This window comes from Bradysia coprophila, unplaced genomic scaffold (genome assembly GCF_014529535.1).
Source record: "Bradysia coprophila strain Holo2 unplaced genomic scaffold, BU_Bcop_v1 contig_138, whole genome shotgun sequence".
NCBI lineage: Eukaryota > Metazoa > Arthropoda > Insecta > Diptera > Sciaridae > Bradysia > Bradysia coprophila.
Window position 1 is genome coordinate 932,037 of NW_023503409.1, and position 144,179 is coordinate 1,076,215.

General features: G+C 32.9%; 5 protein-coding genes across 21 annotated transcripts; 3 read left to right on the forward strand and 2 right to left on the reverse strand.

The window, feature by feature from the left end:
• Positions 1–4,271: 4,271 nt before the first annotated feature.
• Positions 4,272–35,985, forward strand: LOC119073256 (oxidoreductase OpS5). Of its 3 annotated transcripts, none has more exons than XM_037178630.1 (9): positions 4,273–5,025; positions 27,483–27,882; positions 28,655–28,939; positions 29,249–29,724; positions 30,224–30,408; positions 31,255–31,450; positions 34,970–35,182; positions 35,252–35,482; positions 35,549–35,961. In XM_037178630.1, exons 1-9 carry the CDS (start codon positions 4,923–4,925, stop codon positions 35,695–35,697), a joined length of 2,238 nt encoding a protein of 745 aa, XP_037034525.1. In that variant the 5' UTR covers positions 4,273–4,922; the 3' UTR covers positions 35,698–35,961. The 3 variants fall into 3 exon arrangements, with proteins under 3 accessions (XP_037034524.1, XP_037034525.1, XP_037034523.1); XM_037178628.1 differs by lacking the exons at positions 34,970–35,182; positions 35,252–35,482; positions 35,549–35,961 and adding exons at positions 31,520–31,732; positions 31,890–32,120; positions 32,188–33,298 and having other exon boundaries at positions 4,278–5,025; XM_037178629.1 differs by lacking the exon at positions 31,255–31,450 and having other exon boundaries at positions 4,272–5,025; positions 34,774–35,182; positions 35,549–35,985.
• Positions 35,986–38,488: 2,503 nt separating this feature from the next.
• Positions 38,489–40,085, reverse strand: LOC119073276 (putative GPI-anchor transamidase). The gene is made up of 8 exons (XM_037178658.1): positions 39,913–40,085; positions 39,724–39,852; positions 39,393–39,660; positions 39,240–39,336; positions 39,048–39,165; positions 38,868–38,978; positions 38,639–38,808; positions 38,489–38,574 (listed from the first exon to the last, which is right to left on the reverse strand). The coding sequence occupies exons 1-8, from the start codon at positions 40,000–40,002 to the stop codon at positions 38,493–38,495; spliced, it is 1,065 nt and encodes a 354-aa protein (XP_037034553.1). The 5' UTR covers positions 40,003–40,085; the 3' UTR covers positions 38,489–38,492.
• Positions 40,086–43,352: 3,267 nt separating this feature from the next.
• LOC119073279 (protein Wnt-2) lies at positions 43,353–76,640 on the reverse strand. Of its 2 annotated transcripts, none has more exons than XM_037178663.1 (7): positions 76,089–76,640; positions 54,994–55,148; positions 54,861–54,923; positions 44,922–45,146; positions 44,783–44,832; positions 43,989–44,176; positions 43,353–43,926 (listed from the first exon to the last, which is right to left on the reverse strand). In XM_037178663.1, the coding sequence occupies exons 1-7, from the start codon at positions 76,130–76,132 to the stop codon at positions 43,623–43,625; spliced, it is 1,029 nt and encodes a 342-aa protein (XP_037034558.1). In that variant the 5' UTR covers positions 76,133–76,640; the 3' UTR covers positions 43,353–43,622. The 2 variants fall into 2 exon arrangements, with proteins under 2 accessions (XP_037034558.1, XP_037034557.1); XM_037178662.1 differs by lacking the exon at positions 76,089–76,640 and adding an exon at positions 61,439–62,856.
• A 3,350-nt stretch (positions 76,641–79,990) lies between these two features.
• LOC119073248 (ELKS/Rab6-interacting/CAST family member 1) lies at positions 79,991–111,741 on the forward strand. 14 transcript variants are annotated; one of them, XM_037178583.1, is made up of 31 exons: positions 79,991–80,345; positions 86,593–86,760; positions 86,964–87,176; positions 87,237–87,652; positions 89,510–89,659; positions 89,759–89,855; positions 89,941–89,996; positions 93,927–94,730; positions 98,127–98,216; positions 98,585–98,830; positions 99,110–99,598; positions 99,656–99,772; positions 99,919–99,939; positions 100,835–101,017; positions 101,075–101,395; positions 101,458–102,513; positions 102,569–102,757; positions 102,812–103,098; positions 103,162–103,272; positions 103,328–103,532; positions 103,597–103,812; positions 104,065–104,261; positions 104,320–104,440; positions 104,496–104,566; positions 104,639–104,773; positions 104,838–104,898; positions 106,052–106,360; positions 106,862–107,022; positions 107,089–107,236; positions 107,322–107,396; positions 107,469–111,741. In XM_037178583.1, exons 2-31 carry the CDS (start codon positions 86,619–86,621, stop codon positions 107,493–107,495), a joined length of 6,714 nt encoding a protein of 2,237 aa, XP_037034478.1. In that variant the 5' UTR covers positions 79,991–80,345; positions 86,593–86,618; the 3' UTR covers positions 107,496–111,741. The 14 variants fall into 14 exon arrangements, with proteins under 14 accessions (XP_037034478.1, XP_037034476.1, XP_037034479.1 ...); XM_037178581.1 differs by having other exon boundaries at positions 99,110–99,772; XM_037178584.1 differs by lacking the exon at positions 99,919–99,939.
• Positions 111,742–131,235: 19,494 nt separating this feature from the next.
• Positions 131,236–134,093, forward strand: LOC119073290 (YY1-associated factor 2). The gene is made up of 2 exons (XM_037178676.1): positions 131,236–131,493; positions 133,400–134,093. The coding sequence occupies exons 1-2, from the start codon at positions 131,355–131,357 to the stop codon at positions 133,720–133,722; spliced, it is 462 nt and encodes a 153-aa protein (XP_037034571.1). The 5' UTR covers positions 131,236–131,354; the 3' UTR covers positions 133,723–134,093.
• Positions 134,094–144,179: the final 10,086 nt, after the last annotated feature.

Sequence of the window (144,179 nt, forward strand, 5' to 3'; positions counted from 1 at the left end):
GTGTAAATCGCGTAGGCGACGTTGGTCGATTTGTATGAAATATCACGTAAGCGACGTTGCTATGGATGAAATTGTCGTTGTTCGGGTTGTCAAAGTTCGTGTTTACAGTTACTTGGAACAAACCTATGTCTACTCTGTCTACTCTGTTCCTTCCGTAGTTTGACAAACGTAAGTTTAAGCAGTATTATTGCCGGATCTAATTTTTCATTTGATACTTCAAGATTCATGAGATTTACATCATTAATCTACAAAATTGTTAACTTTCGACGATGAAAAACGAGAAGGATTTTTTGCGGGTCTAATGGAAAATTAAAATTTTATTCGACGTTTGGATGCGACCTTCAATTGGATTGAAGTCTATCAATTTAGAAATTTAAATGTAACAATCCCAACATTCCATTCACCCATTCAAAACTTATTCATTTTTAAGCGTTATGAACACATCTCTGGTTGAATTCCAGAAGTGATCGTAAAAGTATTTAATTAAATATTTTTCTACGATAAATAAAAGCCATTCATCTCGAAACAATTGTCTGTATGAACGTTTTGGTGGACAAAAGCTGCATTAATAATACAAATTATATATTCCATGTTGTTTGCCATCTAAATTCATAAGAAAAAGTAAGCGCATCGAATTTTGGAACATTAATTGTTCATCCAGCACATCATTTTGCCTATAACGTTAACGCAGCGGCACAATAAACCATTTAATCATTGACAGTAGTTGAATGGTTTTTATTTTTCAATAATTTCAAAAAGTGAGATTTTTGCACAACTTTCCATTAATCTCAAATATCTCACATAATGAATGGAAAAATATTTGAATTTTATGTGCGAACGTAAACGTGTTATAAATTACGATTTGTTTTTATTTTCATCGCAAATGCATTTTCAAATTAATATTCAAACATTTAGACGTTATGTATACTACAAAAGTTTGTCATTTCAAAAAGAAATTTATCAGAATGACAATTGTATTACCAGTTTGATCTATGCATTACTGAGAGAAAAAAACAAGTGTCAAAGAAATTACTCTCTTCCTTCCGTAGTTTCACAATCGTAAATTTAAGCAGTATTATTGCCGGATCTAATTTTTCATTTGATACTACAAGATTCATGAGATTAGTTCAAAATCTACTGCTTCATTTCTATTGACATTAAATTTTCTATAAAAGATCAAATTAGTTGAACTCATCTCTCATTTTCGTTGTCGCTGTCGCTAACAAATTAGGTGAGCTATTAGATGAGCAATAGTTTTTCTTCACATTTAGATAAAAGAGAGGATACGTAACTTTAAAGATAAATGAAGACTGATTTTTCTTTCTGATGATTCCCTTGAACTATAATATATTTATTCAAAGCGAAAAAAAAGACTGCTCGCATACGGCGCAGTCAGTAAAAAAACGATCTTTTCAATCAACAAATTTATCAATTAATTAATATTAATAAAAAACATCTGCTCTATTACTTCCTAAAGTTCCAAGAATACATGCCGCATTGCCTCTTATAGCAATAGAAATTTTCCGTTGAACACTTTGAATTTAACTTGAACTTTGTAAAAAAAAGAATTATCTTCGTCCAGTCACTTCCTCTCCTATAACCTATACTCCTATAACGTAGATCGACGAAAAATCTATTAAATTTATTCTATTTTGTAAGGCATTTAAAATAAAACTCACATGCTCGGCAGAACATGCTCGATGGTGTATAAAATTTCACACATAAAAAAAAACTTTTAAGTAATAAATGCAGCAATTAATTACAAAATTGCACAAATATGATAATGTCATTACCGAAATATAATAAAATCTCAATTAAAAGAATTTTCAAGTGGAATTCTTTCCCATTTTTATGTATGTAATGCTTGTGTACACCATATTCAAGTTTATATGTTTCTCTAACAACAAAAACAATATATCATTACAGGTTGCAGCCGGTGTAGTTAGTCTGAAAAAGAATTACATAATTTTGTGGCAGTCGATCATTTTGTGCTCTGTGAGTCTGTTTTAACATCTAAGTCATGTTGTGCGAACCAAAAGATTAATAGAGTAATTTTTTTAGCATTTCAAAAATTGTTACTTTTTCAGGTATTGTATCGAGACACAGAGTGTGTATATGAATGCATAGGATATATGCTCAGCTGAAAATATATCGGTATTTGATTCGATTAATGGCATAATATGACCATGCATTTCGTTTTAAACCGAAATGATCTGAAGTGTAATCAATTATTTTTTCATTCATACAAATTTACGTGAAACAAAATGGAAATGCCAATTATATTCATAGGAGGATAAAAATTGTACAACTATTACTGAAAATAGCTATACTTTTACAGGTACTGTCACACCACAATAATGAAAAGAAAATAATTTTGTAACATTTAGCAGTGTTTGGCTGCTAAAAGGTGCATCGTTTTTATTGGTAATTAAAACGATCATATCGTTACATTTGAGATAACAAAATTACGGTTTGTCGGTTCGTTACGTTCGTCATGGGTATTAAAATAATGAAGTGCACATATTTGATGCAATTAAAATCAATTCTAGTCGTGATCCATGTTAAATTTAATCTCCACAGAAATTTCTTTCATAGGAGAGTAAGCACAACGTGCAAGCATTTTTTTTACTTCAGGAATTTAATTATTTTTAGTAAGCTCAGTAACAGCTTGTTTCGTCAAGCCATACATTTCTTTATGCCAATTAAAATTGCGAATTTCAATTTTGATATAAACAGCTGAGCTTATGTAATTTTGTCAGCATTACCTGGGATGAACAAAATGGAATAGTGCAATTTTCTTCTACAAATCTCTAAATTGATTTTATTTTATCTTCAACGAAAAACCTATCGATTTAAAATTCAAATAAATGCAAGAGAAATTTGCATGCACAAGACGAGACAGAAAAAGTAATGTGAGACTAGCTTTTACTTATTTCAGGTTAAAATTTCGACAAATTTTGTGTAATCTGTCATATGGATTATTGCTTGGCAATGCGCATTGTGTTTTTCTTTACGTAATACACTATTCAATTACAGTAACATTATTACATAGCTCCACTCCATACCAACATATCTCTCTAGATATTTAAATATCCACAGAATATTTTCGGGATTTGCATTTTACAAATAGCTAAAATTGGTAATATCCTATCTGGTATAAAATTACGGAAACATTCACGAATGAAATGGAGTATGACTGACAATATGATTTGATTTTCCGTACACAATGGTATTCACCAAACTATCAATATGTGAATATTTCTCACAACTTTCATACGACAAAGTCGCTCCTGTATCTTTATTACATTTTGCGCTTTGCAACTGAAAAAAATTATTTCAGAGACAAAAAATGAGAAATAAATCAGTGAAAATATTTCGATCTAAAAAATCTCGCCTTGTTCACATAACAAAGCTCACATATTAGATTCAAGATTCCACACATCATCTTAATAAAAACAGAAAATAAATTTGTGCTTTCACCTAGGGAAATTTCCACCTTGACCTTCACCTAAATGGACCGATACCTTTCTAATGTCAGTAGTGCAGTTGAAAGATTTTTTTTAAATTTAAATTATCACCAACAAAATTCGTATCCTGCGTCTGGCTGTTAGCTTACGCGACATTGATACACATAATTCAATATGACTCACACTCATGTCCAATTTTACCATTTTTTAGCTACAATATTTTTCAATGATTGAATTCGCTTTAATAGTATTCTAACCAAAATTGATCGAATTATAATAATATGTCGATCAGTTTCTTTTGCTATTTTGCATAACTGTACGTTGATTAAATACAGCCGAAAAATTGAAAGTGGTTGATCCCTCATATAAGGAAAAAACTTAAAAAAAACCGGACTAAAACTTCTTTCAAAAATGATCCAATTTAAAGCATGTATGTGCGTACAAGACACACCAAAAAAAAGGCATAAAAAAAGTGTAACGACACATAAAAACACGTCAGATAAAACACCTGAAATTGATTGGATTGGACCAAATTGCAAGAATAAAAAATAAATACTTTCGATATCAATTGCGAGGAGAAATACGTATATTCATTTTATGTAATATTGTCGGCATCTTTGGAGAGAATAACGTATAATATGAGAGAGCAGTCTTAACAGTGGGGTCAATATTCTGTCCATGAATCGACAGTGGGGAACCCTACCACTTTTGATATTGAATTTCATACCTTTGTGTATATACCAGCTGCTTCTTGTAAGCATGTTGTGGTTAAATGCAAAACTATCTTATATTACTAACGGCACCGTACACGACGAGACATATTAAAGTCGTAATAGTAATTGCGCGAAAACCGTTTCAGACTGTTCAGTCTTTCTTCGTTTTTTTTGTTTTTGTTTTATTTTTTCAACACAAATTTTCAAAGAAAATTTTCGTGGTACGACCATTTTACTGGTCTGGATTGATATTAATCAGACCAGCAGTACTAAGAACAAAATCGGAGGAATTTTTTACATTAAAAACTCTAAACTTGTTTTTAACGGGACCCCACTAACTAAGTCCCCAGAAATCGTAAAGAGAAAGGTATTATATACTCTAGAACGACAGGCCAGCATTTAGTTTAACGAGAAACACGGTCGCGTGTTTATACAGTTGACCAACCGTACGGGTCAATTGTTAATTAAATATTCGATCATTCATTCAAGATCAGCATTTGAAACAGTGAAAGAGATTCGTTTATCGTTGATTATTTTTTCGCCAGATTTTTACAGTTTGAATTTAAAATTTTTGTCGTCGTAACGTTGACTTAAGAGTGCTTAATTCGTACTGGTGCTAAACACAAAAAAGAAAAAGATTAAAATCATATTAAGCTGTAAATGAGCATATGATCATATGTTCTTTGGATAAAACATTCTTTCATTATTTGGATTAACGATTATTTATTTGGACTACATCAAGATGGGAGTCAAATGGAAACCTAGTGCCACTTTATCTGTGTTTTGTTTGTTATGTTCCATTTTAGTGGTAGATTGTGTTAAAGTGCAAACAAAAAGAGTAAAAGGTGAGTCGAATTTTTATTGTGCAACGAAATAATAATTTTTTAAATTATGTCCGGTAAACGTATCGCAACAAAATCATTAAATCTGTTACTTCATTGTGTAAAGTATTTCCCATGCGATGATACAACATCTATCACTTCAACATTATTATCAAACATTTCACTAGGCTTATCGTCGTTGTCGATAGCAGATGACTAGCCGTTTCAGTGGGACTTTATCAAAGTCGCATTCTTGTTTAATGATCGGTACATCAACTGAATATGTGCAATTTTAGTATATTTCGAACCAATAAAATACTAACGACAACTTTTAGAGATAAAAGTCCAAACAGACTAGCTCTATTTAGCTGATCATAAGTGAAACAAAAGTTGTTGAAAGAGTTCTAGAAATTTGAAGGAGTTCCCAATAATAAAGTCGATTTAAAGAATTCCTAAAACTTTCCTATTCACTTTGAGCTCTACGGCCTTTTTATGTCCAATGGACACCATTACGATTTCAAAAAAAAAAACAATGATCAATATCACGATTTCTTTCTACAAATCAAAGCCAAATTTCAATGAACAGTACCAATGAAATGCAAATCATTAAAAACCAACACAATTCCGTTAATTAATTCTTAAGTAAGCTACATAAATCTTCTGCATGCATAAATTATCTGTCTCCAATTTGTCGGTTCATTGTCCCACATAATACAAACGCCAGAGGACCGACAAATATCTGTATAATGTCATATACGTATTGCAGGTACATCATATTCTTGTCGGCTCTAATTTTTTTTTTCGTGGTGCGTATAGAAATGGAAAATAACATGCCATCGAGCCTAACTCAAAATTATCAGTCTCTTGATACACATATTGCGATTACACATTCACATAACAGTTAACTAATAATTATTTTTAAATTAGTTAATCAATTAGCTAGAAGCGTTTGTTTGCAAGTCGACACACACAGGTCAATATTTCCGAATTACACGTTGGTTTTCAAGTTTATTTTCTGCTTGAAATTTAATCATTATTTGATGTTATTAATTGACTATGTTCAGCTGACCTAAATGATTCGTTTTTTTTCGCTCTCTGTGCAGAAGTCAACATAATTCTCTGATTTTAGCACAGCTTCTTTAGCATTCAATTTATCTTGTTTGTTATGTGTGCAAATATTTTCTGGTTCAACGAGACAACTTTAAATTGTTCAAATATTTAGACTTGAGTGCTTAGTCACAATATGACTTACTTTTTTTTTACTTAATTCATTCGTGTAAAAAGCTGAGTTAGACAGCAGGTAAATGTGTGGTAATGTTTCAGTCTACATGTTGCTATCATGTAACATGCACTTTTGTCATCGCTTTATTATGATTTTCGTATTCTCTGATCTGGAAACAACTATCGCTGCTTTGTAATAGAAAAAGTAAATTTGCACTTGAAGGCGCGAATGTTTCATGCATATTCATGTATTTATAATTATTGTCACCCATAACAAAATTGACGAAACTAGTAGAAAATTGAAATTTTGTGTGATAAGTGAAAAGACAAAAAGACGCAAATTTGCCAATGGCTTTATTGTCCTTATAAGTCGGGTCCCTTGTATTCAACCGCTCGCCCTACGTTTTTCGAGCTTATATATCATACAAGATGGGTAATAAAAATTGTGGAACAAATTTTCTTTTTCAAAAATCGACTTTTTCAGTATATTTTTGGCGAACGTAGCCTTTTTTCTGACACAAGTGGCTGGATTATAAATATTAAGTTTGAATCCTTGGACATTTCCTTTAATTTGAAATAAGTCTTTGATCTATAGCATTCAGCGTTACTTACTAAAAGAAACTCAATAAAAACTAAATCATTTTTTTGAAGAAAAAAAATCCACAAAAGATCCTGCACTAAGCAAAAAGGAGAGTCTTTCTTGCAATTTTAAACAACTTATTGTACGTGAGCCATGAAACTTGCTACTGTTTCCTGATTTTATATCCGTCTCGGATGCTCCTTAATTTTAGTTTAAAAAAATCTTCCATTCGCATTCTATCGATATCTCTCGTTATCTATTGGTTGTAAAAGGCACGAACTGAACCATTTTTCTGGTGTCATCGTTCCACCTATATTTCGATTTGGAATCAAATGACATATTATCCATTGCGAGCTTAAAAAGATACTAAGGATTATTCAAACTATTACAACCAGTACCATTGAACTATGTTAATTGTGGCTGCGGTGCTAGTAAATTATACCATAGTAACACGTACACCAACAGGATGCTGACTTTTTATTCTATCTTTCCATCACAAAGTTCTTATAAGTCATAAAACCACAAAGATATGTCCATGAAAATTGTATGAGACAGGATAAAAGTGCTCAGCCTCGATGTTTAACAACGTTCGATTCTTAATTACATAGCCCGATTTAATGGTATAATAGCGAACTGAAAAATAATTAACCACATTGTTAAAAATGTGTCGTTGTTACCATTTCATTTTTCAAAAATGTTTTATAATTTCATTAAAGTACCCAACAGTTTCAGAATCTCATGTGTGTGCTCTATTAATGCGATTTCTTAATAAAGCAATTTTTTCCTACATTTTCATTTAAAAAAAAAACAGCAACAGACATACTCAATTTATTATTATGGAATATTATTAGTCACCTTTACAATTTAAATAGCATTGTGCGAGCATTATTAATATTTTATTTTTATTATTTCATATTTGTTAAAAGAAATCAACTTGTTCGAAGATAATGGTACAATACCAAACAGAGTTCTGAACTTGTTACAATATTTTACAGATATTTTTTTTTCGTCGATTTATTTCTCTTTTTTTAAGCTTTGTTTTTCTGTATGCATTGTAATTATAGTTATATATTTTTACTCAATTAACTCAAAACGGCGTTCGATTTTGTAATGCGATTTTTTTCAGTTGGCAAGTTTGTTTGATATTATAGTTAACAGACCGTCCTTGAGTTATTGGTCATGTTTGAAATTGCACATTCTGTTTTTATATAGTTTTGATCATTCAACAAATTTATTGTAGAAATATATATCTACCGATTGATACATATAAATGTATTTGAATTATGTTAAAATAGTTTTTTTTTTATCCATGATTTATATCTAGAAAGACAGTTTTACGGACATTTTTGTACGTATTAAACTATAATGTGCCTGGCAAATGCGAGATATATCAAAGCGAGGTATATATACATGTTTCCACCATGTACATTCTGTACAAAACACCATTGATCTGTTCGTTGTATGACCTTATAAGAGGATTGAAATGTAATTGTACAAGACACCGAAATAGTTTTTTTTTCACCACAATACTCGGCTCGTTTTTCCGATTTCTTTTAACGTTTTGTTTGCAGGTATACATGAAACAAAATGTTGATACAAATCTTGTTTTAATTAAGTCGTATGGATCAGAATGGGTTTTTTTTTTCGTCTGGTTGTTGAAAATCCTAAAGTCATTTTAATGAGTATAAATTCAGTTAGATTTTCGTTGTCGCATAGGGTTATGGTCAACCTCAATAATTAATAATATAAAAAAAAACACTTTATGTCTCAAGAACTTGTCTAATGAGTCGTTTTAAGGAATTTCATTGAAAGGTTCAAGTATTTGCATTAATTACAGTCGAATCGGTGACAAGTTATTACTTAGCGATATCGATTTCCTATTTATGTACATTATCACTGGCTAATAAGCGAATTGGCATATTATGCGACAATTCAAATGTGCTAGAAATTTTCTGCTGAAAAGAAATAGATTAGCCAATAGATAGACATAAAATTTATAAAATAAAATGAAAACATTAATTGCATGCACCAGTTTTAATTATGCAATAATAATATGGATGATGGTAATAACATATAGTATATGCGCGCATTTGAATTTTACACGAGAAACACAAAATACAGTTTTTTTTTGTGTGTAGGTATATTTCCAGCCAACCGTTTTACAAGTATTTTATTGAATTGATTTTGCAATATGCCTTTTAAATGATATGTGAAAATAAACATTGTTATAATATTTTTTCGCAGGTAATTTTATTCATTTTTTTTTTAAATTCTTATTAATATGGCTCACTGAAAAAATAAATTTTTTCTTTGGTTTTTTATTTCTACCTTTAACTGAAAAATGTGAGCATGAATAATGGTGGTAAAATGGCAATGCACGACAGTGTATTATAACCACTTTGATATTACGTCACATAATTCTATTAACTCGTTCAAGATTGTAATAAAAAGTGTCTCTACCCACGACACAAATTATATTTAAAGTATATAAACGGTGGAAAGCATTCATATCGCTGTATGAATGAATTTGACGAAAAAATAAAGTTTTTATTTCAATAAGTGCAATAAGCAATATTTTGAAAAAAAATGTAAATGTAAGATTTAGTCATAGCTGTTATACCCAGGGTTTCAATAGAAACAATTACAGAATATATAGGCGGTAGAGATTTTACTGATTGAAATCGAATGCATTCTATTTTCAGTATATTATCGGAGTAGACCTTGTTGAGTTAACCAGGATTTACAATGTAAATTTAAGATAAAGATTTAAAAAGCGAATGGGAGAGTTTGGTTAGGACAAAAAAAAACCTTCTCAGCCGATTCTGCATCTCCAAAATCAAAATTAATTTACCCTAAACAACACCTTAGGGTTATGACAAACGGCCAGCACATCACGATATTATCATTAAATCTATTACATCTGTTGTTCAAACAGTTTTTTTTTTTAATTTTTATTCAAAATCTTTTACTTCACTATTATTAACATACATTGTAATGTACAAGAAAGTGTTAGCCACAGGTCATTGCTTTGTTTTGGTCGTCGCAGACTATTACAGATGACTGTTAATTTCTAAAAAGAAATTGTCTACCTCTTTTACAGGTGGTCCAATTTTCAGCCTGGTAATACATTTTAACTCGATTTTAACAAGCAATGCATTGCAAACATTTTTGTTCAATGTTCGATGCATAAAATAAATCTAATAAAATCAAAAATGAAATCAAGTTTAACGCATCACTCTCTTCTATGATTGATTTATTACCTCCGCTTAAATGCAATAGATGTAATGAAATTTGCAATCCAATGTGAAACTAGAATAACGAGTTCGAGTATAATTTTATAAGATTTTCAAGAGATTTTTTTTTACTGTTCTGTTAGCGAGCGAGCATGTCGATAAAAGTTTTACATGTGAATTTGACCGATATTTATTGCAGAAATGGTCGGCTTTTTTTCGGTCTTACTGAATATGTTCAACATATTCTCGTTTTGCATGTTTGGTCGATTGACCTGTAGGTCAGGTACATTTTACATAGCCCAATAATATCCATACATGATGTAATTAAGAATCGTGTTTCTGTGCTTCGTGATTCTATTGCATATTTGGTTTTTTTAAAGAATTTTATTTTTAGTTGAACAATTGGATAATATTTTATATTATAGTCGAATCTCAGTGCTCGAATAACATTTGATTGTTTCCTTAATATCGTTTGAGTTATCGCAGTTAATTCAATTGCAGAGATCTAGATAATTTTTGAAACTATTTCAATGAAGAAGCAAACAAAACAGGCAAAATGCTATTTGAAATCTTCTGTCGACAACATTATTATGAATGGGCTGGTTTGATGAAGCCGTTAGCATTATTATTAAATATTTTATTTAAATTTCATTAGGTCTCAATTGAAATTGCTGACAAGAACAAATATCTCCGCATAAATATATATACAGCGTAAAAGTGAGATATAAATCAAAATCATAGTTACACTAATTTCATTTAGAAAAATCATTTAGACTGTGTCTTTTCATTTTGGAATTTACATAAAAAGTTTTTTTTGTGTGTTGCTGTTGCTCAAAAAAAAATTCCATTACTCTAGTTATTACCTAATGTATGAAAAGTTTCTTTTAATTTACATTTCTACCAAAACGATTTAATGTTATCATCGAATCTGATCTCTCGAACTACAAAGCATAGTAAAAAAAATATACAAATAAATTGACAAGCTCTTGTACAATGATCATTTTTATGCATAGCCGTTCAAAGGTAAAAAAAATTACATGGCGGTAAAAAGTATTTACAAGCAATTTGAATGTTGCACAGCGACAATTTGTCAAATCACATGTATTTATTAGAGTAGAAAGTAAAATTTTTAATTTTTTTTTATTTATTAAATATTATTGGGTATCTCTGTATTATATTTCGTTCAACTTGAATTTTGGTAAATACCTACAATTAACCACATTAATATAATACGCCAGATCAATATATCCATTTGATTATATAAGAAATTGTTTTTTTTTTTCGATTAAATCATTTTTAATAATAAGAAAAACAGCAAGGAATCAGAGTAATAATAAAAAGTTTCGTTTAAAATCTATACGTCAACTAAAAAAAACGATTGAACAACAAACTGAACAAATATGAATTGGATGAAAGAAAGACAGAAAAAAACTGAACTCAATTTAAAATTTAATGAATTGGTAGCCGCATTCATGAGTGGGTAGTGTCATCATGGCACCTATTTGTTTTTTTTTTTTTTTGCTTTTAATTCGATCAAAAAATTATATTAATCTTTCAGTTACATATTTAGAAATTATGCAAAGAGAAAAGACAAGCGGTGTGTAAAAAAAATGCATGAATCAGGTGAAGTTTATCGAGTAGTAAATAATTTGAAAAGTAGTTCTGCGAGTTTTAGCTCAATGAAAAATTGAAACGAACAAAATTAAACGAAACGACACTAAGGAATAGGTGTTTGGCGATGCCATTGGTGGATCACGTTACCAAAAATACGAAGATTTTTTTAAAAAGCAAATCTTGATTATTTCTCTTTTTTATTGAAAATTGGCTCAACATGTGTGCGTAATTTAAATTAAAATTTAGCTTTAGGCTTTAGGCTAAATTTTAATTTTCATTTTTACAAGATTTGTCTCATAATTAACTTCTACTTAAAAGTTTCATTGTGTACGCGTATTTATATACAGATTTTTTCTAAATCGTGTCAAATTCTACGTCCAGCTTATAGAAATGTCATCTGTCATCCGCATCAACGACAGTAATAATTGTTGAACTCTAGCTAGTTGACTCCTATATCGTAGATTTTGTAACAAACACTAGAAGATACTTTAAACAAATGAAGTACCAGATGTACCAAATTTAATGAGGTTTTTGCAATATACGATGTTAATATTGAGTTCCGATCTTATTGAAGAATAATAATTGTAATTGCAACGAACTGCATTAAGTTAATAAAACACTTAATTTTCTGTAGCTTTTATCATTCCATATCAAGCATCTCGGCTCAGTTGCGATTTACTTTAGCGTCACTTTGCGAACTTCTGCGTGCAGCTTATATAATTTTAAATCGCATCGCAACAAACATAAATATTAAGCTTCTGCAAATAACAACAGTTATGATGACGACTCTTTATAATAAGATGAAAATTAAATAATTTTGATAATGGCTCCTCACAGAGCTTAATCTCTATTTCATAATTCCGGTGAAATTTTAACAACTTAGACCACTTTTCGTTTGTAATTTCGTTAAGTTGAACTATTTTCCATTTGAAGTATTTTTTTGTTCCATTGATTGGCAGATACAAAAAAAAAAGATGTAAAAAGATTTCTATTACCTAACAACCGAATAATACAAAAGGTGTGATCATAAATAAACAATTTGATAATAATATTGTTATTTTTGTCTATTATTTTATAAACAAAGAAAGAAAATACTTCCATCCGATGAATAAAATACGTACGGCCAAGCATTGTTTCGTGTTTTCTGTCGTTTGTTCAAAATATAATTTCTTTTCTTTTTTTCGTTTATTTTAAGAGTTCATCGTAGAAAATTTTTGTATTGAACATAATCCTCGTCTTTATGAAACACATTAAATTTTATACCGTATTTGCATATGTATATCAATTAAAATGAATTTATAAATTAAAACTTTCGATTTCATATTTGTACATAAATATCACCATTTCAATGTACAATGTTGTGGATTAAATCAGTAGAAATTAATAGAGATTTCATTTAACATCTGTAATATACTTACCGCATGCAAATACACATTACATACATGAATTACTCTGCCAACTTGTAGAAAATATATTGATTAAGTTCTCGGATTTAAAATGTTATTGATGAATAAAATACGCTGTTAGCGAAACATGCTAATGAGCTAATGAAATCGTTTGTGTTACGTTACTGTTATCGAGATGTGTAGCATTTGTATACTTTTCATAGCTGATAAACCAGTAAGCTGGTAATATATCACCTTCAAATCGAGTGGTTGATACACCTCGTCTACTTGTCGCGAGATAATAAATCGAATTCAAAGAAGGTTGATGTTTCTCGAAGCAAGTTCACTAGCTTTTGACGTACTTCTGTTTAAGGGCAGTTTTGAACCCAGAGAATTTTTCCTTTGAGCACTTCCTTAACAGTTAGCTTTCTTCAATAGTGAACACACAACGAAAGTTTGTGGGTGTGTAAGCTCATTTGCATCGAAGATTTGTCCTCCTACTTTGTGCCTGTTTGTTCCGATCAATTGGGTCTGCATAATTAATTGTTTAACAAATAGTTGGGCGTTATTTAAACTCCTAATTTCAATCAAATGTTTCAACAGTAACATATATGTTACATTTTAGACTGTGAATGAATTTTTGGTTTTAATTGGGTGGTCTGCTGGCGTCGAACTGTATTAGTAATTAGAAATCTGGTAAAAGAATTACTTCAAAAAAAATTAACTTTTTCGATAATTCGATTTAAATTAGGTTTTTATTGAATTATTTAAATGAACATAAGAGAAGGTCATCCCGTAGTTTCTATTTCACCAATAAAACTCCAATCACTGCAATCACATATGAGTTATATTGTGCGGTTTCTTTATTTGTTTCTTTCTTTGGATATTATACTCAACTAAAGTTCTTTCGTCCGTGAAGTTTTAAAGTATTTTCTATAAAAATTTAATGTAAATGAATGTAATTAATTGAAAGTGAAACAATGTTTGTGGTTAAAGTGATGTATTGCATGGTAGAAAAGAGCTTCGGTAAACATATATTACAAATGCGATAAAATGCATAATAGTACGGGAAGGTGTTAATAAAACCGCAACATTAAAAAAATGATTTTTTTCCGTTGCTACAAATCTTCGATATAAAGTAACTTCATTTCACCAATTTCGTTTTCGTTTGTTGAGCAAGACGTAATATAAGTCATTTAAACAGCATGATCGGTAGTAGACACTCAGAGAAAGTGCTTCATTATCTCGTTTATAATAGATTCATCTCTCAGTTTTCTTTTAAATTGTTCTTTGAACAAATTTTGGAGTATTTTTTTTTCAAAGATCTAATCATTGTCTTACTTTGCTTTATGAACCTTGGATTCTTTACCATAAAAAAATGATTTTTTTTCCTTTGTCTAAATAACGATTTCAATTCACCGATATTTGTGTTCTTATTAGTGATTAATATGCGTCAAAATTTATTTTAAATAAATATTAAAAAAATCAGATGACCTTGCCTAATTATTGTGCTATTGGTAATTAATTGTGTATGTACACTGCACAAACGGTGTTCGTGTATCGTGTACCGTATTAATATCGTATATCTATCAGACCGTTGTTATGGTATGGTATACAATTTATTAATTCAATGGCCATTGGTCATTCAAAAATTGTTATTAACTAATCAGTCGAATACACTAGTAGCGCAAAGTTTAATTCTTGTGTTGGATATTTTTTCTTCATGGCACAGTCTGTTTATTTAGCGACTTTGACACTTAGATAGACATTTAGCTCAATCTACCTTGCGTTTATTTTAATTTTTTTTAATTGATTTGAGATCGAACACACAAAAAACAGAACTTATGGACAATTGCCCATGGCTGTTTGAAATTTATACGTTAATTATTTTCGAATCAACAAGAATTGGTAAAATTAACCTTGGGTTTTCAATTCAATAAAAATGGAAAACTCCGTACACTTGTTACAATATTGGAAGAAAAAAAACGTCCAAACAAATAGAAAACGAGAGCATATTTTAAATACCATACACCATACGAATACCAATTATGGATACGAAAAACGTTTCGATTTTATTTTTCTCAGATATAAATTTTATTTTGGCTCTAAATGAAGATTTAATTTATTTTATTGACATCACGTTGCCGTTGTATATAAAACGTATAATTAACCTAGACCGTGACAAAGTAATTACGTATATATAAAAGTTTAATTACATTAAAAAAAACCTATAGATCCATTACAAATTATTGTGTACACTACCACAGGCTGTACATTGTAAAGTGAAGATTTAACTTTTTTTTAAACTTCTTTCGAACGTAATACAAATCTGTGTTAATCAATGAATTTAATTATATAGCTTTCTATCAAGGCCGATGCTATTCGGCACCGGTGTCGAATAGCATGCACTGTGTTGTATGGCTATTCGACACCGGATGCGAATAGACAAACAACACAGTGCATGCTATTTGACACCGGTGTCGAATAGCTAAACAACACAATGCATGCTATTTGACACCGGTGACGAATAGCCACACAACACAGTAGATGCTATTTGACACTGGTGTCGATTAGCCAGGCAACACAGTTGATGCTATTCGACACCCACCTTTGGGAGCCAGAAATAAATTTCGCGCGCGCGAAATTTATTTCTGGCTCCCAAAGGTGGGTGTCGAATAGCATCAACTGTGTTGCCTGGCTAATCTAGACTTCGGCTTGGGATACAGCCCTCCCCTCGAAGATATACAAATTTCCCCACGTTATGTAATAATTTTGCTAGTGATTTGGATTTGGTTATCACTTTGAATCGGCATCTTTTGTTTTTAAGGCCATCGGTAAGTTGTGTTCGCAGTGTATGATACCACACCTGTGGTAAGAGTCAATTTTTGTCACTGCTGTAGCTGAAACAGTGATGGTAAAGTTTTTACCGTCACTGCGAATAGTGACCGTAAAGTAGAAATTCATTTTGAAATAAAAATTGTCCCAACCGGGACTCGATAGCACATGAATCTAGGTCGCTACCAAGTACGCAACGAAGTCATATACTTGCAAATTCAATTTTGATGTTTTCAACTACCTCTCGCCAACTGCGATAAAATGTGTTACGTTCTTGGTGAAGCAAGTGAGTCGTACAATACACGTGTCTGAATGTGTGCGCTCGTATATATCCTCGTGTGAGTGTTATTCCACTCGTTCGCTGCGCTTACTCGATACATAAACAATAAACACTCACACTCTGATATATACTCTTGCACACATTCGAACGTGTAATATCATGACTCACTTACTTAACCAAGCACGTAAAATCTTGGTGACGAGACTTAATGTCCACGTCGATTTCACTCAGGCTGATAATAGCATCCTCGACGGTAAATTTTTCGGTGTTCGGCCGTTAATAACAGCCAGAGGGTGCTAATGTCACCTTCCCAGTGTTGATAAAAACCCAGAAACGTTTAATTATCCCTGTGGGTGTTATAAACGTCTTAGCCAGTATCAATATGGCCCTGGTCCCGTAACTACGTCCACAAGGCACTAATAACGTGCTCCTGGGTGTTAATAATATACAATGTCCTATGTCCTGTCACCAAATCTTTCGATTACGGTTACTGTATTCAAAATTCATGGCGCACGCGATACGTTAGTTTACACTTCTTAGCCTTCTTATACGAAATACCAAAACGGCGGAAACCACTGCCTATTCACATCAACCTTTATCCAATATTTGAATTTCCATTTAATAGGAATTTTAACCATTTCGTCCAAATAAATGACTATGTGATGGTGTCGAATAGCATACACTGTGTTGTTTAGCTATTCCACACCGGTGTCAAATAGCATGCACTGTGTTGTTTGGCTATTCGACACCAGTGTCAAATAGCATGCACTGTGTTGTTTGGCTATTCGACACCAGTGTCAAATAGCATGTACTGTGTTGCTTGTCTATTCGACACCGGTGTCGAATAGTCACTCCGTTCTATCAAAGATTGATAAGATCGATTTAAATCGGATGGTGAATTTCATGTTTTTTTTTGAGTAATATTATTTTTGTTGTTACATTTTCCCGAAGATTAAAAGTGGAAATGTGTAATTTCTACCGAACGGCATGTAGTAAACAAACACATATTATAATTATCTACTTATTGAATCAACCTACATTTCTAGAAAGATTCACAAAATACGAGCTGAGAAAACATGGTACTCTAAACTCGTTCATAACAAGTATTATAATCGTATAGGCGATCGTATTGTCGATGGTGATTTTTTTCTTCTTTACCTTGCAACTGCTTTTAATAACAGCAGGTACATTATAGTAAGCATTTTATAACTGAATGGTGCACATCTTGTGTTGATTTTAATTTTATTTGTCTAAAGAAGCGGATTTACTATTAAATAATTCACATTCGAGAAAATTATGCAGACACATTTCAAGAGCATGTATGCATTTTATATACGTATTTACGTGCAAGAGAATTATACTGAAAAGAATTTTTATTACGACATGTTACAGATTCGTTTTATTATTTGAATTTGAAAAGCTGAACACAAAAAGGAGTTCGTTTCGAATTGAATTGTGAAATTTAAATAACAACTTCTGCATATTTGGAAGCAAAATGACGAAACAAATTGTCGTTATAATATCGCAAAACAATTAATTATTTACTGGAAATGTGTATGTAAAAGTCTCGAAGTTATCAATGCGTTTTTCCATACATCACGTTCTGCGATCCGGGGCCATAAATTAAATGTTGGTTTGATATTTGGATTCTATACTTTGATATTATTTAGAGTTCCTTGTACGGCTTAGAATGAAAAATTAATTTCTCGTAGCGAATAGCATTTTTCAGTTATTGATTGACAACAATATTTACGAGGTGTGCACATTTTGTACTCAGAAATTAACATTTTATGATTGACAAGAGTTATATACGACTCAAATCTGTTGCATAGTTTGTTTAAAATACCGTCTATATAGGCTGATACATATACTTCATGTCTCTACATCTTGCTCTAAAAGATAATATACTAGCTAGATATCAATGCTTCTTTTTGCACGGTATACAAGCATATTACCTTTAAAATTGTCGATATCGGGTCTATTACTTCTTTTTGATCCAAGTATATTTTCAATAGAATGATAGAAAATATTTTACTTCATTAGTTTTATCCGACATTTTGCTAAATAACATCACCTTAGCTAGAGATCTTCCTTTTTTGTTTCTGCCGACAACAGCCATACCAGCAATTTACAGAAATTTCACCAGTTACACGAGCCGTGCAGGGTCGTGTGTGGTGTCATTAGAAAGGTAATTGCTTGTACTTTCGGGGTAAATAGAGTTTTATTGGGTTTAAAATTCATCCACACTGAGAAATGCGCAGTTGAAGTTTTCAACCGAAAAAGACTGAAAACTTACACTTTTCTTACAGAAATTTCTCGATGTACACGAAACGTACATGGTCGTGTGGGGTGGTTTTGGCTTGTAGGGTCAAATTCCTTTCTGGGCACACATAAAAAATTTCACTGGAAAATGCGTCCTATTTCGGTAGGCTGTCCCTCCTAATGTGTTATCATCCAACACTTTTTAATAGGACAGTCTGTCTACGCATATTTTCAATTAAAATAAATCAATTTAAATCCATTGAACACACTATAATTAAAAGCACAATAAAATCGTAAACTGCCTTCGGATCCAATACCACTACAATTGATTGTGTGTATTCATGTGCTAACTTTTTTGTTTTGTTTCAACTCAAAATAAAGAGTTTAAACAAAAGATTCGGTGAATGATTTTATGTGAACTATACAGCAAAAGTTGCAACAAATTACCCAACTCGAATAATATATTGCGCATATGATGATCTTTAGATGGGTACGACAATGATTCAAGCACAAATGAATTTCGTGCAATGTTAAGTGTAAAAAATATTTAACGGATTTTAAAATGTTCATTACACATTTTATGAATTCTTCTCCCGCAATAAAATCTATTATGTTTCGTGTCAGAGAATTCAGTGTTTTTTTGTTATTATTCGTAGTTTTTTGCAATTTATTAATTTTCAAACAAAAGATATCGTAATGTGTGATGGTAATTAGTGCAATATGAAATTTGAAGAACGTAATACAGCAATCAATTGTTGCGTTTTGTTCATCAATTTTTCTTTTGTGAACTCCTATTTATTGGAACTTCTTCAGGATTACAAATGGTGGCATACGAAACAGTTTCTTTTTTCGGGCTCTAAATTTAAATTTAAATTCATCAACGAAAAAAGGCAATTATACCGTGCCATGAAGATTCGACAATACATATTGGAATTAAGTACCGAAAGAAATTATTTAGATTTCTTTGTGTTTGGTAACTGGGGGAAAATTCACAACACATCATAACGATATAACTTCGATATACCTCTATACCAATATACTGACGTTTCTCATATGGACCGGTCCATTAAGACTTAAAAATTATAAAAACTTCGATGATGATTTTATCTTACCGGTACTTGTACCTGCATCCCAAACTTTCAGAAAGGGTTAATTATCTGTTACCTACAACAGCAACAAAAATAAGCGATGACCTGCAGTTAATATTGCCTTACATAGTTAAATAAACGGTTTAACAAATGAAGTAAAAGATTTTGTATTTAACCCTATGTGTGATTCTTTGAATAAAACAGGTCGATCAGGTCAAACGTCTGTATCTATTCGACAGAAGTAAAACTGTAGCAGTAAAATAACACAATCCATACGCATAGTCAAACGACCACAACTTTCGAGTATTCTTCAATTCAATTGAATTCAATTTCATCGAAAACTGTAAACATTCCGATAAAATCAAATCACGGCTGGCTTTTTAATAAATACCAATCGTTATCGACACCATAATCTTAAGTTTAATGTGAATTGATTCAAATAATAACTGAGATAAATTTAACCTTTTTTTTCGAAAAAGTATAATAATTGAAACCGTGAAATGAAACGTGATAATAAATAGAAATTGAAAATAAAATAATTTTTGGCGTGAACTGAATTAATTTTACAAGCAAAAAAAAATAAGTTTCCGGAATAAAGCACACTAAAACGTTAATTTAAAAATTTAAAATTATAAAGCCAAAGAAAATATAATAATGAAAAATACAATAATTGACAACTTCGCGCATTTGGTGCATGTAATTTTATGTTTAAACAAAATTGGCCAATTTTTTCTGTTTTGTGCCTTTTAACTTTTATGCTTTTTATGTAATTGAACAACATTCGTTTGTACGTGTTTTACTTGTTACGTGCGAGTAGTACGTTGTACGTAGTGGTCGTTACCACCATGTTCAATTTTTAAGTATTTTGCCAGCTTAACGGAGAAACTTAAAAAGCGAGACCAAATTATTGTTTTTTGCTGTCGCTATACGAGCATGTAACTACATGCTAACCAACAAAATTAATTATTAGTTCCATTACATTTTCTTACGTATGTGTAGCATGTACCACACTAGAATTTGCCAACATTAAAAAAAAATTGTGGTGCGTTAATCAGTCTACCAATTTTTTTTTATTTAATTTTTATTCTCTTACAACCGGATGCCAGAATTATTACTAAAATAACAATTTGAGATGGATTTGGAAAATTTCTGAAGTTTTTTACGACAATTTTTATTTATTGATCAATAAAATATTTTGTTTAATTTTAAATCATTGAAAATAAAACAAACCTGCAAATTAAGCACTCACTCGCGAAAGTAATTTATTTTATTTAATAAAATTATGATGAAAAGATGAAAGTTATTCTCTCGAACACTTGTAATGCTCTCATTTTATTTTAATATATTTATAAGAAAAACAAAATTTTTTTTCGGTAAGCCACACATACTGCATAAGCTACGCAAATTACAAGCCGAAATATATGAGACTATAGTGTTATTATGATCAGACTTGAAAATAAACTTATTTGTGCTATGAAAAACATGCGTATAGCTCGCAAAGGAGCGAGACATTCTAATTAAAGAAAATTTACTATGAACCAGTTCATTTGGAAAACTAGGTCTACTGACCACAAAAAGTTCCACAAAATTTATTTCAATACTTTACACTTGGCACTGTTGTCTCAAATTTTCAAATGAATAACATGTTAGCAATTTAGAGTTGTAATTTATTGATGATGTTAATATACCTACGATGTATGAAACTAGTGATTTATTTGTCCATTTGTTATAACCAACATACCTTGTTAAATTAAGATTCATGTTAATATTCAATAAGCCATCACCTTCGGTTTACGCATCGCACGCTTTTATATTCACATATTAAATTCCGATGCTCAATCAATTTAAGACGTCTATTGAAAAGTGAGAGTGACATCAGTTTTCATATATTGAAGATACATTACATTCATTAATTATAGGAAAAATGGAAAGCCATATGCCGTCAAGAGCACAATTTCAACGGTTGTTAATACGAAATAAATTTTTACTTTTATAAAGTACAGTGATGATATGACCACGACAAGCAAATGTTAATCATTTGCACCGGTATGCACACAATGTAAGAATTACATTTTATTAGATGATAGATATAAAAGACCAGCGTTTAAAATATCAATTCGTATAACGATGAGAGAGAAATTTTCTCGAATCATTTTAGATTGTTGTGCTTTGATAGAACAAGTTTTACGATTGAATATAAAATCGATTGATATTTGTGTGTGATGCAGCTCTGTGGAAAATACATTTTTAAAACTGTCGTTAATCTGAACCGGAAGAAGATATATGCGAAAGAAAAACTTACTTTAATGATGAATTGGAAATAAATTGTCGAAGCTTATTTGGTTTCGAATTAATTTAACTGGAAGTTATTCGACAAACTATCGGATAATTAAATAAGAAAATTTTAAGACTGCCATAACGTCAATGAATTTAAAATTATTTTTCCGTCAAAGTGGAAAAACATTTTTTTTTTGTATAAATTCCGTCAAACAGTTACCGGTATTGCTGATGATGAATTTTGCATAGTAAAGATGAAAGGCACAAAGATAAAAGAAAATTTGTAGGAGCTGTAGATCTTCCTCATTTTATATAACATGTCTGTGTTGTATGCGACAAAATACGATCAAAATTATGGTAATATTCAATTTCTTTGAATGGACACCAAGTAAACAAATAATTACATAGGTTCTGCATGCACTCGAGTCAAAAGTATGCACTCGAGTATATCCACACTGTACAATACAGAACTCAATTTAGAAAAATAATTCAATTTTCCAATAGTCTCTGTATACTACACATACAATCCTAAGACAATAACTAGTCTGCTTGCATTTCAAATTTCTAATGATAAACTCATTAAGTCAACAAGTCTACGTAGAGTGTAATTATTATTATGAAAAATTATAAGACGCTGATCATTTGCTTTTCTAATTAATAATCAAAGTTAAAAAATTATACGTTTTATAATGCCGATGTTGAGTAATAAGTGTTAATAAACTACACGCACACACAGGTGGTTTTTCTAAAATAGATCTAAAGTTGTTGAACCAGATCCGTATTGCTATCATTGCACTTGATATTGCATTTTCTATGCTGAGCGATGTCGCGGAATATCGCGATTTCGTTAGCTGATTAGTGATTTCTTTTGAAAAGTTCGATCATCAATCTCAATGCTAATTTTATCGCACAAACATGTTACCTACATTGTTGTCATTAAGTAAAATTATGTTGTACGGCTTTTATTTACGTGACAAACATTTACAGTAGTCACCCTGTTGTAAACAAAATTACCAGCACACAAAATGTTTTAGTTAAGATACAGAGTCAATTGCTTTGCCGTATTTAAATAAATTTCATTCGCATGCAGACTCTAGGTTCTCACGAATATAAATGTTGAATTAAAGTTCAATTTGAATATTGTTACATAAGTCAGGCGATTTGGTTAAGTATCTAAATAAGTGCAATACGATGTATAATACTATGCTCAGAATATTGTGCATTTTATTTCCGAGTATAATGCTAATGGGTCGCATGCGCCTATCAAGAGAAAAGCTTGTAAAGACTCTGGTGATTCCAAATTGCCTTACATCACACAATGATTCGTATCTATCGAAGAAAAAATGAAATTCTCTTTAAAGTTTATTCGATGTACGAAAGTATTATGTCTGTCGGGTATAAGTGAAACGAAACTAAAGCATTGGAAAAATTGAAACGATTGATGGACAAGTGGACAAGTATAATTTTCAAACAATTGATTTCACTGCATCAATTTTGTTTTCATATCTTTCGTCTGTAGTGATATTTTAATCGTTTACTTATGGAATTTTATATTCTACTGTAGTGGCGTTAGCAGCTTTAACATTAAAATTGATTCCCTTTAGGGTACTTAAGTGTGCTATTTGCACAGTCAGCGGTAGAAAATAACTAGCAGAGATTTGTTTCTATTAACTGCAAACATTAATATTTGACTCGGGGCCTATTTTTGAGAATTTTAGTTGTTGAAAACAGTGAACGTCACTACAATTTAGACATAAATTTACTAAAGCTGTTTTTTAGCTGGTCCAGTCATTAAAAGCACAACTAGCATAAGAACTTTTGTTTGTATGAATGGACCAGCGTCCAGCTTAAGTTAATTTATGTTTGAATTTACCTGACGTTACATGCAATACAAATTCTCAAGATCAATTTTAACTTCACTAAAAGACGTCACCTTCTTCTCTAGATTTTTTATGAAACACCTCAATGTCCATGTTTTTTTTTCTACATTCTACATTCTTCTACCAATAAAAATTCACAAAAAAATATTTCCTCGGAAGTCTTTTAGAACATTCTTCATCGATACACCCTATGAGTACACTAAAACATATCTCAATTTGGCCTTTCGATATGTAGATTCAGATCTGTAACATAAAATACTTCGTCGTGCAGAACAACACCTTAATAACATCACATAAAAATGTAAGGTTAAATTTTACGGTGCTTTTTTCACTGATTTATCTATAAATAGAACTTGAAATGCAATGCATTTTATTGTTATTATAGATTGTCGATTCGCAAATGGTTTTATGCATGTGGAGCCAACATGTTTTATGGACGAATTACACAGTAAAATATTTCAATTAATTAGCATTTAATAAACTAAAAATATTTGATCAAAGTTTACTCACTGCTAACATTAACATCTGGTAGGTAAATAGCTGTGTAAAACATAAAACGTTATCTAAATGTTTCGCAAAATAATTTTTAATTTTATAAAATATATTTTAACTGATCTAAATTTATACGCTCTATTATAGCAATAAAAATTTTTCGCATAGACTTTTTTTTGGCTTGAGCTTAAGCTAAATAGTTTACGAAAACAAAAAAAAAACTCCGACTTATGCAAGGAACTTAACGACTTTTATGCAACGATCTGGCAGTTTGTCTGAAGAAAAAAAAAGAAAGAATTTATAATCAACAAAACCTATAAGCTCGTTTTTAAATGTTCATTCATTAAATCACAGAATCAAGCATGTTAAAACTTATGATTAATTGATTTATGACTTCACATTGTAGACCGCGTACAGACTTTAGCTGGCTCTTTGACTACACATTTACGTTAATTTGATTTATAATGAGAACATTTTCCAATAAATCAAGTAAAATGCTTATGTGGAAAATTACTTACACTCGTGATTATTTGAAATACAATTTATATCCAGTTAGTACATATTAGATATATCTGATATTCTATCTCGTAACTCTGGAATTTTTTTAACATTTCTTATTTTCTTAACGAGACTCGTTACTTTAAAACACGAATATTGCTTGACAGTAGCATTGAAAATGAAAACATTGGGTAATCTAGTATATCGCTCAGAACATTATCATAAACACAAATATTGTAGTTCTTCCACATTTTTACAACAAAGGCGGTGTGGTCATATGAAAGTGTACGATTCCTGAGAATTAAAAGTTTTGACAAAAGAACAATGGGTACGAAGGCCGGTGTACACTTTTATAGGAACGGCGTGAAACAATTCAATATCAAACAGGGCCTATTTTAGGAAAATTGATTTCTTAAAACTAATTTTTTACAAAATTTGCTAACATTTTCCCTAATTTCTATTTCAAATTGCTTCGGTTAATCAGAACATTTTACTTGAGACAATTCTAGTGCATGAAGACTGCAGGACATGAGACCCAACACCTCTTGTACATGACAAGAGCGTTCTGTAATATGAACCACAAATATGGCAAAATTTGGAAAATGTTAGGAAATTTTAGTAAATTAATTTTTAAAAATGGACACTGACATCAAACGATTGTGTAATTCGATAACATACTTTTGAGTTTGTTAGTTCTTCACATGTCATTTAAACCATTTAAAGAATTTTATGAATTTGTCTTTACAATAAGTTCAGATTCAGTTCTAGCACTGGAAAGTTCAAAAAACTCAATCTTTGAATTGATTGTTTAATAAAACTATAATTGTGTCCTATCAATAATTTTTTACTGCAAATGCCTTGCTATTACTGTTAACGACGGAAAAAGAATCACAATAAAGCTTACATTGTATCGGTGGAATAGAGACGGAACTGAAAGATTTAAAACGGCAAATGAATTCACACCACTAAACTAATGCAGTCTGCATTTCGTCACAGAGTTGCAATTTCTACATCAATATTAAGTGTAACTCGAAAAGCGTAAACATACATCCATTGTATGGATATTTATCTTGTACACGTATCAGTCCAACAAAAAGAAAAAAAAAGATATTTCAAATTTCTTCACTTTTACGCTTTAATTGAATTGATTTCTTCACATTAAAAATTCCTGTTGATTGGATACCTCAGAATAAATATGCACTCGCGATCAACGATCAGATTATATATATGGCAATTAAGAGTCATTAAAAATAAAATAAACAAAAAAATAATAATATTTCATCATAGAAATTGATGAATTAGGTGCAGTTTACTAAACCGATGCATGACCTTTTTTGTTGAATGAAATAAATTTTATTTGGTCATCATTGGACTGTCTGCAGCATTTTGTAAAAACCGGGAAGGACAGACATTTCTGCGGTTTTCACACTTAATTTCTTTGTGTGTGGCCTAAGATGATTTCGCAACTTCAAATCGTTCGTTGAAAAATCTCAAGAGACCACAAAGTACCAAAGTTAATTTCAATTTCAATTTCATTTATTTCAAAGAAAAAACTTCTTACATTAAACACACAGCGTAGCTCCAGTATGCGTTACAATTCTAAGGAGCTACAACAAAGTTACATGGGGGTTCCTACATTTCATTTGTAAAAATTTATCATTTTGACATTGGTCTTGGTCAAAGCTCAGTTTTCTTATAAAGAGTGACAAAAAAAACTTTAATGAACCTAATTGCATGAATATAGCCCATACCGAAAATGATTTATTTTTACATTTTTGTAAAACATTTTTCAACACAGTTCTTCGTGAGACTTTCGTTTATGTCCATTGCCAATTAATTTGGTCTAAGAACCACATTATACAACAATATAACAAGCACCCATTGTCTTAAAAATCTTTGCAGAAAATTAAAAATCTCATAGCAAAACCTTTAAAATATGATTTCAAAATCAACTTATTTATAGTGCTGTGCTTAATATCTATATTCGTTTATATCACAGACAAAAATGAAATGGTAAACGTAATTATAAAGACGATATCAATTACCGCATATGTACATAGCTGAGTTTTCATCTATTGCTGATGAAAATGAAAGCAAAATTGTTTTTCTTTAAGTGGCTCTCTGTGTGACTGAATGACACAAACATTGGAGATAAATATGAGTTTTTTTTAAAGACATTACAATATAAATACATAAGTCTGGCATTCGGTTGCAACGTCTAGTCTTTAAGCTGTTTTAGAATATATAATTGTTGTCTATTAAAGTTTGCATAACAAACGAATAGTATAATACGTACACAAGCTGGATAGGTGAATATTATATGCGAAATCGGAATAAATGTTATTCTTACAGCAACTTTGTTTTCGACTTAAATAATTTTAACAATAATGTGGGCTTATGTGCAATATTGAATCAACTTATACGATTATTATGCTGCATTATATTGTTTTGTACATTTTATTTGCTGTTATTGTTTAGGTCTAATCGCCTCTATGTATATTGTTGTTTAATGTTTTTCGATTTAGTTTTTAAAACAATTGGTCTACTTTTAAGTGTTACATTCTTTCTCTCACTGAATGAAACAATTGATTGTTCATCGGCAAATAATCGGTTATTCGATTAGCAATGCAGATTTTATTTTCTTTTTGCTTTGTTTGGTCTATTTATTGATACGATTAATCGTAATTCTATGATCGGTGTCCTTCTTTTTGTTTCGATCAATATTTGATTAAAGGGAAGGGATCTGAGACCTGAGGAAAATTAATTAAATGGAAACCCATTCTCTTGCGACATTGAAATTCATTTAATAATTCAATTTCTCTTTCGCTCTTTTCAGATACAGACAAATCTGATCAGTCAACGTCCGCATCATCATCATGGTGGCGATCGCACATAACAACGCCCGGATCAGATATAGCATTAGATAGTAATTTTTTTTCAGCCACTCATGGCTTAGTGCAAACACACCCATCACTGAGTGGTGGTGTGTCGCGACCATTGGGACGACAAACTAGTGGAACACTATCCGGCAGCAGTAGTAGTATACCCACAATTGTACAACCAAATCCGAAATCACCGTTCCGTCATCTGGACTTTGCGACCAGTGCCACGGCCGAATTAAGAAGAAACCCTAGTCTGTCTGCACCAGATGAGTGTGCCCGCGCTTGTCGCGAAGGAGAACCACCTAGAATATGTTATTATCATTTTACATTAGAATACTACACTGTATTAGGAGCGTAAGTATAATGATTATGACAATTTTCTATATAATAGAACCAAAACATGAAAAGCCTAACACAGAGTATGTGAGTCGCGACAACGTGTCGCACAGCTTAATATATTCATGAATACCTTGCGGCTAGATGTAGTTAAAGTCATAAAAATTCTTCAATCACTTAATTATTGCACTAATTAATTGATCAACTTATTTCATAATGATACGTTTTCGATATGAAACATGTTCACTGAATGCACTTTCGTATGCCACTTTTTTCCATGTTACAACAGCTCGAGATTTACGCGATTTAAATTCTTGTTTTGCAAGAAATTTCTTGCCATTTTTTTTATCATTATTTGTTAAATTAATCGTAACAGATTTAGTAGGTCAAACGGCCATCGTTTAGGGACAGCCCCTAGTTTATTGTTAAAATTAAGTTGTCTCAAGCTTTACAAAATAATACCTCAGGAAATCGAAATGTAAAAATATATTTATTAAGTGGTTCACCAACGAGAATAGAGACCTATTGTGCCAGACGAAATGACGTGTGAAGTCGTGCAAGTCGAAATTGTATTTTGTACTTTTAACAATCATGATTCTTTTATTAAAACAATTTACGTGCAATTTAAAGTCGATATTGCAAATGATGAATTAACTGAATGATTGTATGCCAACGTCCGGCTATGATACCTAATTAGACTTCAATTGAACTAGAACTGAGCTAGGAACTAGGAAGATTGAGTTTTCCTGCTTTGAATTGTGGACTGATCACATTTCTAACTTGCTTACAGTGCTTGTCAAGTATGCACGCCAAATGCAACAAATACCGTATGGAGTCACTGTCAATGTGTGCTAGCTGATGGTGTTGAACGCGGTGTTCTCACGGCCAATCGTATGATTCCTGGTCCAAGTATTCAAGTTTGCGAAAATGACAAAGTCGTCATTGATGTGGAAAATCATATGGAAGGTATGGAAGTGACCATTCATTGGCACGGTATTCATCAACGTGGATCCCAGTACTATGATGGTGTACCGTTCGTAACGCAATGTCCAATTCAACAAGGAAATACGTTCAGGTATGCTCTATCGACAACCGAATAAAATTGAATGGCAGTGATGGTGAACGAGAAATTCCGTTTGTGCAATTACACTAAACCGAAGTGATGAATCGTAATGAAAATCGAAAGCTCGCATAAAAATTGTGAATCGAATGAATGGTGTGCGTCTGTCTGAATGATTCTTGTATAATTGATTCGCATGAATTGAAACCACGCTTTTGAATGTAATTAAATGGTCGTGTGGCGAGAAAACAGCAATGAAATGAGCATAATTAGTCGAGTCAACCAATAACATATTTTCCCTGTTACATGTGTATCTCAATGTAGATATCAATGGACAGGTAATGCTGGTACGCACTTCTGGCATGCACACACTGGACTTCAAAAGATCGATGGTCTTTACGGTTCCGTTATCGTTCGGCAACCACCGTCAAGAGATCCAAACTCTCATTTATACGATTTCGATTTGACCACGCACATTGTCCTAATCAGCGATTGGTTGCACGAAGATGCCGCTGAACGTTATCCCGGTCGATTGGCTGTGAACACTGGACAAGATCCTGAATCGATGTTGATCAACGGTCGCGGTCAATTCAGAGATCCTAATACTGGATTCATGACGAACACGCCATTGGAAATTTTCACAATAACACCAGGACGTCGGTACCGATTCAGATTGATCAATGCCTTTGCATCGGTTTGTCCTGCTCAAGTGACGATCGAAGGACATGGAATGACTGTGATTGCAACAGACGGAGAGCCAGTACATCCTGTAAATGTGAACACCATTATCTCATTCTCAGGTAGGTTTACATTGACTTTCCCAATGTGAATTATGCGTAACGCATTGTCTTTGATATTCTACCGACATACACTTGTTGCCCATTTCAAGATATTTTCTCTTTCCATTCTTCATTTCCCATTTCGTTCCGAAAGTTTCAAAAAAATGCTACCGTTCAATGAGATGGTACGGACGTGTGTCGTTTTCACGCAATGACACTACTAAGGCAGATAAAAGCACATACACATAATTATATTACGTTACCCTAAAGCATTCTCCTCGTAGGTGGCCTTGTACCACAATAAGATCTGATTTTTTTTCCAATCATAATGGTTATTACACATTGTGTATGGGCGTAGTGCATTTCATTCATTGTTGGGTGTAACTCATGATCGTCTTTAATTCAATTTATTGCAATCTTAAGTAAATATCCGATTCATTTATCGAACAATAAGATGCATAATTGAAGGTCAGTTATGAATTTAAACTTATTCCAATTCACACACTCGTCGCTGTTACAGGTGAACGTTATGATTTCGTGATAACTGCCGATCAGCCAGTTGGCGCTTATTGGATGCAATTGAGAGGCTTAGGTGAATGTGGTATTCGACGTGTGCAACAACTTGCCATTTTACGTTATGCTAGAGGTCCATATCAACCTGCATCAGCAGCGCCGACATATGATGTCGGTATTCCGCAAGGAGTGGTAAGTAATGATTTATTGATTTCATTTAGAATTTTGTTGCTTTTCAATATATTGTTCGCCTCTATACAACATTTCCAGCTTTGATTTTAATTTAAAAAAAATTGTTTAAATGTAAATAGATCTGTGATCAAGTCATTGTACAAAAGAAAAATTACGGCTCATAAGAAGGTCACTGTTAAATATTTTTGAGTCAAAACATTCGTCTGAATCTGAGTGTGTGTTTGATATGATGTACATATTTGTATACACGGTTACACGTTCTTTTCATTATAATATTAACAACAAAAAATCTTTGTGCAATTGTGGTCTGAAACGTCCGTTCGTTGGAAGTCGGAAGTCGAAAATTTTGTGAATGTTTTCGTATTATTGAATGAAGTTTTTCTGCCTCTATTTCTGCCATTGAGCTTTTCATATTTCGGAACTATGTCTGACATTCTTGAATTTAGTAAACTTTGTTTGGGACCATTCAATCTCAAGCTTCTTAGCCACATCGAAAGAAAATTCAATAACGCGAATAGAGCGGTACGAAGCCATTTAAAATTCATTGTCCCAATACACTTTCGACTTTTCCAATGAACTCAATCATTGTAAAATGAAGATGTACTATACGCGCAGCTAATTGGACTTTTTCTAATTCACAAGTTTTGACTTGAACACCGAAGTGAAGACCAAAACTTAATTTTAACTCGCAATCAAAATTCACCGCACCCTCTCTGAACTGATATATATAGATGACAACTTGTATATAGAAATTTATCATCACCTATCGCTTTAATAATAACTGAGCACTTTTTTCCATCTCCACTTCCTCCACCTTGGATACGCCTATCCGCTCATTTAATCTAGGTCATGAATCCATTGGATGCACAATGTAACAGACCACGTGACGATGCAATTTGTGTCAGTCAATTGAAAAATGCTAAAGACATCGATCGAGCTGTGCTCCAGGATAAGCCGGATGTGAAGATTTTCTTACCATTCCGATTTTATTTGTATCGCGTTGAAGAGCTTTTCCAACCCAACACCTACAACCGGTTTTTGGGTAATTCAATTGTCGTGTAAGTCCCATGATTGGTTGAAAATTAATTTTGGTTTTACTTTCTGGTAATAGTTGCACCAACTGGTGATCATGTGATATCCCTCATCGACGAAATTTCGTATCTATCAGCCCCAGCACCGCTCATTTCACAGTACGATGAAATTAATCCCGAACAGTTCTGTAACGGTGACAATCGTCCAGCTGATTGTGGACCAAATTGCATGTGTACCCATAAAATTGATATTCCATTGAATGCAATCGTTGAAATCGTATTGGTTGATGAAGGTAAGATATTTGCAATTCGAGATTTATTGAAATGTAATCAAGAATTACTCAATGCGATTATTGGATTGTTAGGACGTTAAGCCACGTGAATCCGTTAGAACGATAAATCTCAACTCACGATTGACATCTATACTCTAATGTAATATTGTTTTTGCAGTACAACAACCAAATCTTAGTCACCCCTTCCATTTGCATGGTTATGGATTCAATGTTATTGGTATTGGTCGATCACCCGATACAAATGTGAAGAAAATTAATTTGAAACATGCACTCGACTTGGATCGACGTGGTCTCTTGCACAGACAGTACAATTTACCACCTGTTAAAGATACGATCGCTGTACCGAACAATGGTTACGTAGTATTGAGATTCAGAGCTGATAATCCTGGTAAAAACGAACTAAAGCAGTAGCTGCGGTAGAATATTGGTTTTCATAAAAAAATTAATTTCCTCAGGATTCTGGTTGTTCCATTGTCATTTCTTATATCACATAGTCATTGGAATGAACTTAATTTTACAAGTTGGATCACAAGCCGATTTACCGCCAGTTCCGCCACAATTCCCAACGTGTGGTGACCATTTACCACAGATACCAATTAATTAGATTCAACAGCAAAAAAAAACAGAGGAAACAAATATTTTTTTAACGAAATGTGACAATGTTGCGCATCTTAAATCAATCCATTCCTTTCAAAGTTCCCATTACATTTCCTTTTACTCCTTGTCCTTCAAAATGAGAAGAGGTACTATCTTTCCCACTACTATGTTCATAAATCATTGGGAAAGCATAGACACCACTTCTTCATCTATGTATTTTGTAAGATATTTATTTAAAAAAACACGACAACAACGCAAAAAAACCATTAATTATTATCTCCTTCTATCATGCAGAAACAATAACTCATAACTATTCAATCATTAACCTAAAATGTAAAAAAAATACGAAAAAAAACCCGCACAGAAAAATCTCTATCTTCCTGCAAAGAACGATGTGTATACATTCTGGAAAGATTTGTTTTAGTTTAATTTTATTAATCAAAGGATCGCCATATTTATATTTTCATATTTGTATACTGAAAAAAAAAACGAAGAAGTCATCCATAAAAAAATATCTCAGTTTCATACCGGTGCTCCCAAGGAATATTTTTATTTCATTCAAAAAGACTTTTCAAAAATGCCTTTTTCAAACGAATTTATTTTTCCTCTTTTTCACTAAAAATTCAATCTTTAGATTTTTCTTCTGCCAATCTTACATTCAAAACATCAGAGCAAAATCACATTTTCCCCCTTTTTTTGCCCATCAACCACACCAACTAATATATGTTTTATCATTATTATCTATTTTAGGTGTATGTGTATGTACATATGTTAGTTTACGAAGAAAAACAAAATTTTGCATTTTATATTGAACAAGTGTCCCATTTGTTTCTGATATGTTTAACATTAACATTCATCAGAGATCTAAATGGAATCGATTTTTGACTTGTTCGATTTTATAATGTTACTTTTGAAGAAAGTGTACATTTTTATGTTTAGAAGATGATGATGAAGGAAGTAAATCGAAAACATAATGTGTATATACTTGAATAAATGTAAAAAAATCTATAAAAAATAAAACCGTGACGTTGGTTATACTTTTTAGCACCGATAGGCTTACGTTTCGACAGGAAGGATTGATTGTTTGGAAATGTAAAATGAAAATTCTGTTGGGTTTTTAGTTGGAATTCCTCATTTTTACCACCAAGCACAATACAGATTACCAGATTATTTCTTTCAAATCAATGCACTTCAAATTTTAGTTAAAGGCCTCTGAATAATGCTACTGCCTGCCACCTTAACTGATTTTCAGACTTTTAATATCTGCGAAGTATACTTCATACAGTCAAAGACAGTCAGTTTTCAGCATAAATTTGCTTCAGCTGTTTTTCAGCTGATCCACACATACAATTAAAACTGGTTTTCCTTGTTTATACGGTTGAAGCTGCTACACGCACGCGCGTGGTAGTGTTAAAACCGTATAAAGACTTATAAATGGTTGTGATTGTTTGTGTGGATCAGCTGAAAAACAGCTGAAGCAAATTCATGCTGAAAATTGACTGCCTTTGACTGTATTGTTCTCTAAGTGAATCTACAAAATGAGGAAAAAAAAACATTTTTAAAAAATCGCCTGAATTAGCTTTATTTGTCAATGTCCCCGTGTTTAAAAAAATCTGAATGGCGTTATCGAGTCGTTCTAAAATTCCGGAATAAAATTCGAAATAATTCATGAGAATACGAAAAAATTGGAACAGAAACTTCTAAGTCATTTCTAATTGACCAATGAGCCGATCAATAGTCGAGAACGGGCGAAAATTTTAATCGCAGAAAACAGAGCCTATTATTGGTAAATTTATTTACCGAATTTACTAAAGTTACCGAAATTTACCAAATTTACGAAAATTACCGAATATTTACTGAATTTATCTAAACATAAATGCGGAAAATTTTCGTTAAATGTTAGAGAATTTGGTAAACAAATATACCAATAATAGGCCCTGTCAGAAACATTATGTCTGACTTTCGTAGTCTCTTCTCTATTGACGGTTTTTATATATCGAATTGTTTTCGAGACGGTATGTTTTACCGAAAAATTAATGGGCAAGTTTTCACCGCAATTCCAATTAATCCAAAGCATGAATTCCAAATCGAGGCGTTGATTTACCATATTGGCAATGTTACAAAGAAATTAAATTTGTCTGACAGTCTGACTCTTATGTATATCACTGTAATTTATGGAGAAATTTGTATACATTTTTGTACATTTTTATTGTAAAAATTGAAAATCACTTCTCCGAGGTAAGTGTTAATTGTATCATATGTTTTTTTAGCAATAGGTTGCCAAATATTAATCTCATTAATTTAAACTTACATTTAAGTTCTGCTTCGATGTGTACATATAAATGAGTGTAGATTTTTTGAACAGAGCCGAAGGTTCGGACGACTCAACTAAGCTTGAAAACCGTACAATCAACAATATAACAAAAACTTTGACCATAAACTAGGTAATGAACCCTCTGGATGCAGTTTGTGATCGCAAGCGACCGGATGCCGTCTGCGTAAGCAATTTAAAAAATGCTAAAAAGAGCGACAAGGGAGTTTTGGTTGAGCGTCCAGACGTAAAAATCTTCTTACCGTTCCGCTTCTACTTTTACCGACCGGAAGAGCTTTTCACACCGAACACTTACAATCGATTTTTAGTAGCACCTGGCGGTGATCATCTCATTTCATTAATCGACGAAATATCCTATGTAAGTCCGCCAGCGCCAATGATATCTCAAATACACGACATTCCACCAGAACAATTCTGTAACGGAGATAATCGACCACCAGATTGTGGCATGAATTGTATGTGCACTCACAAAGTTGATATTCCATTGAATGCGATTGTCGAAGTGGTTTTAGTTGATGAAGGTGAGTACGCTAGTTTTTGCCTTTCTTCCTATCTAATTAATCTAATTATGACTTTGTCTTCAATTTCAGTACAACAAACGAATTTAAGTCATCCGTTCCATATTCATGGAACCGGTTTTCATGTCATTGGCATGGGTCGTTCGCCGGATACTAACGTTAAGAAAATTAATTTGAAGCATGCTCTCGATTTGGATCGACGTGGTCTACTACACAGACAGTTCGGTCATCCACCATTAAAGGATACCATTGCAGTTCCCAATAATGGCTACGTTGTTGTACGGTTTCGAGCTGATAATCCCGGTAAGAAAGCGCTTAAACTCATTGTGATGGAACAATACCTTTCAATGTTTTTTTGTTTTCTTTCAGGATATTGGTTGTTCCATTGTCATTTCCAATTCCACATTCTCATTGGCATGAATTTAGTGTTTCACATAGGAACGCATGCTGATTTACCGCCAGTGCCACCAGGCTTCCCGAAATGTGGTCACCATTTACCACCCATAAAATACCATTAACGCAATTTATGAGCGATTGTTTACCGCCATAGATAGTGAAATTATTTTGTAAAAAGAAATTGACAATTGAATTTTGAATGGATGTAAGTCGGACTGCTATTTAATATAAAATGTGGGTCCATCGTGAATAGTGTCCCAGAACATTCAAATTTTAATGCTTAAAGGGTGCTTCAACACAGTTCGTTGAATGATAGAGAATTTTTTTTTTTATTTATTTGACAAATTATTTATGAATTTTTCTGTAAAAATATTTCGATGAAAAGGATGGAAATTAAGTTTGAATAAAAAAAATTAAAATCTAAAAGAGATCTTTCACATGCATCTTTAGGACTCAAACGTGGATTGCTGAGTTTTTATTGCACAGTACATTCATCAACGAATGACCGGGAGGAATCATACATAAAGAAAGAAGCTATTGATCTCCATAAACGGCCCCACCTGTTGGGTGGGTCAGATCCCTTGACTGTTTGTCTGAGCTTCTCAATAGTATTTTTATTGACAATGATTTATTGTTTTATTTCAATGAAATGTAATTTTGTATGTTGATTGCCACAAAAACGCATTAAGAAGAAGAACTACTAGAACGGTCTAATAAATCTCTCATTGATGATTTAATTCTGTTAAGTTTCACTGAAAATCTTCGAAACTATGTATATAAAATGCCCCGGTAAAAAATGACGTATGTTTTCAATAACATTTAAACTCGTGTCAATTCCGGCCCTCGCTTCGCTCTGGCCTCAAACTTCACACTCGTTAATTTTTGTTCTATTTATTCGGTTTTGTTCACAAGGCAAAGTCACATAACAAGAAAAATACTATTGAAATAGATACAAAAATTCTGTTAGCATCAGCTTGTTCGTTAGACTAACATAATCTATCTTAGAACCTAATCTCAGGAATTGATTCCATTCTCCACCAAACATTTTGTTTTTAAATCGGTTGAGAATTACTCCAGTTGTCGTGTTAACAAAAAGCAGAAGAGGCTTCTTCGAGAACTACTCCCAGATGGTTGAAACGATACCGTCCATTTTCGAATTTGACCTGAGGATTTCAATACTTCATCGACTAAAAAGAAGTTTTTGAAAATCGGTTGAACTTTGCTCCAGTTATAGTGTTAACAAAGAGCAGAAAAGGCTTCTTTCAAGAACTACCATTACATGGTTGAACCGATACCGCCCATTTTCGAATTTGACCTGAGGATTTCAATACTTCATCGACTAAAAAGAAGTTTTTGAAAATCGGTTGAACTTTGCTCCAGTTATAGTGTTAACAAAGAGCAGAAAAGGCTTCTTTCGAGAACTACCACCAGATGGTTGAACCGATACCACCCATTTTCGAACTTGACCTGAGGATTTCACTACTTCATCGACTAAAAAGAAGTTTTTGAAAATCGGTTGAACTTTGCTCCAGTTATAGTGTCAACAAAGAGCAGAAAAGGCTTCTTTCGAGAACTACCACCAGATGGTTGAACCAATACCGCCCATTTTCGAACTTGACCTGAGGATTTCAATACTTCGTCGATTAAAAAAAAGTTTTTGAAAATCGGTTGAGATCTACTCAAGTTATCGTGTTAACAAAGGGCACAAAATTTTGACATTTAACGTTTTTTCATCACATTTCCATACATTTTTAATCATAGTGAACGTGTTACGTACGGTGTATTTTCTTTTGTAAAACCCATGACTTACAGTCAAGGGAATAATCTTAGACAAGTACTCATAAACTCATAAACTAAGGCAACCTAAGTTAAAATTAGTTCATATGGATGATGCCTTGATACGTTCAGACCTTCCCCTTAACTTATATAATCTAGGCATCCATACGAGTTCAACGAGCTATCACACGTTAAGGTAGGTTAAGATTTGACCGAGATATTGAATCGTTAGTAAGTTAGTTCCTATGAAAAAATACGATTTCGTAACTCCTAAACGTTTCTCACGATTTTCCTGAAATATTGGTTATAGATCATTCTCGGGCCCTAGATGAAAATAGAATTTTTTTTAAAAATGGGTACGCAAGTGTTTTTGGGAGCTAGGACTTTCGGAAGTTTCCAAAAAATTGACCCAAAAAATTTTAGAAAGAAAAAAATGCGTCATTGTGGCAGATGTTGAAAAAATTTTTGGGTCAATTTCTTGTTGATACAACTTTTGTGTCGAGGTACAAAATGTGTCCCCTCAGCGATATCAGTTAATAAGACTGATGACCTATCACAATCAATTATAATTCACAAATGTCGTAAGAGCTACAGTTCTTTCAACAACGTGCAGCTACCTACTTTTTGCAAATGTTGTTGACAATGTCTTAATTGAAGCACGGCCCTTACCGGTAATAAATTGCCACAAAATTTTTAGTAGAAAAGGTATCGCAAAGCCTTGCGGAAAAGAATAGTAGACTGAAAGCTAACGAGCAATTCAAATTATCGATCCAACAATTCTCATATTGAGTCAGTACTAATCTTCGTACAAATAGCTTTTCGGCTGTACAGCAAGAATTTTGAAAGTCGAAAGGAATATGGGTATTAGCTAGCTAGCTTATTTTTGGGAATTTGAATTTTGAAAACTACGAAAAATTCTGAAAAAATTTCAGAAAAGAACAATTCGGAGCTTTTGGTATTTTGACAGAATTATTTGGAATTTTAAGAATTTAAATTCCAAAATAATTAGCCCTGGCAATTCGATCGACAATTACAACTGCTCGTGCGATTAAAATCGTAATACAATTACCTTTCATTTCTGCCGAAACGGTTCGTTGTATTGACATCAAAGCCATCAGAAGACATCAAACAAAACTATTTTTTAGTTGAAAAGTTTACTCGGAAATTGTTCATAAAATTCAAATTTGATGTTACTATCCTCACATGATTCAATGCTGTTTGACCTGTAAACCGTAAAGTAAGAAAATAAGTTTCAACCGAATACAAATAGATGGAAAGCCAACTTACTCCGAAGATAGTTTCAGCGGTATTGTGACATTTTCACGATCTCTGATTATCTCAATCGGCCTGATTGAACCAAAGAAATCGGTTATGAGGACTTTGTTCGGATCTCGCCGGAATAAGTCTTTTCTAACGCCAACAGTCGATATGCAGACTCGTTTTGGACAAACTTTCAACTGAACAAAAATTAGGAATAGAAACGAGGTGCACTTATTCAAGAAGTTATATCACTTACGAATTCCCCGATGGTTCTTTGACTCTCAGCATCAACGTTTTCCAAGAATTCTAAAGCATAGTACGTGTATCGATCGATTATGTACACACCGATAGCAGGGTCGACGTGGTGCTGGAAGATAATTTGAACGAAACGAAAATTTTCAGCGATTTTACACCAAACTCAAAGTTAATAATTTACCGATAGAGAGTCCTCCCCAACGAGACTGCTCGCCACAGCCAATATATTTGGTGAATAAAATTTCTCGTACATGGATGCTGCTTGGCATGTGTCGATCATGAAGAAAATTTCATTGTATCTGAAAGGCGAGGAAGCAACATGAAGTTGCGTTTTAGTGTGTGTCAGATCTAGATTTTACAAATCGTGGCCTACCTTCGTTTTTGCCACATCTGTTCAAAGGCATCGGCCAATTCCTGATTAGTAATTTCTTCGGAATCCTGAAATTTCAGAAAACCATCGCCTCCGTGTCCTGCAAATTAGGAGAATGAAACTTTTGTTTTCTCGAAACGAATGAAAACCGTTTACCCGTTAAGTAGATGAGAATGTTACTTCCCGGATCAGTCAGAAGCTTTTTAGATCGTGGAGTACTACTAGGAAAACGATTGGTCAACAAACGAACAAAGTTTTCCACCGTGACCTCATAGCCTCTATAATCCACCTCAACATCATCACCGTACACATTGATGTGTTGATTCGCATTGTTGAAAACGGTTGCGGGTCGTGGATTTCGAGGATTGCACGCCATATCGTCGGCTACCATCAATATTATTTGACTGTCGGGTATTCCCAAACGCTATTAGAGATACAGATCGGTTCAGCGGCATGATTTCTACACATAACGTGATTTTATACGTACCTTCACGGACCGGTAAATTGATAAGACATTTGCTACATGGCGATAATTAAACCAAAACCTTGATGTGTCTACTAGAACTGCCCAATTGTTTGAATGTGAACTGGAACTTTTGGCGAATTCATCGAAAACCTTTAATGATAGTTTTTGGTTGGAAGAAAATGGGCGTTATCGTAAATCGTAAGTGGTTACCTCCAAGTCATTAGCGGTCGCATTGTTCGACAGAATTACCAAAATTACGATGGAACAGACAAAACGTAACAGTTTCAACTCTGCAAACATTTTTTCAAGTTAATTTTTGTTTTATGTTTTCTTATTGCAAAGACATTTTGTAAACAATCATTCATAACCTCAACCACTTGACTTGTCACAAAATGTCACAAATTGCTCAAGTGAGCCATCTATCCGTCACTTGCGTTATTTTTCACCAGTTAAATAACATTTTTCACAAATAATCGCGCAATCGACAGTTTCGAATAAAGAAGTTTGTTCGATTTTAAAATTGACTTCGCCAAACACGGTGTGACTGAATTCAAAAGAAGTTTTCTTTTAGGTTATCCAAAAAATGAAACCTGTTCTGAATACTACGACCCCTAAGGAGTTCAAAACAGGCTTCCTTAGTTCTGGGCTAGATCCTTCCCCATGGTCGATTTTTAAAAAAGCGACATTTCCCATATCCCATACATTCTCAAGATTCTTCAGAAAATGATGAAATAAAATTGTTGCCAACCGGCGTTTTTTTATTTTTTATCGATAAACAACATTATTCTAAGCAAAAAATGGTTCTACGACATGTCTCTAAAAATTTTCATTTAAAAACTGTTTTAGGTGTATTTTTAGTGCGATTTGGTACATCGAATTAGCTTTATAAAAAAAAATTAAAAATTTTAGAGACACGTCGTAGAACCATTTTTTGCTTAGAATAATAATGTTTATTGATAAAAAATAAAAAAACGCCGGTAGGCAACAATTTTATTTCATCATTTTCTCAAGAATCTTGAGAATGTATGGGAAATGTCGCATTTTTAAAAATCGACCATGGGGAAGGATCTAGCCCAGAACTAAGGAAACCTGTTTTGAACTCCTTAGGTATCGTAGTATTCAGAACAGGTTTCATTTTTTGGGTAACCTAAAAGAAAACTACTTTTGAATTCAGTCACACCGTGAAACCACAACAAATTATAAACAAAGAATATTCCGATGAATATCACAGACAAAAAATCATAAATAAAAGTTCTGTGTTACATCGCGCTATATTCTGCTAGTTGATCAAGTAAATGTTGCCAAAACTTATCTTACCCTCACGGAATTTTGAAAACCGACACATTTTCTGTTTCGTAGTTTACTGGTTTTTTGTTAACTTTACATGTGTTTTTATATGGAGAAATCAGAAACTCAAGTAAAACACAGAAACAGAAAATGCGCCGGTTTTCAAAATTCCTTGTGTGTACTTACCATAACTTTAAAATCGATAGCAACCCACTCTGTAACAGTATGTTGGTGAAATGTTCATGAGGGTGTATACCCCGACAGCCGAAACATTTCTTTAATGTACTTACATTTATTGTGTAATTTTTTCTGAGATACACGAGACTGCACTCTCGTCTGATACATGTTGTAATTGTCATAGATACATGTGCAAATGTTGTGTACATCTTCTTTTCCTCTTTTTAGAGTTTGATATAGGTGATCTTCGCTACCCACGGTTGGTTTGAAACGAGATTAAATAGGGACCGCCGACCACCAATAATTTTTTTTTTCATATTTATAATGAGTGATGGACAAGAACATCACACAGGAAAAAATTAGCCCGAACCCCTGAGCCGTTTCTGAGAACCGGTGGATGCGCTACCACAAGCAGACAGACACAGCCTGATCACAAATTTTAATGGGGATCGGTAGAGGGAAAAATTCTAAGATATACTGTGTAAAAAATATTTCCTTCGATCATCTGCTCTCGGAGCAATAACTGTTGAAAGTCAAAATTTCACCATTTTCGAAGAGTGATATATCTTTGACAAAGTTTCAGCGCCAGCCAGTGCAAATTGATTCTAGACGCGGTTAATAAGCTCGTTCAAATGGCGAAAAAAAAAAATTGAAAATGTTCTTTTAAGTTACATTTTCAGAGAAGTTAATTTTTCCGCTACCCTTGGTGAAATTTGGCCACTTCTGTACCTTTCTGGCAGCCTTATTTCAAACTTATTTGCCCATAATATTATAGCCTAAGGAATAAGCTTTTCAATGATACCAAACATGCCATACTTGATCCACAACAAGTACTGATGATGATTCAGTTTTCAATCGAAGTCAGTCTACTCGGAAATCCGGAGCCCTCGAAAACGAAATTAGAGAGAAGAAATTGAATTAGATTTTACGGATTTTACCCTTAGTTTCTAAACTCCATTCTCCTATGTGAAATTAGACATAACGTTCATCATGTCAAAACTCAAAACCAGAAAAAATATAAAAAATCCTAAAGTCTAAAGTTAATGTGCTACTGTTAAAATATATCTAAGGATGCGTGGTCTGAGCATAAAAATGAGACATGATTTTATCCGTTCGTTGCAACAGACGAGTTATTCCATCGGAGGTACGATTTCAAAGTAAAAATGAAATCCTAATAAACGTATTGATTTATAATGCAATATTGAATACAATAACAAGACAAACCGAAAGCGCTCATATAACAAAAGTTTTTAATAAATTTCAAATTGAACTCTCTGGTAGAAGAGTTGCATGCATTTAAAATTATTCGATGTACGAATAAGCGAATATACCTATAAGATAAGGAACATAACGTTCTTTTGTTTGAATCTACTGCAAATTTATGGTTTTCCATTCACATAAGACAAGTTTGTTGGAGACGAACATTTTCAATTATATCCATTATAACCCCACCATATAATAAGCGTATATATCATGAAGAATGTACCAGCTACGGATAAAAGAATGCACACACGCTGATAGATTTTATTTATATTCACCGTTTTTATGGCATAATTCTATAATAACTGAAACTATACTTACCAATTAAAATTTGGAGATACTTACGATTCAAACTTAAAAGATTACGTTTGAATGATGTGTCTGGCCATGAATTTGTATTTGAAGCACTTTAGAAACGTCTAGGACAGACGCTGAGTGCGGATGGTAGTGAAAATTAATTTTTAGAGCGTAATTGGAAATGAGTTGAATGTTTTCTTCTGTAGAAAGTCCTTTCTCCCTAACACGAGCCTGTGTGTTGTACGCATACGATATGTTGCTAATACTAGCAGGAACCTAATTTTCAAAACAAGCCATTTGTACACTTCTTGCTAGACTTTCAGTGAGGCAACAGATAGTGTCTTTTCGGGTCTAACGAGTGGACTCGCATTTCCGTATCGAAATTTATTTACGAGTAAAAACTCGGAAGAAATAACTTCCGACTGTTGTTTCTAGTGAATGTACCGTAGTTTTGTGAGGACGGATCAATTTCTAATGTTCTATCATTCTAATACCAAAAAATATATAAAATGGATTTAATTTGATAGTCCAACCATGCAGTCGGCCCAACAGGAACACAACTTGTATATGTAGCTATCGGGGGTTCTTCGATTGAGATTCTTTGGGCAATACACAAAACGCCACGCAAGTATAAAACTATTTTTTATTCACTTATTGTACACAAGAGTGCTTCACTCCACACTCGTTTTAAAGCCTTCTCTAAAAATAAAAATTCGCAAAATAATACTGTACACATAACACACAAAATGCCCCTGCATTTTTCCCATTTTCATTGAACTTTACTACAGCTCCACTTGCATTTGGAGTCACTTTCGACAACACGCTCATCGAACAACAATCCGTTTTATCGTAGTCATTCACGTTTTATCACCGTCATAAATTGTAAATTACAAGTCCACTTATTTGCAAGTGTACTCCTCGATTCTTGAACTACACACATCACACTGTACATTACAACACCATTGAAAATTACATCGACACTGCCACGTTCGATTCAGTTGATGGGTGTTGTAACCTCGACCACAACACAACAGGTCACATCCGTTGACACCATTCACCGTTCGATTACAGTATCGTCCGTCCGTCCCTAAACTGCCCAGACTGTGGTCTTTTTCGCAGTAATTCGGTGATGGCTGCAAGTAAACGATTTCCATTCGTTTCGGTTTTTGTGGTTTTTTCGGCTTGGCGAGCGATCTACTTTTCCTATTGTAAAGGAAGAAATGATTAGCGCCCTGAACACTGACAAACTGATCGCCCATTCTTACTTTCTTATAATTAAACTCAGTCCGTTTTTATCATTTATGGGTTGTACATATCGTGCTCGGTTGTATTTTTTCATCAGGACGTCACCGATAGCCCGAAATGGCGGTAAACTTTTCCAGCAAGTTTTCATAGCACACGATCCAGACACACCATGGCATTTGCAATCAGTTCTTAGAAGGTTTTTAACAATCTGCGAAGAAATCAAAAAAATTGCTTGAATCACACAGTTTCAACGTTTATCGGAAATAAATTTTTATTTTTTAAATCGTAAGTTCTCTTTATAGTTCTTCATACGGACAAGATTCTATGAATCTAAGCCGATGATGGCTTGGGAAATACCCATCTGATTTGCATTTTCTTAAAATTGCTTTCAGTCTGCTCTTCCATCTTGTGTAACAGATTTATCTTATACGAAAAAAAAAATGTTCTCTCTACACTCCATCAAAACAGTCGATCGAATGTTACGTATGAAAGTCAATTTTTATATTCAATTTCAAATTTATTTCTTGTAGTTTTGCGCCCACAAATATGTTAACGAATCTATTGTTCTCTTTTCATGATGTTAAGCAAAGTGAAAAGCCGCGATGATATGTATCTGCTACTTCATGTTTTTTGTTGTTGACTGAGGTCTGATGAGAATGGATTTTTTATTCAAACAGAAAATGTGAATAAATTTATTGGCATCGTTTGTACGCGAACGAGCGACGATTTGTTTTGATGATTTTTAATTTGTTGGAAGTTGGAATAAAATAACACCGGGTCCTCAATCAATCGATAGGTCAAAATAAATTATTACCTTTCTTCCAGCACGATTATTGTGCAAGTTCATTAAACTTCTAGCATCACCTGTAAATGGATACAGAAATCATTTACTACTGTTACTGTTTACTACCCTCTGGATGGAAGGTATAAGAAATAACTTCAGAATAAACTACCTTCAATTTCACGTGCATCTAGAAATTTCCTGGCAAATTTCATGCCAAAATTTATATCAGCTGAACATCCACCCCATTTCCACGCTTGATTCTGTTCGTGATATGCCATTTTTTGCATTGAATCACAACCACATAATGAGATATTTCCACGTGCACAAGATGCTGTGATCGCGTGTACAGCACCTGCGCTTGATATTGCGTATGTGAAAGCTGCTTCACGTGAGCCTATGAGAAAAACAATAATTAATTTTTTATGCGAACTTTACTATAAGTACTTATAAATTCATCTGGTGATTTTACTACCTGCCCCATGTGAAAGTTGACCATTACATAGCAATTTACCTTCTGCAAAAATGATCAATTACAATGTGGACTATTTTTGGTTGTTTTCATTTTCTTATTTCGCATGAGGCAGGAAGTCAACCAGAATACATCGGATGCTGCTGCGTACTTCATCACTTCGGAAACAACTTTATGATACACACAAACTCACTTGTGTGTTGTGAGCAACTTCCTTTGGTAACTGTTTTCCGATACCTTAATACTTGTCGAAAAGACAGTAACCGAAACTTGTTGCTCAAAAACACTTTTCTGAGTTTGTCTTTATCACAAAATTTTTACCTCAGGTAATGAATTACTTTCGCACCATCCAATGTAACCTACTATTACTTAAGGTTACAGGATGAATACACATCGTATACCAATTATTTCATCGTTTAGACAAACAATGTTAATGAAAGCATCAAATCTTTAATCCAATGGTACCCCTTAACGTTTTGAATTATTTTCAAGAAGGATGGTGCCGTTAAATCTCTTAATGAAAGTATTTATGTTGAGGCTGATATCTAAATGTATGCATGTAGTATACACCCATGTAACCAACCATGAAGCCAGAGTATCTCATTTTGATGCTTTCTGGTAAGTACGTCGTTAGCGTATAGTTAAATGTTTTTAATGTAATTATGATGCATTAACATAACGACTGACGGAGTCAAGAAACCGACGACATATGTACAGCACAAAAAACCGAAATACTTTCGTTTGGGTTAAAATAAGCGCATGAAACTAAAGCACATAACGACCTATAACATACAAAAACATCTCAGTCCCTATTCTTCTTCGAGATGAATAATCGTTGTGTGGAATCGGTTTACATTGAGAGTATTATGCTATGCGGGAAAAAATATGGTTAAAAACGTATATATATATACGTATTATGCATTCGAGAAAATGTAATCTTATTATTGCGTGTGATGAATGTGTTACAACAGCATCAAAGACCATCACAAAAAAGAACTGTTTTAAATGGACTTCTCATCTTTCCACCTCATACTCATGTTCGTCGACTCTGACTTATTGCCGTAAGTTCTGCCTTTATTTTCGTTTTGTTTAACAAGCTTGTAGCAATTAATGTCGTTACCATTTAATAACATCGTGGCACTAAATATTAACTGGAAAAATTAGATTTATATACACACGTATCATCTCAATCGACATAAAAAAATACCATTATTATGAATAAGTTATGCATTTTTTACATGTTGATATACCAGGCCCAATGCGACGCACCTTTTGAATAGTTTTACAGTAGTTATAAACCAAAATTATGTCATTATATTACATCGAGTTGATCTTATCCAACCATCGGATGTTCATCATAATCTAATCAATTACGACGATTAATCGATTGTAAATTGATGTTTTTGTAGTTCTACAACAGCATCTCGATCTCGCATTGACCACAGTTTATATTTCCATTCTGTACCATCATTGATTGATGGAGTACATGCGGATGAAGTTTTGAACAGCATTTTTCAACCATTTGTGTGAGAGAAAACGGATGACAAATTATGTTGTTATATTATCATAAAGCTGTCGTTACTCGTCTGTTCAACATGAGTTTACATTGTTAGATAGTCATCTGAACATACTTTTATATTTGGCCACTGTTGTCGAATGAAATGAATTTAGAACCAAGAAAACGCTACAGAGACGTGATGTGTATGTATATGACATGAAGGTTTAGATATATGGTAGTTGTTTGCACGGAGTCCGTACTAGATACGGACTGACGTTTCATTAGGGGCAATGGTAAACCATTAAATGGTTCGTAAAATTCAAGAGACTTCGTGGACTTTCGACATATATGGGAAAACTGTCTAAATTTCCCGAATTTAGCATACTTACGAACTTTACGGACGATAATGGTTTACCCCTATTGAAATACTAAATTTTGATGAATATGTAAGGATCCTTATTTTCTCAGTTTTCTCACAACGTTTCCACAATTTATCTCGACCCTGACTGACTGCATACACAAAAACTTAAATCGAGTTGAGTAGACACAGTCACATAATCTAAAGTTCATATCGCTCTTCTTACAAGCGACTTAGATCTTAATCGAGCTTCGATGTTGAACTAGTGGCAAAAGCAACAGAAAATATTTTTTTCTTGAACGTTTATTAATCGATTGAAGGGACTGATAATAAATTGGTCAATATTCCACTTATGGTAAGCCGTTCTTCGTGTAATAAAATAATCTCAATTAAAGAAAAGTTTAATTCGTTTTTCGCAATGAGCCTTACAATAAATGCGTGCAGTGCATGTAATCAATAAACGTACAGTAACATAATCTTCAGATAATCACAAATAAATTTAATTATCCAGCAATACCTCCCACGTTTTTGTTCTGTTGCTGTTTGAAAAATAAAGTGAGTAAATGCTTTAGAGGTAACGGTTATTAATTATTTCAGTTCAGCAGTTAAGCTGGAAAACCTGAGCTAAGCGTAAAGTGGTCTGTATTATTGTTCTCGTTCCTTCATTATTATTTTTTTCTTGGAATAGCGTAAATATTTGCTCTATTTGTTGGTTCCTTTTAGTCTCATCGAGGGTATAGAAAACGAACACATCAATACACTATTTTCTAAAATAAATGGGTCATAGGCCAGTAGTTCATAGAGGTCAACACTCTTCTTCGAAATTTTTATTTTATGAGCGATGACCAAACACTTTGCGAATAAGAATATCGAAATACTTTGTCCGATTTAAACTGTTACCGGCTACGTGAGTGGCTTATTGTGCTTTTAAAAACAGTCAAAAGTCAACACCAATTTTATGGTAACTCGTAAAAATTACTTCAAAGCAAATTAAAGAGAAACATTTTGTTTTCAGTTAGGTGATGATGTGTTGCTTTTATATTATGAGACTCAATGAGCATTCACAAAAAAAAAGGTTGAACTTCGTTTTCCAGGTTTATATAGATATGAGAAAAATGTAATGCGAATGAGTTATCGGAAAAAGAACCAGTTCTTGAACGATCATATTAATTCAGTTAAAAGAAAAAAACCACTTAAAAATGTATTAAATATTTTTTATATATACCCTACGTCTTGCCATATAAGGTCAGAGTTTATATCGATAAAATTGATTTTTATTTTAGTTTTGTTTTAATGTACAAAAAAAAATCGTGATATATCAAGGAATATTATACATAACCAATATCATACATCTCTCTAAATGCCGACATAATCGAATCATAAATTTGAGAGTAGTTATATGCGGGATTTTTTTTTCTTTCTTTTGAGTGAACATGGGTTTGGTATGTATTATTGATCGCAAATAACATTTCTCAATAATTTATTTTCTACACCAAAATAATAAGTCTGTTAAATTTCAATTTGTTTCGATCACAGAACAACATTTCTTGGAATTGTTTTCGTTTAATAAGTTTTTTTTTAGTTGAATAAAGTGAAATAAACCGGTAACCGCACACAACAGAATGCGTCTACTTTCAGAGACGATGCTCACCATAAAAATGTTTTTTTTTCTCTCAAATTAATCTTCTTATCACATCAAACATAATGTATGTACCTACTTAAGGTGCACCTTTCTAAGCAAATTATATCTTTATTTTAACAACATGATTTACAATACCGCAACATGATTTATTGTCCAATTTCTTGTGCTGAAGAGCTAAATGATGCGCACAAAAAAAAAATATTCAACTCTGAATACTCGATGCGCTCATGCGCTGCATAGCGTTGTAAAATTGTGCCTTCTGTATATCTGCAAATTCTACTCGTCAGGTGCTAAATTTAACGCGTGAATATAAGCAACATGTATGCATACTACATGTACAATAAACAATTTGCAAGGAAATCTGCATGTATTCCGAATGTGTGTAGCAGCTACACCACAGAGTGTGTAATGGCGAGAACACCTCTCTACTTTTTCAAATATACATTTATGTGATTGTGTTTCCCTTCTGGTCATAACAAATTAGTCAATTTTATAATTTTATTATTTAATAGTGACTCAATAAATTAATCTTGAATGTCCACGACGAAAGAGATAAAGCGTGTTATTGGTTTATTGCTTTTTAAAGAAACAGGATGAAAATTGAATATAATTTTAATTTTCAAATAAAATATAAAACTTAATGGTAAATGTAGGTTATAATTCAAAAACTATGATTTATCTGTAAAATTACAATAAATATTCCAAAATGTTGGGACTGAATTCATAAAATTTATTTCGATTTTTTTCTTGTTGTATTGATCTGAGAAAAATGTTTATGCATGGAGTAGGTATAGGTAGGTTGAAAATGAAAAATTATCAAATTGGATTCGAGAATGAATTTATTGATGATTTGTTATTCTGGTTGGGTATCGTGTGTGGTGGTTACTATCAGGAAATCATGGTTTAATAAAAATGTCCGTGTGCGATGTTTGTGATATGTTAGTATAACACTACAATAAATTGCACATTTTATGTGAATTCCAATTTTAACGTTACGTTTCTGGGTTAATCGTTGTAAAATGTTTATACACGTAGGGAAGACAAGATTTAACAAGACAAATTATGTAAACAGTTAGTGAAAATCATGTCCCAACGTTCTCGAAGACGCTAATGAAAAATCTTTCTATTTGACAGATAATTAATCTCCAAAGCTTTCCACTTGAGTTACACATCTATTTGGAATATTTTCGCCATCGGAAACTATTCTAACCTAATCTGTAAGTCCAAAATTTGATTGCAATCATTAGCTAACCTCTCAATCTTATGAACAAGACGAATTACACCCTATTCGAATGGACAGCAACAGTTTTTGGTTTCATACATTGGACAAAAGTTGCCAAAGCTCAAAATTTTCAATTTTTTTTGAACAGATGACTGAAAATCATCCAAATTTACTTCAGAATGTCTATCAACTGCAAACATTCTTTGATTCACTTGCGTGATATTCCTAAATTTAATTTTCGTTCACAATTTCAGTTTTCACTTAATCTGAAAGTGTCTCAAAAGCTTTGAGTGACGAAAAATGTAAAAAATTGCGTAAGCTCGGGCCTTTGTGCATTTATTCTACGAAATTAGATAACGAATTTGGAATTCAAAAACACGCTTGTAATAGTATGTTGTGTTACAAGTATTGTAATGTTGATTTTTTCAGCACTAGACCCAAGTTTTCCTTACGAGCGGAGCGAGTAAGGAAAATTGGGTCGTGTGCTGAAAAAATCTCATTACAATACGTGTAACACATCATGCTTTGTGCCAACCGAGAATTGAAATAGACAAATGTACAAAAATTCAGAATTTTCATTATAAACAATCACTCTTCGAATTTGATCGATCACGTTGCTTTGCATTTTTTTAAAACGAATGCTGTAATAACTCATACGAATTTCATTTCAACACTGGTTTGAGTGTTGTAATAAGCCATGAAAACGGGTGTTGTAATTTTGGACATTTCAATCTAGTTATCGATATTGAAATCCGTCGTATTTCAATTCTCGGTGGCACAAAGTTACTTTACGTATTGGGTGAGAGTCAAGAGTCCGCCAATCTTCTGAAAACTATCCAAAGTGACTTTCCCAAAAACACGTTTACAAAAAGTCCAAACAAGCAGGTCGGCCTAAAAGTTCCACCAGAAAACACAAATTTAGTTACAACTTTACGACAGGAATTGAGCGCCAAGGAAGACGAATGTGAATTGTTGAAAGTTGAAGTCAGCTGGTAACGAATTATCCACGAAAGACGAACAATTGGCATCGATGAAAGAAGAAATTAGTAAATATAAAGAGGAAATATCAAGCCTCAAATTGATTGTTGCTCAGAAAGATGGTGCTATAAGCATTCTCAATGAATCGGTCAAGCATCACCGTCAAGTTCAACTACAAACCAAACGCGTAATGAAATGAAGTTCACGTTTAAGACGTGGTAATTGTCTTTACTTCACTTATGAGTGGTGTGATACAATTATTATTAAATACAATATGTGCTATAGTACGAATTATACAGATTAACTAAGTTTTGTTTGTTACTTCAGCTTTTTGATTAAATGATTAAATGTCCGAAAGAACAAACTTTAATTTAGATTAACTAAGCACGTAAGCGAGCGAGACGATTTTGAGAGATCAATTTGTTGTGCGGTGTTACTTCAAAACAGGACATACTCTACCATTCAAAAGTAATATTCGATCAAATATTCGACATCCAACAAATACATATACCACGCAACCATTTACATCGACAACCAATTTATTCAGCAACCCCATCCGACATTCTCACTGAATTAAATTTAACGTGGAATTTTAGCGTCGAAAATAATTGGCGTGAAGATTAAAAGATTAAAAATCTTGTTTACCTTTTATAGCTTTAATTTACTGACACCGTATTTAGCGGTGTAAATAATTGCGCTACTTAATTTTTCTGCACAAATAAATTTTTCCAATTTAAATTAATTTTTTATTCAATCTAAATGCAAAAAAAAATATCTTTTTTACTTGCATAGAAGTGAATCTATACTCGTTCAGCGATGATTCCATTTTTGTATAACACTTAATTTAGTTCGATAAATTATCATTTTGTCAGCACAATACAACTGCGCGTTGGCTTATAAACGAGAGGAGACGAACGTTTTATTTTTTCTTTACTAAAATCGAAGAGCTATAAATACATATAAATTGCATTCACTTCTAATTTTGATAAGATCTCGAATGTTGAACCCAAGAAATCAATTAGTTACACCAACCCACCGCATAAATTCATAAAAACTATGTAAAACTCACATCATATAAAAAGCTTAATACAAAACCGTACACGAATCACTTTCAACATTCTGTTTTCATGTCTTTCTGGCAATTTTTTTTATTTTAATTCACTTCTCGTGTGTCTTTTGCATAATTATTTTGGATTTAAATGAGCAAAAACAATGATAAACATGCAAACAATTTGCATTTACATATATTTAAATGACTCTATAAGTGATTGTACAATTTAAAAAAAAAATTATGGAGAAGTATTTTAAGGATATGAATTATAGGATATATAACCGGCAATATCAATTATAATTGTTTCATTCCGGACGACACGACGTTGTCTTAGGTTAGTATGTGCAACAGCGAATTGTTGTTGAAATGCTTTCCATTTCAGAAGTCATTGAATATTTCAAACTTAAGAACTTAGTGATTGAGACTAAAACTTTCGTAAAGCTCTGAAAAGTTTCTAGTTAGTCATAAACGTGTCATCTGTATCTAACACACCTGAGAGATAGAAAAATGAACTACACACGCACTACAATACAAGAATTGCGACCTTAGGACTGATAAATCACGTACTATATCTTCTTCAATTTTTTGTATTTTGTCGAGTAAGAATGAACTATATTACTTGTTACTTTTCTGAATCTAGACACTCGATCTCTCTCCTCTCTCCCTCTCGTTGAATTAATTATTTCTACGTAATTTGCAAATTTACAAATCATTAGTTACATAAATGAGCAGCATAACATGTGCAAAATCGCTTTTCACCAGTTTAAAGCTTTTACTAATACCCAAAGAGCCTCAATAATACCGAGACCAAAATTTTCACATTTTTTTAGCAATGTTATTTATACAGCAAAATATATATAAATATTTTCTGCTTGAATTCCTTGCGATTAATGTTCAATTTATTGTTATCCATTATACGGTCTTCATCATTTAACTTCTAATTGGATACAAAAGTATGATCATGAAACTTTTTGAAATTTATGTTTTCTTTGTGCATTATGGAAGAAAAACAAATAATTGTGAACTGAGATATTTATGATTTGTACAATAAATAATTTCAATTAAAATCGCATTTTTTTCGTTCGTCCTATTTGTATGCGCATATAAATCAACCGGAAGAGTTTCATTTTTAGACTCATGCGCAAGATTGGTGTCTATGTGGTTTTTTTGTCGGTTATTCATCGAGTATTTTTGAAGTTATAACATGAGCCCGATGTATTTACCGAAATACGTTTAATCGTTTAAAACCTATTTGAACTGAATTCAATTGCCAAGGAAGAAGTGATTTTTCATGCATTTGGTTTCACAACACTACAACATCATTAATTAATCGGGAAACATCGAGGAGGAAACTACGCGAGCAAATCTTGTCCCACCTAATTCCATTGGTGTATTGGCACACAATTCTCTTCATTAATTATTTCCTTCTATTGGTCTATTGGTGATTTGTCTTAGTATTTGCTCGCATAGTTTCCATCTCACGCAACATTCGCTTCTACAATTCAGATGATCTCGTTGGATTACAATGAATTTCGATCAATCATTCCTTCATGTCTATTTAATGGATTCAATATTTTGGTAATGATTCGACCGAGCTAAAGACGTGGTACATAACCCAAATCGTAAAAATAAACATGTTAGAGGTGCATGCACTATTTCATCGAGAGGAACAGCTTTGCGCTAGAGGGATCGTAAAGAGTAACTTATTGGTTCGATGCAGATTTAATTCCTAATAACTACCGGTGAATCGTTCACGTCTTCTGAACTGAAGTAAACTGATGAATTTGTTCTATTGCCAAACAAACCTAACCTAAAGTTCATTTCGGTCTGGATGACGGAATGGATACAAAAGATTGCATTAGAAGGAAAATGTATGACTAGCCTCCAAGTTTAAGAATAAAATTCGACGGCACTCTACATCTACACGGATTATGACTCGTACAATTTTATGTTATATCTGCAATTTTAATAATAATTGGTCAATTGTGTTAAGAAATAATGTTTCTGAAAAAAAATTCTTAGAAAAAAATCGTTAGACTTAGTCAAGACATTCTTCAAATAATGTTTTTACCATAAAGCCATAAAGGGTCATTTCTGTTCAAATGTACAAAAATGTAGATCATGTAGTTTTTAAATAATGTTTCGGACAAAAGTATATCACTAAGGTCTATGGGCCATTATATGAATTTATAAATGAATTCAATAGTAAAAAAATAGTTTTCTTGTCATTTTGCCGAAGAAAATTGATGTTATTCTTAGAGCTGATCTCCTCATTTCATTCAAAAAATTACATGCAAAAGGGATTTGTCTCAACTAGTCGGTAAGTTTCAGTAAAAAAAACTAAAATCATCAAGTTATATCAAGTCCCTAGTCCATCTATTTTTTAGATTCAACATTCTTGTATTGCAAATTTCCTACCTCCTTCTTGAAATGATAATAGAAAGATTACAATTCAGCTTTAACAAAACCCATATGGACAAAATGTTCACAATTAATTTGCATATACAACCAATGATCATGAAAATGAGGCCATTAAAGTGTCTGTTAATTTTGCCGCTGAATTCTTCAAATAAAAAATTTATTTCATTTTAAATATTCTCTTTCGAATCCATAAAGAATTTTATTATACAAAATCACTTATCTATTAAGATGTTTTAATTATAAATTAATAAATTAAAATCGTTAATGTGCGTTGGTGGACGACATGTAAAAGCTTTCGATTTTTTTTCCTCACATTTTTTGTCTGTGCCTTTAATATTAATCGGAAGACTAATAAGAAAAATATATCTCATGAACGAGAGAAGAGGTATGGTGGGCTTGGTATTAATTGTTCGGTCGCATCTTATCAATTCAATTTTTATTAGCAATTTTAATCGGTTGATTGACTCACCTACAATAACAACATGACCAAAAATATCCTTTCTCCAAACTTGTGTGCAATTCCATCGATGACCTAGAGATTAATTTGTTGTATTTTTCCATTTCATTAAAAAATTTGTTGTAGGCGATTTAATAGAAAATACCTTTAAATTGAAATTGACACTCCTGTGAGCCTAGGATATGACCAGCGCCTAATGCTACAAGTGCATCGGGTGATTCAGCGCAAAGTTGTCGTTGGGATGGAGTTAAGCCAGGAATTCTGGAGCATAAAATGACCGATGCAAAACTGCACACTACACTGCAAGCAAATTAGAGGTTGTCAATAATAAATCAGCGATCCTTTTATGCTTATTGCTTATAAATTCTTTGATGCGAAAATTTTTATTTTTACGATTATCAAGTGAAACGAGAGTCTGTAAATGTAACAACAGTGGAGGTCGATAAAATTCATCTACTACAAGCAGAGGCAGTCAGTACGTTACAAATCTACATCTGTTGCATTTGCAAATTTAATTGGATTATTCGATAAATTATTTAAAGTACAAGATTTGTAAAGAAGTTAAAGTATGCAGATTTTTACTTCATCTGGTCATCGTGGAAAAAAGTGATGTGTGTAACTTCCCTTAAGAGCAATGGACTATTTGTAGGAGAATTTTTGGTTTAAAAAGTTGGTTTGTGGGTGATAACTTATTCCATTTGGAGAAACCTTCGCTGATTGTGTAAATTTAATGTTTTAGCGCTATAATGTTTTTACTTTTTCAAAAAAAAAAAATTTGGTTCAGAGGAATCATCAAAAAACGAATATTTTTCGACTAAATGTACGCTCCAAATTTTGCTATAAAAATATAAAAAGAGTTTGTGGACCAGCTACCCAGCTACTGACTTCACTTGGAGTAAACTGCATAATTCAAAAATAAATAGACGATACATTTATCAATAGACGAAAAAATTCTGGCCTTCAACTTACAACGCCATAATAAACCTCTGACCGAGCCTCTGACATTCCATTCATACAAATCTTAGGAAATAATTTTTTTCCAACGAGAAATATGCCCACATTTTTGTCCTACTCTACAGCGATCAGTTAATTACTGGCCGTATAGTTCAACAGACAAACGATAAAATCATAATTGAAATTAATGTTCTCAAATTAATTTTCAACGTAACAGTTGACATTAATCCGATTACTTATTTATAACATGGCAGTTTGTTAAACTTATTCATGTAAGGTATTTCATCGGGCCCATATGAAAAAAAAATATTTTGAAATACGATCTCATTCAATCGTTACAAATGGTGTTTAATCAATAGGATTACGTAAATCAAATAAATCAACATTAACACCGAAAACATCTTACTTTTCCGATAATGGTTTTTTCCCTCTAAGCTTCATAAATTCAATTCCTTATCGTTAAAAATGAAAAATGAATCCGTTCGTGCATTGAATCTCATGTACAACATAATTACAATTTTACAAATTCTTGTTTGAATGTTCATTTGTTTTATTTTCATCAAATGTACACCGTATAGAGTAATATAATTGAGTCATTCAAGACCACCTGTTGCGGTGAGCATAGTAGGGGGTGTTCAAAATACTTTGAGCGTAAAGGTTAATTTAGTGCTATATGTTCGTATTGAATACCAGTCGCGAAATTTACTTACAACCATAGAGATGATGTGATTATTCTGAGAAAGCCAAGCAAACCATTAGTTTTCCCATCATAAAATGGGTTTTTAATATACAAGGATGTAGCGTATTTATTGACTCTTTGTTAGTTTTTTTTTGTTATTAATACTTGGTAATGATGTCGAACATATCGCGATAAAATCTTATTTATGGAATGCATTCGACAAAATATGTTTTCTTTAAAAACATCTAATTTTCGACTAACATTTTCAAGTACGTTCTTTTACTAACATTCTGAACATTCGTTCTCGGACTCAGTGGCCGATATGAATAACGAATTATTGAGGTAAATTGAAGCATTTGAGATCATTTGTTATCGACAACAACAACACAACAAAAAGAGCTCTGGCTTCTCCATCAAAGATTTTCCAAGATGAAACACTAAACGATACTTAAAACAAAAGACGTTACAGATTACAATCATAATGTGGCGATACCTTTACCATGTATGTAAGGTTGATTATGCTTCAATTTAAGTTTTAAAATTCGATCATTTCACCGTAATCTGTATCAACACTAATAGTTTTATGAGTGTCGAGAGGTTTGAGGGTAATTGAGAGGACTTTTCAGTGAAATCGGTGAAATCATTGTTGCCAGCTTTTATGGATAACACCAAGCGATTTCCGAGCTACTTTTTTTTAAACTTTTCTCGTTGAGATTGGTTTGACGAGAGATAGAGTAGCATTTGAATTTGATTTCTACCTCCTTACTGCACAACCAGCAAGTGTCAATGATACTTTTACAGAAATGTATGCAGGCCCAGACTGGCCTACAGGGCAATTCCTAGTGAGCTTTTTCAATTTTTGCATGCAAGTTTCCATTTTTCTGGCCTTTCAAATTATTCTTGTATACATCGCCCGGTGAGACTTTTGATAGCCAGTCCAGCCCTGAATATATCCTGTCCTGCGCTATCCGTATTTTTCTATTTATGGATTACAAATCAATTTCTAACATCGAATAACACTTAGCCTTTTTTTCCAAACACTCCAAATAAATGACTAAAGACATCGATAGAGACGAACCTTTTAATTTTTTCTTTCATTTTAAACTATGATTCGATTGTAAGAGTGAAATTAAAAGAAACAAATAAACCAAAAGATTGTTATATCACCACTTAACATCACAAATGTGTTCACAGAGCTAATTTCAAGAACACGAAAGGAAAAAAAAACGTTTCCAACAAAATATAATAGACTGAACATCACGACAGATGTTTTTCGCGGTTGTAGTTTATATTTTTGTTACTTTTTTTCCGTCTTACTTCACAACAAAAATTATTTCATTCATTTTATATTAAGAAATAATCTCCCTATTTCTCATTCAATGATAGGTAATGTATAATGAATATAATGGGATATACATGATTTGATTGTTATTCCATTTTGATATATGAGACTTTGAACATGATCTTTTCGTATTGTTATACTTTTGTGTGTGTGTTTTTTTTACCATTGATACATTTATTTCATTAATGCTGTCATCTTTTATGTGAGTACTTGAAACTTGAATTTTCTTAAATAAAGTTATTTTCTCGGTTACCTTATATCCGTTTCGTTTCGATTTCGCTTCACATTTTGTCCGAAATGTTTTGCATTGTTTCTGACAAGACAACAACATTCTATACATGGCTTCACTAGGCATTCAAAGTCTAGGTTACTGTTTCAGACTTAACATCCGACATGTAAAAAATAATAAACAAAATCAAAAATTACTTTGGACGTTGCTTCTACACGAACTACGATAAAACAATAGTACTTTGTGCAATTTTGATTTGCTCTTAGGGATGTTTGCGGTAAGATCCACTTGCACAACGGGACATACGAAACGTTGATTTTATATCATTAAAATTTCACAGATCATCAGTATTTATATAATCTGCTACTTCTTTTGTTCCATTTCTAAAAATCAATATTAAATCTTTTACTTCATTAGTTACAGAACTCTTATTGTCGTCGTCGGTCTCTAGCTAGCAAGTACACAAGTCCAACAAATCTATGTAATAGTACACTACGTCCGTCCGTCCGACGTTCTAAATTTGTATTTTGACGAGTGGGCCTTAGATTGATTTTACGGAGTAACTTCTGTTATCGATTTTATAAAAATACAAACAAATCGCTCACCTTATAGCATAAAATAAGAAAAAAAATTATCGAATGGTGAAAATAAATTAGCAAATCATTTTAAAGACATTTAACCGGATAAATCTTACAAAGAACGTGGTTATATATAAAGCAGAAGCAATTCCTCTTTCTTTCCAATTTTGCGTACTCTTTCTTCTTTCTTTCATTCATCGAATCGACTGCAAATGGGGTATCAATGGAAAGCTTAGACAACAGATTTTGAAAATTTTTCTTGCAGATTTCTGCAAACATATATCAATGAATTAAATTAAACCAGGCATGACCCGAAACTACTTCAACTCAGCTTTCCAACGAGCCCACTCTCGCCCGTGACGATCGTTTATGACGGCTAAAAAATTCGGATAAAAATCACCATTTTACCAACTTCGGAGATGTTCAACCAGCAACCAGGTGTGGCTAGAGACCGTGTGAGGCCTGTTTTGAGGTGTACTGGCAAAGACCTTTCAAACCATGTATATATCAATCCCAGGCGAAATGGGTCCGATTTTGGTAGGTGGCTTTTCAAAAGAATCCCTCGTTACGAAAATAACTATTTCCATAGCAACCGAAATATGTCACATGTGATTGTCAATTCATGAAATTCCACACAATTGTGAGACTGACAACGACAACCCTATGGCCACAGGCAATTTTCTTTCAATTTCCTTACATATCTATAAAGCATATTTATGCAGAAAAGTAATTAATTTTATTTATAATATATTACAACGTAGGGACAAATCACGTTTTATTAATCGAAATTTGAATATTAAGTCACACAAGAAGTACATTATACTTCTACGATGCATTCCATTATGCAGAACGAATCGCTTTATTTTCATTCATAAATATTTATTTCCCTTTACACATAAACTATTTGTTTTAAACGCATCTCATAGCTACATAAAGGCTCATTAGAGTTATTGTGATGTGGGTGGGTGGTAACGTTTAGCTGTCTTCAGAGCATCACAGAAAGTATGCTGCACAAAAGTTTGTTTAAATCGTTTTTCTTAAAAATGATTGGAAGGAACATCGGTACGTTCTCACGTTAAGTAATGAAGAATAAAAGAAACAACGAAATAAATCATCACCAGCGTGACAGAGAACGATTCAAATGCATCATAAATATGATGATTTAATCAGATTTTCATGAAAAATTACAACTTTTTTTTCGTTGGTTGTCCTCACCTAATTTCGTATGAATATAAACGTACCATAGCTACGCTGTAATAGATAGATGTTATCTTTAACTGCATGATATACTGGATATATATTTAACGAACCTGACGTGAATAATGACGAGATATACGACACTAGCAACACATTAATTATGATTCAACGAGTCCCCTTATATGATCTAATTGTACGATATACACAATTGTTCCTTCGCAAATAAATTCATAATGAAACGTTAAAATCATGAATTATTTAAAATGTTCAGATAATAATACAGGTACGAGAAAATATAACAAACGTACCTATTATTTATTAATCTCTCGTTCAAGAGAGAGAGTCTAGATATTTAGCAAATTATTGTTAAATGTTTCATTTGTTCAAACTGTTTTAATTAACGTTAAGTATATTATGTGAACATGTTTATCGCTCAACATACAAATGAACAAACGATTCTTTAGCTAAGAACATTTTAATTGCCCCGTTTGTCGATGATTATATACATTCAATTTTCTACAAACAGTGAATAGAAAGATTACTATCGAATTACAATATTGGTTATGCGAGAAGATTTATTGGTCAGATTATAATTTAAAAAAAAGAAGTTCAGTTGGAAATGCATATTGTGTGGAGTGGAAAACCGAAGCTCAGTTTTAGATATTCTGATAACATTGGCTGAGAGTTACGCCTTTTCCGGCTCCGATTGCTATCATCTTGTTATGTCTGGGTTCATTTTACAAAGTTTCGTCTAATTGCTCAATGAAGGTATAAAATTACTGTGCGAGAAATTTTAAATTTTGAAAACATGTTCGATTTAGTGCTAGCCATATGGGAATAGGTAATTGTACTGGCTGTGAAGATGGTAGCGTCACCCAAAACAACTCATATACAACTATATACAACTCAATTCCTCTCAGTTCGGTAAAGGAATACCATATTTCTATCACATTTTTGTATTAATAGTGTATGCGATGAGATTGTGAAGCAATGAATCGGTATTGAAAGAAACGAAACAGTTGGGAAGTGATAAGATTAGTAACATTCCGGCACACACCATTACAGTAAAAAAATAAACGGTGAGGATTGTGTGCCTTACGTACATTGGTCTATCTTGAAATGTACAACATTTAGCCATGTAATTAGCGGAAATGTCATTAGGTAATGAATCATGTCCGGTCCATGGGGTACAAGGTACAGTTAAATTCAACCAAATATGTGACGCCATTTGCTTCAGCTGATTTTCGCTGTCTTATGCGTGTTTTTACAGTTTTGATCACTACCACGCGCGCATGACTACAGAGACGCCGACTTGTGTTTGGGAGTAGTGGTGCTCATACAACAAGCGAATCTGGGAGAAGTGGTGGTCTTCTAAGTAAAACTGGAAAGATGTAGTGGTGCTCATCATTCGAGTAGTGGTGCCCGAGCCTCGCTTGTCCTTAGAAGTCGGCGCCCCTGCATGACTATTAAACTCGTATAAACACTGATAAGACAGTGGAAGTTGTATGAATGGACCAGCTGAAAAACAGCTCAATAATATTGCTTTACAAATTTGGTTGGGTTTAACTGTATTTTCTCAAAACAGCCGATTTGAAAATGAACAAAACTCACCTAATTTTCCATGCACATAATATACATAAAAGAAACGATATGTTTCTCATTGAACAGGTCATTTTCCCTGTTTGCTAAGTCATTTTCTCTTCAAAACACCTCTGTTCATTTTCACATTATAGCACAGACAGAATTCAACATTTTATCGGAACGAAATCTTTTGTTGATGTTCCAGTAAATATCAATATTTCGTGAATAGTCTTCATATTTAATTAAATTTTATCAAACGCTGGTAAGGTAATTAATCATCGTCACAAATATGTTTTCATGTATTTCCACTCATGAACTTATCAAAGAAATCATCGTTGAAATTTTTATATTTAATTAAGGTGGAAGAGAATATTATCCACTAAGTGGATTCCACTTTGATTTAATATTTATAATAACACTACACTTGCGCGTGCATTCAAGTTAGTTCTACAGAGTTCACTTTAATAACACTCAAAAGGTAAACAACAATTTCAGTCGAAAAAACTAAAAACTTTCTTCTAATTAGCTACGTTTAGTTATTCATTCGGAAACAAAGTTGTATATTGTTCAACAGTGGAGGATGAGGTAAGTCATGACTCTTCTCAAACGTTTCGTCTCTCAACGGGGTTTTCTTTGAATTTTTTACTGAACTTATGAATATTCAAATATAATGGCGTATTTATTGTCAATTTATTTTTTTCTTTATTTCACCAAAAAAAAGCATAGCAGAAGATAATCGAAACTAGTTGATGTCCGTTTAGATTTGAAAAATTATCGTCTACGTTTTGAATGGAATTAAGTTGTGAACACAATCGTCAAGTGACAAGACACTAATGATGTTAGGATTTATGATTTGTACCTAAATGTTGAAGGCTTCGTTGCAATATATTTTCATAAATGAACATTCACATATCCACAGTACATGTTAAACACAATCCATTCGAAAAACAAGTAACCATTTGTTTTGCATAGTCACATTAATTAAATTATTAAAAACATGATTTATATCCACAAATTGATGTCACAGTGCTTGAGTGTATCCAATGAAATATACAAAAACAAAAATTAATCCAGGCTAATTATTGTTAAAGCCGCAGAAAATTATTAACTCTTCAACTGAAATGTTCATTGTTCCGACAGATAACTTCCGGATATGTGTACACGCGAATGAAAAAAATGATATGTTTTCCATTGCCCAAAAACCAGAACCAAAAATTCAATCAAACAAAACAAAAATCCGAAACATATAAGTTACAATTCAGTGTACAATTCACGAACAATAAAATGTACAAGCGTCAACGCAATCTCAAATAGAAATAAATCAAATCACAAAACTTCCGGCCGTTTGTGGACATATAACAGAAAATATGCGTAACATTTATACGTTTCGAAATAAATAAAATCGATCCGTTCGGTACAGTTGACAAATCAGAACTAGAATTGCGGTTTAAAGATATCAATTTTTACCTTTTCCCAACTCAGTTTTAATGTATTATAACAAGATCCGAATGGGATGAGATACAGAATCGGTTTTACTTTTTTTTTTGTATCCGTGTGTATAAACCTCATGTAAAAGAGTATGAACATGTTGATTTTGATATTATTGTTGAATGTTGTGTTCGATGCAAAGCTTAAATTGTTAAACAAAGAGGAGGATGGAAGAGTGTATTTACCATGTGAAGAAGTAAACGAATTATACCTATAATATGATGCGATGTAAATGCGATGTTTTGGAGTTGATGGGAGAGTGAGAAAAGTGGGGTTCAACTTGGGTATAATGCGTTACCATTTACACTGTCATTACGAGAATTGATCAACGATATAGATTTTATACACAAATTTTTCTGGAAAATTATAAACGCACTGAACGTGAGGCGCAATGAAACAATGGCAAATCTCTTGTCTGGTATTGATTGGTGAGGTGTAGCTTTTTATATATATAACTTATTATACTCGAAGTGGAAGGTAATTAAAATTGCAATTAAGCCACATGAGATTTAAGATTTATTCATTGCGTCGTTAATTTTATTAATTAATGAGGCGTCATAACATCGAAGGTGCATGGGCGTTATAAATGTTTTTTTGATTTAAAAAAAAATCGCTCATTTCAATTATATACGTGAAATCATTTCCCATATCTTATTTAAAGATGTGCTTTTTTTGTTTCGCTTTTCAGAATTAAATGCTAATTATATGGTCGTTATAACATTTTTTTTCGTTTTTTAAAAAGAATGAGGTGTTAAAATTTATTTTGAAAAAAACGTGAAAGGCTTATTAACACAAGAATTCGATGTCATTAACAGCCAATATGGATGATGTGATATTTTACTTCAAAATTTCAGAAATATTTTTTTAAATAAGGGAGAAAAAAATGTGATTTATTTATGTATGAAATATTGTTAAGATTTTAATTGGTTTGTGGATAAAAATGTAAAAACAAATTCTCTTTTTTGAACTTTAATTACCGTACTATGTTAATATCGTCCCAGGAACGATTTTATCGTGTAGTGTTAGTATTGCCCTGGACTGTTATTAACACCCTAATTTTGATCATAAAGCACAGTGGGTGTTTATACCGATTTGCACCGCTACCGAAACCAAATAAGACTATACATTAGTATTTATCGCATACGCGGTGTGATTCCCCGAAAAAATTATTCACCTAGGATATATAAACAAACATTATACTTCTGTAAATTGTCAAAGTGTCATTCGCATATCTTGTTGACTCGTTTTCGCTTATACGATAATAGTAGATTATTCACCTCTGTCCACATGTTTATTTAGACACTTGGGGAGTTATTTCATGAGCCGAAGGCGAATGTTATAACGCCAAGTGTCTAAATAAACATTTGGACAGAGGTGAATACGCTATTTTATCTACCGACGGCGAAATAATAGCACTTTTTCACTGCTATTATTTCACCTAGGTAGATAAAAAAGAATATGCACATATGACAAGCCGTCTCGGCAAGACTCGACCGCTTTGTCATACGTGTATAATATTTATTATCTACCTAGGTGAAATAATAGCAGTGAAAAAGTGCTATTATTTCGCCGTCGGTAGATAAAATAGCGTATTCACCTCTGGCCAAATGTTTATTTAGACACTTGGCGTTATAACATTCGCCTTCGGCTCATGCAATAACTCCCCAAGTGTCTAAATAAACATGTGGACAGAGGTGAATAATCTACTATTATAAGACAATTCTTCGTCTGAACACTAAGAGGCCTCCCACGGTTTTTAGAATAATTCGCTATCTGGTATGAATACATATTTTTTAAAAACATTTTACGTTTCCTTGTACAAATTGTGGAATAGGGGTTGTCGATGGATAAAGGATCGAGACTGACGTAGTCCACAAAGTTATCATCCCTAGATGTCAAAAAACGATTTTAAAAATTTTGAAAAATTCATTTAATACTTGCGACAAATGATAGAAGCTAAATTTTCGAGTTTTCGGCCTCCACCAAAAAACTTCTTTTGTTTTGTATTGTCTCACGACACAAACATTTTTCAGAAGATTCCTAGTCGGCGAATTTTGACGACTTACGAAGAAGACTTTTCCGACCAACTTCTTTCGGATTTAATTTTTTCTGTTGGTCCAATGCGTCCAATCGATTAGTATAATAGGACTAATACAGCTAACAAAAATCTTGACCTGTCACAGACGGCAAGCATATTAACAGTTTTACTATATCTGATCTATTACTTCATTTGATCGAAGATTTTCATATATTGATTTCCGAAATCTATTAGTTCATTTGTTTATAACATAATTTTTGCTATACAAGCCCTCATTAGATCAATCTTGTCGTTTATTATTGCTGTCGTTGTCGATAACAGGTTGTCTGTAACAGGTTAAATAAGTTTTTTGGTGGAAGGCCGAAAACTCGAAAATTTAATTTCTATGATTAGTCGCAAGTTGTAAATAAATTTTCAAAAAATATTTGACATCTAGGGATGATAAAATTTTTTTGTGAACTATAAAACTCATATTTTTCCTTTTACAATGTATTGCTGGGAAGTCTCTATTTCTTGTAACATCCCTTGATTTCCTTTGAGCGTTGTCGCATACTCTTAGACTATTTAGGCCGATTTCACAGGAAAAACAGCTGAAGCAAATTCATGCTGAAATTTCACTGCCTCTAACTGTACCAAAAAGTTTTTTTTATTGAGATCCAAGAAATGAAAATTCATGTTATTTTACTCCACTACTGATTGTATTCACGCAGTAAGTGTGCCTAAAATTTTAATTTTAAGTGAACGATTCGATGAAAATGAGACGCTCCGCAATTTCCATTTTGAATTTCGACCGCACTTACGGCGTGAATTGATCTCGATCCTTATTTATAGTAGGTTAATGAGATGTTCAAAGTCTCATTTTAGGGTTTTAGGAGATTTTACGAGGAGTGGAATATGCCTGCTCTGTGATAATTTGTTTTGACGATTTGCCACACTTTTAGTTAGTTTAAATATAGGACGGAACCTATTGGCCTGCGTTCACATGTATTTTTAAATTATTATTGTTATTTACTTTATTTGAATTACAATGTTTCTTCTAAATTGATATTCAGCTTAATCAAACAAAAATAATGAACTAAAATCTCTCCTATTTTTATTATTTTAAAAAATCTTCAAAATAATTATGCCGACTACATACCTTTGCGTCATTGATACGAAACAGAAGCGACAGAATTTTGAATAATCTGTCTGCTGCGAACGAAAACGTTGTGCTGCTAACAAATCTTTTATAGCCTGTGTTCAATTAACTTTTACGAGCATAAGCAAATTTTTTATATATAAAATTGCTTATCCTGCAACATAATCATGGACCTAAAATCCAATTAAACATTGATTGGCTTCGCATGAATGCCAAAATATTACTATAATTTTTGAGCATTTCTTTTTAGTGTGTAAGAACTGAAAATTATAATGAACGTTAAATGATTACGCGCATTGGATAAACGAAGATCTTACAGTCAATTATCGTTTGTAAATTTTAATCAAAAGAGTGATGTAGTCATATTTGAAAGTGAAAAAATGGACAAATTTAAAGAGGCAACAAAGAGAGAAGGTATTTTATGACCACGTCGTGGATTGATGGCGAACCTTTTAATTGCCTAATTTTAATGTGAAATTACCGGTAAATTGCCGGTTTTGTGTTGTATGGTATAGAATAGAAGGATATTAGTTTTGAAGGTCATTAATAGGAGATACCAGTAGGAATTGGAAATCTGGGTGTATTCACAAGGCTAACGTACCTAGGTCATTTTAATTTCATTGATTTTCAATTCGGTAAGAGTCGGTAAGAGAGGATATCTTTAATATTTTTTGATACAAAAACGCTGTTGCCGTAACAGGTCAGTAACGAATGATCGAGTAGCGACCCAGCGCTGTATACTTAGTTTTAGTAAACATGGGGTGTGAAACGGTGAAATTGCCAAAAAGTCAAAGTTCCAACGCTCATGCAACTCTGGGAGTTGTTCACAGGAAACAGCTCGGTTGATCCAAAATCGAGTCAAGTCAAATCTTTGGGCTTGATAGACTTTTTTTTATATATCTGTTAGAAAAGATTTTTCTTAGAACTTCTCTTTAGCTGTAAGGTAGATAACTTGCACATTAATTCTTGCATGTGACTGCTAATTACGAAGCATGAGTGCTGCAATAAAATGAGTGTAATACTAATGAGTTTGCTTCTTGTCAAGTTTATTTCAAAATTCTTTTGTTCACAAGCTCATGTTTCCCCTTTCGAGACAAACTCTTTACAAACGCTCGAGAGCATCTTGACAATTTTTTTTAAATAAAATTTTTATATATTCGGATACATTTACAAGTTTTAGTTGCCATTTAAAAAGAAAATGTTTGATTGGGAACGCGCTCAAATCCATCAAAAGTGTAGTAAGGGTCTAAATTTTCGTTGCAAATATGTTCGAAACGTTGTTCTTTGTTATCCATAGCTTCACCTTTACCCTCGAATGCTATTTCCTTAAAATCGTCTCTAAATTTTATCAATTTTTGGTAATTCGCTTCTCTAGCTTCGCGATCTTTCGATACCATTGTTATTTGCCATGTACTAAATGGACTGAGGAAAGGATCGTTAGCCTTTATTATGGAGAAAATATCGTTTTCAATGGGTGTTGCTTGCCCGTCTTTGTACGAATGTGAGAGAACAATCGGATACTCCAATGGAATATAGTAAATTCGATTATCACAACGATAGTAATTGTTGCCGACCAATTTCAATTCGATCCAAAAATCGTTCAGTAGGGTATTGAATCGTTTTTGTGCCTCCTCGTTGCTCATTCGGAAGTTGAGCCAAATCTCTTTAAATTTAATGGCAGTTAATGTTGAAGCACCATTGACATCGGATAGAAACACTACTGTCTCTCCCCGGAAGAGAATTTCAGTTTGGTTCCAGGAATTCCATATGGTAAATGCTTCTTTGTCTTTGAATGGATAATTATTTATTTTTGTTTCACCTGCAGTGGTTAAAGTATGTTTGCTCAAACTTTCAATTAAATCGTCGAGTTTTTGTGTAATTGTACCATCGAGCTCAGTACTGTTCGGTCTTAGTCTTGTTGGCAACTCAAGCATATCCATATACGCTTTACCGTATGGGAATTTATGATTCTTGACTGCATTTATCATCATTTGATATTGTTCCAAAACGAGATTCGTTCTGACAATCTTTTCCATTCGGAATACAGCGTCTTTTAATGACGAATTCTTGATTTCATTGAAACCATTTGCAATATTCGTTATCAAATTGGCAAACTGAGTTTTCTCTTTGTATGAGTCAATACGATCATATACATCCATAATCGTTGCCATAGCATCGTTGATTTCTTCGACGGCATATTGCAGATCTGACTCAACTGAGAAACCTTCCGACATTACACCAAATAATCGTTTCATTTTGCGTAATGACGTTCGAATTGCCCACTTGCTAATATCTAATTTAACATGTGTTTGCCCAACTGCATCTTTAACTGCTTGGGTCAGAGAATTTTCGACCGATCTAAATGATGGAATCATGACGTCGTATATGATTTCCTTGTGTTGTTCCAACAATTTCGTCTTTTCCTCAAGCTGCTCAATTATTTGACTTACTTCTTTAACTTTATTAAGATCACTGCGGGCCTCTTTGTATATGTCATATCCGGCTTTTCCAGCGCTTATAACTTGTTTTAAACGTTTCTTTTTGTCGCTTTTACCATCTTCTGTTGAATCGAATGAGTTAGATTCTGTATCTCTTCTAGAACGACCTTGTTGTGTCACCTCAAGAATGGCTTTCTCCAAGTTATTACGCGCATTTTTCACTGTTTTAATGTCTTCGTCACTTGGAAACACTGAATTCGATTTGATGTTATTTATTTCGGTGGATGCCTTGTTGATGTGTTCAGTCATCGTTTGTTTTATATCAGCTAAGTCATTATCCTCCAAAATTCTCTTCAAATCATCTAGTTGCATTTTAAGAAGTTCTTTGTCACTTTCGGCGTATTTTGCAATATTTGACATTCTTTTCATAATTTCGGGTGTATTTGGCATTTGAAGTTCTTTTGTATTCGTTAATGTGTCAATCGCCGTCCTTCCAAGGCCAGTCGCAGTTTGAATTCCAGCTCCAACAGCCGCCCCCGGTGGTCCCAAAAATGATACAATTGTGCCGATACAATTCGCCACATTCAAAATTAGATGGCCGCCCATTCGAAATTTCAATTTCTTCCTAACTTCTTTGGCTTTTTTGATTTCCTCTTTCGTTTGCTCCTTCAAACTATTGATTTCTTCGAGCAACTGCTTTGTACTAAATTCAACCTCTTCAAAAGCGGCGCTAACCTTTGGAACTATCATTTTATTGACTAATTCTACGGCCGATGTAATTTTTTGATTCAACGTACCTACATATTCTTTTCTATATGCATCAATGTACTCGGTTTGTTGCATGTCTTTTAGATTTTTTACTTTTTTACGTATAGTACCCGCCTCTCCGATCAAATTCACAATTGCAATATTATTACCGACAGCGCTTATAGCAAATAATCGGCTCGTTATGGTGGTGTACGCGTGGTTTATAGCTCTTAATTCATCTGTATCGGTTACATTGTCACTATAATTGAGAAGATTAATGCGCATCGATTCGTAGTACGGACCAAGAGATATCTTTTTCTGTAAAGCAAAGTAGTGGCCATCGATCATTTCAAATTCGGATATGAAATCTAGCACACTCTTGTAGAGTAGTTTGACATTTCTATCGTTATTCAAATGAACAAGAAATGAAAATGCCTCACGTATTCGTTTAGTATCACTTGTCTGTTCTATAACCTCCAGTAGATATTTTTTGTATCGATTGAGTGATTCCAGTGTATTATAAGGTTTCAATGATTCAGTTGGAGTTGCGTGACAATTCTTGGAACTATCACCATCATTGCCCGCTGCAAACATGTCAGAATCAGTACCGGGACCATACGATACTTTTGCTGCTTTACCACCTGATCCACTTGGGCCATCTGAACCTTTTTCTCCTATATAGAATGAATTTTAAAAACATTTATTTCAATGAACTGCACCGTAAGCTAAAGATAATTATTATTTTTCAAAAATAATAGATACAGTTTTTAACATTCAAAAGTATCGACATATTATACATTTCTTATTTTGCTTACTTCTATCATTTCTCCATATACTCGTTATGGAGAAATGAGAGAAGTTGGAGAAATAAGAAATGTATAATATGTCGATACTTTTGAATGTTAAAAACTGTAAATATCAAAATTTGAAAATAATCACTCAATTCAACAAAACTTTCTACATTTGAAAAGATTTTCATAAAAAAAGAGACGATAGATTACCTCGTTGCAGGAAACGTTTAATATTGTCCAAGTTATCCATTGCAAAAACATCAACTAATCCAGGATTACCGCCTTCTCCTCCGCAGCCACCACGTCCGCCAGCTGTTCCTGGTAATGCTGGACCAATAGTTTCGAAGCCACACTAAACATAAATGCGTTTGATCAGAAAAATAGTGGTCGAAGGCTGTTATTGAAGATTTCATCAGATTAAAAATGATTGATGGAATTCCAGTTTTCTCTTACATCTCCACATGTTGCGAGCAAAAAGCTTAATCCATTTCTACCATCCATGCCTGAAAATTGCAAAATTTCAGTTTTAAGTCAATAAACAAAACATATAGTCAAAATTTGAAATTATTGCATATGGTAAAAAAATATTCTTACCATTTCCTCCGTTTTGACCGTTTCCACCTTTGCCACCATTTGCATAGATATTTAGCACGCCGCTGCTTGTCTTACCGAAACCAAACAACTGTCCACCTGGACCACCTGCTCTTCCAGGCTCACCATCTTCACCTCTATATGGGAATTTAAGGGTTGGGTCATTGAATTTTTTATGGAGCCCTTTCAATCTGTCAGCTTCTGTCATTTCTACGGATATGAAATTTTAATTAAAAACTCGGCCAAAAAACCAATCAACGACATTGATTTTAGATGACAACATAAAAAAGTATATTACCTATTGATAGATAAAATTTGTAAGCAGCACTTTTGTCAAGTGCATACTTATCTCCGTTTTTTGCAGGAGAATCAAAATCTAATCCAGTTGTTCCTTTCAAGTCAATTTTCTTGCCTGAAACAACTTCCCAACTTGGTGCAAACACGCCCAAAAACGCGGCAGGCTTGTTAACATCTGCATCGAAAACCACCTTATTTGATGCAAATATTTCAATATGTGAAGCGGTTGGCCAGCATTTTGTTTTTATTACATCACTAATTTTAACATCGTTTCCTTTCACCGTCAATTGTTTGTCGTCTGACGAACAGTCATTCAAACTATCTCCCAAGGATTGCTCTGACACAATCAAAATGAAAAACAATATTAGCAAGTCAGATTTCATATTGATGAATTTTCACTTTCCCACATTTATAAAGTTAAATTTTATTTAATTCAGTATTTCATTCACTTTCTGTGTGAGATGTATTGTAAACGAAAGGAAAGAATCGTAAATTTCACAGAAAACAGAAAAAAGTTTTAATTGCTTCCTTAATGGCCGTTAGTTATTCTTTGTGGATTAATTCACTGCTCACTGCAACCTGACGATGATTTGATACATATTTATAGGCAAATAATATTATTCCCTTGACTGTAAGTCAGGGTCTTATGCCAAGGAATTGTTTGTCCCAATATTTTGCTTGTAAACACGATAACTTGAGTAATTATCAGACAATTACTAATTTTATTTTTTTAATCGACGCATAATTAAACTCCTGAGGTTAAGTTCGAAAATGGGCTATGTGGGTTTAAGGATCCAGAAGTTATTCCAGAAAAACAGCATTTTACACTGTTGGAAATTCAATCAATCGAAAAAGATTACTTTGATGAAAAAAGTAGCAGATTTCACGCCATGGCATAAAAAATGTAGAAAATTTTATGAAAAACCAATTTTTGGATCGTTGTTCAAGTGTATAGAATGACATTAAAAAACAATCAAACAGAAAAGTTTAAAACTCACACGAGTGGGAAGTAATTCACACGAGTCTTTGTATTAATTTATGATTTATGAGAACACAAAACGTATTTATCCAAACAATTTGGACTCAAGCGAAGGTTTTCATATCAGTTATTTGTGATGTTTCGTAAGTTTAACAACGGAAAATAAAATGAAATTGATTAAAAATATATTAATAAAATTGTCAGTCAAGGGACCTGACCCGCCCAAAGGGTGGGGCCTAGTATTTGAAAGAGCATGTTACCACAATATCAAACGGCTTTAGATCTTGTACCAGATGGTACCAGAATAACAAGAACTCACTATCAGTATTGTGTTGAACTAGAAAAGAAATATAAGAATCTTGTCTCTAAGTATAAAGAGATGCGCTCTTTATCTATAATCACATTATTGAATAGAAACTAAATTTTTCCATACTATGTATACTTTGTCGCTTTAGGGCAATAATTTTGACATTAGAAATGTTATTGATGTTTAAATTCGAGTTTAATTAAATTGCCTATCACAAATTAAATAGTAAATTAGTATTTTATTGCTATGTGACTAACGAAAGTATATTTTTACCATCATTTCTTAAACAAGTATAAGACTTATGGGTCCCGGGTTCGACTACTGGAAATAACTTGCTCTTGCTCATACGTTAAATAAAAGAAATTGATAGAAGACAATTACGAGGGATTCTTTTGAAAAGCCGCCTACCAAAATCGGACCCATTTCGCCTGGGATTGATATATACATGGTTTGAAAGGTCTTTGCCAGTAGACCTCAAAACAGGCCTCACACGGTCTCTAGCCACACCTGGTTGCTGGTTGAACATCTCCGAAGTTGGTAAAATGGTGATTTTTATCCGAATTTTTTGGCCGTCATAAACGATCGTCCCGGGCGAGAGTGGGCTCGTTGGAAAGCTGAGTTCAAGTAGTTTCGGGTCATGCCTAGTTTAATTTAATTCATTGATATATGTTTGCAGAAATCTGCAAGAAAAATTTTCAAAATCTGTGTGAACTTTAGACAGATCTGGGCTGGTACTGATGACGCTTAATGGGAACCTAACATGCTAGTCGTAACATACATTGTCTAAGCTTTCCATTGATACCCCATTTGCAGTGCTGGTGATTGCCGCATAACAGAACTTTATGTTAGTACAACCGCTACTCGTAAAACTCGCCAGCAATCACCAGCACTGCAAATGGGGTATCAATGGAAAGCTTAGGCAATGTATGTTACAACTAGCATGTTAGGTTCCCATTAAGCGTCATCAGTACCAGCCCAGACCTGTCTAAAGTTCACACAGATTTTGAAAATTTTTCTTGCAGATTTCTGCAAACATATATCAATGAATTAAATTAAACTAGGCATGACCCGAAACCACTTGAACTCAGCTTTCCAACTAGTCTCTTATATATCTTACTCGCTGCTCATGATCAAAACGCTGTGGTAAACTCAAAAGGAGATACATCCGAAGCAGCTAAAGCTGCTTAACCACCCTCCTAGGTTTTCTTTATGGGACAGATAAATGGCTTGTGAAAACTTTATTCAGACTACAGATATTCTTGTATTACTCTTACTCACTCAGTGCAAAAACTGCAGTCTGTATAATCTGTTGGAATCAAAGATTGACTTTGAACATTTATTCAAAATTAATCCTCCTATATAATCTAATTTGTGTATAGGACCTTTAATGATTCTACATAATAACAAAATTCATCCCGACGACGATCATCTCGGTAGGTGAATTATTTGTATTAGAATAAGCAATAATTATCATCAGATGTTGTGTGTCACTCGCGTATCTTTCGTTGGATAACCTCTCCATAATTTACACCTCTAACGAAAATGGACAAAGAATTACAAAGATCATAGCTCTTTCTGCGGAAGAAGTTTTACACTATTAGCCTATTTAAATTTTCAATGAATAACGGGAAACGTTTATTTGGTAATCATTTATTTAAGATCCGTTCGAAAGTAGCAAAAGATTTTTAAAGGCGTAAATTAAACAAATTCGGTGAAACAATTTGTAAAAGGATGAACTCACTTTTCCCAAAGAAAAAAACAATCACAATCGTCACGTGACAATAATCCCACGACATCGATGTTCAGCAAATTAGCGAAAAAAATTATATTTTTTACATATCAAAGTTTGCAACGTTCGAAAAATCCAAATAGTGCGTACAACAGTTGTTACTGCAACTTAAATTTATTGGTTCAATGACAAAATATAACAATTAGTTTCCCTTTGCACGTGAAGTTACGAACATGAACTTTTAAAAATTTTAGCGCTCACAAAAAGCGTACCATTTTTGACACCTTTTGATCTAGTACGTTTAGCACTACCATTTTGACGTATATCAATCAGAAACATTGTTGATGTTTACAAACTACAAAATGGTTCTTTGATGCAATTGGAATTTTGTAAAGTTTGAAACGAAACTCGAATATTTTAATATAAATGTTTAGTGTTTGATGACCAAATGTTGTACAATCGATAGGCCTTATCTTTTCGCAGGTAATTTAATTCATAAACATGCACTGATTCAAATTTTTATTTTCGAAAAATTGTTTTAGGAAAATGATCCAGCAGCAACTGCTTACATTAGATTAGATTATTGCCGGTCCGAACTTGGAACTTTAGAAAACAGATTCTTTTTCTTTGAATCGATGCTGATGATGAGGCCGATGATGATATTGTCTGCGTAAACACGAAATTTAAGCGACACAAAGATCTCAACTCCGCCCCTCAAGGCTCTTGGAACATCGTGTGACTCAAAATCTTAAATCGGTTTGCTGACCTCATGCATAAAAATTTTGTTCTAGGACACCCCTTAACTTTCATTTTTGAACATTTGTTCCGAAGAGACCAAAGCTCTACGACGCCATCTTGTGGGCGTACCTACATCAAAGTTGGTCCCCTTTTTTGGCACTTTCTTTCACTTTTCTCGGAAACTAAACCATGGAATCTATTGATATGCACCTTAATCGATAGGTATTTTCAGTGGCTATCTACGATTTCAGTTTCATCTAATCCTATGGACACGGTTTCGAGAAAATTGAGAAAAACCACCCAAAAAACCACTTTTTGGTAATTTGCGGTGGCTCACATGCATGTGGCCGCTCTCAAATGTTTTTATTCGGAAGCGCCGACCTCGAAAACCCTTTAGACACAAATTTCACGCCAATCCATTAATTTTACGCGAAATGGCAGCCAGTTTTCGTTTCAAAAATTCCGACTTTGAAGCCACCTAGCGGCCAAGCGACGCATAAAAAAATTTTGTGACCCACATTTCCTGAATCAGCATCAAAAGCTCTACCGAAATCAACCGTAAAATCATTAGGTCCGAGGTACGGCCTCAGTCCTAATCTAGGTCCGAACTCGACTTTTTCCCATCTCGCCACCCTAAGAAACGCTCCTATCTACTTTTTAGATTTTTAGAAAGTACGATGCCCTGCGGGCATCGTGTAATAGATGCCGGGACAGTTATGAATTAAGGCGCAGCGCTGCGCGCTGCGCTTGCAACGAGCCCACTCTCGCCCGGGACGATCGTTTATGACGGCCAAAAAATTCGGATAAAAATCACCATTTCACCAACTTCGGAGATGTTCAACCAGCAACCAGGTGTGGCTAGAGACCGTGTGAGGCCTGTTTTGAGGTCTACTGGCAAAGACCTTTCAAACCATGTATATATCAATCCCAGGCGAAATGGGTCCGATTTTGGTAGGCGGCTTTTCAAAAGAATCCCTCTTACATAATCATTCCATTTGCAATAGAGACTCTAGGTATATGGTGTACTGAAGCAATTCAATTCATTTACATCTTGAAGAAGTTGTTAGCAAATGTTACGAACGTTCTAACACCGCTTGTACAATGGAAACTTTCGATTTGAAGAAGTTAGATGAAATCTATTATATTCTAAAATTTTTGTTTTGTGTTTATGTGAGATTAATTTAGTTTAAGTTTGCTAATCTAAGTTATAGTTCTCCTGTTTCTTCTGAATCAGGCTAGTTTCCATGGTTCTGGATAAATAGATTAGGGTAACTTTTATTAAGAATAGAATCCACTCCATGGATTGAATTTGTTTTATATTCTGATGCAAATTTAGGTTTATGAAAATGTATAAAAAAAATGAAATTAAAAAATAGATTTTATTTATGATTTTACTTACAAAGTTAATCTCCATAGCACTTTCTCTTTCATGTATTCATACATTTTGTAGATAGAAAGGGTTCTCGCCGATTCATATAATTTGTGACATTAATATTCACTCGAAATCATTACTAACAATATCAGTTTTCTCTTTATATATCCAATCGTATATTCCATATAGAATAAGAAAAATAAAATTAAATTTATTTGTTCAATATTCAAATATCCTTAGGGCATCCGGAGAACCGAATTTCTAGAGAAGCAATCAATTCTCAAAGACAACTATTAATTTTAACTCTTTAATACCATCACATAAATTATCAAATATTTTTAGTTGAAATATTCTTTTAACTTAAGAAGATTTGTTATTTTTTCGATCATCATAATTATATGTGTTCTGATACGTTTTTAATAACTCATGATATAACCGAACCGAGACCGCACGAATTTCTCGTTATCGACATTAATATCTTTATTGAACGTTTTTGTTTTACTTTTAGAAAATATTTAGATTTTGGGGTGTGTGTTGTACATATAAATTCGTATAAAACGGTTCGGTATACTGTAACGATCAGACAACACACAGAGACTGACGACTAAGTCATATCTTTTCGAAAAGGTGTACGATGAACTTCAAATTGACTGAATGAAATAACTAAACGCATTTATAATGAAGTCTTATACATAGCATTGAATTTTTTTTTCTTTCTTTTATTTATTTGGAGAAGATAAGAAACGAAATGTGTGGAAACAAGGAATTGAAATGCAACGTCAGGAAAGAGTTACAGTTTATGTATTTTTTTTTATAAATAAAATTCGAGGGATCATTTTCGTTTGAATGTATTTAAACGGCGTGTTTAAGAACTTCAAGGTTTTATAGCTTATCTATAAAAACTTGTTGTTAAATTGTATAGTGTTCGGTAAAAAAATCTTCGTAAATTGCATGTTTAATTCGATGTGGTTCGAAACACGAAGTAAAAAAGCAAGTGTTGCACAAGCTGATCAAGGGTGAACATAAAGTTTTCAAACAATTAAAAATAACACTTCATTCATCTACTCCACAGCCATAATTATTGATACTTTCTTCTTGTAATAGAACATATTATTCCTTTTTCTTCAATATGATGTGAGAATGAAAATTTGCTAGAAATCAAATAAGAGCACAAAGCCGATAGATTGTGTTTATTGCTAGTAAAAGAAGTCAAATCTTAAAAATTTATGAACAACAACCAGAGCCTAATATTTTGAAATTAATCCCCAATAATTCTCTAGTTTTAAACCTTTTTGAACTCTTTCTGATGTTTTACGAGCATTTATTTATAAAAATGAAAAACGAGCCATCAGAACAGTTGGAGCGTTTGCTGCGACTGAGCCCCGTACAAACCCGTATATCTATTGCGTACGTGACCTTAGTGCGTCTGTCACCCTACTTTGACCGTAAGCCTATGCGCCGGTTAAAGTAGTTAAAGTGAAATTATTATGTAATGTGTACATCTTAGAAATTGCGCATAGCGCAATTACGAAGCCCCGTACGACGTTCCTTTCAAATAAAACAAAAATTTCAAATAGCCCTAAAATTTTAATTTTTGAGTATAAATACACATAGGGCCTAGTATCGGCCTCAGTCCGAGGATCCAAATTTTTTTTTTCAACTACATTCTATTCGGCCTTTGATTACCTTCCAAATGAAACAAAAAATACGAAAAACGGATGAAATTTGCTCGAGTTATATGTAAAATACACATAGGGCCCTAGTAGCGGCCTTAGTCCGAGGACCCAAATTTAATTTTTTTTCAACAACATTCTATTCGGCCTTTGATTACCTTCCAAATGAAACAAAAATTACGAAAAACGGATGAAATTTGCTCGAGTTATATGTAAAATACACATAGGGCCCTAGTAGCGGCCTTAGTCCGAGGACCCAAATTTAATTTTTTTTCAACAACATTCTATTCGGCCTTTGATTACCTTCCAAATGAAACAAAAATTACGAAAAACGGATGAAATTTGCTCGAGTTATATGTAAAATACACATAGGGCCCTAAAAGCGGCCTTAGTCCGAGGACCCAAATTTAATTTTTTTTCAACAACATTCTATTCGGTGTTCGATTATCTTTCAAATGAAACAAAAATTACGAAAAACGGATGAAATTTACTCGAGTTGTATGTAAAATACGCATAGGGCCCTAGTAGCGGCCTTAGTCCGAGGACCCAAATTTAATTTTTTTTCAACAACATTCTATTCGGCCTTTGATTACCTTCCAAATGAAACAAAAATTACGAAAAACGGATGAAATTTGCTCGAGTTATATGTAAAATACACATAGGGCCCTAAAAGCGGCCTTAGTCCGAGGACCCAAATTTAATTTTTTTTCAACAACATTCTATTCGGCCTTTGATTACCTTTCAAATGAAACAAAAATAACGAAAAACGGATGAAATTTGCTCGAGTTATATGTAAAATACACATAGGGCCCTAGTAGAGGCCTTAGTCCGAGGACCCAAATTTAATTTTTTTCAACAATATTCTATTCGGCCTTTGATTACCTTCCAAATGAAACAAAAATTACGAAAAACGGATGAAATTTGCTCGAGTTATATGTAAAATACACATAGGGCCCTAGTAGCGGCCTTAGTCCAAGGACCCAAATTTAATTTTTTTTTCAACAACATTCTATTCGGTGTTCGATTATCTTTCAAATGAAACAAAAATTACGAAAAACGGATGAAATTTACTTGAGTTCTATGTAAAATACACATAGGGCCCTAGTAGCTTTTCACTTCTAAGGCCCTAACTCACGGTCCACTCACCCGATTTTAAAAAACTTTTTTTTCCTGGATTGGTATTGACAATACCTATCATTTGCCGTGTCATTTACATTTCCATCGTTTATTTTGCCATAAATATCACCAAAAGACCTTAAATCACTTAGGTGGCCCTAACTCACAAAGGGCCGACCCGAATATGCCCATCTTCGAACTTAGCCTCACTATTTTGACTATCTTTCATGGAAAAAAAAATTTTTTGAAATCGGATTTGATTTACTCAAGATATCGACGTGACGGACAGACGGACAGACGGACAGACAGACAGACGGACCAAATTTTTATTGCAGATTCGTCATCTATAAACATAGGCAAACACTTTGCCCTTACCGTCTGCTTCGAATTCCATCAATTACACACGGCATCGTAATCCTATAAGCCCCTTCGTACTTCGTACGGGGCTAAAAAGCGATTTTTTGGGAATTATTCCCCAAATATGAGGCTCTGACAACAACAGATACGTGAGCAAATTGTTCCCTTGACTTACAGTGAAAGATGCATTTTAATGTAACAGACACAGACCGACACTGAACTGGTTGCCCATACATCATATTGATCTCAGTAGAAACATTACAACTCGATATATCATCGAATTCGCTTTATACCATGACATCGAATATTCGAACCATATTCCGAAAGCTCATTTATACGATTTTAGTCCGAAAAATGTGGAGAGAAATATTTTTGTATTTTCTGTTAATTCAAATTTTAAAACAAAAAATCAAATGTTTCATTGATTTAAGTTGGTAATAGATGAGCCCATAACGAATGAATAATTAATTTGATGAATAGCTATCCTAATAAGAAAAATGTTAATAAAATTTGCCCAAACAGTGTTGCTCAAACGTCGACTGTGGAAATCATTTTTCATACAATATTGGCGTTTCTATAGTGAAAAGCAATAATGTAGAGAAGAAATAAATTCCTAATCAACAATCATGAAAATATTCACATAGCCGAGACACACCACCCGTCCATTCGTACTAAATTACATATGAAAGCTAATATTTTCATATCACTATACGAACACGATACGAATGTACGCAGACGCACGATTTTAACTTTTCATTGATCCCTTTCAATTGTAGAGCACAGTCGAAAGAGTGTAGAATTGAAAAAAATTTTCCGTGTGTTTCGGTCTCGGTGCAACTGCAAATTTGTCCAGTTTATTGGCAAAATTTGGCCTTAAAACTAAGCCATTTAATGGCAAATAGAAACAATGGCCCCTTGGGGCATCGCTGTACATGAAATTGGCCGATTTTCGCCTAAGTTAAATGCATTAAACCAAAGTGAAAATGTTGAAAGACTAAACGTTTCGATCGAATTTTCAACACGAACGGGGACCATTTCTACTATTTTATTGGAAAGAAATTTTTGTGAACAATTTGGTTTTATGAAATCGAGTAACTTGCGTTTTTACCTAACTGCAAAGTGGAAAAGTGTTTTTGATGTAAGAGAAATGTTTTTTTGTTAGTTAAGTTTGTGGTGTGAACATATTTGGCTTTGATAAAAATGTGATTTTATGAGGAAAATCAATTGAAATGGAAAATGGGGTATTTTCATCTGTCCGAATGTTATAAGTTGGAGTATGTACACAATCCATATGTGCTACCATATAATTTGATGGGATAGCAAAATGACAAGCTGTGTGAATTATCCAACCAGCCACTTTATTGGATTTAACATATCCGTTTATCGGGTATTTTATTATCGGAAGAAATTAAAATGACTTAGTACTGCAATTTAACGTATTAGAAAATAAGTATGAATAAACTTCCTAACCAACTTGCATTTTCCATTCCCCTCACTCTCACGTATACGTGTGCTCATCCATTCTTACTACCCCATTTTGGTGTAAAACGCTCAACCGTATTCGGAATGGAAAAAAAATTCGCTATATGAAGAAGAAAAAATCGATGAACTTTCCAACAAAATATACAAACTTCAATTAGAGTAGTGTTTGCCGTACAATTTCATACCCACTTAAGCGTTCAAATTGTTCTGAAATCGCGTACGAAACCCGCAATTGCAATTGTCGAGTCAATACAAAAATATTTTTTGATAGAAATTGATGTTGTCAATTTAGACTTCTTGGGAAAATTAAAAAAATCAAGTCGTTCTCGGTTCGGACGACAATCGAACAGGGCTGGTATAAAAATGCAAAATTACTTAGCAACAACAATACAATGTAGTTCAAGTTATACCACCCCTGTGAATTTTTCTGTGTGTTATGGTTTTATTATCGGTTCTTTTTGCTTAATATTCTTTACGGAAATCGACAATGTGTATTAATGGATTTCAATTGTGAATCATTGTAACTTTTAAACGTTTGTCGTTTGATGTTCATTCGTTTCGTTATTTTATTTTGGGAAAATGTAAGTTGGATTACAATAAATAATTCTCTGCTATTATTTTTACTTCAGAACGGAAATTATCGAATGTGATTGCAGATTTTCGTATTCGATTCCGTGACATGAATATAAATTGTGGATGTTCTGCAACATAAAGATGTAATGGCTAAAGCCATTCATAATTGAAGACAGGGATTTTTTTTTATTTGATTCACTGAATTTCAATACTTCTTGGAATTGCAATTAAGTGGACACATCTCAAGAATTTCTGTGGAATTTAATATCGATTGCTAGTGCTTGAAATAGGTTAACGAGATAGTTTTGAGGGTAATGGTTATGGAAAGTGTTATTATGTTCGCCTTTTTAAATGTTAATCATGTTCATTTTCTCGACAAAAATACGCAACGTCGCTCGATATCATTTCGTAGTCGAACATTTAAATATTTCGGTGTTCTTGCTTCGAAGAAAATCCTATTGTGCACACTTTCACCGTCTTCTATCTAAAAAACCAATTTCGACTGGTTATGTTGTAATATTATGATATCAACCCCAAGACAAATATGGTAATATTTGCTGATAGTTTGTACCAACTAAAAGATGGGCATAACCGGTCGATAATAAGAAATTCTTTATTTCGCACATAACACAAATATTTGGTAGTTGGTGATTGATAGTCGGTAACAGTATAATAGGAGATGATTATCATCGGGAGCTGCCTATAAATTGATGAAATTATCAGTGATTATCATCTTCTTAAAACAAGAATATATTTACTACCAACCATCAAATGTTTGAGTTATGAGTGTACTAAAAAATAGGAGTAAAAAAGACCTTGCCAGCCTACGGCAAGATATAATATTTTCATTCATTTTTACTGGTCATTCACTTTTTTGCCTTTAATGAAAACATAAAATTTGTCTTTTGAAATTACATTAATAGTTATTTACGCAGCAGCAATATTGAGGTAGTTTATTGTATTTATAGTGTGATCACAAATAACGAAATGTGACTGTTGTCCACAGAATGCACTTATGAACACAAGTAAAAAATTAAAATTTCACAGAGACCATGAGTATAGTCACAATACCATCAAATCTAGTACTTCTTTTGTTTGATATATCATTTAATGTTTGATTAAAAATCTTTTACCTCTTTACTTATACTATTCATTTACACTTGCATTTACATGTGAAGGAACAATTTCAAGCAAGAGCTCATCTATTATTTTGTCTGTTGTTGTCGTTAACGAATGGATATTCGTTTCAGAAATATGTAGAGGACACCAATTTATATTTTCTCTCGGTTTTAAATCGATGAAAAAAAATTGTTCATAACAACGATCCAACATTCCAATGAAAATGCTAAATACACGTTCATGTCAGACAAATTTGTGTTGCAAAATCGTTATTAATCCATGATATCATAACATCCCATAAATAGTTCAGCTGGAAAGCATTTTGTGAGATCAACATTCCATTCCACAATCTTTTCGGTTATGTTTAGATTGTTGTGGCTGTCATCACTAGATTAATTGATTCCTGAAGATATTTGCCAACTAAGAATTTAATTATTTACATTGATTTTGGGTATTGGAAAATATTTCATTAGGTTGGGAAGAAGTTTAGATTGATTCGTTGATCTAATTTTCATTCTGCATAATTATTTTATGCAACTCAGTGATGATGTCTGCAACTTACGCAGCCTGTGTGCAATGTTGTATGAACTTATTTTATCGCAGTGCGATAAAGGATTTACAAGGGACTTTATCGCACTAGTGCGAAAAACGCCACGTGTTGCTGACGTCACACTACGAATATCTTCGATATTTATTCGATTTTCTTCATTGCATAAAACGTTGTATGCAACAGTGTATGCATTGCAACACGAATTGTATGCTGATATATTATCGCAAACGATGTCTTAACAACCTCGGCGCTGCCTCGGATTGGCAATCTGACATCTAGTGTCACCTTCAAACGATGCTTGTTACATAAATAATTATTAAATTGTTAAAATATTACAATCAATTTTCGTATAAACTGAGTGATGTTGAGTTATAGATTTATATACATAGAGACGAGTCTTCCCTTTATGGTCTCCAAACTTTTTTTTTCTGTTATTTAAAAATACGGAAATACTTAGAGGTTATAATGTCACATTGTTTATAGCTTCACGTTATCATATTACTCATATAGATAATATTTAATTCACACGAGCAGCATGAGAAAATCTATTTACAAAAAAAAAACTTAGATAATTACCATCAACTCATCAGTCATCACATAAAGCGTCCAAAAAAATAATAATTTTAATGCAACCGCTTTAATTACATTTTATCGTGAAGCAACGATAGCATACCAAACATCCCATATAGCAAACTTCTATTAAAACTCGGAAGTTACACTAGACTTTTCACAATCTATAGTGGTGCTGTGCTCTATATGTGTAGGCGATATATACTTATATTAATTTTATACAGACGTTGGCAGTTGCCACAAATGGAAAAGAAAATGTGGCTGTGAATCCACGTACCATTAGGTTTTGCCGGCAGCAATTTCTGAAGAGCACGTTGTGAAGTAGGATGTGAATTTTTCTCTATTTTCATAAAGCTGTTTTATATCATCGTATATTATAATTTTTATACGTATACATCGACATCGTACACAACATAATAACAAACAGTCGGTAGACGGTAGACACATATCTTAAAAGAAAACGATTTTTTTACTTGACATTCTACTTCAGCGCAAAAATATTAACACAAACGTAAATAGTAATTGCATTGTATCGCTTGAATATTCAAGCTAAATAACATTCTGAAAATTCTATTCCCTTTTATGTATACGTTGACTTTATATTTCCGATACGGAAGAGTACAAATCGAAATCGAACCGAAAATACATCATTACAAATCGTGGTGTTGTTATATATATTCAGTTTTTTTTGTATTTACCACAGAGTGAAGATGTAATAACAAAATAGACACACAACATCGATATAATTCCCCAAAAAATACACCCAACGATGTTGTGTAATGGTCGATCTGAGGTTGTAATATATAAAAGGCTGGAAAATTATTCTGTAGAATAATTTATTTCATGTGCTGTTTTACGTTGTTACAACATTCCACATAGAAAAGAATCTATTGGAAATATGAAATATGTGTACGGTTCGGTTAATCGTCTGGACTTTATGAATAATAAATGAGAACAAAAAAAAACTATGCGGGGGGATTGATTGAACGAGTCAATCATTGAACTCGCAAGAGAAATGATTATTAGTTTCAGGTTTCAGTACTTCGTAAGCTTGAGAGACATAATGTCTGCCAAGCAAAATATCGTTAAATGAGTTAAATGATGTTTCCTGACTTTAGGTTGAATTTGAATGGACAATGCAGGTCAAAAGTATAACAAAAACAGATAATTTATCCTTACATTGATTGGTATATGTGAGCATCCTGGCCGATAATATCGATCAGAAGACGAAAATTTGTTGCTCACCCAGAGCACGATAATATCGCCCAGAAGGAGACAATGTCACTCTCTGAGCGATGTTATCATCCAGAAAGTCTGAGCATGTGTATAAGGATTCATTTCCTTCTTGTTCTTTGAATAATCAAATTGAATTGAATTGAAATTATCCTAGGGTGATATCACACAAAATTTTGTGGTGGACACTATCATCTTCTGGGCAATATTATCGTCTCGGTGATATTTTCATCTTCTGAGCGACATTATCATCTTCTGGATTATATTATTGTCTTCTGGGCGATTGTGAATGTCTTTCGGCTAATATTATTATCTCTTAGCAATAATATTGCCCAAAACTACATATTTTCGTTTTCTGGACGATATTACCGTTCGAGACGATAGTCCTATGGTAGCGCAATGTCCCGTCACCTTTTGACTCACCTCAGCATATTTTTTTAAAATAAAACTTGTGACCTCTATCAATCCAGGATCCTCGCAAGCCTAAATTGTTTTATTGATTATAAACGAAAACATTTTTAATTTGTATATATAATCCATTCAAGTGCACACAAGCCTCTCGACATGTATATTGTATATTATCACTAGAAACATTTTCAATTTTAATTCTAAAAATAGACGAAACTGTCGAGTAATATTTCTTTTACACTAGTGCTTTTTCATGTCGACATTGTACAGCATGTCATAGCAAATAGTAACAGGAATAAAAAATAATGAGAATTTGTTAAACCTTTACCGTCACAGTGTGTACAACACAATGAACACTATATATGCATACAGTTGAAAGTAAATTGTAAATATAATTAATTTTAGGGAAAGTCTCGAACAAAAGACTAATTAATAAGATTCAATTACATTGCTCCCAACAAACAAGTTTATCCGTGAAGCCCGTTTTATTTTCCTGCATTTGGACATTTCTCCACTACATGCTGGACTAGCTTCAAAGTTTATAAATTGGTCAGTTCCTTTAAAATACATTTTATCGTTGGTCGTATATCACAGATTAAATTTAGGTAGCAAAGCAAATTGATTCAGACATGTCCATCCGTGTAGACCATAAATCAACAGATTTACGTCAATTCCAATAATTTTGTTTGTTGGTTGAGAGGCGATATTTTCAGGGATGTGACCTATGTGCCATGACAAAAATATATATTTAAATTGCTTCGTTAAATCACTGAACAGGAGTCGAAAAAAAATCACGTAAACTGTAAATTTTACTGGTTTGACACACATCTTGATACATGAAAACTCTCTGGGTTCGATTTTCGAAACCCAGCGTTTATTTGTGTCTGCTACAATACAATACTTTGTCTGTTTTATCAACAACTGAAGAGATTCTCTGGGGGACATGTCACAGATGAGAGTCATAGATACATACAGGAAGTTGGAAAATAATGGAAAAGAAAATACGCACCGAAGAAAATAGCATTGATTCCATCCTTGGAAAAGTTTTGTGTTATCTTTTTTAACATTTTCATTTTATGAATTTTTGTCGTTTCCAAAATATTTTCATCGTCTGAAATTTTTCGTATTTTGTGTATCTTTTTGGCAGTGAAATGACGAGAACCACGTAAACTTTTGGGAAAAGTTTTATAGTGCCGCACTATTTTCAATCAACTCCAGTTTATTTGAAATGTAGAACTAGAGTTCTACGAACTACGAATCGGCATAAATTAAAATGACTAATTGAAAATTCATGTTTCTCCCGACCCGATCGATAATATTTCGAAACCCAATGTTGTAGATGTAGGTACTCTTACTACGTTTTATTGTAGTGAGTTTTCTCTCTCACAAAAATAGAGTTATAGTTCTCAATCACTTTTATTCATATCATCAATTAATATTCACATTACAGGCTAGTCCGCGCTCACGCGGCGTATTATGTCTCGTGAACCCTACAATTCAGTTGCAGCAGTTAGCTCAGGTACAAGAAGTCCAGGCCGTACAGGCAGAAGGCTCACAGAGCTTCCAACTGTTGACCGTTCACCATCACGAGATTACGGATCACGAGGCAGTCCACTAGGTAATACCATTGTACAATAATGTGAATGACAATAGCAACTATATAAACTCTCTTTGATTTTCCATTTTGCACATCTTAAATCCCCAACCTCGCTCATTTAACAAAAAATACTTACGCATGAAATAAACAAAAAAAAAACATTCAGCATGATTCACAGCATCCGTTTGGTTTCACCCCACACCGTATTTGAATTATTTTTATAGGACGAAAATTACGTCAAACCCGTTCAGATAATTCCTCCCCTTTGCACTACGGTCCCTCTTCATCATCAAATTATCACCATCATAATTCTGTTGCAGCAATGGGAAGTCCATATTACAGAGATATGGATGAACCGACTAGTCCAGCTGGCGGAGGACATCACCGAAGTCGTAGTGCGAGTCGACCGCCAATATCCCATTCAATGGACTATCCAAGTAATTTATAAACTTATTGATGTTCACAATATACAATTCAAACAATACGAAAACTATTAGGAACACGTTATCAGTCGCTAGACCGTGGTGGTTTAGTCGACGTACATGATAGAGAATTCATTCCAATCAGAGAGCCACGCGATCGATCTAGAGATCGGTCTCTGGAACGTGGTCTATACTTGGAAGATGAACTCTACGGCAGATCAGCTAGACAAAGTCCGAATCCGATGAGTATGCCGACCGGTGACAGAGGCTACTTAGGCGAGCTGCACCACCAAAATTCGGATTTACAGCGTGAACTAGGGCAACTAAAAAGAGAACTAGAACTGACAAATCAAAAATTAGGTAGTTCCATGCATAGTATTAAAACATTTTGGTCACCGGAGTTAAAGAAAGAACGTGCGTTACGTAAAGAGGAAAGCGCCAAATACAGCCTTATTAATGATCAACTTAAGTTACTGAATAGTGAAAATCAGGTGAGTTTATCGATTGTTTTTATTTACTTCTTAATTTTAGAATTATAATTGCTTCGTTGAAATTATTTGAAAACCGTTGAGCAGTGCCCGTTTAATGAGCTGTACATCTGATATATAAGCTGTTATAGTTCAACCGATTACGAATAAAAAATTCAACAAATTTGTATACGGAGCTGCTTGAATTTTGATTTTGTTTATAAAACTATTTTTAAACTCATGAAAAAATGAAAATTTAACATTGAACACATGGCAATGTGGTCAAGTTCTCTACAATGTAGTAATCAGTTGCTGTTCACTATAATGCCCAATAGACGGTCAAGTAATCGTATGGCTTCATAAAATTGATAGGCTGTTCAAACTGCAATTATTGCTAATCGAGAACATTTCAGAGTTTTCGTTTACCTTCGCACCCAGTCTAATATACGTTTAATGTGTCCGTAATTGGTGATAAGAAATTTTGTATTTACTTCAGCCCCGACTTAAGCATAACACTTAAAAAGTTGTAAGATTCGGCCATCTTTCATGAAAAATGAACAGACACTGCATTACATTGGCATTACCATCGGTTGTTGCATTGTTTTGGAATAATCAACAAATTTCTTATCATCTTTTCGTCGAATCAACTTGGCACTAACAAATTAAGCTTATTCGACACACGAACATTAAAAATGGCGACAATTGAGACCTTTACGGTAATATGTGTGTTTACTGACTTAATCACTACAATATAATACGGAAAACGGGTTCTATTTATTCAAAGAAAAGAAAATTCCACCCTTTTCGTCGAAGAGTTTTATCCAGAAAATGGTAAAGTAGGACATCATGTAGACATGGGTATTATTAAAATGATATGTAAAGTGATCACAACAATGACAAAGATTTTGTAATAAAACATGAAATATTCCTGGGAGAGAATGTAGTCTGCTACTCCATTGTTAAAATATATTACTTGCTCGTCCTATGAATAATTTACCATGGCGTTTATTATATACGTGGCAAATTTCAGAGAAATTTTGATATTCAGACATTCGCTGACAGTGAATGCAATGATATTAAGTACATACATACTACCAAGCATACTAAACTAAATATGAAGATGTATGCACTAATATTTGAAGCACATCCTAGCAATTTGGGATTAGTGACATCTACTTTTTGAAATGAAGTCAGAATATAGTCTCGTTATTCAACTATGTTCAAAAGTTTGTCATCATTAAATTAACTTCAATCAAAACCGCACGAAAAAGGGTTTCGAATATACAAGTAACCAAGAATGTCTGAGTCCTTTACAGTATCAGAGGGTGGCGTAAAAATGTATTCATTCGAATAGTTATTTGCCGGTTGATGTTGTGCAACAAAGGAAATTGTTTTCTTTGCTTTTATAATTCCCTTAGGGCCATTCCAGCTCTGAATCTATTTACCATATCTCGAAACAAAACGCCTACGTGTCTATATGTATATAAACATAAATCCATAGAAGCAATTTATTTTTTAACAGAAAATCTTCATTTAATAATGCTGTATTCCACGTTTATCCTGGGGGTCGCATAGAGAAAATACCGAATCCGATAAAAAGCACATTGTTCCAGTTGAAGTTTTATCAGAAAACTTTCTGTGGAAAGGAGAACAGTGGCTTCAAATATGTTTGCATAGTATATATGATTCCTCCATGGCTACATTTTTATCTCGACTTTCATTTTATGTAACCTGACAAACACAATTACATTTTTTCGTTGTTTCGAAAACTACTTTTAAGATTTCCGTGTTATTTCCAAGTTTCAACCACGTCTACACCAAATTTATTTCAAATAATTTTTTTTTGTTTCCTTCTCGAATCCGACACAACATGCACATTAGAAACAAGCAATGTTGGTTAGGCAACTAGAAGAGGAACTTCGGATGAGAATGCGGCAGCCAAATATCGAATTGCAACAGCAAATGGAAGCAATATATGCAGAAAATGAGCACCTGACACGAGAAATAGCTATTCTGAGGGATACGATAAAGGTTTGTACATCTGAGTGTAAATGATTTCATAAATTAAAGGCAAATGAATTACTTGCATCCTATTTATTAACTCAACGTGTAACATAACACATACATTAGGAACTAGAACTGAGAATTGAAACTCAAAAGCAAACACTAACTACAAGAGACGAAAGTATTAAAAAGTTGTTGGAAATGTTGCAAAATAAGGGAATGGGTGTGTATGAAAATACAGTAAATTGTTTTCATATTTGTTTCAACGGAATCGTTTATTTATTCCATGTCGAATGTGGTATTAATAGGCAAAGAAGAGGAACGACAAATGTTTCAACAAATGCAAGCAATGGCACAGAAACAGGTACTTTCATAAAAACAATTTGTTTTCATGTTGATTTTCTTTCATTTGAGCACGTCAGTGTATGGAAATGAATAGAGTGCAGTATTTTCTTTTTATTGGTAATATACCAAACATTAGGTAGATAAATGCAACGAGAATGAACCCTTTTTTGTCTTCCTTTGTAGTTTAATCATTCACTCATTGTGCGACTAATTTTGTTTGTATTCGAGTATCGCAGTTGTCGGTGGTTAAACATAATAGTTAATTGGTTTAGTTAAAACGAACAGTTCATGCTAGTCAACAAAAGTGTGACGAGTTATTGGGAGACGTGGAAATAATTGAAGCATAATTGTATTTTAATAATTAATTATAGAAAAAAGTTGGGTAGCTACTGACGGATTATAAATTTTCGCGAACGTCTGCTTCCTTCTTCATACCTTTATCGTTTGAACACGTGCATGAACTCATGGTTTATCGAAAATTGACATTAAAAATCGAAGCTCAGTCACAACACCTAAGCAAAGTTGATCTGTCTTTCATACAACTTTTCGATTAATATTTGAATCATTCGTCAAGCACAACTAAGAACTCCATTGATTGAGACGCAGAATTTTCAAAGATTCAAACGATGGTTGTCATAAAAGCAAATAATTGGAACGTAAAACTTGACACAGCTCGGAGAGATATATCTCTTTATTCAATGGGGACGTTTATATATGGTACGACATATTCAAACAAGATGATGACATAAACAATACTTTAACAGAAAAAACAACGTTTTATAATTTGCCAAAAAGATTATCTAAAGTCGTGTGTCGAGAGTATCTACACGCGCCGCCTGTTCACTTATAAATGAAAATGCCCTAGTTGAAATTGATCTTTAAGAGATACATAACTACATACTCGGGGTCGTAAATGTAAGTTATGAATGTGTATGGCGTAAACGTCTTCCATAAAGTAAATAAATATGTCGTGTGGATAAACTTTCAAACGACTTTGAACTATCGTTTTGGGAATAACGAAACATAAGAAGATTCGGATTTCATAGGTTTTGTTTGCACATTTATGTAAGTTGAGCTCTATACGCTCCGTTTTAATTCAGTGTAAATTTAGAGCAACTTCTTCAATTTTGTTTTGCTGCCATGTTTGATTTAAATTAACCTATTCAATTTATCGAGAATACATTTTCGGTAAATTTCAGTTGAATAAAAAAAATGAATTTGACTACCCTCTCTCCTGTAATTATATCATTTCAATTTATTCTTAAGACTATCTTGAGCTGAAAACACAATGATATGTGGTGTTCTTATTGATAATGTTGAGTTCGTCTGCAATTTGTACCGAACTAAGCATATCCGCCCTTCGTCGACCTGTAATAATTTTATCGATTTTATGTAAGGAAAAATTTTAAAATTTGAAAAACTAAAGTTTTTGTTAACCATCGACCGACATCATGAAATTTGTAAATATACAAGGCTTTCATTGGCATACAATTAAAAGTTTCGTAATGACAGAATAAATAAACAAACACGAAATTTCAATGGGACACCAATAAAATGACAAATAATCCGTTTTTGTTCATCGAATTCACTTATTTATTTATTCCGTATTACCGGTGTGCTACTAATAAACTTTTATACTACACATACATGATAATTATTAGATTATTTTTTGTGTATTGCGTTTAACAGATGTTTCATTAAATATAATTGTTAGCGTTGACTATTTTGTGAATTCAGATTTTTGAATTATAAAAGATAAACTTTTATCATATTTAGCTACTCTTATAATCAGCATCAGCATACTGTTACGATGTTATAATCTATAATTGCTTAAACAAAATGCATCCTAACAAAAACTTTCTATTCCATTAAACATTCATTAATTTTTTAGATGAAATTCCTATTTATCAGCATTAAATATTATTCTATTCATTGGGCATTCTTTCTTTTTTCATACATTAATTTCGTTTCAATTTTAATAATATCAATAGTTTTAATTAATGTAAAATTTAGTTTGGCGAAAGAATTATTATTATATATAAATCTTGTTAACTTAACTTAACGACTGACTGTATTATTATAACGCAATTACAAAATTGGCACGTTCAAAAATACATTGAAAAACAAAATATATTTGTAAATAAAAAATATTTTTCTTACATTTTTAACAATCATTATTCATTTATCATTTTATTTCTAATGTTTCTTTCATTTAATTCTTTATTTAATGAAATTTTTCATTTTTTTTAAATTAGTTATCGATAATTATGGGCACATATTGTTACAAAACGTCAAAAAAATGATACTTTTGTACCACACATTTCATTAAAAAAATTATATTTTTTTCCAAAAAATTAATTTACCAAATTAAAAATTTGTTATAATCAAGAATTTATTGTTTTTTTCACTTTAACATAATTCTTTCGTCAAAAAAATATAGCATTTAAAGATTTTTGACGAAACTTATCGGCAATAATGGCTCCACATTAAACTATTAAATTTTCCAATCGGTTTTCGAATTATTTGAATCAAAAAAAGTGAATTTAAAGCTAAAAACGAATCGGGTATCAAGTTATTGAAAACAAAACATGGAAAATAGGAAATAATATTGGCAAAAAAATGCACTTGTTATTCCTGTTGTTGTTCGTTCGTTCGTTAACTTATTTTTTTCATTTTTGATATTGATGTTGTTCATGTAAAATGACATACAAAAAGAGATAAAATAAATATGTTTTATCGCAAAATCATATTTATTCAAAATCAATCATAATTTAACGCGTTTAATTCTAATTGACATCCTTTGTGTTTGTGGTACAAAAATACACACATAGCCCTATATTATATGATTTATTGATTTTGTATATCTTTCTTAAGCACACACATTTTCTATGTTCTTTCTTTGCGTACTTTTCCTTCAAACACAACACAGTACCTTTTTACACACATTTTACTTCCTCCTATTCTTCGTTCAAAAATGACGAAAAATTTATAAAAAAATCACAAAATTTTTTATAAAAAAAATGCTTTTATTTCTTCATCATAAACGTAAACATCAACTTGCACCTTTCTCTATATAAATATAATATATACGAAATTGTTCACGCAAAATAAATTCATATCAAGACGAGTCCTTCAGATTTTCTAAAAGAAATCGTATGTTTACACACACAAAAACAAAATTTCTTTCAGACGACGTAAAATGAAAACAATCAAAAGAAAATCTTAAGCATAAATTCAATGTTAAAATTACATTTTGTATGTTCAAAGTAAAGAAAAATTAGTGTGAATAAATTTTCTCATGTTGGGGCCTTAAAGTCCGTAAGTATCGGGGAAAATCGGATGTTTCTTAGAAAAATGTATGATGGCCGAATGGTTTGTGCATTTTAAATTAGACAACGATGCGTTTTTGTTTTCTTTTATTAATTTATTTTTTCTTTGTCATGATTTCATTTAACATTTTTTCAAAGTGTAGGTAAAAAGTTTTTTTTTTTAAATTAGACATCGAACACTACTTCTTACTTCTTTCCATTTGTTCGTTATTCAAGAAATTGGGTTGCCAGCACAGCCTCTGGTTAAATCTGCTACTTTTTTGTTGAAAGTATCTCGTGGTATTTAATATATGATCTTTTACTTTATTAGTTATAGCAAACAGTTTGTTATATAAGACAACACATACCATAGCTCATCGTTTATTGTTGTTGTCGCTGATGATAACAGATGTTGATAAATTGACTTCAACCATAGTTTTCGCGTTACTTCTGCTTTTGTTATCTTTTTTCTTAAGTTTTTTTTTTGTTTAAACGCATTCAGTCTAATAAACATTTTTAGGTTTAAAAAAATTGTTCCCGAATGCACAAATCAAACCGCATCGTATAGATTGTTATTAATTGACTAAAAAGCAACCCATTTCAAACATTCGTGTGTTTTTTTCTTTCATGGAAAATTTCAGATGTATAATTACAACTTGGGAAGCCCACCGACCGATTTACTGGGTACATGTATGTACGGCCAATCAAATTGTTTTGGAAACACATACAGTAATTTATATGATACCACTACGAATCTGGGCCAAACGTCTCCGTTGCCACGTCGAAGATACAGTATAGGTGGCCTTCCATCCGCTTCAATGACTGATTATTTAACACTAATGCAAAATGCATCCGAACAAGCACATTTATCTAATTTGTTAAACGAAACAACGAAATCGATAAATCGTTCACAGCAAATATTGGACGGAGGCCATTTGTCAAGCGATGGTATATCCAGCTATCCAACTTTAAATTGTGGTGATCTAACGTCATCCTATCGAACTGATAATCTACTGAGCATGCCAATAACAACCAGTTTTTCATCGCACCCGAACATTTACTCTCAGCCAAACTACAAGAGTCAATCGACATTTCTAGACTATTTATCCAATCCGAAACAATTCTCGAATGTTGCGTACTCGCGACCGACATACAGCAATCGTACCGATCAATACTTACCAGCGTGTCCATCCAATTTATTCACTCAAACTCGATTAATGTCACAATCGCGTAGCCATATACCATTGCATCATGCATCAAATCCTGCACTGTCCCATACATCCAATTGGTTTCCATCACATTTAAAAACTACCACAGCCGATACATACAACCATAGTCTTAAATATCCACTTTCGGGATATTCCAATCAACATTTTGATCATCATCACTATCAAATACCGAAACTAGATTTAGATTATACAAAACAGGGCGAAACAAAACGACAAGTAAGTTTTAAATTTGATGTAGACACTTTGTCAATTGACTCATAAAAAGACTAAAAACAATTTAAATGAAAAACAAATTCGAAAAAACCAATTTTGAGTTAAAAACGAGTTTTTCAAATATAGAAAATTTACTAACAAAATAATGTTAACGAAAAGTGTAAATAAATGATAAACTCAATTGACTCTAATTATAACTGATGCAAGAGATGATAATGTGGTGTTGGAGTGATTTACTAATTTGTGATCAAATGCTTCAAATTTTGTCATTTTTGAATTGTATCGAGGAAGTTAATCAGCGAGATAATCAGACCTTATATATATACTCACAACAGTAACACTGAAACAGTAAATCAATTTATGAAGACGATATCAATCCAACACCAAGTTATAAATTTTAATATTTTTGTTTTGTTTGTTTAATTTTACTAAATTCATCACTCATCATTCACTGTTTATCATTTATAAGGGAGTTTGTTTAATTGATAGTCCGTCCATCAAATTTTTTAGAACGAGCTGTAACAAATTCGAGCGATTACTAAATTTATATTTTCCGTCGTAGATTCTTTAGTCAATTCGGTCGCTAGTTAACCGCAGAACAATAATATCAAAGTCTTAAAAATTTCTGGCTCACTCTGCAAGATCCTTTGCCAACGATTAAACTTTCTTAAAAATTACTAACGGATTTTGGTCTCTTATTACAATTTTGTTATGCTCCTTAGGTCGCTATCCCTAATCCCAAATTTATTTTCTTAAAAAAAATATTGTTTGCTTCATTTTAACGAGATTTGCAGTGGAAACATCTAACTTATTGCTTCTATTTAATAGAAAAGAACTCACTGATGATGATTTGCTGTCCGTTTTCTCAACTTTCTTTATTTCCACTTTATTTATAGACTAGTCACCGTTAATAGAATTGAAGAAAGAAAAATAAAATCGATCGATAAAATGCTTGCCTTTTTTCTATAGAAATCTGTTGAGACATTTTTCTCTCGTTCCATATTCCAGAACAACGAACGAATACATTTTATGTAGCTGTGTTTAACAGCCGGTGTATTGTTGACTTTCGTATTTATTATTTGGTAAATATTATCATTACGACGACGAAATGTGTAATGACAATTGACTTTGATATTAAGTACTTTGTCTTCGCTTACCTTTGAATGTGATTTTTTTTTTCGAAAGGTCAGATGGGCGGTGATTTTTTTCTTTTTTAACCTTAAGATATCCTTCAAATATAACAACGAAATTATGAAACTATGTCCAATGATGGTTGGGGCAAATTATAAAGCAATAAAAGTTACTATCAATTAGATAATGCTCGTAGGATCTGTTCAGTATAGTCTCGTTTCATTCGAAAATCCGCTAGCTTTCGACATTTCGTTATTAGATTTAGGTAAAAGAAGCAACGGATATATAGCGAATAAGATTGGGGCTTAAATGAACAGGTCATATACTCATCTAAACATGAATCATCTATCGATTTTAGTCGTCAGAACAATGAAGAAAAAAAAATGAATAAACAGAACATTGTCAATTAATTATTGTAAATTTAATTTACAATTTTATGAATGCACTATTTTTGCTCAATGTTTATTACAGTAGAAATTAATTAACGAAAGAATTTCATAAAATTCAAAACTATATTTCGTAATATGCAATTTTAAGTATAAAAAATATATTTAAATTCAACGTCAACCGTTTTTCGTAGAACATTTTATCATTTGAAAGTTTTATAGTTTTTAGCTTCGTGTAACATTATTTGTGTTCAAAAAGTTGATAAGTGTAGTTTTTATAAATGAGAAATCAACCTCAGATATATTCAATCAAAAAAAAGGACTTGTATCAAGTTGTGCTCGTTGTTCGATTCGATTAAGCCGCAACCAACAGTTGTCTTAATTGAATTTTGCCTAATTTTAAACAAAAAAACAAATGAAAAATCATCTTATGCTCCTAAATTTAATATTGTTAACATTATGAAAACTGCATTTATAACCAAATAAGAGACTTACGTTTTAATTTAGAATTTTGTTTTTGTGTGTGTGAATGATTTTATTATCCGTGTGTGTACATATTTGAATTAAAAAAAAAGAACAAAAAGAAAATTCAACCAAAAAAAAAACGAAAATTGATAAAATCTAAATGCATGCTATACCACATTACCACGAAATTTGACGAAAAATAAATGAATATATTTTGTAGTCAAGTATTCAAAATTTTAAAAAATTATAAAAATAGAGATAGGCCTAGAAGGTACACACCATCTATATTTTCGTTAAATAAAACTATTTAGAAGTATCCACTATTTTTTATAAGTAGATTATTGTAAACTCATCGTAGCCTTATATGCAATCTTTTGCATGATGATTGCGTATTTTTAGATAAATTTACTTATAGATTCTCAAAAAAAAAAAAAAAAAAAAAATAACGGAAACATAACCTATAGCAACATTCGTATGAGCATTCCATATTTTATTTAGAATTTAATGCTTCACCTCGTTATTTATTCAACGGTTTTTGTCGTTGACAAAACAACCGATTGTCTACAATCTATAATGCTTCGAACTCCCTTCATTTCTTATGCCATCAATTTTCATGCTAAAATTTGAATTCGCAAACATCAATCATCTGGTGTGCCAGCTACCAGAAGTTCATAAACGCTTGCTGATAAGATTTTCTTCAATCGTTTTTTGTTTCATTTTCAACCAATAAAAAATGTACATTTTTCTGCTATACATGAATGTATCATATTCTACCCATGCTGATGTATGCGTTACCAATACGATAACTTATGCTTCCTTCGAAATGGCACTTCAACTCTATTTTTCTGTAAATAAAATATTCATTGCTTTTGAGTGCTACGCTGCAAAAATGCATATAATATTCGAATATATAGACGAAACTTGATAAAAAATTTAAACCTTGCAATACAAAAGTATTGCGATTCACTTTACCATATCTGTGGTATCACACAGAATTACTGTGATGAATGTTTCTATATTATTGCTACAGAAATTTTACAGAAATTAGCAATGACCTCTGGCTAATTTAATCTTTTATAGCAAAATAATGTACCTTAAAACTAATGAAGTAAAAGATTTTGTAGTAATTTCTCGAACATATACTACGATTCAATGGTGGCATGCTTGCTGTCTATGTATACGTCGCCTATATAAATAAACAAATCATCAGATATTATATTTTCCGATTAACAACAACGCGATTCAATTATATTTAAAAAAAATCTAGTGGCATAATATCACGCTTAGTCGATAGCACGTCTGCTACAAATTTGATTCGATTTTATTTTTTATCCAACTTTGTTTTACTAAACCGATAATTACTACGATCACTGATCATACTTCATCTGATTTCTAAAATGTACCATTTTTCATGAAGCTGGATGAGTTCCGTCTCGAAATTCAACGAAGAGATCAAGAAATAATGGCGATGGCAGCCAAAATGAAAACTTTGGAAGAACAACACCAAGTAAGTTTATAATAATTTCTATCGTTTAGAGTCGTTCCCATTGATAGACGAATGTAATTGTTAATTGGGAGGGAGAGAACAGATAATTTCCCTATGCACGACCTCATCCTTAAATTAAATTGAACGCTGAAAGTTAAAAAACTAGAAATCTGGAAAATCTGAAAACATTAGTCGTAAGCAAAAATAAAAAGGTACAAGAAGAAGAACGACAGTTTTGTTCATATTTTACTTATATTATACCCTATGGTAATTGGAGCCATTCCGCCCCACTAGTGTATTTACTAGAAGACCTAACAAATGACATTAACTTTTTTCGAATAATGTCCGCACCAACGCTCATATCAATATTTTCGAAACAACATTTGCAGGACTATCAACGACATATTGCCGTATTGAAAGAGTCACTGTGCGCGAAAGAGGAACACTATAACATGTTACAAGTCGACGTCGATGAGCTGCGAACCAGACTGGAGGAGAAAAATCGTCTCATTGAAAAGAAAACTCAGAGTACCTTAGGCGCTGTACAGGATCGCAATCGTATGCAAAACGAATTGACCGAATTGAAGGATCATATGGATATTAAAGATCGGAAAATTAACGTTTTGCAACGAAAGGTAAAACAAATGTTTGTTTTTGATGTACTGATTGTACTATTTGTTCATCATTTTGAGAATTATTTTAAAAACGAAAACGCGTAACTTTAGTGAATGTGAAGCGACACAACATTTTTTACAAACTGCGTAAGTGGTTACTGCTTGATTTTTATTTCCGACTAAAATTCACTAACGATTCGCCACTAACCACATGAGATATTTGCTAACTTTAGTTTACGCGATTGCAATAACCGTAATTAGTCTACTTGCTCAACTAAATCAATTCGAAACTATTTTCAGATCGAGAATCTTGAAGATCTTCTGAAGGAAAAAGACAATCAAGTTGATATGGCCCGCGCGCGTTTATCAGCAATGCAAGCGCATCATTGTAGTTCTGAGGGTGCACTGTCTAGCTTAGAAGAAGCTATTGGCGACAAAGACAAACAGATGCAACAGTTACGTGATCAAAGAGATCGTGCTGAAAAAGACAAGGATGAAGAACGCGACTTGCACGAACGTGAAATAACGGAATATAAAATGAAATTACATTCATTGCAAAATGATGTTGAAAAATTGAATAATCGACTGGATCGAGTATTGACCGAAAAAGATCGATTAGAATCGAAATTAGAATGTTCACAAAGTGAACTTGGCAAGTCGAAGGCTGAGCTGGATAAAGCAACCACCGAGGTGGGAAGAAGTAGCGGCGATTGGGAAGCGTCAAAACAACGAATCGCTCGATTAGAATTGGAAAATGAAAGATTACGACACGACCTGGAAAGGTCACAGGTAGACAGATACAAATCGCAAGATGTACAAAAATCGTTATCATCACTTGATTTCCAGACAACGTTCGGTCGATCTACGTTAACCACTTCGCAGGAACTAGATAAAGCTCAGGAAAGAGCTGACAAAACTTCGGCCGAATTACGTCGTACTGAAGCTGAACTACGCGTCACAAGGGTGAGTTTATCATTTTATTTTATTTCAGTTTCATTAAATGTTGTTGATGAGTACTAAAAAAAAATTTAGAAGAGTACACAAAACTACACAAATTTTTATTTATACTTCTAAATGCCCCTTGTTCAAAAACATAAAACTATTTTTAGGACGAGCCATACCAAAGTTTTGTGAGTAAAATGACTCCAAAGTTTGGAATGCCGAGTTTAAGATAAAACTTTCTATTTTTGAGTTTGATTTCGATTTTTTTATTTTTTGGTCGAAGTATAATTGATGCCATGCCATTTATTCAAATACAGTAAATTGAAATATTTATTAGGCTAAAGATTGTCCTTTAGAATATCCAATCCACGCTGCACCAATAAAAAAAATGGAAATTTAATTGCTATTAATCGATAAATAAATGGCGTACCGATGATCCAAGTATTAGCACAACTATACAAAGTTTGATAGTTTGTCTTATTTTGTTAAAAAGTTTACGTTTCACTCTTTGAGAATCAAATAGTGACGAAAAATATTAAACATTTTAAGTCCATAGGGATGACAAGTTAGAAAGCCCAATTTTCGTGTGAATTTTATTAATACGAGGCGAAGCCGAGGACGTGATTTTTCCTTTTTTCCTGATTTATGCAAAGAATTTTACATGTAACAGGCGTGGAAAGTATTGCTTGAAAGTACGGTTTTCGACCCATTGTAACAAGTAAAAAACATTCAATTTGCTGTAACTCATTTGAAATTTCGTAGCTGGTATTGATTATACTTTAACCGTTTTACTTTCTTAAACACATTAATTAACACATTTTCCAATTATTTCCTTACATTCTAACATGCTGTGCACCAGTTTGGCTTTTGACTATAAAATCCAAAAATTAATTTTGATTTGTTTTATCGAGAAGCGCCTATGTTTCAGAGCTCCATTAGATGAGAAACTTTAACTTAAGCTTAGTTCTCCAGCATAGTTCCTTGCAAATTGAAAATATCTTTTCTCAATCAAGAAACTATGCTATTTGCTATTGCATTCCAATCGCCTATTTCCCAATTCAATTTCTAACTTTTGCAATACAGAGTGATGCGGAACGAGCTCGTGCGGAAGCAGCATCCTTACAAGAAAAACTTGAAAAGAGTCAAGGTGAAGTTTATCGATTGAAGGCGAAGCTGGAAAATGCACAAGGAGAACAAGAAAGTCTTCGTCAAGAAATGGAACGAGCACAAGGTGGAGTTCAGCGTATTCACAGTGATCGTGATAAGGTATAGTTATACTCAAATGCAAAATTCAATGGCAAATTACGTTTATGTCCCATTTAGGCACTAGCTGACCTGGAGAAAGCTCGTGAAGAATTGGAACGAACACAAGCAACACTAGGCAAATCTCAGCTGCAACAGGAAAAACTACAGAACTCACTAGATAAAGCACAAACTGAAGTTGATCATTTGCAAGAGCGGCTGGACAAGAACACTGCCGAAGTCCGTCGTCTACAAATCGAAAAAGAGAAAACCATGTACGACTTTGAAAACATTCAATCACAGCTGGACAAAGCACTTGGTCAAGCAGCCAGGATTCAAAAGGAACGCGAATCGTTGGGAATGGACTCGGAAAGGTTGAAGGACAAAGCAGAAAAGGCACAAGTGAGTAAATTTGTTATAGTTATATCCGAACAAAAATTTACAAAGCATTCACTGTCACTCAGGCGGCATTAGTTCGTGTGCAGAAAGAACGAGACGCTTTGGCTGACGAGGTTGACAGCTACAAGGAACGATATGAAAGCAACCAGAGTATGGCGATGAAGGCAGTACGTGATAAAGACCAACTACAAACAGAATTAGAAGTGGTGAAAGATAGGTGGGAAAAAGCACATATGATACACCAAAAATTGCAAATGGAACGCGATGATGCTTGCACGGAAATTGACATTCTCAAAGAAAAACTCGATAAGGCTCTGTATACCACTCAGAGGCTCATTGAAGAAAAAGAAAATTCAAACAAGGAGTTCGAAAAGATGCTAGAAAAATATGACCGATCTCAAAACGAAATCTATCGCATTCAATCGCGGGCTGATACTTTCGAGGCCGATCGTAATCGTATAGAAGTTGAAGCCGAAAGAGCAGCAATTACTGCGAACAAAGCTCGTGAAGACTTAAGAAAACTTCAAGAAGAAAGTTCGAGACTGCAGGAAGCATGCGACCGAATAGCAGCACAATTGACCAGGTCCAAAGAAATCGAGGAGAAGGCAAGAGAAGAATTGGAAATTACTAGGGAACGAATGGAGAAGACACAAACCGATTTCCGTCGTTTGACTGGTGAAAAAGAAATGCTTCAGACAGAATTCGAACGTGTATCGTATGAACTTGAAAGAGCCAATCATACTCACGTTAAGAGCAACGCTGCTTTAGATGCTGCACAAGAAGAAGCTGCTAGATGCAGTCTGGAATTAGACAAAATGCGAGAACGTTACGAGAAGAGTCAGTCGGAATTGAGACGATTGCAAGAACAAGAGTCGTACAGTAGAGACAGCCGACGAACGAAAGAAGAAAATGAACGATTACGTGAGCGCCTGGACAAATCTTTGATTGAGTTGGAGGCACTCAAAGGCAAATCTCAATATGAAACCGAAAGTTATGAAAAATACAAAGAAAGATACGAGCAAAGAGAGAATGAAATTCAAATAATTGAAGCTCGGCTCCATGAATCTACATTGCAATTAGAGTTGTCGAAGGGAGAGGTGGCGAAATTAATCGCGAACCAAGTAACAGGTTTACATTTTCTTTTTCAGATTGATCATAAATTTCTTTGATTTTTAGGAAAAGCAACGCAGTGAATTGGAACGTGCCCACATTGAATGTGAAAAAGTGCGCGATAAGCATGAGAAGTTGATTAAAGAAGCTGAACGCATGCGTACAAATACGAATGCTATTAGTCCGGGAGTTGTGAATCCTTCCGATAGAGCTGAAGTTGATAGACTTCGTGATCGACTAGAAAAGGCTCTACAAGTAAATCAACTTTTATACAACTTTCTTGAAAAACACGTACAAAATCAATTTCAGACACGAGACTGTACGGAACTTGAAGCTGGCCGTCTCGCCAAAGAGCTTGAGAAGGCTCAATTGCATCTCGCCAAGCAACAAGAAGCAAACGAATCGACACGTATAGAATTCGAACGAATGTCTGCTGAACTTAGTCGATTCCACGAACGGCTGGAACGATCCGAAGCTGAAAAAGAGGCACTCAAGCAATCTTCTAAAATGTTCGAAAAACAGAACATGCATCAAGGTCAGATCAAGGAGACCATCATGAAATTGGAAGCAGAATCGAAGCAATTGACAGTCGAAAGGTTGGTTCAGTCGTACAAAAGTGTGGAAAAAATTCATGATTTTAAAAACATTCTTTATTGCAGAGATCAACTAATTCAACAGTTGGAAAAGAGTCAGGACATGCTCATGAATTTCCAACAAGAATTAAATGCTACCGAGCAAGAACTTCAACGTCAACGAGAGGAGAATAAGAGGTATAGAATCATCACTGATTTGTGGGACGTTGCTTTAAACGTTTCTTTACCGTAGATTACAAAAATCACCGAATCAACATCCGAACACACCGGAAACTCAACGCTTACAAGCCGAAATTCATGCACTCAAGCAAAGGTTACAAGAAACTGGTGCCCGAGGGGATAATGAACTGGAACAATGGCGAAAAGTGGTTGAACAAGAAAAGAACCGTGCCGACCAAGCCGAAAAGGCAGCCACCGAAATGCACAAACATGTTCAGGTAATTTCAATTCTTCTTATCTGTAATCCCAGTCAATGACCGTAAAACCAATTTAATTTTCCAGGCAATGGAAAAACAATTGCAACAGCAACAGCAGCAGATGCAACAAATGGCGGCCACCATGCAAAAACAACAGAGTCAGCCGCAACAAGCGAATAACATTCAACAGAATACTCAAGAAATGGAAAAATTGAAGAAGGATCTGCAAGCAACCAACGTCGAAAAGGAAAGGTTCCAAGCACAATTAGAGATGTTGGTTCAAGAGTTGGAGAAGAGTCAGGTTGGCTTATTAATACTATTTTACCATTTCTACTCGTTTGATTTTGATTTTGTTTTTAATTTAAAATTTCATTTCTATCAGGGTTTCGTTTCAGTTTTTATTTTGTGTATCGTCTGATGACTTCGAAAATAAAATTTACTTTTTATGTTCACCCAATTGAAGTTTTATTTTTGTTATTTGTTGAGTTCAATATCAATTTACCGCTTCCCTAAACTATTCCAATTTATAACAAACGATTTAACATCTTTCCAGCTGGACCTGAACGAAGCCAATAAGAAACTTCAATCGGCCCAAGCAGCAGCTCAACAAAACAATGTATCAAAACCTATAGACGATGCTCAGCGTAAACAAATTGAAGCCCAACTGAAGCAAATGGAAGAAGTCAAAAAACAACTCGATGGACAGGCCAAGGCTATTGAAAGCGAACGGAAATTGTTTGAGGAACAAAGGTTTGTGCGAATTTCCACGGCAAAAGAATTTTTTTTAAATTTTTCTGATGTCACACAGGAAAGCGATCGAAGCCAAGAGGAAAGACATCGAAGATAAGGAGAAGAAATTGGTCGAAATGGATAGGCAGCTGCAGAAGAGAAAAGAGCAGATGGACCAATTAGAAAAGTCACTGCAAAAGGTTCTGTTGTTGTTGTTATTTATAACACATATGCTAAAATAATCTTTTGATATAGGCTGGCGGAACAGCAGCCGCTGCTGGAGAACTCAACAAGAAGTTAACAGAAACTCAGAGACAACTCGAAACGTAAGTTGTTGATTATGAAAACGTTTTCGAGAACAGAGACCATCTAATTTCAAATTTCGTTCTAACTGACAGTGTACAAAAACAATTTGAACTAGCCAAAGAAGAAGCATCGAAATCATCTCAAGAAACCGAACGACTTCTTCAAGTTGTGCAAATGACTCAGGAGGAACAAAATGCCAAGGAAAAAACGATTATGGATTTGCAACAGTAATAACATCAACTTTTACCTAGAAAGCTTTGACATTTTACTAAAAATTGTTTTGAATTTCAGAGCCCTTCGAAACGCTCAAGCAAAGATCAAATCACAAGCGCAACAGCAACAGCAAGCAGACGTAAGTTTGAAATCAGTCTAAATGGAAACGACCCAATTTTTGAGTTTCTTTCGATGCAATTGCACTCAAAAAGTAGAATTGATACAGAAATAAACCTTTTACAAACGTCAGTAAACGGTTTCGGTGGTAACGGTTTTCGTAGCTGTTGCAAACGGTTTCGGTGGTAACGGTTTTCGTAGCTGTTGCAATTACTTCTTATAGTTACAGAGAGAAAGTTCAATATCGTAGAGTTCTTGAGAGACACCTGAACCGTAGAACGCATATGATCACAATATTCTCGACACTTCTGTTTTCCCAGAGAATTTACGAGAATTTTCTCAAAGTTGCTTAGTGAGTTTTGAGATCAGCTGGATGAAATGGAGTCTCCAGGTATCATTGGTCAAAATGATTTTGTTATCAAGAAAATAGAGAAAAATTTTGTTTTGCCACTTTCTGATACCATTGTAATGGTTTATTTGTGTCATTGTTTTGGATAACGTGTGTTGCCGTTTAAACCTGTCGCGCCGCGTACGGCTATTCATCTGTTATGACAAGCTCTGCGTAATATGGTCCTTTATAGAGTAAAATGCATGTTAAAAAAATGGAAGTACAAGATTTAAAATCAACAGATGAAAAATTCTTTGATCGATGGAAGTAATAGACCCGATAATAATACTAGTCATATGCTTGCCGTCTGTAACAGGTTAAAAGGTTTAATTACGATTGTATAATGTTCAAAAATTGGGTTTGCTCTGTTTGCATTGCATTTTGATTTAACGACTAACAAATTTCTCATCATTTTAAAATGCTAACCATACACTAACACAGGCTGGACCTGCCGGATTTCTCAAAAGCTTTTTCTAATCCCATAAATTTAACAATAAAATTAAAACTAAAAATTCTCATTTTTATCTAAATCCTCTTTCTTAAAAAATAATAAAATTAACAAAAAAAAATGATAAAAATAAACAAAAAATTTCGAATTAATATTGTTCTAAAAAACCACAAAAGTCTAACAAAATAAAATATTTCCCAAAAAACGGAAAATGCTAAGAAAGAACAGTTTAACAAATGAACCAAAAACAAAACTAACCAATAAAATTGGAAAACAAATGAAAAAAATAATCAACCGAAAAATGTAATTAAATTTGCAACGCAATTTGCTTTGATTTAGAATCTTATCCGCACGATTAGCAATAATTTGGAATTGGATTTGCCTAATTGTGTGATAATGGAACAACTATCGACCGAAATGGATGATGCAGAAACGTGTGAAATATGGACGGAAAAACTTTTCGACAATTTCAAAATTATTGCCGATGTGATGAAAGTTAAGTTTGAACAAAAGTGTAGCTTGGTAAACAGTAAACAGGAGAGAATTTTCGAGTTAGAAAATGTTCTGAAAACGAGTGTAAAAATAGCGTCAGAACGAGAAACTGAATTCCATCAACTGGTTCAGGTCAAGGAGGACATGGACGTTAAGGTAAACAACTATATAATAAAACCTTAGATTTTATTTCAAATGCCAGTGTTTGGTGTTTCACCCTATACTGAATACAACACTTTCCGATTTTGAAATTTGTGCCAGAGGGCGTACCTTTCTTTGCTAACATGTTAGGCTCTATAATTTGAGTACACAATTTTCCTTAAGCACAGGCAGGCCCGGACTGGCCATACAGTAAATTCGGGGGATTCCCGATGGGCCTTTTGGATTTTTATATGAGAATTTTTAATTTGTTGACCTTTTTAAATTGAGATGCATGGAGCCCCGATGGGCTTTTTCGAGCCAGTGCGGTACTGATGTACAGGGTGACATAATAGTTATCGGTTTATCAAGAGAAGAAAAGTTGTTTTTCGATTGATTTTTTGTGGCCATAAGAAAACCCGAGAAAGAGTTTTACTTTTATTCTTTATTACTTTTAATTTTTGATATTTAAGTGAGTGATTTGTTGCACTGTTTCACAAATCCATTAAATTATTTCAGGTGCACAAGCTTGAGCAAAGAATTTTGTCCTTACAAAGCGCCAAATTCCTGCGTTGTTCGAAATGTCAACGATACCAATCCCAATTCGAAATTATTGTGAACAAATTAGAAAATTATTTGCTGGATCGTCGAAATGATTGGAATGAATTGAATGAAACAAAGTAATTTTCAATTAACACCAAATCTCTTTTCGTAGAAATAATTGATTCATTTCTTCTTAACAACAGAAGAGAAATAATGGAATCACTGTTATCGGAGAAAGACTCACAAATAGCATTGCTAGAAGTATTTGGTGCAAAATCACAGCAACAGGTTGAAAGATTAGATATTCTTCGTAGTGATAGATCTAGATTAAATCAACGCCTAAAAGTGGAGGTAATTTACCAACGGATCTATTTAAAAAAAATTAATTTGAATGACGGAAAAATTTATATTAAAACCATAATCCTAAATCCTGCAGAGTGAAAAATCGATAAATGTTTTATTAAAATACGATGTAGCCGAGGAAGAACTGCTCCGACTGTTAAAATTAAAGGTAATCTGAATTTGGAATGCATTATATACTATGATTTTTCTATCCATTCTATAATCGGCTCAATTATCTTAGGAACCAATTTTAGATGATCACGACTAAAACTCACCAACAAACAAAAACTAGAAATAAAATCTAATGTTTTACAGACTTCTCACCACAAATATAATCAAAAGAAAAGAAATGAAGAAAAGATAAGTTTTCATTCCTGTACATAAAGTGGTACTGGTACTGGTACTGACGATATATTTTTCATTTTTTCATCTTCATTTTTGACATAAGCCAAAACACACCATTAAAATATAAAATGCATAATAATAACATCATATAGATTTCAGGTGTATACATGGCTTGTTAAAAAAAAACAAAACATCCATATCAATCACAACCATCAAAATAGTGCATAAAATTTCATTTGTTTGTTTTATATTTTTGAAAATTCATCCATCCTTTTGCATATTAAAACATAAATTTACTTAAATGTTCTTGTTCATCTAGATTCGTATTTATATACCTAGAAAATGAAGTAGTGCTCTTCTGGATAAATAAAGATTGCTAATTTTTGTTGCTTTACACATTTTCCATTCGAAAGTTCAATTTTTTCCTCCTTTAACCAAATTCTTTCCAATTTTTTTTACCTGTAATAGATAGACACAAAAAAGAGCGGTAAACCGTCTTTGAGTATACTTGAAATAAACACCAATATACTACGTCTTAGTATAAATTACAATGCATCACGTATACTATACACTGAGTGTATTACACTCATTACAAAGCAATAATAATTTTAGGTTTGTTTTCATTTGCAAAAAAAAATCTTTTGCTTTAACATTTCATTACCGCACCAATTTTATAAATCCTAGATAACATTGTGAATGAAATCGACTCTACTCCATACTATAGCCAGCTTTAAGCGTCTCAGGGATGTTCTTTGAATACAAATTTCCATTTTACATTGTCAATGATAAAGTCCAGTCAGTCAGCTATTAAGCTGATATTTTTTTGTTGCTTATTTATCATAATCTTAGCAATCGTTTTTTCATCCGGAAAATCACCCCTACTTAATCACACTAAATTCCTTTGGAAATTAGCATTTGTTTTTGAAAATACTATAGTTTTTGCATGACAAAAACATTTTCGTTAATCTGCTTCAATCTTCAAATTACTTTTTCTAATTAGTTGATTTTATTTTGAGCGACCGTAATTGTGTAATCGGAAAATTAAATGTCTGTCTATGAATAAAATAGAAACATAAAATGCTAAAAGTGCAGTATGAATACTTGTATTTGAATTTATTAATTAAAAAAAAAGAAGAAGAAAATATTGTCACAATGGTAATGCGATATATTTCTTTAAATTAAAAACACTGCCATCTACTACATCTAATACATAATATGCTATCATTGTAAGCATTGTTTTTCGGTTTTAATTATTATTTTTTTTAAATTTATTTTCGTTTCATAATTTGCTTTTCGATTTGCGTTTTGTACATATAAGAAGAAAAAACGTTTAATTGATTTTGTTAAATTTCTATCAAAATAGGTCGATATTATTGAATTAAATTAGAGAATTAATTTCGTTTAATTTAGTTTGTTAAATAAAAAAATTATGTTCTTTAAACAAAATGTATCCATATCATCATGAAGACAAACACCTTTAAAGAAAAATCAATAACAATTGTAAAACCGTAACGATATAAATGTTTAAATTGTGTAAAATACAACTTCTATACAAAGGATATTTTGTTATTTACCATGTTTCAAACTCTATATTTACTTCTCTCTACATATATTTATCCATAGATTAAACAATTTTTAAAATACCAACAAAAAAATATATTTAAAAAGAGAATTCTAAGAATATAAAATCAGTATTATTAAATGTTAAAAACCATTCTCTTCGCGTGGATTTGATACGATATTTGTGTTTGATTTCCTTTGTTTCTTTCTTTCAATTTTTGAGGAGAACGAGAAATATTTTAATGAAACTTTTCGGTTAACATTTTTCATAATTAAAAAAAAAAAAATTTTGTTGAAGGAAAGAAATTCCATTCCGCTGGTAACAAAGTCATTGAAGAAAAATATAGAGGCAAAAGAAATGTTCGTATAAATATTATAAACTGGAAACATATTTGGATAACACATTTTTATATAGACAATAAAGAAAAACGTGAAAATGTATATCTTACCATAAACTAGGATGTACATAAGTACTTGCTACTTAAAACGCGTAACGTTCACATGTAAATATTAAATCGTCCAGCATAATGTGTCTAACTGACTATTAAAATCATAATTTTTTTTTCATTTACTCCAACTGTATATTTTGTATACCATTTACTAATCCAAACTTACTCAGTCCCACATTCTTCGCTTCAATCTCGTTTATCATTTTTGCTCGATGTTTTCCAATCCTTTCGTGTTAATGTTGAAAAATAATGAGATCCGAAAGTTTTTTATTGGTAGCCATGAAACGTGAGGTATGTTGTGCGTTTTCATTTGCTCTCTTATCTAATGATTTGTTGTTTAAATAGTAAAAATACGTTCGATGAAAGCTGAGAAGTGGTAACATAAAGCATGTTAAACTGTATCCCAGCATAATTAGACTTATGTTAGACAACAACATATTTCTTCGATAAGACAATTCAAAACGGAAAAATTAATTTTTTATTTAAATCCTAAAACAAAACTTTCTATAAGTGATGATAAATTTTTGGATATCTCGTTGTTTCGTTAATTCGTTCGAAAATTTTTATTCAAATAATTTCTACATTTTCACATTTTTCAGCCCCAACAACAGAATTTCTAAACCCAAATATAATTGATATTTTACCTTTATACCACATGTAGTGCAAAAATGAAGTTCATAAATGCATCGATGAGTAAAATTAATGAGAATTAAAAACAAAAATTTAAATTAAAAAAATGTCAAAGTTTGCACAATATTTTTGGAAAAATGTTTTTCAAAAATTTCTTAAATTAAAAAAACAAAAACAATTTAAAATTTTAGTCAATGATTTTGTGATAAAATCAAAAAAGTAAATTGAATTTGACATTTAAGTGAAATATATTTAATTGTATCGACATCTTGTAACCTGAATACCATTAAGTACATAAAAATTTGTTCAACTTTTGACTTACTGACCTGATTAACACTTCTTTCATCGAAGAAGAAAATACTAGACAATGTTATCCTGATTGTTAAAATTATTCTTTAAATTGTATTTTTTACTCTTGACGCAAATTATATATGAACCTGCTTTTTAGTCAACCGCTTTTAGCATTGATCTAACGAATATCTTGTAAACTTGGCTCCATCTCTTTGAATTTGTAACGAATTAGAGCACATGGGCGCCAAATCGTAAAAACAATTTTATTGGAACACTAATTTCTTCAGATATTAAAAACAATGACTCTTGTGTTCATACCAATCATATTTCGTATCGAAAAACGTGTAAAAAACTCTCCTTTCGAAATGATTTTTAGAAATAAAAATTGATTTTCCTCAAGTTGTTAAGCTAACTGTGGCCTAACCTCATGAACCTTTAAAGCCATGTTTAAAAACTGCGGGTATTCAGATATAAGTAATCGATATTTACATAGTTATGTGTTCAATCTAAAGATACAAACTAGATGAGAAAGGAGATAAATTATTGAATCCATCGTTTAAAATTTAAAAAAAGGGAAATAAAGATGAAGAAAAACATATTGCAATATTATGCAAATATAAACTTTGTAGGAAAAAAATGAAACGGTAGTTTAGCGAATAATCCTATTTAGAGAAATATAGAAGAAGAAAAGTTATTGTTAGAATTGCTCTATAAAGTATTTAAAACCAAAATTGTCGATGAATAATTGAGAAAAAATATTTAATTGAAAGTGAACAGAGCCGAAAATAATAAAAAAATATTAAAAACAATAAAGTTATGTATACAAAACCAATAATTCATTATCATTAAACAACTGATTAAATAAATAAATTTAAAGCAAGAAACTTATATTTAAAAACACATATCTCGGACTCACTACAAAATATAAAAGAAATAGTAAATTAAAAAGGTGTAATAAGTCAAAAAGAAAAAAAAAATTATACGCATGAATTTGTAACAACTTAACTTAAAAAATTGAAAATTATTCATGTCATGGTATGTTTCGTATGTGTAAAGTAAAGTAATGGAATAATTTAAACATCTAAATAGTAAAAAAAGTAATGTCATTAATAGCTAGAATTTAAATATAAAAGATGGAAAAGAAAACATACAAAAAATCCAGAAATTTTGCCTACGTAAGACACTACACACATCATCAACAAACAAATAAAAAAAATTATTAGAATTTAAACGAAAAAAGTTTTTTCTTTGCGTTAAATTACTATTTCGTTTAACTTTTGTTTAAGACCAAAAATGTTCATTCAACAAAATCATTTAAAAAAAATGGAAGAAGAAGTAGAGGAGTTAGAAGAAACAAAGAAAAACTACCAAACCAAAAAACAAAACACAATTTTTCTATACACGTTTTTATTATTTGTTTTTTGAAAATATAAAAAAATAATAAAAAAATAAATTAAATTATAAACACAAATTATTGAAAAAAGAAGAAACAGATGAAAAGAAAAACTTTAATCAATTAAACTCTATATAAAATATGAAATTTATAATATAAAATTACTATGTTATAGTTAAATTTAAATTATTTAAATTATACATACAAAAATGAAATAAAATGAAATAAAACTTATAAAAATAACAAAAAAATAATAATAATTTAAATACAAAAGCTAAATAAATTATAAACAAAGTAATTTAAGGTCGATCGCTGATATATTGTGTGCATATTAATAGTTAATCGAAATAAAATGTTGATATTGAGAATATAAATTTTCTTGGCATTTTTTTTAATCCGTCAAATATATACAATCGCTAAACCGAACTGGTGTGCATACGTTATTTTGCGTTTATTTAGCGATTGTAGTTCGATATTACTTAGGAGTTAGCAGCCATCCCATTCGTTGAATATTATGTGTCCCAAGGTTTGTAAGGCTCTAGATTCTATTTGAAAAATATATTTACATTAACCAACGACTCCTTTACTAGGCCCCACCTCATGGGTGGGTCAGGTCCCTTGGCTGACTAAACTTTTCAATAATTCCCGTTTTAGTTTTCTAACCATTTTTAAATGACCTGGTGTTTTTAAGATTACAAAATTATAGTCACATGAAAAGGCGATGTCTCTTTTATTTAAAAAAACAGCTTCTTTTTACTCAAGTTTATTTAATTTTCTGAAGAAACAAAAAGGGCTATGAGTTCAAGGTCCAGCGAGCGATGTCTTACTTCTTATATGAGTCTCCTATGTAGTCTACTGAGAAGCGCTGCAAAGGTGTCGTATTTCTTGCCTATCTCTTGAAAAAAAACTCTGCTCTGGCCGCAAGGTTCACACTCGTTCAAACATTTTAGGAACGAAAAAAAATCTTTTAAAATTGTCGTATATCCCAGATTACCAGTCAAATAAAAATCCATGTTCGAATTTAACCTACTCGTCGAAAACACATAATACCTTATGTAAACTGAGACCGACTGAAATTATAACAAAATATTTTTATATCTGCGATTTCTGAAGCCTCTGAGAATTACTCGAGTTATTGTGTTATCAAGCACGGTTGTTCTAGACTTTTAGATTGATAGACCAGAAATTCAGAATTTCACTCTTAGTAAGGAATTTTCCTGGAAATCCGTTGCAAAAATTTCGTGGTAATAAGTTGTGTTTACAATTATACTCCAAACTCACTACTCCAATATTACCCATCTACGAATTTAACCTCATGAATATCATTCTCTGTCAATTAAATCAAAGATTTTAAATTCGGGTAAACATTATTTAAGTTATCGCGGTAACAAGGAAAAGCGTCTGTGTAGAATTTTGTCCCATCTCGTTGTTGCAACATTATCCATCTACGAACTCAATCTCAAGAACTTCAATCTTCGTCGATTGAAGTTATCGCGGTAACAAGGAAAAAATTCTATTGAGAATTACTCCCATCTCATCAATCCAAAATTGCCCATCTACGAACTTAACGTCGTGATTTTCATTCTCCGTCGATTAAAACTAAAACTTTGAAAATCGGTAAAGAATTACTCGATTTATCGCGTTAACAAGTGTACGGACGTTTTCTGTATTTAACGTTTTTTGCCACTGTAGAACATTTTCAAAATATCGTAGTGGACTTAGCGTTACGGACATTTTCTTCCATACGACTTTCAGTCAATGGAATTATTTGTTTGATTCGAGGTAAATGGATTCTATTCGTAGGTAATTGCGTGGACCAAATTAAATTGAAGGCGCCGATGAATATTTCTTTTTGGCTAATTTTTATGTGCATAACTGACCAAAAATTGGATTATGTTTTCACGCCAGGAATCATGAAAAAAGTGGTCTGGACTAGGGTGACCGAAATAGTTTTTGTTGCATATCACCGACAATACGTAACGCATTTATCTGATATTATGGTAGTTGGCAGAGGTGTTGAGGACGCATATATTAACCTTGAACAAACTTCGAAATTTTTTGTGTATGTGGCGCAGTAGCTATTGTAGGGAAAAACAATTCCAACTTCTCTAGAATTCGACTTTTCTTCGCGTCTATTTTAATTTTTCTGACGTATGAGATAATTTTAAGTCAGGGCTGAGCTTACTGCCAACTTTCGCTTCAGGAGCTTTCGTTTAGAGCCTAAAAAATTTGAAAAAAAACCAACTAATTCAATTTTGTCATATAAAAATTCGTACGTTCCTCGGGTATCTCCCGACTTACCAGTATGACCAGTGCGGCACTGTATCAAAATTTGGATACATACGTTGAAAGTGTAAAGGGATTATTTGAATATTAAAAATAAAGGAAGCAGGAAAGCTGTTTCTGAAAAAATTATCTGTACATTGTATACATATAAATAAAAGAAGAAATCCATTTGAATTGTGTGTTCTTAAAGGAATAAAATTGATACTTTTAAAACTAATTCCAGTTTTAAAAAGCCGATGATAAAGGCAGAGGGTGACTTTTCTACTTCATGCAAGAAAGTATGAAAAAGTGCAACAGTGAAGGAAATAATACAATGAAGTTAGACAACGAGCCAAGAACTAAAAAAAATCTTTCTTCACTCATAAGTATTTTCATGCTTCGGGGCCGAAAATGAGGGCAATTTTTCGAATTTTCTCGGGTTTCCGGCATGAAAACTCGCATGTGCACCTGTTTGGGACGGTTGATTTAAGGCACTTTCGCTTGTAGACCTCACTTCGTTCGGCCTACAATCCGCGAAATTGCCTTAAATCAATCGTCCAAAACAGGTACACAAATGACTATTGCTAATTCCGAAGATAGATCAGAATCCAACTTCAAAAAAGTTCATATAACTAAAATCCATCTCCGCTATTTCACCAGTCAAAGCTCAATTCCCCTTTAAACTTTTGGTATAAAAATTTGAACAGCTTTTAATCGAATTTCCATTTCACAGATAGAGGTCGTTACTATGAAATAACTTGAAACATGAAACGTTCTCATCATTTCGCACACTCATTCAAATAATATTTCGTTTCAATTGTTTATAATAATTATTTGTCATATGACTAAAATTTTCATTGTAGCTATGTTACTGAATATTGCACAATCTGTGAAGGCTTACATTTGTTACCATAAAAACGAAAGCTTTGATGTGTGAAACATTGGAACGAATAATTTTATGATATATGAAACTGTTGGACAGTATAAAGCATAAAAATTGTTTGCCGGATTAGTATTTTTTTTAGATAAACCTTCGAGTTACTAATTTTAACGAATTTGATCCTTGCGTACTGAATTGAATTTTACAATACAACTATTGATATGTATGGAATTGAGTAAATGTGTAACAGATTGACCATAAAAATGATGTTATATGTTCAAAAGGTACATACACAGAAAGCGTAAATGAAAAAATGAATGGGAAATTTTTGCTTTTTTTTCTACTTTCCGTTTTCTTTTTGTGTCAAGTTTGGCTATACATTTGTTTACTCAATGGATAATACACGTTATGCAGCTATACAATCATACAATATGTGCAATGCATGAGAGTTGTTTTCAAAACCACACTTAACTATAGTGTCGTGTGCATGTGGACAAAACTTTGATGTGTTATACATCGTGTGATTGTTTTCCTTTTTTTGCATATTTATTTTTAGGTAAATTTTAAATCAGAAAACTTTGTCGCACGTGGTTCTGGTTCGCATATATATGTGTGTTACGCTAATGTAAGTGGTGGGTGTTGCGATTGAAAGAATTTATATCAATCGATACACAAACACTTGCCATCCATTCATCAGTATTCGTTCCCTCATCCATTATTTCGATTTAGGTTGATTAATATGTTATATGCATAGCATATGATGTGTGTATCGAGGATCTGCCTCGGTTACATATTCATACTGCTTTGATGTTGCGAACTCAGTGATATGAATTTTATTTTTAAAACAAAATAGAAAATTAGGTTGCGTGTTTGGGAATTGCAATTTTTCAGAACCTATTACAATGTTTTAGGCCATATATACACAGTCAGGTAACCTATAATTTAAAAATCCCTTTGGCTGACATTTCGACAGGTTTCTTTATATTTTTGTCTGTTTGGTGCTTGGTGCATTTAGTTTTATAAACGTTTTATTTCTGTTATTTTAAATGTCGAAATTAATGTGTAGTGTTATGGGTTATTGGACAGCCTGCCTGACTGCCTATACACAATATGTTCTAAATTCAGAAATATGGTAAAATGCAACTGGGACACAGAGTACAAAGCTCAACCAATAACCTCATTTTCGTTAGCATAATGAAATATTGTTTTTTTTTTCTCTGCAAAACATTCGATTTTTTGCTCGGTTTACACACATATGGTTTCTTTATTGAACGTTGAACATTGAACAGAATTTCTGAAAAGAAATTTACCATGAAAGTTATACGTCTCACATGTATCCTTCGATGTTATAGGAGGTGGAGATATGATATACTTTGTCCTATTATCAATACAACTGCAAATCATTTTGTTTACACAAATCTAGATATTTAATTAAATCAATCCAAGTTTTGATAATTAGTGAACGGAAAATTTATTAGCAAGACTTTATACTTGTCCAACGCACTTCAAGCAAAAGTGCTGCCAAATAGAGTACTATTTTTTGGAATAATACTCGAGAGCTCAGTGTTTTCGCTTATACATATTTCTAATGGCTACATGGAAAAAACGTTACGTACAGGTCAAATCATTATCACAGTTGTCACATATCGGACATACCTTATCCAATTCTATTAAATTCTAGAGTACTATTTTCTATGAAATGCTTGAAGTGCGTTGACTTGTCACATCTCGTGTTCAGCAGGAGTAATTTGTAGCTAACCACCGAGTATGTTTCTGTGTGCATTAGTAAGGGGCCATTCAAATAGTGCGCACGCACTTAAGGGGGGAGGGGGGGTCTGAAATTGGAACTTTTTATATGGAAAATCGCGTGCGAAACGGGGGGAAGGGGTCAAAAAATGACCGCACACTGCGTGCGCACTTTATGAATGGCCCCTAACGTATAAATCGTCCTAGTTACCAATATTATCAGTAAAGTGATTAAGTCTCATAAAACCAGGTGATAATGAGACAATTCATGCGGCTCAGTTAATAAAAAACAGCAATTTAGCTCAAGCGAATAAAATAAAAAAATAAATTCCAACCATTTACGAGTCGAAAACTGACCTATGAATGAATGCTGTGATAAAATTGAATAAACTGTGGCGGATGTATTCAATTTTCTTCTCAATTGATTACAATAAGTGTCATATGGAGCACAGTAACAAAATGTGAAAATTGCAAGCTGAATTATGAGATGTATCAGCGAAATAATTGGTTTAGCGAATGGTTATCATTTTAAGTGTTTGAGATAAGCGGTGACGACGAAAATTGTTGGTTGAAAGATGTGTATGGCCGTTGGCCCGATTTTGTCTAATTCTTCTGAGATCTGAAAACAGTTTTTGAGTTCAATTTAGTTGAGTTTTCGTACAAAATTACTTAATGAAATTAGCAACAACGGATCCAGAACACTGTTGCAACAACTTTTGTACTGAGATTCAATATCTCACAATCAAACCTTTTATAATCTCTCATATCACAAATAGGCCAAGGCAAATAGGCCTTCGATGTTGCAACCAAGTGTATTTTGATGTTTCCTATTTTATGTTTTTCAATTCATCCGATTCGATTATGCACAAAATTACTAAAAACAAACACTTGTCCACCTTTTGATCATATAAATATCTCCAATTATGCATCGTATACCAATCTGTCGTCCGTGTAGCCGAAATAAAAAGTAAATGTCTCGTTTATTTTTGTGGCAGAAATTCAATCATACAGAGAGCATATTAAATGACTTTCCACTGATATAACTATACAACTAAAACCGTATCGAAATTTTTATGTCTATTATTGGTTTTCGGTTTCAATTTTGCTATTTTTTATTACCTTTACCTTATCCACCTGTTGCATGTTGATTTGATAAAAAAAAAATTTACTCAAATTCATTTACGTAAATGTGACCGTGTTATGAGTGTGTTTATATTTCGGATTTTGGGATTTATATTTTTGCTATTTTTGTTTAGAGTAAACATGAAAAAGTGTTTCCATATGAATATCAACGTGCTGTTGGCATTTGCAAATTTATATAAAAGTGAGAAATTCACAATGAAATTAAAAATGCATGCCCGAAATGGGATAAATTGTTATAAAACAGATTGGTTTAATGTAGCAGTAAAAAAAGTCTGAGTATAACCATTTTATGTAAGAGTTTGCACATTTTAAACGTCACTGGAAAAACCGATGAACGACACAATCAATTGAATATGGGACAATCGTTGATACTCAATTATATTTGGTTTTTAATGGACATCAGTGCAAATATCCCACGCAGAATTAGTCGTTTTTGTGGAAATGAAATTATGAATTGTGGAAGAGAGGCGAGAAATGCAATTAAATTTATTTTCAAAGCTTTCTCTAGATAAACATTCAATTTAAAAAAAATGAACTTGGTCAAAGGATGCACTTTAACTTAAATATGAAAAGTCGACTATAACATTAAATGTTAAACATTTAGTGAAGAGGAAGGAGGATCCTTTGGACGAAGAGTATTTCCTTCCATTTGAGCAGAGAGTGAAGAAAATTTAAAGTTTTTAGAACCTTGGTTGTTAATCAGGTTTTAGCGCTTTTAGGTCTTGAAGTCTTTACGAGACATAATTTACAACGGAATGACTCTCAAAATAATGACCATGCCATTTAAATCCTCTGTCCCGCTATCTCAAAACTTGATCGAATTTATTTTGTGAGACCTGAAAATTGACCTATATTCCGAGCAGTAGAACATTCTTTTATGAAAGCCGTTTTAAATATTTCATTCTAAAAGAACTTTCGTAAAAGCGTATATCAATGCAATTCAATGCATAGGAATATCAGGAATAAAAATTCGCTAATAAAAACGGAAGATAGGAGTAGATTAGATGAATGAAGTTTGTTTTTATTTTTTTTAGACTTATAGAATTTCTGAGCTTAACACAAATTGACTGAGCATTCAATAACATTGTCTGAAAAAAAATGTTGTTACATAACTGTATACTTAACACTTAAATATGGCTCGAGCATTCGGGGGTTTTCGTATACAACAACTTTTTATTGATGGAATCCATATCTATCTCCAATAAAAAGAAAAGATTTTTTTAAACGCAAAACATCAAACGAATAGTCAAAAAAGATAATTTTTCATGTTGGAATAGTTTTTCCTTTTTTTAAACAAAATGTTCTTACATCATAAAATTTCGTATCCTTTTTTTTGTAGCATGCAACATAGCGCTCATATTATATACAATATGTGCCAAATAAAAATTTAAATTTTCGACAGCATAAGTCTGATATGCCATTGAAAATATTGTTTTTATATGAGTTATAAAAGTTCTAGTGTACCTTCGTTTCGGCATACAATAAAAAAGAGACATGGAAATGGTTTTATGGATTCTCTTCTAATCTGTTTACATTTTTGAATGCAAAGTTACAATTGAATATTTTTTTTGTTTTATTGTGTGTTGCATTTGAAGTGTAAGATGTGCCGCATATACTTTCTAAAATCGGAGTTTTATTTTAAGGAAATCGTTACCTTGACTGTGAAGGAGAATTTAAGGAAAACATTTTTTTTTATCTTTACAACACATTTAATGTCATCTCATCATGCCATATGAGATAATTGTATGCTCATCTCTAGAGAATTTAATGTTTAACAGTCACTCGTTTATGATGGTTGAGTCCATAAATTATATTTTAATTCGGCAAATTTAATTCTGCGTCCAACGGCATTTTAGTTTGTTTACTCTTGGTACATACTATGAATTGATTATCATCTTATTTAAATCAACAAATTATGAACTCTTTACGTCGAAGGTCGAGCTATAAAAAAAATCGAATCCAAACAAGAGTGTATGTTTTTATAACTAATCGCGAATGCGAAATATGTGAAGGAATTAATACATACGAGTATGTAACATGGTAATATATGTCGTCACTAGATTCCTTTGTCAGGCTCGGAACAGGCTAGTATAGCAAAATTAACTCAATAACCCTTGTGTAAGAGTGATATGAGTGTTACTTTGAATTGTCTGGGACATCTTTATCAGAACTTCTTCACATATACACATTAGTAAAAGTGATATGAAGAATGAAAAATTTAACACTCAAACACTCGATGATGTCTGTAAACAAAGTTTGTTTGCAATGGTCTGGTCTTGGACATTTTATTCTGCGGGTGGTCTGTGGGCGTTTTTTATCGCGGTCCGATCACATGGACGAAAAAATTTTCTACGATGGGCAAATTATCTGTTGACACAAAATTTGGTATGCCAACCTCGAATGAAGGTTAGATCAGTTAAATTCTAAATTACTTCCTTTGACAGACAATTTCAGGAGACACTCTCTGGTGGATATACTTATGACATGAGTCGCCTAAAGAGTATGAATGAATCGACATATTAAAAATATTGATGGGAACATACCAGAATGTTCATTACAAATTTTCGGTTTACATCAGGGACTAAGGAATATTGCGACTCTCGAATGCCCACCTGCAATAGCTATTTTGCTAACATGTGCCTAGATGGAAGTTTTGCGCAATAGATGTGGCAATTGTGGTAAGTGGCAAAGCCGAGGTTGACAACACATCATATGTGCAAAATTCCAGTTTAGGCACAAGTTAGCATTAGATTTTATGTATTGTAGCAATTTTACACTTTCATCGAATGAATATTTACGCACGCAAAATGAATATATGCGCACTACAATACATACATTCAAATTTGCCCACAAAGTAAAATTAACAGAAACATACAAAGTAGGCAAATTTCACACCAAAAGTACGACAATTTCAATTAATTCTAATGATCAGACCGAGAGTTACAAAGACAAGTTAATTATAAGTTGCCTTGGGGTATTTATCATCGCATATTTTCAAAAATTTTGAAATTTTCCCCAAGGCAAGTCTAATAGTAATTTACATAACTAGGGATAAAAACATGAAAAGTAGAGTTTTTGTGTGAATTTTGTTGATCCGAGACGAAGCCGAGGTCAATAAACACACGAAAACGAGACTTTTCGTTTTTATCCCGAGTTACGTAATGGATTTTACGTGCTGAGAGCGTCGAAAAAAGTGTTTGAAACATGAAAAGTACGGTTTTCGACTCATGTAGCATGTAAATAATATTTTCATCCTGGAACAACATTCTCATTATCTCACCGAATTTAGTTCCAAAACAGCAACATTCTCCATCACTTTTTTGCTCATTTTTTCCCCCGTTTATGTCATTTTCGATCCTATGTTCATTTTTTCCCAGTTATGTCATGATGTTTTATGCACGAGGATATAATTTTTTTAGACTTATCTGACAATGCATACTGATTGTTCTTGGCATTCAAACGAACTGCCTTTGGCATTCATACGGATTGTTTTCGGCATCCATACAATATGTTGTGGTTACATTAGTAAAATATTCAGTTCGATTTTGTTATGTTTTTTGGAATGTAACTATTTGGTACTCCAGGAAGGAAAATAGTATGCATAACTCGGATCGAAAAGCTGTTGTTTTTCACCACCTAGGTCAAAAACCCACCTTTTCGATTCTAGTGATGTAACATACTACATCTTAACGGTATGACAAAAAAAAACAGAATTTCAAACTTTAACTACTTCGATATGCCCACCCACAGAAAAATCCTTAGGTTAGTCCCTGGTTTACATTGATTGTTATAAATAAAATATCTAGCTGTTATCGTCACCAAACTAGTTGGAAATACAATCATTTCTATAAAATAAGCAAATGTGTTTTGAACAAACCGAATATTGTTGAAGCTAACGTCAACAACACATTAAACATATTTATTCGTCCACAGCTAGAAACATTTCCCCATATATGTCTGATAAAGATCACTCTGCGGTCATTTCGAACAAAAACTGTAATGTGGATTTATGGCAGTGTAACTACATTCGATTTTTATGTAATGATTTTTCGTTTACATAACGCATTTTATAAAATTATTTTGTGAATATTAGTTAGTTACATTTTACATTTAAATTCCAGAAAATATTTCCGTGCAATACATAGCACGATAGGAAAATATTTATTCAAACGTCCCACATATACATAGCCAACGCTGCAGTTTTATACATAATATTCAACTTTGGTTAAAAATTTATTTGTTTTATCTTTAATTTCTGCCTAAAATGTATATTGGTTTTACTGGACACATCATGCGCAGTAATTAAAATTTTCTATGTTATTTTAAATTATTTGAAAATGTATTTCGCTTTCACATTAATGCCATTTCATTTGGCATTTGGGGGTTAGCTATACCTATCTATATATGCATGTACGCAGTACGCTGCCATGAATATATATATTTTTTTTATTTTTCATTTTCCTCATGTCGAAATAACTTCATATATAATATCCAACAACAATAATAACGCAAAAAAAGTCGAAAATTATTGAAATTTTGTTTGATACCTTTTTATTGTTCAAAACTGTTCAAAAAATGAAGAGAGGTACACAACTTGACTTGACATGGGTCAAAGATCTTTATGACAATTTATATTTTTTTAAATTGTCATTTTCCAAGAACTAAGATTTTTGTGATTTCTGATTCTCCCACGATTGGAGAAAAGTCAACGGACAGTTTCTTTTTTCATGATGTTTTGTTGTTTATGTATATGAAATTTATCTTCGTTAGTTTATCAAAAATGTTAGCTTGTTATAATACTTTTTATCCTATTTATAATACAGGGTGGTATCCGCTATCCGATTAATAAAATAAATAGGGTGTGAGTCTTAGTCTGATAACAAGGATAAGTACATTTCTTGATAGTGACAATCGAAGGAATCTTTCATCTCCCAGCCTTTCACAGGTGACAGATAGTTATCGAATCTATAACTTGATTTAAACATTTTCAAGAGATTGATGTAGATCTTTTACTTCATTTGTTTTAAGTTAGATGTTGATAAATATGAGACGACGTTAGTCGTTTTTGTTAAAACAATAACAGGTAATATAAAGTGTTAGAGGAAAATATTCTTTCAGTGAAAACATAGACTATAGATATTAAGAATTTAATAGAAATTTTTCTGAAAATTTTGCTACCATATGATCGTCCATATATTACGAAATTAGATTATACTTGAAACCATTAACTCTACAATGAATAGTTAATATGAGTATTTCTATTATTCTCGCCTATACTATAGAATCATCACTAAAATGACTGATTGTTTTCTATAGGTTTAATATAAACTTTTGATGTAACCTCTCCGTCCCTAAAACGTAGTCTCCTTTTATGAACTATGTTGGTCATAGTTTGTTTGACCTCTTATACTCAAAGTGAGTATGGTGCATACACCTTTACCGCACCAAAAACAAAAGTTAATACAATGCATGGAGGAATATTTTTTTTATAAAGTAGTGAACTCATTTCAACCACGCAAAGTATTACTTTGGTCATATGTATATTTGGTACATCGTAGCCTAAAGGAAAATATTTCCCACTTAATACGTAAAACAGAAATGGGATTTTATGATTGCAAATGAAATGAATGTCAAATGTATTGCCTCCAATAATCTCTGGAAAATGTTTTATCGATTCACAAAAAAAAAAATGAAATGGAAAATGGGAATGAGATTTATTAAATTAAAATGAAGTACATGTCTATGAATTTGAAGGAACTGATTATATGTTCGAAATGTTTCGTGCCTAATTTTTAATGTCAATTGCAAAATTATTCCACTATGTTTTGGAGTTGAAACTCTTTTGTCTCGATAATATTTATGTGGAATGGATGTTATGCATGGTGGATGTTATGCGCGGAAAATTGATGTATATTTATATAATCGACATAATGTCATTTATTTATCGAATTATCATCAATATAATGTGTTCAATATTATTTTGATAAAATTCAGGCTGATGTTTTGCATGCATTTAAAAAAGTTCTCATAAATTTTGAAATATTTATAATGCACATGTAGCGTACATACATATTTTGGCATATAGAACATAATACACATTATATAATTATTTACTTATTTATTATTTTACATATTATATCCATATATTGTATAGTTAGTATAGTAAGCTGTTGTTCTATGTGCACATATATATGTACATGTTGTGTATACTTATAATACATATCACCATTACATAACGTTATTCGTATTATACATAAATATTCCTCATGAACATACATAAGCAGCACTGTATATCTATGGAAAATGAGAATATACCTCATCACTATACACACAGCATGTATATGACCGTACATTATACTGCACGATATAGAGAATTCGTATACTTCCATATATTCCTGTGTATATATTCACTATCTCTGTATATATATGAAACACAGGCTGCATGCTATTTCAGATAAGCAAGAAAAAGCACCCCATAAAGTACGAAGAACAGCCGTATACCGAATGTAAACACTTACAATTCTTCTATTATGGAGCGATCGCTCCATGAAGAAGGGAAATTCTGAGACAAATTTTCTTTAACTGGAAAATGTAGAAAAGTCGTCATATCTTCGACATCAATTGATTTTTATGCATAAAATTAGCACTAAAAAATCCGCCAAAATTATGCGAACACATTGGTCCATGTTTTTCGAAAATTGCATTTCAAATGTCCGATTAAATTTAGTTTAAATTTATACGTCTCGGGCAGGCTGGTTGATTTTCATTGCAATATTTTATGGGGCAACGACATTTCGTCCAAATAAAGTATGGAGTTTTTCGGTACGGTGATGGATAGAACGAATTTTATGATTATTCATTGTGGCGAAAAACTGAAGGGGATGTATAGCTGGCTCGAATTTTCTCAATGATTTTGAATTTTCGTGAAATATATTAAAGGGGATATAGTGTATCGTGCATTGAAAAGTTTTACATTTAAGTATACACGGGGAGTAGAAAATGTTTATTTCGTTATCCAAACATGGAATGCTTTTTTCTATACTTTTTTTTAAAATCAGGTATTTAATTAATGTTTTCCTTGCTTTTTTCATCTTTCATATCGACAAACACCTTTGCTGCACAAGACATAAGTTTTATTTTTTTTTTCTGCTTCTATCTTTCGAAGCCATCAAAACAAATTTATAATTGAATTTCTGCATAAGATGCAAACGGATCGTTGCGAATGTTCAATTAGAAAATCTTCGATTATAAAACTTTTCATTCAAGTAACTAATTTACACAATTCTTTCGATTATTTTCTTTTAAATAAAAATTCTAGAGATGCATAAATCTACACTGACGAATTGTAAAAATTGTTATTTTGACGAAGTGATGGTATGATTCGAGAACGCAATAATAACAGACGTACATTATTGTCGAGTTGAATCTGTTACTTTATTTGGTTGAAAATTTTCTCAATATTTATTAACTCCTTCTACTCTACATACTGCAAGTATATCAGAGTTTTACTATACGATCTATTACTTCATTTGATCAAAGTATTTTCAAGAGGTTGTCTTCAGATCTTTTACCTCATTCATTTGATGTATACTAGGGTGGGTCGTATTTTCATTTTGTTTTTATTTTAAAAGGCCTGGCCCCAGGCTGTACTCAGAATTGACCAACTTTAACTTTTTCATTCTAACAAAAAATTGCCAACTTTGGGCTTCAAAAACAAAGCTCCTGTGAGTTTTTTCAACTTGTAATCATAAAACTTCTCTGCAATGGATTCTCTATGAGATTACCTGTTCAGACATACCTCATACGATGCATTATGTCGTCATTTGCCGATTTTGTTTGCAAATACAGTTGAAATTTTTGGTTGAAAAGTCTTAGTTGGGAACACTGACAGAGTTACCCTGCCCGAGTGAAGGCGAAGAACAACAACGTTCTTATGGTATTAGCTGGACTCCTCAGCTATTCACTACAGTTAGCAGCAATGTCTTCTGTTCCCAACTGCCCGAGATATCTGTCAACATTGTGTGCAATTTCATGCTACTACCCCAAAAATCAAAAATCAGCCTAGAGGCAAGGGAAAAATGAATTAAAAAATTTTTTTTTTGCTGTTTCGGATTCCTTGGTCAATTCTGAGTACAGCCTGGGGCCAGGCCTTTTAAAATAAAAACAAAATGAAAATACGACCCACCCTAATGTATACGCCCATATTGATCAGACTTAGTCACTTACTACTGCAGTAGTTATCGATAACAGATGATAGCCGTTCGTAACAGGGTTATGTTATCACCACCACCAATCTTCACAACAAATATGCACGCAATGTACAGAATAATAAAAAATTCACTTGCCCATCTTAATATTATATGCTATAGGACCTAATACCCGCTTATAAGATATCTACGTAAAACTAGTCAGGTTCTGGTATGATTAATTAAATTTTTCTTTGTCAAAAAAGACCCTGTTATGTTACCTGCTAGACATAACGGTCTGTAAGTAACTTACTATGAGTGATAGCTGGGAGGTATATTAGTTATTTACGTAACTTGGGATAACTGGGGAAAAATCCTAGGCGACGTTATTTTTCATTTATTCTGCGTAATAAAACAGAATACTTAGAATAATCTTAATGAGTTTTATACTCACTTGTGGGACTGGGCGTCGCGATTAATGAGTAGCAAGAACTTACATTCGGAAGGGACACAGTAACCTACGAGTTACTTACGCCCGGGGAAAAATCCAATTACTTCATTGACACAACGGCAAAACTCATTTATCGGTGTGGATTAGTGAGTAACTTACGTAATTGTTTGGAGCTTTGTATTTTGCATTGTGTGGGTGCATCACTCGCCTTCGACTCGAGCTGCAAATGCCACACTTGGCAAAAAAAATTAAACGAGGACGTCATCTATTATTGTTAACAAAGTAACCGATCGGCGACTTGCCGGAGATTCACTGCTAGTTAATAAAAAGGGACAGTGGGCAAAATAAACAATTTCTCCACTGAATTGTCAATTCATTTTTTTTACATTTGCTTTTCATATTTTCTTCGTGGACAAAAATGAATCTTCACAGAATGCATACATGAAAAACGTTGTGCTCACTTCGGGGAAAAATGTGAAATTTCAACTTGAGCAAATGTTCGCTCTAGCTGAAATTTCCTATGTCAAACATGTCCCTTGACAAAGGAATAACTATTGTGGTTCTAAATCCTCCAAACAGGTCGAATGAAAACAGTATGAATTGCAGGACAGCCGTGAAAGTATTATTCTAAAAAGAAAAGTATTCGTTACTTTTGTCAAACGTTACTATCGAATCTACTTTTCAGCTTGAATCAGAAATTGATATAAGTCAATGCAATAACGAGATCGCATTTACAATTCTTGAAGAACATCCCCATTATATTACGCCATCATTAACTATTTCCTATGAAAAGTATTCGATGCCGTAGTCTATCTATTTCCATAAAAAATTCTTTAATTTTAAGTTTCTGTGGAATACCAAAATATTACAGTATCGTTTCGGGATATATTTTTACGTCTGCACAAACTGAAAGGTGTATTGTCTACGTATAACATGTTCCCATGCACGAAATATATGTTGGGTTTAGCAGAAAGTAATATCAAACGTCTACATACAAGTATATCTATAGAACGCACAAAACGAGATATACTGTTTTAGGGGTTCTCTAGCTGTTGTATACCCTTTGCTCCCTCAAGACACATTATTCATTCGGGCTATGTGGGGTATTTTTTTTTACTGTGGCTGATGAATGATTCTAAAAATATATAATCGTGCTGCTATACAGGATACAACATGTGTATATCTATTCCTTTAAAAAATGTTTTCGTGCAATTTTCTTTTTGTGAAAATATTTCTTGTATTGTAATGTATTTCGTTGATGGAGCGAATTTTATGTCTGCACTCACATCTATTAATTTCAATTTGTAGAAAACTTGAAATTTGAAAATAAAATTTTACAGAAAATCTTTAATTTAACTTATTGAGAATTAGATTAACTTATTGCTCCAATCTTTCACGAATGGTCAAACACAATTTACAATATTTAGTGTCATGCAACACATAACATGACCTTTGTTTTTCTCTGTTGTTTAGTCTCGGTTTTTGGTGCTATCAGCGATAACTGTCCATTCTTGGAAAAAAAGAAGAAAAATCGGGGACCCCACAAAATAGCTGTAATTTCACAAATATTTCTTTCAAAAAATGCTGTGTGTATACCGGAAAAACAGTACGAATTTCCATGTATTTTTCTCAGTCATCACTCCAACATCGCTCTTTACCGAATTTTGCCATTTTCATGTATTTTGGCTAACAAACCCAATTTTGGCATTTCGGTTAAAGAAATGTTTTTCATGCTAGCGACGCGGAAGTCATTATTTTGTCCACTATAAAGCTGTAAAAATGGCCTTTTGTTGTCGATTAGTACATTGAATGACAAGGGGCGAAAGTACTTTTGCCCCGAGTCGTTCATACTATTTTTTTTGATACCAACATTGAAAATTGATACGTATCGCAAACATCGCAACAAAATGTTGAAATAAAAAGGCATTTAGCCAGAAAATGCGGGGGTCCAGGGGGCGGCAGCCCCCTGGTATATGAAAAATTTAATAATTTAGCCATCACAACAATAACACACACAAAAATTAAGATATAACTAACAAATCATTCAGTAACAAAAAGTATCAACTTTGTATGCTAATTTCAATAAGAACACTGGGGCACAGTGTTTTACAATTTTTCATGCCTTGGGCAAAAATTACGGAATATTTCTCGTAATTTGGGCCCTCGGCATGAAAAGTTGTATACGCATCTGTTGTGGACGGTTTATTTTAGGCACTTTCGCTTGTCGCCCTCACTTCGTTCGGGCTACAACTCGCGAAATTGCCTAAAATATACCGTCCACAACAGATACGTAAATAACTATTGATCAAAGTATTCTGCATAATATGAGCGGATTTTGTTGACAACTCGACTCATTTCTCTCATTTTCTGTGACGTCAGTCACTTTCGCTGTTCGTTCAGTTGCGTTCGCTCTTCGTTAAGTACTTTCTCCCCGTGGGATGCATTTTTTTACTTTCGCCCCTCATATGCGGGGCGAAAGTATCATTTTTCAATGTTGGTATCAAAAATGGTTATTTGTGTACCTGTTTTGGACGATTGATTTTAGGCAATTTCGCGGATTGTAGGCCGAACGAAGTGAGGCTTACAAGCGAAAGTGCCTTAAATCAACCGTCCCAAACAGGTGCACATGTAAGTTTTCATGCAGAGGGCCGGAAACCCGAGAAAATTCAAAAAATTGCCCTCATTTTCGGCCCCGAAGCATGAAAAAATCATTTTCTACCCTAAAATGGCAGGTTCAGCCACATTGGGTGTGAAAATGATCATTTTCTCACCTAAAATGACTGAATACTGAACCAAGTTATTTATTTTTCAGGTGTCGGGGCCGAAAATGAGGGAGTTTCGAGATTTTTCTCGGGTTTTCGACCCCTTACATGAAACATTTTTTGAGTATCTGTTTTGGACGATTGATTTTAGGCACTTTCGCATGTAGCCCTCACTTCGTTCGGGCTACAACTCGCGAAATTGCCTAAAATGAATCGTCCAAAACAGATACACAAATAACTATTATTTTAGTTAAAGCAATGAAAGTAAACGTATCTTCTGTCAAAATTTGTATGAAGAATGGGAAATAGCGATGGACAGACCATACCTGGTTTGTACTTTCATTGCTTAAAAGTTAAAAAAAACGTAAAAATTTTCGTTTTTGGTGAAATTTCTTATTCTCTCCCTTTTCTTGGTTAACAAATAACTATATCATGTCTTGGGCATAAATTACAGATTTTTTCTAGTAATTTAGGCCCTCAGCGTCATATGTTGAGAACAACTCACTTCGTTCAGGGTACAACTCGAGAAATTGCCTAAAATCTACTGTCCACCAGATACGAAGATACTATGCAGGCGAGAAAATAGTCATTTTGTGCAATGAAAGTACGAACCAGGTATGATCGGTCTATACAAACCGGAGGAAAAACAAACTCACCTTTCAATGAAAATCATTGAGAGGTGAGTTTGTTTAAGTATATGAAATCGCTATTTCCTCCTATACATACACATTTTGACATTAGACCAGTCATTGATTTCGTGAGCCTTTGTTGTGAAAAGCATTTTAACTTTTTTTATAGGTTTTCTAGGTAGTTATTTGTTCAACGAGGTAAGAAAACTTGTAAACTGCATTTCGCTACGCTCTGAAAAACCAGTCACCCGAGAAAATGCAAGTCTTACAGGATGTCTTACAGAAAAGGTGCAACTGGATGGAAGTTTGGAAGTTTAAAAAATAGCCTCTTTGAGCGTGATTTGAAATGGTTCTTAATATGACCGTAATTTCCTTTATAACATTAAGCTTATAGATCTCATCGGTTTGCGAAACTGATGACAGCACAGCTCAGTGCAGTGGATAACTTTGTCGATTTTGTGTGCAAACTAATCATAGCCAACCTCGCAAAAGCGGAAAATTATTTAAATTCCTGCAAATGCAGCAACAAGTTTTAAACATTTTTTCGAGCAATTCAACGCTTTTATTTTCCTTAAATTCAAATATAACATTTCACTGTTACTAAAAATGTTTAATTCAATTTGCCATTAGCAAATGTATGTTAACTGTTTTCCTAAAAAATATTTCAAAAACTTTCCCTCTTTGCGAAGTTGGCTGTGGTTTGTTTGCACACAATTTTTGGCATGCGATCGGACTTTGCTTGCTTGCTTGGCAGCGGTGCTATGTTATTAGCTATCCATTATTGAACACACGTTATTCGTTTTATAGACAAAGTGTGTTAGTATTTTGTTAGCATTTTGACTTAGACATTTTGCTATAGGCTATTTTCCATTATCCCAGTAATGTGTACTACTTATTCTGCAGTTTTCATTGGAATAAATTTAAAGTAGACGAAAATGTAAAATAAAAAGTTGTAACGTATAGAAGGAAAGTTCTAGTCGAAGAACAGTGATATTCTCCAAAACATGACAGAATTCCATAGTCGAAATATACATTCAATTCATGCATTCATTCATTCAAAAACATTAAATCCATGGAACTTATACCCGTGAGTTGTACGCAATATATTTGAATGAAATGACAATACTCATCTCATTTCAATGAATGCGATTTCTGAATGCGACTATCTCAGTCTTTTATACACAACATCACGAAGAACATTTCTTAGAACGAATGTATTAATATGAAACAACACACACACACACACGACTGTAAAAGCGAACCGAGTTTTGTGTAAGAGGAGAAAAATACCGAAAATAACATCAAACTGAAAACACAACACAATCAGCAATATGGCCGCTTAACACAATGTCAGAGGCATCGCGAGTTCATAGTAAATATCGCGATTTAATAACGAAATGGATCATAAAAAGTCATCAATTCGTCGCCAAAAACGTCATTCTAAAGTGCTAGACGATAATTTCTGGGATTGTAGTGTTTGTACCTACCAAAATACGGCTGAAGCATTCAAGTGTTTAATGTGTGACGTTAGAAAAGGTTAGTGCACCCACAATCGAAAAACTATAACCCCAAATTGTTCTACGTAACTCATGAATTGTAATTAGATTTTGTTTTTATGAAAACTGTCTGTTGTGCCATTGAAATGTTTACTGTGTCGTAGTGATGATAAGTTCGATTGCAGACAAATTTCAATGTTTCTATCTAAATTTAAATTGTGTCGCATAGTTGAGCGTCTATGAATGCAAACCGAAAAAAAATATTGAAATAACCAAAATGGTTGTGTAGCAATCCATACCATCAGAGTGCGAAAAATCGATTATGATTCTTTTGTATATATTTCTCAGATTCGTTGATGATTTAGCGATGATTTTTATGAATAGAGATCGATATAATCAGGACATTACTGATTCGGTAGAGTATGTTTGTTCGATATTGTTTCCCATTGCAAGAACTCAAAAGCAACAAGAGAGAACTGCCCTTATAGACATCACTGAAATTGCTAAATGATTTATATCGTAGACCACAAGACCGCAATAGATTGAATTATTTTTGTGAGCTACTTCTACTGTTTTCTTTAATCAATCACATAACTTGCAGCATCAGTCGACTTTTAGTTTCTTTGAATTTCGATAGTTCGTCCGGAAATTCTGTAACATTCTTTTCGTTTTGAAGCTTGATGTTTTCTGTGATAGATTCTTCTTTGATCGACCTTATACACACACACAAGCCATAGCAAATTTAAGATGTGACGATTTGTTCAACGAATTTCTGAGATTACGATTCCGTAACAATATTCTGGGAAAGGAAACATGATGAATTTATTCAGTTTATTTAAATCGGTGTTATAACAGAGTACTCATACTCAGGGTAATACCCACGATGACATGTCCCACACGTTGATATACGTAACATTTATGTTTTTGTTGTTGCTCATTTTATTCTTTTTTCGGTGCAAATTTATTGTCGGCTTTTTTCTCGACAAGTTTCCCTAGTAAATGTACTGCCAACAAACAACATATAATATACTTTGGTATTCGATTAACTTTCCCTAAAATACAAAAATTAGATCATGCGCAAATTTCGGTTCAAGAATGGTCTACGTCCTCCAGAGTGATTTAAACAAAATTCACCCTTCTTTCTTGCATAAAGTGTAGGTAGAAATAGCTTGCTTTTCCTCAATGTCGAAACGTACTTTTCGTTTTCTGTACAACCTAATGGATTTCGGCGTATACACGTACTTATGCTGTTTATGTACAGTGTATGTTCGTATAGGCTGTGTTAACATTAACATTGATTGGTTCATATGATTTTTATCTGCTGACAATACATTCTGCCTTGAAAGGAATTTTGCTAAGGGACCAACTTAATTTTTGAGAAAGACTGAGCTTACAGATGCTTTCCTTTACCTAGCGTTCAAGTTTTAGAGATCAATTTACATTGTGGTTGAAGACTACTGTTACTGTATGAACTCTTTTTGAAAAATTTCTCCTAAAAGTTCTGCCTTCGGGTTTCAGGTCACTAGTCAGGAAAGATAATGTGGGAGATGATACACACATAATAGAAATCTACCTATTACCTTTATTGTAACCCTGTCACAGCCACCACACCTTTATCTAAACTTTTTGTAGTAATCAAAACTTGATCTTTACGTAACCTGGCAAGAGCATAATGCTCTAACCAGTTAACATAGGGAAGTTTTCAAAAATAGAAAATTCGAAGGCTCTACCGGGAAGAAATAACTATTTCTACGTCTTCGTTAATTATTGTTGTAGAACTTCAGTCAAATTTATCATTCTAAATCCATCGAAGGGGGCCCCATTTATTATTTGATTGTAAGAAACATTTCTTCGACCCTTTATGGAATTAATGAGTTAACTCTGACTTTAAATCTGTACCTTGAAAATTGATTTGCAAATTAAATTTATTTATTTTTTATCTTAAGGCACATCGACGCGTAAACCGCGACTCAACTCTGCCTTAGCCGCCCAACAAGCAGCAACGCTTCCTGGCGCATCTGGTGCTCCGAATGGAAGTGGACCAGCTAATCCGAAACCGCCAAAAATGTCACGACACAAAAATAAACATAAAAAATATCCTGCCCGACTGACAAACGTAGACCGATCTACAGCTCAAACACGTGAAGTGACAGTGAATTCGGTGACGGTTGTAATAACTGAATATAAACCAAAACCACCGAAACCGGTGACAAGTCGTCGAGAATCGAGTGAACAGAGTTTAAGTGAAAGCAACGATTCTCGAAGCTAAGAGATTTTTAAAATTTCTTTTCTCATTTTCATTTAATTATAATTTAGAGACAAAATATAAATTAATGCTTAAAGTAAGACTTGATGGACATGATCTAGGACAAATTATTTTATTCAAATCAATATTGTAACGAATTAGTGTAAAATAATAAAATATTGAATAAGATTGATAAGGTCCTGCGTCCTTTTTTTGATCATTCTCTTTATATTTTAATGAAAATGATGTGTTTTTTCTTTCAATTGTGTATTCATGAGTGTGATATCGTAAACATAAATTAACTGAAGGATGAGAATGTTGTGAAAAAAACCCGGATATTATTAGAAAATGAAATTTGTATAAAGACATGAACGGAAATAAATTTTTTAAATAAATTTTAATTCGTTTACTTTGTCCTTTACCTTTTAATAAAATATTTATTCAAACGAAGCAAATGACATTTACCAGTAATCTTCTTCATCAAAGACCCCAACTAGGTTTCTTCGTGAAAACATCGTCGCTGTCCTTTTCTTCGTTAATCACACACAATTGTTTTTATGCAGATGTTTAGATAGAATTTTGCTATACAGGACTTTTCAGGTTGAATAAGGAGTTCTGACGACTAAATCTGAGTAGACTAAAATACTATCTGCGCAGTTATTAAAATGGATAACCATTGGTTTTCTACAATAGTGACTTTGGTGTCTTTTCACGCAGCGGAAACTAAGCTATTGTTAAATGGGATGATGTGACAAAGGGATGTAATAATTGGAATAAACAACAATAAGCTCATAGTCGATTTCTAGGGTTGATTAATTTATGTCGAAAGTTTAAATGTGCAATCTAATAGATTGTCAAAATATACAGAACTGATCCGAACTGAACCCTTCACAAGGCTCGATTTAATTTTGTAGGGCTTTTGGATTATCAAGTATTTTTCAAAAACAAGATTTTCTAGGAATGGCTCACAATGTCCAGGACCACATATGTACCTATTCTCTATTGTCATCGATGATTTAAGTCGATTATTGGGTTTCAGTTTCGTCAACCGTTCGGATCTCTTGTTTAAATAGTACATTTCAACATACTCCAATACACACAAGATGTGTGTGCACGCGCGGGCGAATCCCAAGCGAAAACACACATCGAGTGTGTATTGGGGTATTTTGAAAGATATTTTTCTGTAATAGTGAGAGTGTGTTGGTGCTTTCCTTCTCAACCGTTACTTTCCTTCTCGACCGTTTACTTTACCTACCGACCGATTCATATCATAGCTCACCAATACACTCTCACGTATACAGAAACATTTATTTCGGACTGGGTTCGGTTCGGGCTTCGAAAATCCTCAACTTATATAATCTTATGGTATTCACTTCCATGCATTCACTAATGAATTGGCAATATTATTTTCATGTTTCGTGTTGATAGGGAGATGCGGGAAAACAGGAAAAGTAGGAAAATATGCAGTTTTTCTGGATTTCTCACCAATAGCTACTGTTAGCTTGATTTTGTATAGCTTGCATCCAACCAAATGAAACACAAAGTTCATTGACCTAAACTTAATTGTTTACCCGTGCATTCGGTCCTATTACAGACCCTAGTGTTCCACTTAATCAAAATTGAAGATAGCTCTTCTTAAACTTACGAATAAATAGGTAATCTAGTATCACAGCAGTAATTGGCTACTGTTGTATGTACAAGCTCGATTTTCTTAAAAATTAAATATTTTGTCATATTTGACATATCATCGCATACCATCTTTGAATCTAAACATCCAGAAATGTGCTTAAAAAACTACTGCAAAACAAGCAAAACACGTTGTTTTGCTTGCATTCTCACCAATAGCTACTGATCGGATTTTCATAAAAATTAAATATTCTGATTCGTCTCGCCAATACCTTTCATTTGACACACGATTTTTGAGCAGAAATATCCAGAGATATGCTCGAAAAACCAGTGAAAAACAGGCAATACCTACTCTCTCGCCGATAGCTACTGATCGACAAACCCGATTTTCATAAAAATTAAATATTTTGTTTCGTTTCATGAAATTTGATAAAAATTTTGAGGGGACTGTACTAAGGAAAATATTTCGAATCAGCGCCTTAGGGCCCTGCTCAAAAAACTGTCGTAAACAGACGTAAAATTAAATTTGACTATCTTCATGGTGGATGTGGTTGGGTGTGAAAGTGAGTGGGAAGCTCATCGACTTGACTATAACGAATTCACGCCGTAAGTGCGGTCGAAATTCAAAATGGAAAGTGCGGAGGTCTTTCTAACGTAGCGTCATTTTCATACAATGAAGCGTTGAAATTATTTTTCGGTTCAATTTTTCATCGAATCGTTCACTTAAAATTCAAATTTTTGGCACACTTAAGGCGTGAATTTACTTGGATTTTAGGTCAAATGTCCATCAAATGTCTTTTTCGAATCATGATAGCCAGTAATGTTTAGATAGAATTGTACCAGTAAGGGTAAATCAATTTGAAAATTTGTATTATGAAATTAAATCGTGCAAAACACGCCAAAAGCGAACGTCACTACATTAATTTATTACCGTTTGAAACGTATGCCATAATGCTATACTAAGACGAAAAGTCCTGGAAGAAGTCCTGGTCTAAAATCCATGTTCCGAGCGTTAGAATTACCTTTAAGAAAATATATTTAGGGTAAACCCAAGCAAATTTAGATGGTAGCTAAAAATCCTAACTTAATTTCATTTTTACTGTAATTTCGTTTTTCTACATAAGCCCACTTAAATACATATAAATTCGTTAAGGCCGTCCCAGAAACTATCTGATGGTATGTTAGATCATGAGCTCTCTGATACTCCAACAAGCAGCCCTAATAAATACTAGTACCATGAACTAGTCGTGATCATCCATACTCGGAAATACCACATCAATTATATTTATGCTTTCAGTGCTTGATTTATTAACTGACACTTTTTATTGCTATGATTCGTTATCCTTTCCTCAACTAAAATAAAAAATTAAAATAGAAATATTGACTGGAACAGAATCACCATTGTGAATGCTAACGTTTTCTTTGTAACAATAAGTATCGTGCTGATGAACCATAAAATTTTTCCTAAATTTGCTATTCTTTATGACCACAGTCTCCTGCAATTTTTAAAACCAATTCGTACTCGGACTGTGACTTCTTAAAATATGCATTCGATTCAGATTGCATGCAATGCATACAACAGTGCTCTCATCAACTAATATGTTATGCACTACTTGCTAAAATAAATGTCTAACAGAATCAGTTAGTTATCTTAAGCAACTTCATTAATGAAATTTTTAATTCAACTCATATCTTAGCGAAATTGATTTTGTATCTCTTTATGTCGACCAACTATCCTTTGACCAATAGAGATCCGTTTTTTCGCAACTAGCCAAAATAGAAGTAAACATCCTGCTACATTTTACTGATGAAAATGAAATGCTAATCACTGTAGTTAGTCACTGAATCAACCCATTATACGCCATAAAGATCATTACTACTAAGATATACTATTTCACGTCTGTTAATGTAACTACAACACTGAAAACAGCTATTCTCATTAAAGTTTTCATATTGAACTTGTAATGAAACTTCCACCTTCTGCGACAATTTTTTTTTTAAATTTAAAGTTCTTACCTCGGTTTCCAATGCGGCAAAGTGTGGTTTCTCATCTTAAATCGGGTTTTTGCAAATTTTCTTACAGGCTTTGATGTTACTGTACAACCAATGAGTGATTAAATACTCCCAGTCATTCAATAATCTGAAATTAGCTACCAAGAATAACCATTTCTTGCTAGAAATATTCTTTAAGGCATTTAGAATAACCAAAGACGAAACAAAATGGAAAGAAAACATGTTTCCTTCGAAGCCCAAAATCCACTATACACAAAAACCGGGGCCGTCTTGCATATACTTTTCCATATCGCCTGTGTAACATTCACTCAACCAAGCAATTACGAAAGCGGTTCTATAGAAGCGAATATGTACATTCCACGATATTACTCTGTCGACTATACCAAAGTCGCTCCAGAAAGACGCAAGATAATCGTTGTACATGAGAGTATGTTAACGAATTCAACACTTTATGTTCACAGTTGTATTCCCGTTCAGTTCGCCCAGAAAGTATTGAGATTATATGTACGTAAGCAGAAATTTGACATTTCTAAATAATTTATGGGGCGACACACCATAAAGTTGCAGTTAATATGCTACATGCAGTTGAATTGATGAAAATTTAAATACTTTATGGTTGATATCGCTACATAAAGTATTTGAATTTATGGGATATATTTCGCTGCGAACACAATTGCGTTAAGTTATGGGTGCGCATACACCATCAAGTATGAAAGGCTACATTGAAGTCGTATACATCATCGGTGGAAAAAATATCTACTTTCTGGTGCGATCTAGCTAAAATATCTAAAGCAACTTGTCATTTTTGGAATGTATTAGTGCGTTTTGGAAACAGACTATGGCTGTGTATGCATTTTTTTTATCATTTTCTTAGCGTTTTTACGTGTACCTACGTCGTATATGTGTGTTGCGTATGTGTGTTATCATGCATGTAAAACATTGCTTCTGATAGCTCTAACTTTCAGGTTTGTTTTACTTTAAAACGCATAGAATCGTTTCAATAGATGACAGGGATATAATTTTATAGTTAAAATGACTGGTTACAATACATCGTCGTAATTCTCATTGAATTGCTATTGTTAGGGATATTTTAATGTGTACGAGATGTATGGTCATTCAAGACGCCTTTGGCCTATAGAACTCGGAATATATTCAAATATATTCAAAGAACTACTTTCTATTGCCAAGACTATTTCAGTCCTACTTTTCGTATAAAGTTTACATTATTGCCACTGCAAAGATGCAACTGATTTAGGACAAAGCGTAAATGTATAAAACGGAATCCACTCAACTGACAAATTTATTCCAAAATAATTTGAAGGGATACTTGACCCATTTCGAATTGGATAGATTCAGTTCGAATATTCGATATTATGTTGAGTGGCGTCAGTGTAGGACATTTTTCACGGTGGTCGTTGCACTTAAAGTTTAGCTGACATCAGTACTACAATCCCAGATTCCTATTTTGTTTGGTTTAAGCCTTGGTGGCTCCAATGCATTCATTCGAGGAGGAGTGGATTTATACATTACAACATTCGTTTAATGTGTCATGTAGGGTCCAATAGATTGCATGAAATTACAGAGTTTGCTAGACTTACAGAGTGGTTCTCAAAAACTTGGGCTGAGATATAAATACTGTTGATAGAAATGATTATGTACATATGGCGAATTCATGGCTTGTCTCGTTATGAAAGAATTTTCGTTTTGAAATAGTTCAGGAAACTTAATCTCATCTATTAGGGGACTAGACGACTCAAAGATACTATCAGAAAAATCGAACAGTGTAACGTCAAAATTTTTCGAATGATTCGAACAAACATTTTTTAAATATTGGCTAAAATACGACATTCCTAAAATAATCAATTATTATTATGCAACCGAATTCACCAGCTGGTCTATCAATGCAAACGTCTTCATTAAATAATAAACGATTCGAAGACAAGCTGTTCAAGCTGTCTTCAATTTGACGTCATATATGTGCAGTATACATTTATCAGTATGGAAAACTGTTTAGATGATATTTCGTTTGCTAACTGAGCTTTAACCAAAAATTTCACATAACAAATTGTCACGAACATCAAGCCACTTCAAAGACGACGCGTTAAACAAAGAAGTAATAGATTGAATGTCGATTCTGAACGGTTAAGTTATCATACAGGCGAAAACTTTGCAATAAGTGACACTTTTCGTTTCATCTGTTCTTTAGCTGATAAACTCAAAATACACAACGTATTTACAGCTACCACGCGCGTGCGTTTCACCAGTAAAAACAAGTTCTTATTGTTTGTCTGAAAAGCAACTGAAACAAAATGCGTCATTTATTTCAAAGTCGCCGACTGTATTTTTAGTTTTCTAATCAGATAAGGTTGTATCAGTGAAAGGATTTAGTTTTCGTCAAAGGACTCGCTCCTTTCACGATTTTTTTTTCTTCAAAAAATCACAAAATCTTATTGGCATAAATTAGTCAGAGGGATTCTTTTGAAAAACAGCCTACCGAAATCGGACGTATTTTCCAGTGGACTTTTTTCTATGTGCCTAGAAAGGACTTCGACCCTAGAACCCAAAACCACTTTCAAAAAAATTCTTCGAAGCTTTTGTGACTGGTGAAAGGTGATCGAAAGCCGAAAATTTGCACTTTTCTTACCAAAATTTCTCCAGGTACACGAGCCGTACAGGGTCGTGTGGGGTGTCATTAGAAAGGTAATCACATGTACTATTGAGCCGAATAGAGACTCACTGGTTTTAAAATTCATCGACACTGAAATATGTGCAGTTGAAGTTTTCAACAGAAAACTTGCACTTTTCTTACCAATATTTCTCCAGTTACACGAGCCGTACGTGGTGGTGTGGGGTATCATTTGAAAGGTAATTTTATGTGCTTTTGGGCCAAATAGGGTCTTATGGGGGTTTGAAAGCATCTACGATGAAATATGAGAAGTTGAAATGTTTAAGTGCCCATATTTCATCGCATATCCATCCAAACCCCATAAGACCCTATTTGGCCCAAAAGCACATAAAATTACCTTTCAAATGATACCCCACACCACCATATACGGCTCGTGTAACTGGAGAAATATTGGTAAGAAAAGTGCAAGTTTTCTGTTGAAAACGTCAACTGCACATATTTCAGTGTGCAAATTTTCGGCTTTCGATCACCTTTCACCAGCCATAAAAGCTTCGAATTTTTTTTTTAGAGTGGTTTTGGCTTCTAGGGTCGAAGTCCTTTCTAGGCACATAGAAAAAAGTCCACTGGAAAATACGTCCGATTTCGGTAGGCTGTTTTTCAAAAGAATCCCTCTCAACGACTTCAACCATAGACAGACTTATATATATTCATTTTTACCATCAAGCCAACAAATGCAACAACGCACATGATATAAAGTTATAATCATATGTGCACCTTGTGTGTTTCGTTTTAGGCTCAGAAAAATATTATTCAAATTGACTGGAAATACACCGTTTTGTAGGTAGACATACTCATGTAATACTCGACGTGTACATCATGCATATGTTCAAGTTTTGTTGGCAATGCTGAGGGTAATGCGTCTTATTGTCGATAACTGAAGAAATACACTTTTTTTGAATGATTACAAAGGGAGGGAGAAACATATTGGTTGGATTTAATTTTGTAATAACACAGATCAAAATCCATGAACCAACGGAATGAGTTAATATTTTTTTGTCATGTCGTATCATTGTGCTGTAGTAATGTTGAATTTCATTGATATTCAGCTAGCATAAAGAATTTCTATTTTGATTATACCCACTATGACTATTACACACGCATACAAGTCTCCATCAGAAACGAAATTCAATTCCCTCACACAGTTTCAGTTGAGTTTGGAACGCACATATCAATTTAACGCAGCATACCCCCCACAATAAAGAAAAACACATATAATAGTGCTGGCTGGTTCATAAATAATCAACATCCCTCGATCCTTTCTATAGTCATGCATAAAAATATAATGGCTGATGGGTATAAAGAAAAACTAAGAAATCTACCTGCTGTTGCATGCACAAATACATTTAAGAATTTTTTTTTTATTAAAAATAAAACGAATAAAAAATGCACTTCAAAGACTTCAAGAAACTTGATCGAAAGAGACCTTCCTTTTTATATATTTGAATTCAATTTTTTAAAAGATTTTTTTTTGTCGGATTTGTATAGAATTTACAGACCCTGGAGGGCATTGAATGGTTCGGATATTTTTGAATATGTGCTCATATATGTCTACTATACTAAGATACTCTTTTTTTTCTTTCTTCGTTTTTTTTTTTTTATTTTATAGTTTCACAGGTTATGTGAATATACTATACACACAACGGTTTACATAGATGATTTCTTATACAAAAAATGTATATTAATTTCAATTTGATAATAAATTTTCAGGTTCATTTCTTGGTAGACCATTATTTTGACCTCTTTTTTATGTGTAGACAATTAAGTGGTCCGCATGTTGGTGTAATTATGGACGTTATAATAGATGAATTAATCAAAATGCAGGTATTTTTCAGATGGACTTATTGTGTTCAATGTAAAGTCTGGACCGATTTGCGATTTACTAAAGTAAACATTTACTTAAAAATGTTTTGCAATATTTTATATATGAAGCATACGACAAAAAAAAACAGCAACAAAATGTAAAATGTGTAGTTGTGTATATAACTTTGTTCCATGTTTATATGTTTGTGCAAGCCATCGACAAAACTAAAAAAAAAAAATAATTTGTAGGCGAGGCACAAAGATGCAGTATAAATAATAATAAAATAATATGAAATAGTAAATATTTATTGTTATATGAATTGTTATTTACAAACAAAACATTCATGGAAATGACATCATGTTTTGTACAAAAAAAAAATTGTTGTTATGTTTAATCAAAAATGCAAAAAAAAAAAACGAGAAGATAAATTAAATGAAGTAATGGTATTATTATGCTGATTTAGGTTAATATAGACCTCAACAGGAAAGGAATGTACATTTTGCAAAAGCAAAAATTGTTAAGAACTTATATATTTTTAGTTTTACAAAAATGTTTTGCAAAAATGACCTCTTAATCTAACCACACACCAAAGGGATATCGCTGAATACGATTTTTTGTTCTGGATATAATGATGCATTACACAGATTACACAACATGTAAAAATCTGTTTCATGAGACTGTAAATGAAAGATAGATTTTAAACCAGCCCACACTCGAAATTCTCGTTAGTATACCTTTACAAGACAAGCTGAGCTAACGTTCTTGTCATTGTTATTAGATTTACTAACATTGAAACATTTCAGTGGAGTACAGTATTGTAAGAAATCTATGAGCAAGAACTCTTTTTTTATTATTTTAGGGTGTCTTTAAACAGTTTTCGTTGCAAATTTTTTTATTGCTCCGCTGATTCTATATTTCTGAATAAATTTGGTCCAAGACTTTATTGTTTCCGGTTCTTGTAAATGCTATTTCATTTTAAATAGTACGCAGTTTTGACCTAAGGTCACCTGTTCTGTGCTCTGAGCTTCTTCTAAATGTTACTTAATTCAGTTGCACTAAGTGATATTTATGGACAGTTGGTATTTCTGATAACTTGATCAACAAGAGAGTCTACAACAGACAATATTTTCAAAAATCTATGTATTTTCGAATGTTGTGATGGGTTAGGAGAGCGGTACACAGCTTTCATCATTTATTATGAGAAGTAAATCAAAATCGTTGTCTTACTTCATCGTTCCATTCTACGAAAGAACTCAAAAGCTTAGTGCATAAAGTTTTGCAAAGCAAAAAAAAATGTTAGAAAATAATACAAAAAGAAATGCAAGTAAAAACTGCCACAAAAAAGTTTTGTCTTTCCGAGTCCTTTATAGAATAACCCCTCTGTTACCTTACAATTGCGTTCCAGAAATTTTTCTTCCAAAATTTATAAATACAATACCCAGACAGGAAACAGTTGACAACAGAACTATACTCTGATATATTCGAATTCATACGGAATGACAATGCCCATCTATTCAACTTACTTGTGACAATGAAAAGTAACATTTACCCTCATAATACGGGAATGAAGGGAATCAGTTTTTCTTTTTCAATTTCATCTTTCCGTCTTTATAAATAAACCAGAAGACAAGAATTATTCGAATAGCTGGTCACCTTTTAATTTCTTCCATTGTAAAGTTTACTCACCCTTCCCCACCCTTTCTGAACTCGTTCAACAAAATTACATTTTTTAGTAACGTTTTTGATATCGTAAAAATATTCATGGCGAGGATCACAAAGAAAAAATGAAATTGAAATTGAAATTTATCGTAACACTGACCAGTTAATGACGACCCTATTTTCACACACTATACTAAGGGTACAGGACAAATGAGAAATATTTATGGGCACCCCTTGACCTAAAACTGAAATTCTGTTATTGTCATCCATTTGACCCGATTCCGATTAACAAAAAAAAACATGGAAAGTAAAAGTATTGGTTTTCAAAAGACTGGCTTACCCTTAGCACGGTGTATAATGCAGTTCACCTGATTCCTGAGAATAGCGTTAGAAATGAATAAGTAATGCTGAATTGGTTGTTTTGCTTTTTAATAAGTTTAGAGATGCACGCTGCTTACGTTTCTGAAATACTTTAAAACGGAAACCCAACTTCTGGTGCTGTTGTTATAGTTATTCAAAGTTATTACACGCGATTGAATGCAAAATAATTTCTTAAAATACGATTAACTGGATCAATTGTACCACTCGCATGATTAAAATGAAGCTTCTACTGTAAGCCTCATAGCAATTCATGCACATATTAAATATATATTCTTAAGTTTAGTCATTACCACACATTTTTGTATTCATAAAACT

Bases quoted from the DNA above. Each gene is read 5' to 3' on its own strand.
- LOC119073256 (XM_037178629.1), top strand. From the start codon at position 4,923: ATGGGAGTCAAATGGAAACCTAGTGCCACTTTATCTGTGTTTTGTTTG. The intron at 27,883-28,654 runs GTAAGTATAATG...ACTTGCTTACAG, and splicing joins TACTACACTGTATTAGGAGC to TGCTTGTCAAGTATGCACGC. The intron at 35,483-35,548 runs GTAAGAAAGCGC...GTTTTCTTTCAG, and splicing joins GTTTCGAGCTGATAATCCCG to GATATTGGTTGTTCCATTGT.
- LOC119073276 (XM_037178658.1), bottom strand. From the start codon at position 40,002: ATGTTTGCAGAGTTGAAACTGTTACGTTTTGTCTGTTCCATCGTAATT. The intron at 39,853-39,912 runs GTAACCACTTAC...CTATCATTAAAG, and splicing joins CGACCGCTAATGACTTGGAG to GTTTTCGATGAATTCGCCAA. The intron at 39,337-39,392 runs GTAAACGGTTTT...CCTAATTTGCAG, and splicing joins CATTCTCATCTACTTAACGG to GACACGGAGGCGATGGTTTT.
- LOC119073279 (XM_037178662.1), bottom strand. From the start codon at position 61,500: ATGACCTGTTCAATGAGAAACATATCGTTTCTTTTATGTATATTATGT. The intron at 55,149-61,438 runs GTGAGTTTTGTT...ATTTGCTTGCAG, and splicing joins TTATGTGCATGGAAAATTAG to TGTAGTGTGCAGTTTTGCAT. The intron at 44,833-44,921 runs GTAGTTTATTCT...ATCCATTTACAG, and splicing joins AGATGCACGTGAAATTGAAG to GTGATGCTAGAAGTTTAATG.
- LOC119073248 (XM_037178581.1), top strand. From the start codon at position 86,619: ATGTCTCGTGAACCCTACAATTCAGTTGCAGCAGTTAGCTCAGGTACA. The intron at 86,761-86,963 runs GTAATACCATTG...TTATTTTTATAG, and splicing joins ATCACGAGGCAGTCCACTAG to GACGAAAATTACGTCAAACC. The intron at 104,899-106,051 runs GTAAGTTTGAAA...GCTTTGATTTAG, and splicing joins AACAGCAACAGCAAGCAGAC to AATCTTATCCGCACGATTAG.
- LOC119073290 (XM_037178676.1), top strand. From the start codon at position 131,355: ATGGATCATAAAAAGTCATCAATTCGTCGCCAAAAACGTCATTCTAAA. The intron at 131,494-133,399 runs GTTAGTGCACCC...TTTTATCTTAAG, and splicing joins AATGTGTGACGTTAGAAAAG to GCACATCGACGCGTAAACCG.